The 116,033-nt window shown below is 48.1% G+C and overlaps 3 protein-coding genes and 1 pseudogene across 4 annotated transcripts; 1 reads left to right on the top strand and 3 right to left on the bottom strand.

Moving 5' to 3' along the window:
• Positions 1-415: 415 nt before the first annotated feature.
• Positions 416-27,481, bottom strand: LOC149361988 (serine/threonine-protein phosphatase alpha-2 isoform). Its single transcript, XM_089572893.1, has 5 exons — positions 27,300-27,481; positions 19,979-20,446; positions 18,798-19,156; positions 8,766-8,846; positions 416-7,436 (listed from the first exon to the last, which is right to left on the bottom strand). Exons 1-5 carry the CDS (start codon positions 27,355-27,357, stop codon positions 7,434-7,436), a joined length of 969 nt encoding a protein of 322 aa, XP_089429019.1. The 5' UTR covers positions 27,358-27,481; the 3' UTR covers positions 416-7,433.
• Positions 27,482-27,861: 380 nt separating this feature from the next.
• On the top strand, positions 27,862-49,292 carry LOC149361987 (uncharacterized). 2 transcript variants are annotated; one of them, XM_089572895.1, is made up of 9 exons: positions 27,862-28,103; positions 34,402-34,541; positions 36,576-36,668; positions 37,685-37,823; positions 41,375-41,415; positions 42,964-43,033; positions 43,517-43,694; positions 46,123-46,159; positions 46,262-46,325. In XM_089572895.1, exons 1-7 carry the CDS (start codon positions 28,067-28,069, stop codon positions 43,684-43,686), a joined length of 690 nt encoding a protein of 229 aa, XP_089429021.1. In that variant the 5' UTR covers positions 27,862-28,066; the 3' UTR covers positions 43,687-43,694; positions 46,123-46,159; positions 46,262-46,325. The 2 variants fall into 2 exon arrangements, with proteins under 2 accessions (XP_089429021.1, XP_089429020.1); XM_089572894.1 differs by lacking the exon at positions 43,517-43,694 and adding an exon at positions 48,986-49,292 and having other exon boundaries at positions 27,870-28,103.
• Positions 49,293-51,712: 2,420 nt separating this feature from the next.
• Nab2 (Nuclear polyadenosine RNA-binding 2) lies at positions 51,713-115,499 on the bottom strand. The gene is made up of 21 exons (XM_089572892.1): positions 115,328-115,499; positions 112,909-112,951; positions 110,063-110,177; positions 109,103-109,143; positions 104,535-104,765; positions 99,542-99,696; positions 97,853-98,010; positions 94,336-94,439; positions 89,811-89,945; positions 86,599-86,646; positions 86,043-86,096; positions 76,683-76,784; positions 74,477-74,521; positions 73,275-73,383; positions 69,395-69,660; positions 64,591-64,741; positions 62,313-62,446; positions 59,506-59,585; positions 58,052-58,167; positions 55,647-55,707; positions 51,713-51,895 (listed from the first exon to the last, which is right to left on the bottom strand). The coding sequence occupies exons 1-20, from the start codon at positions 115,358-115,360 to the stop codon at positions 55,692-55,694; spliced, it is 2,136 nt and encodes a 711-aa protein (XP_089429018.1). The 5' UTR covers positions 115,361-115,499; the 3' UTR covers positions 51,713-51,895; positions 55,647-55,691.
• Positions 64,774-67,037, bottom strand: LOC149361986 (uncharacterized; annotated as a pseudogene).
• Positions 115,500-116,033: the final 534 nt, after the last annotated feature.

Genomic DNA, 116,033 nt, shown 5'->3' with positions numbered 1-116,033 from the left:
GCATTTATCGGCTTAGGGAGGCTCAGAAAACTTTGTAAAGGTGATAACTCTCAAACTGAGCCCTGTAAGAAAGTTACGTTGTTTTGCCTATGCATTGGCCAGGCAATGTAATATAAGACTGACCGCTACAGACATTGCACAGCACAAAAAGTGTCTGCGTCTGGCCTCCACTGAAGCTCAGCAAAGATGCAATTCTACATCCTCAGCGGCCAAACCTTCCCGAGTGCACATACGGCAAGGGCGGTAGTCTTTGTCAAGACATACTGTTCTCCCCCCCCCCCCCCCCCTTCCTGTTGTAGACACCCCAATGGCCAAGGCATGCTCAAGCAGGTTCTTCACGTTGTCTTAATACCCAGCATGGCAAAACGTGCAGGGCAAAACGTGCAGAGTAAAAAGCCACTCAAACCACTTTCAAGCCGCTTGCAAATCATTTATTGCAACGGATGAGCTTGACCACTGATACGCGAACACAAATGGTCGTCTCGGCTTTCTCCTTTTTCTTCATAGGTTCACCATGAAAAGTTTACAAGGCGCTGACGCACATTCTACTCTGTACATATATATATAGATCTGTATACACAGCGGAGATGTATAAATATATGGCTATGTATTTATAGACACGCACATAAACCCTTCTTCACCGTTCCATTGCCACCCAACAAGCCAGCCTTTTATTTAAACAAACACCACCATGAAAAAACTGAATAAAAAAAAGCCACCTAAGCATTACTAAGGGTTGTACTAACAAGCAAACCTGACGAACGCAAAACAGTTGCTGGGAGTACCACTTTTACACCGCCCAAAATGAATTTGACCAAAAGATCCTCGGACAAACAAGTTGCAAACAGTCGGACATGTCCCGCATTTGCAAAATCTGGCAGGTGCGCAGTGTTACAAGTAAGCATTAAGGAGACAATGCAGCTAACATCCTTCCACATCGCTGCACGGATGATTTGCCACATAAAGCAATACAAAACCCTACAATGTCTGAAACTGCCTTTGAGTGGCCCTCTACGCAACATTAAAACCACATAAGCTGCCACTATTCAGCTAGCCAAAGTGACGTATTTAGAATTATGGCCTGCTGCGCCCAAATGTTTGTCCTTGGTGATGTCAGGAAAAAAAGCTTTTGGAATACGACAAGCAAGGCCAATCCTTGAACGACATGATAAAAAATGCACTGAACTGTTGAAATTGCAGCTGCCTTGTCATATATACAATTTCCCAAGGTTTCACAAAACCAGTCTTATGGCAACTATGCAATGCAAAGGCAGTCAAATCAACATGTTGGATGAACGCACACTGATTCCGCCTAAATCATGCACACTGTGACCTGAGAAAATAAAAAAAGGCACCCAATTCAAAACATCCCTGCAATAGTTATTTTGCCTGCGTAAAAGGTGCACTAAAGAGGAATCTGGACTAGTCTTTTTACTGTGAGAACTCTATCCACATGTTCCGAGCATTCACAGAAACTCCGAATTACTGTCCTGTGCAGCCGACTTGCATAATTTAAATCGGATTAAACGTCCCAGCTCCCGCCTTTTTTTTAACTCATCTCAGATGGTGGGAGTAGTCAACGCGTGGAGTGCCTTTCAGGCAGTCAAGTGCCGGCTTCGCTTTAGCTTTTATTTTGTTTTTTAGGTTTCTGTGAATAAATACATCCAGACAGAGGCTACATAGCCGCGAATTGGCCGACGGAAATGAAAATACGCATGGACTCTTTGCTTTCGCCGATCGCTACATATCACTCCGCCGATAGTAGAGCGGCAAGCCGCCACGGGACTGACTGAAAGGTTGGTCGACTCCTCCTACCGTCTGCGGTGAGCCAGAATGTTTAATCCAATATAAATTATGGAAATCAGCAGCACAGGACAATAATTCAAGGTTTCTAAGAATGCTCGGAACGTGCAGATAGAGTTCCCGCGGTAAAAAGACAAGTTCAGATTCCTCGTAAGTGCACCGCCAAAATCTCCATCCACACAAATGAACACCGCCGTCGAAAAATACGAGCAAAGGATGGCGATGACAGACTCATACTGCATTTTATTTTGCGTATACCTTGCACTCGGGTCAATTCCAATAGCAAACAACCAAAACAGGTGAATGACATAATAGGGCTTCCCACTATGTAGAAACTGCGACAAAAAATTTCCCCCACATTGTGCTGATCACATGCTGCCAAAAAAGAAAAACTTCCGGCAGCATGCACACCGTGTGTGTGCATGCAAGCCTTCGTGTCAGCGCACCTGCCTGGATGCACACTATGTACAGAGCAATGGAACATGAAGATGAGTGGTTGGGAAACTGGGACGGAATGAATGAAGTATGATACACTGAACCTAAGTAGGGTAAGCAAAGTTGGAGGAAAGCTTCAGACGCTCATGGCACAAGGAGCTGCCTAATAAAGATAACCAAACCTAACCCGCATTTCACTCTTTCCTCTATCTCGGCTTCAGGAGAGGAAAGAGACTTGTCACGTTGCAAAGATGCCCACTTTGCATAGATACTACTTTTTGCCGTCGCCCCCTGCATTTCCACCACGGAGAGCAATGCAGCGGAACATTTGAAAAGCAACGTGCAGTTAGAAATTGCCACAACGGCCTTTGTTACACTTCAGGTGTTACAAGACATCGTTCAAGGAGCGAAACCGTGCTCAAATCTTCTGCAGGGGCTCACAGCAGCACAGTTAGAGTGCTAAGATAAAGCAGTTAGAAGAGCTTCACATGATCGGAGCAACAAGTAGCATCTACAAGTGAACCTCACGACACAAAGTAGCCAGCAGCAATAACTGCTACAAGTTCACCTCAAGCCAATCAATTCCACTGCACTGCTCTCAGGGAGGCAGAGATTGTGCTATAGTGCACAGCGAGGATGATCTGCTAAATAGAGCAGGGAAGACAGAGATTGAGCCTCAAAACAATAACAAATGGAAGAAATAAGCATTCATGACTTTGTTACGTTCCCACCCTCCCTGCAGTGGCAAGAACATAGTGGCCAACTTTTCTTGTCAACCCAAATATGACTCAAAATGTTCGCAGAGTGCTCATCTGCCCTCGCACAATGGAAGAGACGGAAGACGACCAGTGGTAAAAATTAAGAAAAAAGCCCTTTGTCAATGAGATTTCGTAGTCTTTGGCCGACCTTGCACAAAAATCCACAAGCAGCAGCGAGAATTCTGCAAGGAGTAAGACGGTGACTTTTGCCCTGCAGTGCCAGCACCATCACCTCACTGGCAGTGTCCCAAGCGTGTGAAAAAGCCTGCTCGTGGAATTTCCCGCGAGGCGCCACATGACATGTCCGCAATGACGCATTTCCCCCTTTCACTTTAGCCATCGTAAAGTCTCGTTAACAGAAAAAAACGTAACGCCAGAAAGGAGGCATGAAACCGGAAGGAAATAGGCGAAATTGCAGCGAGTGAGTGCATTGAAAGACACAGGCCTGCCCCCAGTGGGCAGCCCGGCATTGCCTCTACTTTGCGTAGCGAGAGCGCGCCGCTGCCAGCTCCTAATCTACGCAGTCTATTTACATCAGCCCGCAGGGCTCTTTGCTATGAACAAGAGGGCGACGGCTATGACAAAAAGTGTCGCGTAAGTGAGCTGCCCAAACGTCCCCGTGACGACGCCAACCGGAAACTGTGCAACACACGAGTGAAGATGAAGACTGCCAATCGATCTTCAGCTCTGAACCGACCGCAAGCTTCCCAAATACATCAAAATCATCAGTGCCATTGTGCAACAGTCTTCGTTCTCGTGTGCTGTGCAGCTTCCAGTAGGCACGTTCAACCGACTAGCCCAACGGTCCACGCTAGCCCCGTGACGGTTAAGTCTGCCGCTTCTGTTGTAAGTAGACTCAAGCTGCGGAGCACCCGGATGGCCACACACCATTCAGAAACCGCGGCACTGGCTCCTCCCTAGGTGCACTGCCTCATCTGACCTGGTGGGTTCAAAGGGCAAGACCCATTAACGAAGTGTTGCTGCAAGCTCCCTCCCAGAGTCCATTGACGGCTGAAAAACTGTGGCACAAGGACAGTTTTGGCTGATAATTCTTCATCCACTAAACACTAGGCGGGACAGAAAAGCCACAAAAAAATCACCAGGAGTTTTCACAAGTAAGTGCCCACTCTGCTGTAACAATTAAGACGAGTGGACGAGCGCAAATAAGCCCTCTCAGCCGGGAAATAACGGAACAAATTGCATTAAGAAACAAGCTTCATATAAAAAAAGATTACCACAATGACAAAAAATACTGACAAAATAAAGTATTCATCATAACTTTCCCATTCACGCAACACAAATTGGGCATTTTCATTGGATGTAACGCTACCGAACAGCGACCAAGCTTCTTTGGACACTTCGCCTGCCCTCGAAGTTTCCCAGACAATGACGGCTAGAGAAAGGAACGCCGTCCTCCGTGCAAACGATGCACCACACCTTCACCAGACCTTCACCGACCAACACTGGAGCGTACGGTGACACGTACCCCCAACCAGCAGCTTTTCCCAGTCCAGAGAACACCTTCAAGGCACGCAGCCACAACAACAAAGGAAGACTGGCGCAAGAATACACACACACAATTCAATCGACACGGTCACAGCGAACTACAAGAGACAGGACAGACCAGCAACGCACCTTCACACAGCCCCAGTGGAAGTTTTACACATGAAACACTGAAGCACATCGCATTCACTTGCACAAGGCGAAAAGAAAAAAATGGCACAAAATGCAAACACAGCACCTAAGAAAGCTGCTCAGTGAGTGTAGTACGAAGCTAGGATCGCTTTGTTCCTGAACATCGAAATTAAATTTCCAGTAAAGAACAATAATTTGAGTGAACAAATGAGTGCTGGTAAAAAAAAAACTGCAAACAGCATGACCCAGCCCTTCAAATTAAGTGCTGCTCTGCAATTCTTGTACAAATGACACGAAAGAGAGGTGGTGCTTTTATCACAGCGACATAAACACAACTTGCAATTAAGTGCAATGGCACAAAATAGTTTGCTTACAGCTTGAAATCATCACTTTGTCCATACACAAGAGAGATATGGTTCCTCTTAAAGTGTGCCTAGATAACAGTGATGGCAAATTTAACAATTTCCGGCAGTGCTTCCTTCAGGAAGTGGAAGCAGTAACCCTTCGGCAGCTAGCAGTTGGCATGGCATCATTTGGACAAAGCGCCTGGAAAGACAGCAGAGAGGAATGCTCCGTGCATGTGCAAGCCTAATGCTTTGATCCCATTTTTCTCGGGTCCACTTTTCGTCCACGAGGGAAGTTGAAAGAGCCTTACAGGGAAGCAAGGTGAACCCATTGCTCCAGAACCAGCCGAGAAGCTGCTTTCTGCGGCCAATATGGCAGCTACTTTCTCCGCGTATGGTCACTGCGCATACCAGCTTCGAGTGGTGTGGAGACAACACAAAATAGGAAACATAAGGTAGCTTTAGCAGAGTTCATGCACACCCGCTCAGTTCAAGCTACACACTTAGCCTTCATGAAGATAGCGGATGGATGGATGACAAGAACAGCCCTTTGAAACAAGATAGTCGTGTGCACCACCTGGTGAGTTGCTGGGTCTGCCCCTGGCTATAAAAAATGAAACTGAAATAGTGAAGGAAACAAATATTGAAAACAAAGTGAAGTAAACAAAAAAACAGCAGTAATAATGGATGAAAACAGGAAGGGCTAACCGACAGTTTTCAAGCTGTTCTGGACTATGCTTGGTCTGCATGCGGGTGTATTAACAGAGGCGCCAGTCTGCTCACATGAAGGTGCAAGAACTCTGCTAAAACTACCACTGCCTACGCGTGACAAAAAGAGCAGTCATGCTCAAACGCTTTTCTTGCACACGGCATCCACTCAAACCCATAAAGAAAACTTCAACACTTTCATCGGACTGAATGGTAAGAGACATAAACACCAAAAATGTGCAGCCCCTGAAAAGAAGCATGAAACCAAATTTACCAACAGAATAGAATTTCAGTGGAATTCCTATCACTGCGTCGCAAGGGAAAAAAAACATCGCAAAATCTATTAATCCCAGAATGTCTAATTTCAATACACTGAAGACTCGCAAAATAATTCCGAACACAACAACCAAAAGACCTCTTCAAGCAAAATAAATCCCTTATGTTACAATGTACATGTCGTTTGGTCACAATCTACGGAATTGCTGCAAACCTTCAGGCTGGAAGGGAATCTTATGGTCTACTGTCTGTGCTCCTGTTTCTTTGTGTGGAATTCTCAATGTTTGAAGTTATTATTTCAGAATTTTTGGGAAGACAGCCCTAGGGGACCCTGAACACAACAGCATCATCCACTAACTTGAATCTGTCTGTTAAAGCCAATTACTGTGTAGGAGATTGGCACAGATATGGATCAGTGATAGCATATATGTGCCAATCCCCGTACAAGGTGACATCTAAAAAAAATCTGCCTGCACATGCGATCACACTTTATTGTCATGAGCAACAGTGCGCAAAGTCACCAAACAGAAAATAGGAAGGCCGAAAAGAAGGCACGGGAACAAGCAAAAAAAAAAAGAGGCGAGGTCTGAGTCAATGAGGGAGCACAGCTGAAAAGGTCGAGTGGGGAGGAGGGGACATCGCACACAAAGCACCGTCACCAAAATAACACAGCAATCTGTTGCATCACATGCTAGCAACTTTCCTGCAGCGCAGGCAGAAAGTGAGGGGAAGTACAGCTGAGGTTGGGGAATTGGGGAAGAACATGAGAAGGCTAGGGAATGGGGAGGACCGGGAGTGTGGAGATAAAGGAAGCCGTTGACTGAAGGCATTGCCATGGCAGGAAAAAGACATTAAGGAAAGAGGAAAAGGCTATTAAGGATATCTAAAGAAAGCTGCAAAGGATGCAAAAGAAAAAGTGCATATAGGAAGGAGCGAGCAAAGCTGCTGCCTCTTCCCTAAAACCCCCAAAAAATCAACACAGACTCAAAAAGGCATGATAGGGACCGGACAAGCAGAGAAAAATCACTAGAAGCAGCACGCTCTGCCAGCTCCACCTCTATGCACAGTGGATGTCAACTGGAGAGCAGGGGTTGCTGCCCACTGCTCAGGCCAAAAAACGGAAAGTAAAAAAACGGAAAGACATCAGAGAACGATTCGCCTCCTCCCCTTACGACAACGAAAAGCAGGGCGGTCTGTAGCCAAGAAGTCTATCCAGTGGTCATGAAAGGTCAGGGAGCAACCTTTGACCCTTCTGAGGTCCTTCGTCACACGTGCTGGTCAGGTGCAGTGCTGCCCACGGCTCTTGTTCCTTTCCCTTTCCCGTCTGCAGACTGAGGCCAGTCTCTGTTCGTGGTGCTGGTCCCCTCCTCACTCTCTTCCAAAGGAGTCGTCATCCTGCAGCAGCCCAGTGAGACCCTCCCTCTGCCCGCAAAGGTGAGGTCGCCAGGCTTCCTCCATGGCTCAAAGCACCCGTTCACTGGTGGGGAAGGGAACACAGCGTGGGTTGGCAGTCAGCGAACGATCATCATCAGGCATCAAAAAATCTCGAAACGACCCTAAGGAATGTTACAGACCATGCATATGCCTCAAGCTTCACGCCCACCTGCCCCCTCTTGGGCGCCACCTGCCAGATCCGCGCTCGCAATTTTTTGCTCACAACGCCAACATCGAATTTTTCTGCAGAACGGGGCCTTTAACGCGAGAGCGTTAAAATATGCCAGACCCTCTCAACACAACTAAAGACTTGTCACTGCTTAAGTGCAAACTAAACCAGATTACTGTAAGGGATGATTATGTGGATGCTCTGCCTCTTGTGCGGCTTTCTTGTCGACCAAGCAGACCAGGGGCCGTATTCTGTAACGATTCACTCTTTTGCTCTCCCCCCTCTATAAATGTCAGCTGTAGCCTAAGGCTCCAGGGTGAGCTGGAGCCATAGGCTACAGCTCACCCTGGCTACAGCTCATCACTCAGCAACTGTGACATCTGTGACAGCAACGAACAAAACAATACAGTGAAACCTCATTATAGCGAGCACGTAAAAAAAAAATAAAATCGTTCGCTATACCCAAAATTCGTAATATAAAGTAGTCAGAAAATTGCACAACAGCAGTACAATTTAGTCAATGACGGGACAGAAATTCTGGTGACCCTTACTAAAGAAACGGAGAGCAGTTTTCCCAGGTTTTGGCGGTGTTTCTAAGGCGCTCGCGGCTATTATCGACGGCCGCAAAAAAACGAGCGCCAGTTAAGTTGGCTTCCCCGCACAGCACCGCAAGCGCAGATTAAGCGCCGGCTTCCCCGCACCACAGCCGTGGCGCGTGGAAAGCGGTACATCACAGCAAAAGCTATCGCCTTTTTCACCACCTCCGCAACAGGCGACATGAGCGCAGGATTGCTACTGCAAGCTTAAAACCACCCGCGCTGCTGCTTTCATGGCGCTGTAGACGGATGCCAGAGGCGTGAACGCATGCAGGCTGCTGGACTGCAACCCTACATGCCACTGCTGACGAGTGCGAGATAAAAGTGCGAACGCTTGCCGCATCACCACCAAACACTCGTGCAATGCGGAAAAGCCCGACACTCGTGCTATGCGGAAAAGCCCGACACTCGTGCAATGCGAAAAAGCCCGACACTCGTGCAAGGCGGAGAAGCCCGATACTTGTGCGATGCGGAGAAGCCCGCATTGTGGTTAGTATAGCCAATCATTCGTAATATCCGCGTTCGTTATATCAAGGTTGGACTGTACAATGCAGCTTGAGAGTCCATTCCACGCAAGAGCCCACGGAGGTGTCAATGGCCCCCTCACCTGTCCCCTGCCGGCAGGTGGCTTGCCCCCCGCTGCAATGCCACCGTAGGGGAACTTCTTTTTGTCGGCTGGCTTGAGAATCTGCAGGGTAAGACATAGACAACCAGTGTCAACCGCCAGCATAGTGAACGTGCCAAGGAAGGCATGCAAATCACAACAGTCCCGGGAGCATGCTGCCTACACGAGGTACCTCTGCTAGCAGCCCCCATTGGCCCTCACAGGCTGCCCGTCTTTCCCCCCTTCTCATTCAGAAATATTCGGGACAGCCCAGCCAGAATGAAGTGCTTTCAGAAGCAAAAGGCGAAATTAAGGGATACCCTTTGCCAAATGCCAGCAGCCATCCCATGTGGCACCTGCAATGTGGCAAGGCTGCCGCCGCTCGTTTAATACCACCTGAAAAAGTGCAACTCGTAAACGTTCGCAAATCTTGCCACAAATTCATGCAAGTTCTGCGCAATTTTCACCTTCACCACATGGCACAGCAGCGCAGAATTTTTTTATTGCGCACGATCGTCTTTGGAGACTGCCACTTTTAAAGTCTTCGTGATTTCCACGGCCAACACTGCATTTGCAATGTCAGAAGCCATACCCGCTCATTATAAGATGATACATGTTAGTTGAGCAAAATAAATATTCAGGCTAGTCGGTCACTTCAGACGTTTCATGAACGTCACCATAGGTAGCAGTCACTAGTTTTGACAATCAAGGTGGATGCAACAGTTATGCCAATCGCAATGGCACTGCCATGTCACACAATGCACCGCCTTCACCCATGCAGACAGATTTTGGCGTCGTTTAGCTGTTTCTTGCAGCTTTGTAATAAGATGTGAACTTAGTGTACACATACAAACAAATAAGGGAACACAAAAAAACCTTTGTATGAAGAAATAGTCAAGAAATGTTCATGCTACATCCACTCACTGTCGGCACTCAAACAATAGACATGGGCATGCCTGCTGCAGGCTACTTTCAGTTCTGAAAACGTAGGAAGGAGACCGCACAAAGAGGCACCCTACAAACTCTGCCATGTGGGATCATACTGTCACTTTTCTTGCTTTCATCAAGCACCACCAGATTATAAAAACAAAACAAAACACCGACGAAATATATCACTAAAAAGTTGTCATATGTTAGACAAACTTTTGACGAACCAGTATGAACAGGACCGAAAAAACAATGAGATATTTAGAGACTTGAGTATGAAATAAACTTTCGACACACACTAATCATTTATTAGCTGGAGAGCGCGCCAAAACCATTCGTAAAACACGTGCAGCACACGCAAGCAGAACAGTTCATTCCATATAGTAGCCAATGCTGCCACCAGGTGCATACTATTAAATCAAAAGCATGGAAGCTTCTATAGACATCCACAAGGTGGCGTGAGAAGTACAGTGCAGTCCACTTATAACGATACCACATATAACGATATATCGGTTATAACGATAAGTTGACTTAAGAGTATCAACTTATGCATTGAGGCTATGGAAAAAAAAACCATATATAACGATATGTCCGTGACCGAATATCGGATACAACGATCAGAATTTTTTCTTCTGGACATCGTTTTCCATGCTGAGCGTGACATTCGCGGTGCAAAGTTCCCTTGAACGATGCAGAGATCGGGCGAAAACTTCGGATACGCGAGTTCGCCGTGCCTGCCGCCATTTTTTCCGTGCGCGCCGATTGCGAAGGCCACGGGGAGCGAGCCGTGGCTTCCGTGATCGTGGCGCGCGCCGCCGCCGGAGGAGATCGCGGCCACAAGATAGCGCGAGTTGCTCCGCGCGTCGGCCGCATCGCCTAGGCTACGGAAGACGATGGGGAAGAGAGAGGGAAAAAAAAACGAAGCAGGGGCGCCCTTCGCCCCTTCGCGCGCCTGTAAGAGAGGAGAACAAGCGCAGTGCCTGCAGCCGATGAGAGAGAGAGAGAGGGAAAAAAAAAGAGAAGCGGGGCGGCCCTCGCGCGCCTGTACGAGAGAATAACAAGCGCAGTGCCTGCAGCCGGTGGATGCTGGCGTAATCGCCTATTTCAAAGCATTGTATCGGCGACGCGTGCTGGAATGGCTAATTTTAGCAACCGATCGTGTTTCTGGCACGTCAGAGCAGGCCGCGGACTTGAAGATCAAACTGCTTCAAGAAGGCGGGCTTTGTGCGCCAGGACGAAACCCCCCCTGACGTGGAAACTGATACGGTGGAAGCTGCGGACATTACTGAGCTCTGGGAGCACGCCGTAAATGTCAACGAAATGAATGGTACGTCCATGGAGGAGTTCCTAAGTGCAGATAGTGCTGCTACGTTCTGCGAGGAGGTCACCGAGAATGTGTTGTCACGGCAGAGTGCGGCAGCAGCAGCGACAGCGACGACGAAACTGACACTGGCCCACCTTCGACACCGATGACTACGCAAAGTGCGCTGTGCAAGACAGAATCACTGATCGACTTTATGCACGCGAAAGGATTGCCGCCAGTGTACGCGCAGCAGCTGGATGCTACGCACACTGCAGTAGTGAAACTGCAACTGCCACGCAAGCAAGTGCCCGTATCAAATTACTTTAGCGCACCTAACGCTTGAGGCACTTGTTAAACGTGACGAATAAACGCGTTGTTTCACAAATCGTACGTTCTGCAATTACTGTTCTTCAGCGCAAGTGTAAAACTTGAGTCAGGAGCTACAGAGGTAAGTTTGGCAGCCATTTTTATGGCAGTCCAGATATAGCGATGATCGGTTATAACTATCGTTTTTTCCGGATTTTTCGATATCATTATAAGTGGACTGCACTGTATAAAAGCAATCAATACCATGGTTTTAGGCTCACAACTCAAAACATGGCAACTGAAGAAGTGGGACGCCTGTGTCCCACTGTCCCGCAAAGGGTTAACCCTTTCTGCTCTAAACATAATATGATCATCAATTCAGAGCATCCAAAAATTTCCTAAGTTGCCCTCCAGTGAAGACCATGGCCGATAGCCCCTGTTAGACGTTATCCGCAGTGAGCGTTGACACTGGGCAAGCATGGTTTTCATCAACGCAAATGATTGGTTTATTGGGGTTTAACGTCCCAAAGCAACTAAGGCCATGAGGGACGCCGTAGTGAAGGCCTCCGGAAATTTCGACCACCTGGGGTTCTTTAACGCGCACTGACATCGCACAGCACATGGGCCTCTAGAATTTCACCTTCATCGAAATTCCGCCACCGCAGCCGGGTCCAAAACACACGTCTTCCAAGTCAGCAGCCGAGCGCCGTAACCACTGAGCCACCGCTGCGGGTTATCAACGCAGATGATCATGCCTAGTTTTTCTTAATAGTAAATTTAGTAAGATTTGAAAGGTGTTTGGCAGTTTTTTGGGGCCATTGATTCTTTCAACCTTCAGATAAATTTATGAATTGAGGGTTTTTTCCAGTGCATTGAAGCCTAAATTAAGGGGGGACACGGTGCAAAAAACCGCAATTTTGGGCCAAAAAGTCCATTTTTGGATTATCCTCGTTTTCGATTCCCGGACTAATAAAGAACATCTCGGCAAAATTTTATTCACGGGCGTGCTCTAGAAACGCAAAAATATTCATTTATTGGAAGGTCGGCGGCGCCCGCGCGTCGTTCCGGGTCGAGGAAAATGACCCGCAATCGCCATTTTCAAAGCGCGCGCGCGGAGCGTCTATTAGGCCTAGCGAGCAGCGAGTACCCGTGTCAGAAGCGTCGTTTCCTCCTCTTTCCAGCGAGCGCGCGCGCTTCCGTCGAGAGTAGAGTGGAACGTCAGCAAAGGTTAAAAAAGCAAACGCAAAATTCTGAAGACGGCGAGCCCTGATTGGCTAGCAAACCGAAACTTGAGCTGTGATTGGCGCAAACACAGCACGTGACGTTTTAAATGACGTTTCGCGCTATGCGAGGCCTCGCTTTGTCAGACCACGCTTGATCGCATCCTGCGTTCAATCTTATCTCTCTGCTCCTCTGGTTTCTGCAAACATATATTTTTGTTGGAAGAATGCCAGCTGGGAAGTTCGCGTCGCGGAACAGCTTCGGCAAACGAAGCCGCTTCACGAAAGCGAGAGGCCGAGCCAGCAAAGGCCGACCGAGAGCGATGGGACGACCGATATCGCCTATCTCCGTTCCATCGCCTATCTCCGTTCCATTGCCGGCGACCGAAGCATCTTACTCAAGCCCCGACGACGAGGATGTCCTGACTGCATTTGAAAGGAAGGCCGCGCACCTTCAAGAATGCGACGACCGCAACGGCTCAACTGTGCGTGCGACGCCCGACATCAGCGGTGGGCCTCAAGTGCCGACTGGCTACCGTTTTGTCGATGTAGCAGCGGTAAGAACAATGATCAGCGCGCTGTTGTGTCCCGTGTGCAGTGAGCAGTCGCTTGATTTAACAGAAAGCGGTGCAGGCGCGAACCTGCAGTTTGTTGTTCTGTGCAGTGGGTGCAGAAACATCGTCCGAGTCCCGCATTCTCCCGTCGTGGGATCGAGCCGTCAGCCGGAGCTGCCCGTGCGTCTCGCATTGGCTGCCCGGAACTGCGGGATTAACTTCGTGAAGTTGAAGAATTTGTTCACGAGCATGAATAGTCCGCCACCAATGCATCTCAAGACCTACCAACTGCTAGGTGAAAAGATACACGGCGCCGCGATGGACGCTGCGCGCGACGCTATGCACGATGCCGCGCAGGCCGTTAGGAAAAAAAAGGAAGCCCAAGACGATGAGTTGCTCGACGTTTGCGTCAGCTACGACGGAACGTGGCACAAACGAGGCCACACTTCTCACTTTGGGCTTGGTGCTGCAATTGAGGTGGACTCTGGCCTCGTGCTCGACTTTTCTGTCCAGAGCAACTACTGCCATGCGTGCAGCTTGGGACCCAAGCCTGGGGATGAAAATCATGAAGGATGGGCCGAGGCACACAAGGAGCTCTGCCAAAAAAACTTTTCTGGCTCTTCAAATGCCATGGAGGTGGAGGCTGCTGGCATTGTTTTCAGCAGGTCCAAAGTGCTGCACAACATGCAATATGCAACAGTGCTGAGCGACGGCGACAGTAAGGCATTTTTGCATGTGTCCAAACTTGGTCTCTATGATAAAGAAATAACTAAAGAAGACTGTGTAAATCATGTTGCCAAACGAGTGTTTACTGGAATTGAAAAGCTGAAGAAGGAGAAGAGAGGCCTGGGAGGCAGAGGAAAATTGACAAAGGTAATGTCGAAGAAATTGACGGCATACTATGCCTCTGCACTGAAGGAAAATGCTCCTGACGTAAAGAAGATGCAGACAGGGGTTATGGCCACCCTTTTTCATTCTTACTCAACAGATGAAAAGCCACTGCATTTTGCCTGCCCGCATGGCGAGGACTCCTGGTGCCATTACAACAGGCACCAGGCCTTGCTTGCCGCGGGCAAGCCGTCAGTGGCTCGGGCGCACCGCCCAGCATTCAGCAGGGACATAGCTAAGGAGCTCGTGCCCCTGTATAACAGGCTGGCCAAAGCAGACCTACTTGCGCGCTGCTCGCGGATGCACTCAGAATGCCAACGAGTCGTTCAACTCGTTGGTGTGGAAACGGTGTCCGAAGACGGAGTTTGCGTCTCTCAGAACTGTCGAGACAGCTGCAGCACTAGTGTTCTAAACTTCAATGAAGGACCAAAGGGACTAAAAAGAGTCTTAGAGAAGTTGGACATTTGCTGTGGCATGCACACTACAAAGGTCATCGAGGAGAACACCAAATTGTGCGCGGTGCGGGCGCGAGCAAAATCACTTCAGAGCTCTAAGGTGGCCAGAAAAAAGCGCAAACTTCAAGCCACAGCTGCTGAGCAGCATAGAATTGAAGAAGAGGGACTTACATATGCTGCTGGGGGGTTTTCCTGAACATTAGAGGCTTGGAAATACAGTGGGGTGATTTTCAATCTTTGAATCCATTTTTCTCATTTCCTGTTTTTTTAGTAAACTGCCAGCTTAGGAAAACTATCGTTTCAGTATTACTTGATAACATTAATATTGTAGCAGACTTTCTGGAGCGAAATTTTGTGAGGAACACAACTGTGCGCTCAGTTTGCCTATTTTTTCCTTCTTTTTATGCCAAAAAACCTAATTTGAAAGAAGTGGCGGAGATGAAAAATGAATGCCATTTTTTATATGGCAGCATTCTTTTGAAATATAGCAAAATTAAGCAAAATAATTCCACAGTTGTGTGCTCTGGTCATTCCTAAAGCCATATAATGGAAAAAAGTTGGAAGATTGCACTTATTTTCCAAACGATAGTTTTCCTAAGCAAGCATAGTCAATCTTGTCATAGAGGTTGCATAACTTGCTTCATACTTATTCTAGAGTGATGAAATTTGGCACAGATGGTCCCATCAGTGATATAAACCAGCCCTGCAAGTTTCAGTTAAATTGAGCAAGCGGTTCAAAATTTCACTCGTTAGGGTAGTGTCCCCCCTTAAATGGGGTTTTACTACTACTGCCTTTGCTATTGCCAGACCGGATATGTTTGGAAATCGCCTTCTCTATAAGGAAAACGGAGGTACTTAAAGAAGTCTAACAGTGCCTAACAGTTCATGCTCTGAGAAAATGTGAATCTCACGGAGCAGAGCTGAGACGCCCCATGACACCTGGTCTGCGTGCTGATGGTCCGTCGTGTGAATCACCCTTAACTCTTTCGTTACCACGCCACTGTGCTTCGATCACCGGTGATCAAAAAATTCGAAGCGCTACGGCAGCGCGACCGCGGCCGCTACGGACTTGCTGAGTCATTCGGTTTGTTGTTCACACATTGAACTTCAACTTCCTGTTTAGTTTATATTTTTGCCAAAAAGCGGCAATTTTTGAGACGCGCTTGAAGTTGGGTGTGCGGCGTCGGGCGCTCCGAACAAGCCGTCATCATCGGGAATGGCGCTCACTCGAAAAGACCCCGTTCCACTCAATTCCGCTGCGTTTGCACCACATATTTTTGATGTATCGATTAGCACGGACCCTGACGACGATGCTGTATCGTCAGGTATTGTTTCGAAGCTCAAACTGGGCAACGAGAGCCCAGAACGCTCGCCTGTGCGTTCAGATTCCTCGTTCCGGTCTGTTTGTGCGAACCGAAGCTCCTCATTATAGCCGTTACGGTGATGTGGCGCCATCTAAGTTGTTCTCCAGAGACTACAGTTTCAGTTTCTGCGTAGAGAGCAATTTTCCCACGACACGCGAATTTTTGAAACGCCCTTGAAGCGGAGGGTACGGCGCGGACGCTCCGTGCATGGCGTCGGGCGCGCAGACGGCGCGTGCTCGGAAAGACCTTGCTGCGCGCAATTCTACTGCGTTGACTGCAATTATTATCTATGCTACGAGTAGTAGACTCTCTGGTGACGATGTTGCATTGTCGGATTTTGGTTCAGACGCTGTAACTGCGCAAACCGATCCCGGAACGTTGGCCTGATAGTTTCGCTTTTTTCCTGTCCGCTTGTGCGGGCGCATCTGGTTTGTTGTTCAGACGGTTAGTTCCATTTTCGGCCTAGTTCGTAATTTCCCCGCCGGTCGTGCATTTTTGAAGTGCCCTTGGAGCATAGGCTTATTGCGACATAATATACGGTGAGGATGGCATTGCGTCGAGGTCGGGCGCTTCGCGCGCTCGGAAGAGTCCCGCTGCAAGTGATTCTTCAGCCTCTGCAGCTGATTTTCAAGATCCTCCGAGCAGCAGTGACTCGGACGAAGTTGTTGTAACGTATTCTGCAGCTACATCGCAGCTATACTTATCGCATACTATATATCGCAATATCGCACCTATACTTTGTTGTGTTTTATTTCATTTTTTTTTTCAATTTTTGACGTAAATTAAAATTAAATAAGTTTTGATTTGTATTTTTTAAACCATGCTTACCAAGCTTTCGTTTGGTGCACAACATTACACTTCCAATTTTTTTTTGTTGGACTGTAAAAATCATATAAAGGGCACTCTCAAACGAGCCTTTTCAAGAGGCATAAAGAAAAAAAAATCCTAGCTCGAAAACTATTCAAGTTATAATTTTCAAACTTTAATGCCATGTTTTAGAAAGAATTTGAATTGTTTTGTAATTTCTAGAATTTTTTTAGTACAAGTGTTTGGAAAGTTAGTCATATAAACACAACTTTTGTTCTTTTTTACTTTTTGTTGTGTTTACTGATTTTTTTTTTCACAGCATTTCAAGCAGAATATGTGTTCAAATAAAGTTCATTATAAAGCACATTCTATCTGAATTATAGTTATGCATTTTATATAATTTTATCTATCACACTTCTTCCAAAAAAAATATTTTGTCTGAGACATGTGAAAAAGATAAACAGTGAGGTTTGTGCCTAGCTCACAACAAGGGGTGGTCGGAGGTGCTTGCTTCTCTCGAGAGTTCCCTTTTTTTGGTACTACCGTATTTACTTGCATAATGATTGCACTTTTTTTGTCATAAAATTGATGCAAATTTAGGGGTGTGATCATTACGCGGGGTCAATTTTTAAAATAAAATTTTTGAGCACAGCAAACGCAAACAAATCGCAGGTAGACAACCCTTATCACAAGAACGCGCTACCCACAGTTACGCCGCTAAACACGGTTATTGCGAACCGAGCTCAGCGATCTCGGCTTACGCCATTAACCGAGAAGGTAGAGTGGGAAAAGCGCAAGAGCTGGCCCGCTTCAAGAACGTACTTTCTTCGTGCTAAATCACGTTCCAAGAGCAATGCATCAAAATAGGCAGTGTGTATAGTACTGCGCGACGGCGCTTTTATGCGGCCTTCGATCTCGTCCGATAGCGCAGCAACAGCGTACAACCGCAACGTCCCACGGCGGCGGTCAAGCTACGCATTTTACCGCCGTTACGGCGAAAAATGTCCGGTCCCTGCCGCATCGTTCATGTACACTTAGGTGACACGTTCGCAACGCTCGGAGCACTGGATTCCACGCGCTTACCGCAATGGTGCCGCCCGCGAGCGCGGCGGACGACGGCACTCTACTCCCTAGTCGTCGCTAGGCCTAACTTGTTTCGTATCGAAGCCACAGTGGACGCCGCTTTTGAATTGAAGAATGCTATAATGAATGTTCTACTTATGGCGCTGCCTTACTGATAACCTCATTGTTTCATATTAAAAGAAATATATACGATCGATTTCAGCGACGCTTTCGCAGCGGAGCTGGCCAAGCAGATCGGGTCACTCGCGCTGCAACGCGGCTGTGAACGTAAAACTAGCTTGTATCGCAGTTATTACTCCTACCAGCAACTCGGTACAGGCCCGCGATCCTCAAGGAGGATTCATTTTTGACGTTCCCGTATCTCAGGGCTTATTATTTACGATAACAATAAAGTTTAGCCGGATCACCGCGTCACTTTGTTCGTTGCACAGCAACCCAGAACGGTGGCGAGACTTATGACAACGGCGAACCGTGATTCGAGATAACCGCATTTAGACTGCCCGTGTGACCGCAGGTCAGCCAACAGGCGGCTGCCGCTTCAATGCTGACAGAGCAAGATGGTAATCTGCACGTGTCATCTTTCAGACAGATAGCAAGATCATTGTCGGCTAGACTCCACATCGCCAACAAATTGCCGCGGCAAGTTCAGGATGCGATCATTACGCGGGCAATAAAACAAACTGAATTTTGCCAACAAATTTTGGGGGAGCGATCATTATGCGAGTAAATACGGTATATGCGACCATCATTGCCCAGGGAAATGAACTCTGTTCTTGCTCATGCAGTGTGCATCAGGAGGCGAGGGGCGTGCACTGCAGTGCGTTAGCACAGAAATGGTTCATGACATGCTTTGTGGCATGACCTGCCACCACATCATATATTCTGGTATTGGTAAAGTGAGGTGTGGTTCAGACTTGACGCAAGTGCTATGCTGGCTCAAACAGAACCTAATACCGCTTGCAAGTGGAACATCGGAAATGACAAAATTGATGATGTTCGAAGCCCATTTTCTCAGCAAAATGAAGCGTACCGTAAGGTTCCGCTATGTACACTGTTTTAACTCTGCCAGTGAGAATGACATGCTTCCCAAGATACGACAGCAGTGAGGCTGACCCCTCTCTCACTAACCTGGAAGGAGCACATGAGAGTCTCGTCGACGCTCATCATGGCCCCGGCGTTGTCGAACTCCCCACAGTAGTTGGGTGCCGAGAAGAGCGTGACCAGCTGTCGTTTGGCAAAGAACTCGTATCCGTCCTCAACCACCTGGTGCGCCCGGCAAATGAGGTCCAGGTCGTGTTTGTGCAGGAACTTGGCTACCACGTCAGCGCCGAATGTGAAGGAGACGCCGCGGTCGTTCTCGCCCCAGCCCATGATGTCCTTGTCCGGGTCGGACCACAGCAGGTCGCATAGTAGGCCCTGGTCTGGCACGTCTGTTGGGCGCATTATCCGCCGCACCTGCTCCATCGACTGCAGGTCCGGACTCAGACCTGTAACCGTCCACACGAAGCACCCGTGAGTGGGTCGTGACTGAAGACGTTTCCTTCGAAGAAGTGGCCATGAAGACGACGTACACCTCCTTCACTATCGGCTGACAGCAACGAGTTTGTCAATAGCTGAGACGTGAAAGGAAGCCAATGGCTGAGCCTGCTTCGTCGTGTATGATATTTCTTTTAGAGAAGCCATTACCAACATGATCGCTCAGGCGAGTCCGCTGGAGGACAAGGACCTCTCCTGTTGACCTCCGACAAGCCCTATCCCCTGCCAGCAGCAGCCACCCTACCCCGGAGAACCTCCTAATCTCATCAATCACTAACCTCTTGCTATGGTACCTAACCAGCACATGCTACCAGGTATTCACATTAGGAGTCTTATCTAGGTCCATTACCCATTCCAGGTAATGGACCATTAACACTACAGCAGACTACATTCAAGTGAAACTGACAAAAATTCCCAAATTAACAGACCATGAAAAGTTTCTTTTCTTTAGTGACCGACTATTTAAAAAAAAAATAGTCCACCTAGTAAGAAATGTTTAGCACATTCTCTCATTCACTAACTTTTGCAGTAACAACTGGCCATGATCATGGCTCCACGCAGTAGTACTTGTGAAGTGTCCATGCCGCTCTCTGAAGTAAGTATCTCAGAAAGCTTCCCTGTGTCTTCCCGGGGTGAAATTTCCGAGCCAACTTCATCTGTTGACTATGCCAAAACATGGCCAAATGATGAACAGCAAGCTCAACCACTGTGCTAACAAAACTGGCCATCAAGAGCTAACCTTACAGCAGCATCAAAGTAGCACGGATGCTTACCTCCATGCATGCAGAAAATTTTCTCATCCACTATGGCAGCCACGGGTAAGCAGTTGAAGCAATCTGTGAACGTCTTCCACAACTTGATGTTGTACCTCCTCTTGCACTCGTCATAGAAGCCGTAAATTCGGTTGATGGAGGCACACTCGTGGTTCCCGCGCAGGATGAAGAAGTTCTCGGGGTACTTGATTTTGTACGCCAGCAACAGACTGATGGTCTCAAGGGAGTGCCGGCCCCGGTCCACGTAGTCGCCAAGGAAGAGGTAGTTGCTCTCGGGCGGGAAACCACCGTACTCAAACAGCCGCAGCAGGTCGTAGTACTGGCCATGCGTGTCACCACAGATCTTCAAGGGTGCCTCAAGTTCGAGTAGGATCGGCTGCGACAGGAACACCTCGCGGCCCTTCAGGCACAGGCCCCGGATCTCGTTCTCCGATAGCTGCACGTTCTTGCCCGGCCGCGAACCTCTCACTGCGTGCAAGCACATGCACAACATTCGTGTCAAGGGAGTCCACACTGACACATTCACATGAGGTTGTTTGGATGAGTGTGTAACCCAGGAATAAAAATTAAATATGTAAACAAACACTTAGTTAAAAATTTGATTTGATTTATTGGGGTTTAACGTCCCAAAGCGACTCAGGCTATGAGGGACGCCGCAGTGAAGGGCTCCGGAAATTTCGACCACCTGGGTTTCTTTAACGTGCACTGACATCGCACAGTACAAGGGTCTCTAGAATTTCGCCTTCATCGAAATTCAGCCGCCGCAGCCGGGATGGAACCCGCGTCTTTCGGGCCAGCAGCCGAGCACCAAACCACTGAGCCACCGCGGCGGGGCGCTTAGTTTAAAAGTCCATAGCACAGCCCCAGTAGTCAGGAGAGCAGTGCTATCAGACGGCATCGCTCGAGCCTTCAAAAACATTTTCCCTCAAAAACAAGCCAATTAAACCAGAATTTTGCTACTTGCAAAAATGACTTCATGACTACGGAATTCAGCTTCTTGGTCATGGGATTGAATCCCTGTCACGGCAAACATACCTCAATGGAGACAAAGAACAAAAGGCAGCCATATACTGTGCTAGATCAGTGCCTACCAAAGAACCCAGGTGGTTTAAATTCGTCTAAAGCTGTAATTTACGGCAGTTCTCAAGGCTCGCACGCAGCTTCTGGATGTTAAAACTTCACATACCATACCATACTGCGACATAAAATATTGCTTGGTTTACAACAAAATGTGCCACGTTCACAAGAAAATCTGCTGGTTCTTCAGAACCAGCAGATTTCCTGATGCAAAGAAATACTGCAGGTCGTCACAGAGTTTTTCTCACGGATAAACAATAGCTGTGCCGCTCCACGCACCAGTGACGGAGCAATGCTACTACTGCCTACAACAAACCATCGTACAGCTTATGTGAAAAACTAAATGAAAACTACTAGCTCCAATTGCTTACTAAGTGTGACAAACAATGCAACCAAACAACAAAAATGGAAAAGTTAAGGCTTAAAAGCAACCTCAACAAAAGCAACTCAAATGAAGATGCATCATATCTCAAAGGCACACACAAAAGGGTGACCCTGCTGACTTTCTAACCAAAAGCGGCACTGGGGTTTGTTTCTTTTTAAAAAACTGCCCAGTTTTTCAAAAACAACTCCTCCCGCAAATCAGTTTGCTGTAACGGCACATTCTGGCCCAGGGGATTCAAGCACTGTGCCAGCCCACGAAGAAGAGAAAAAGACCCCAAATTCGCTGCACCCTGCCAAAGCCCAGCTGTCCTGCATTCCTTCGGAGGCTGTGACGCAGGCCAAAGAACGCGAAAGCCAGCAACGGCCGGTGAACGTGCAGAGCACGCACCCACAGTGCTGTGCCTCTGCTTTGGCGATAGTCCAAAGAAGCCCAAAATATCTTCAAGATGGCCCCCGCTGCTTTTGGCTTTCCCTTTGTTCCTCGCCTGGTCACCGCATAGCAAGGTTTTTACAGTGCAACAGTGCAGAACGTCGGTGCACTCTGCAGACACGAAAACAGCACTGCCCCCATCCGCAGATGCATGCATGACCGTTTCACTTCTATGCACAAGCGTTTCACATTACGATAAAACAATTTCCCCAGTTATGTGCTCAAAAGGCCTTCTTTTAAGCACTTTCCAAAACTACCTGCAAAACAGACCTAGTGAATGGCATCCTTCACTGGGAGCCCAATGAAAGTTCTAGCGCATTCCACAGGCTTTTTGCCTCTCAATGTTATACATCGCCATTGCAAATTATTTAGAGAGAGACTTCTGCAGAGTGCGACAGATGTTTCACTAACGTTTGGTTGAAATCGACCTCAAAAGCCCCCACTTTTACATCACCACCACCAGACTGACTACACCCACTGCAGGGTAAAAGGCTCCCCCATATCTCTCCAATTAACCCTGTCCTTCACCCGTTACGGCCACCGTATACACGCAAACTTCTCATCCATCCACCTAACTTTCTGCCGTCCCCTGCTACGTTTGCTGTCTCTTGGAATCCACTGCGTTACCCTTAAGGACCATCGGTTATCTTGCCTTCGCATTGCATGCCCGGCCCACGCCCATTTCTTCCTCTTGATTTCGACTAGGACATCATTAACCCGAGTTTGTTCCCTCTCCCATTCTGCCCGCTTCCGGTCTCTTAACGTTACACCTATCATCCTCCTTTCCATAGCTCACTGCGTTGTCCTTAACTTTCCTGAACCCTCTTCGTTAGAGTCCACATTTCTGCCCCATAGGTGAGAAACGTGGGGGCTAACGAAAAGGGTAAGCAAAATTATGCATAAGGACTGAGATTACCTAAGTATAATTTCGTCAGCCATGTAGAACACACAAAAGCCATCCACTTCTCTGCCGAGTTCAGCTGAATCTCCTTTGCATGAGGGGCACATTGGACTGAGAAAAGGGATAGACAGAACTGAACCTGCCATGAAATTTTCAATGAGTGTTGAGGCTGCCTTAACCCAACTGACCATGGTTCATTGAGGTGGCAATCCAGAGCTTCTACACTACTTCCATCCGCGATGCAAAAACCCCATTTCTGGCTCAGTTAACCTATACACTGCCTCACAGTTTGTGGACACCAGAGTGCAATCTATAAACAGCCCTCACCAGACAGTCTGGGGCGCAACTATCAGAGCACCCGACCCACAAGACAGGTCTGCAGCTGGCTAGGAAAAGTGCCAGCCAATTATGCACTCTTCTAATGTGAGAGCAACTTTGAGCAAGTTCGCCCACGACTTGCTAGTGCAATCTGCAGCTTCGGATTCAGTGGCAACAAATCATGCGACGCTGTACAGTGCTCTTGCTATGACCATTACTAGCGAAAGGCGCGGGTTCGATCCTGGGCGCGGCGGTTGAATTTTGATGGAGGCGAAATTCTAGACGCTCGTGTGCACGTTAAAAAAACCCAGAGGGTAGAAATTTCCAGAGCCCTTCCCTACGGCATCCCTCATAGCCTGAGTCGCTTTGGGACATTAAACCCCCATAAACCAAACAAGCATAAAACATGGATAAAGGCACTTCCCACAAATAGGTGAAGGAAAGAGTATGGTACGCGGGATTCAATGTCCGAAAGCAGATCAGACCTGAAAGTGAAGAGCTCCGAGTTAATTTCGATCACCTGGGGTTCTTTTCACATGCACTGACACCACACAGCATGCACTGCATTTCGACCCCCGTCAAAATGCAACCACTGCTAGAGGGATTCGATCTCGCAATGTCACGCTTGACAGCAGAATACTTCATTCAATCAGTAATCGCTGTGGGTAGGATGATTCGATCATAGTCAAACAAGAAGAAAAGGAAAGAAATTCACTGAACTAGTGCATTCCAGGAATAGATCCGAATTGCAGTGAAAGCACGGATTTGTGCTACGTAGAAGACTACAATGAGCAGGCAGTGCAGCGGGATGGAGCAGATGGAAGTTGATGAAGACGACGCTCTCCAATGCACAGCGCGAGTGTGTGGTACAGTTTAACGCGAGGCGCGTTGGCTGCGGCGATAGCCTGGTGATCTCGCTGAGCGGCCTTTAAAGAAGATCTGTTTGCGCAATCGCGGGTTCGACTCCCAGTCATGGATATCGATTCAATCTCTTTTTCATGGTTTGACCTCTAACTCAGCTGAAGGTCAAATTTGCACGGTCCACGATTGAAAAAAAGTTTGCTTCAAAAAAAGTTGCATGAAGTGTTGACCAACGTTTTTAAAGGTCTTTTCACTGCCAATGACGCGTAATGAAACAACTGCGTAGAGGCTTCCCTGACATTTAATTCCCTTTCATTAGTGCGCCTGAACCACATGCAGAATCGTGTAGGTAAGTGGACTGGCAACCTTGGAGAGGGGGGGGGGGGGGGGAGTGATGAAGAAAAAGGTGGGAATTGAACTCTCTAGACTGTGGGCACTTTGATAATAAACGGTTACTTTAAAAGATCAACAAACAACATCTTGCCAATCATTCACCCTTATGGAGTCTATTTCAAGCTAAAATAGTGCATGCAGTTACCAAGTGTGGATGCTACTAGCCACAAGGGTGGGTAGGATACACAGGGGATGAGGTTAGTAGGCTAAAATGAACGCTGGAGTTCTCAAGTCACACAATATTATTTAGACAGGCAAAAATTGTTTACATTGTGATGTTCAGCTTGCTTAACAATTCGTGAAGTCATCAGCATCTACTTCAGCCAGAAGCAAACAACTCATCAATACACCCACAAAAATACGCGGCAGCAGGAAATCTAAATTTACCCCACCGCGTGACGGAGTACCTTTTCGGATAGTTCATTTGCAATGAGCACAGCAATAAATTTGTAGAGAATGAAAGCCAGTGTCAATAGCAGCCATGCACAATGAAACCACACTGAGGGTGCAGCCGGTTAAACCTGTGATCGCAGGCAGGAGGAGGAAATTAGTCTGTCCTTTACTGTTTTGCAGTGTTCCAGAAAAATTCATAATGAGTGCACAGCCATATTTTATGAAGGCAAAAGTGGAGACAATCTGTTCACGAAAAACAAAAATAAAATAGAGGACGCCAATGAAGTGGATAGGATTGCACCTCACCACATTGAGTGACAGTAATAATACAGAGGGGAGAAATAAATGTTAATGTGCCATGTAATCGATGTGGCATCACCATGGAAAGGATGGCTGTGTTCAGATCAGCAGCACAGGATGCTTCCAGGGGCTCCAGAACTCTTTTGGGGGGTGTGCAGCAAGATTTCGAGTTTGTTTTATAAAATTTTATATTTTCTTATATTTTTCGAATTTTGCATTATATCAAAGATGTATTTGCTTATACATATAAGCCTTGAACTGAAATCAGTAGCTTTATAAAGGTGTACAAACGAGGAGTGATTGGCTCCAATGAAAATGTCTCCGTGCAGTCTGTTTCAGTTCTGCTAATAGCGCCCATGAACAGGAGTCAGACAGTCAACGACTTCTGTTCGGACATGACTGGTTTATGTTGCTCGAACAAGACACTTTACGACTGGCTACGAAAGCAAACTTGCTCAGCCCCACTGTGCTTTACATTAATAATGCCCCAAAATCGAAGCATCTGTCACAAATCTGATCTGCCCCCCTTGTTCCTCATGTTCCAGGGTCCTTGTGTGCTTCAAATTCCAATACACAAACATCCTGAATCACGCTTGCATAGGCAATTCGAGCATTGTGTACTAGGCCTCATAAACTAGAACTGGGCAGCAGTCCATGGTTTTCAGGTTATAAAACCCTGCCCGTCTCGTTTTGGAGAGCTTTCCGGCTTCACTGACACAGATCGTAGCACTACCTTTTGGTGGGCTAGTTGGTGTGACATTGTGTTCAGGAAAGTAAAAAGAGCGCTAAATTTTACACAAACCACACAGAAAGACAGAGAGGACGGGCAGCGCCCATCCTGTCAGTCTTTCTGTGTGGTTTGCGTAAAATTTAGCGCTGTTTTTACTTTCCCGAACAAACTGTAGCCCATTTTAATTAAGGTTAGCCTGTTTCTTGTGCCACACAAACATTAATTCTCGTCATCAAAGCAGATGTCAGTGGGTGGCGGTGTGTGTGGGGGGGGGGGGGGATTTCGAGACCCAGTTTAAACACACATAAACACAGTAGCCCAGAATGACAGGACATATGACGTCAGTTCAAGGCCGTCCGCTAGACTGACACTAATCCCCTACTTCACTCCCCTAGCTATCTGGAGAGTGCGGCGCCAGTGAAAGCGGCATCAGCCACGCGGTAGTGCAGCTAGTGGTTTCGCTGGGTGCTCGAGTCGCACACGCGAGTCAAGGGCACGCGACAAGCAGGCCAACGTTGTCGGTCGCACACAAAAACGTCGCGATAAGCGCAAGAACAAACGGAGGGGAGGGGCCCTATCGCGCGGCCCGTTATCTTTCGGGCGACGCGCAGCGACGACCGAGCAATCAACACTTGCCGGGCGTCCATTGACGCAACGCGGCGCCTGGCCCGGTTTACAGATACGCGAAAAAAATAAATAAATAAAAACACGGCAGGGAAGGAGAAACAGCGCTCGCCGCCACGTGCTTTTATGCACACGTAGTACTGTACCACTGTACCTGGTCGCATGGTACGTGTGGAAATCGGTTGCAAGTGCCACTGCGCAACGCGGCAGCGAGGAATGCGGAGTCGCTCCAACACCGTTGCCGAGCGAAGACGAGGCGCCTGCGTGCGTCGTCAAGTTATTCGTTTTCTTCGCCCGATCCCAGCGTATTTGTGCCGAGAGGGAGCGTCTACTACTACTACGAAGAGCGGCCCATTTGCAAACCCGCTCACCTCCCGCGGCAGCATGCAAATTCGGCGACCCCTTCTCGACACGCGTAGCCCTCCCGCCGTCGTACTCGTCACGCCGAAGAAGCGGCGTTTCTTTCGTGGTGCCGCTCACGTTCCATCATCGCTTCGATCGCGGTGGAGGGCAAAAAAAACAGGCCCGTTCGTCGACGCCCTCGGGGTCATCGTCGCACGCACAAGTAACAGGCATTGGGCGGCGAGAAATAACGGAGAGGGGGAGAGAAACTAGCAGAGGCTCGCTAAATGCGGACCCGTTTCATGGGCACGACGGGGTCCCCCGGCGACGATCGATTCTTTTTCTTCTTCCGGAGGGGGGGTGGGCCGGCCCGCGGCTATCTGCACTCGGCGCGCGTCGGCCTACACGGCGGCCGTGCCGGCCGGCGACGGAGAGCGCGTGGGCAGCTGTCAACCCATTCATCGGCGGCCGCAGCCGGCGACGTCGCTCACCCAAACACACCGGCGGCGCTGGCTAGGACTACCGCGGCCCCCGAACGACCACCGGCTCCGCGCGCAGAGGCACTCACCTTCGAGCAGCCTCTGGAGCACATTGTCTATGTTGAGTCGCTCAGGCTGGTCGGCCATCGAAGATGGGTAGCCTTGAGGGACAAATAATTGGGAGTCGCGCGCGCTGGCCGCCGAACACCTTCCTCGCCGATAACGCCGCCGCCGCCGCTCGCAAATTATCAAAGTCGACCGACATGGAACGGTGACGTCAGCGCCGCACGGGCTTCGCAGCCCCCTGGCGTCGTTTGGGCGAAGCGCTTGATCGGCAGAAACAAAGTCGACGTTTTTGAAAAACTCTGTGGTTGTTGCGACCAATTTACCAATTTATCTACGCGCAACCAGCGCGAAACAACCCACAGCCTTGCAAAAGGCGTTTTAATTAATTATAATCAATTTAAAAATGCACAACAAATGGAATATGTTGTGGATAGTGAGCGCTATTGTATTTCAAAGAGCATTTTGTTTTGTTTTTCTCACGATCCCTGTGGTATTGCCGATTTTACTGTAGTTTATTTACACTTTTATTAAACTATGAGCTTATTTCTTTCTTGTTCAAATTTAAGGCTCAGTTTTTTAGACCCAGAAACCAGAAACTTTCACTCCACATGCTTTCGCTTTCAACAACTGGGAGCAGTAGCAGTAGGAGAGGTTGTCGGCGTGTAACGTAACTACGGGGACAGTTGCTAACCGAGCTTCCTGAGGCCAGTGCCCGACCACCGGTGCCGTTATCGAACTCCCAGTTCATACAATCGCCAGTCGTCAAGCGTCCGGGCTCTTCGACGGCAGCATGGCAAGGTTGGACGGCAAAGTCGCACTCATTACAGGTACTCGGATTCGGCATCCCACACCTAGCTAGTTTGTAGACGCATATTTTTATCTGTTTCTTGTTACGTCCTGTGTCCGCGTAGTGTATATCCGCGACGTGAACGAACTGCTGCTGAGTAGCTCAGCATGTGGGCTTGATATCGCGCTTTGCTGCATATGTGTATTCGTGTGGTGGCGCGATGGCCAACATTAAAAGACAACGAAAACTAGCGTGAGCGGTCAGCTGTTGCCGTCAACAAGAGCAGCAGTTGCGACACAAAACGTGGTATGAATGACTGCAATGGCATGCGCTGCAGGAGTTTCGACTGCGTTCCCCGCCCCCGGCTTGTTTTTGATAACAGCTAGGAGAGAAATACTTTAGCGATTTCTGGCACCAAAGCATCGATCACCCACCTCGTGTTTGCCATCGCACATGTTTCCTCGTAGGCGTTCCGAAAAAAAAAAAAAGTTTGCCGGAAAGGCCAGAACAGCTTTTTTCTTGGTAAATTTGTTTTTTAGCAAAGGAAATGGCTCAGTATCTTTCTCATAATCTCGGTGGACACCTGAACCGCGCCGTAATGTAAAAGGAGGGAGTGAAAGAACACCTTTTTCTTCCTTTTTGTGAAAATATTTTAATGTAACTGTGTCCTGTGTCCGTTCTTTCACCGTTATTGTTTAACATACTAATGCGTGATATCCCTATTCACCCAGCCGTCAAAGTTTGTGTATGCGGATGATATTGCTTTTTTCGCTTCTGCCAAAGACATTCATATCCTGTACCAATTACTGCAAGAGTATTTAAATGCTCTGGAAGTTTGGCTAGACAGTATAAAGTTAACTTTAAATGTCAACAAGTGTGCCGTCCTTGTTTTCCCACAAGCAACCCCTCTTTACATCTCTGTTGTATCACTCTATCCTCATCCCGCAAATTGATTCAACAAAATACTTGGGTATAATATATGACCCGCATTTAGACTGGCGGCCACACATTAGAAGCATTGCGCTTAAGGGTGAGCGTGCCCTCGGCCGGTTGGTGAGGATCAGCAACAAAAAATTCGGTATGCGACGAGACACTCTACTACTTCTTTATAAGACATCCTTGAATTCAGCTCCGTTCTATTTTCTGTGTGCCCAAAGTACAAGCGTGAACCCCTGTTTGTTATGGAGCGACGCGCTCTGCGCCTTTGCTTAGGTCTGCCTAAAGCAGTAGCTAATGCTGTGTTGTACTTGGAGGCGCGAATACCTGATCTCAATTCCCGGTTTGAGCTTATCACTGTTCTGACATTTTTAAGGTCTTTGGAGCCTGTTCCTGGATTGGCTAACCCTATATTTACAACGAACCCAACTCTCTTCTTTGGTACTCCCTGGCCTCGGTATAAGCTCCCTCAGGTGGTGTTCACTAACTCCCTGCTGTCAAATATTTCTGTATCAATGAGATCTTTAGTACTAGTCAACCACAGGCAGGCTGACACGGCAGTCTTCTCTGACAACACCCTCCCAAGGAATGCTAAGAACCTGCTTGCCAATATGTTAAATGGGCTCATAGAGGAGTACCTAGACAATTTTCCTAACCATATTGCCGTCTATACAGATGCCTCCCAGCAAAATGAAAAGGCTGCTATTGGTATTTACTCAAGGGCTCTTGATTGGAGCTACTCATTTCGGGCCCCTGACTATACCCCTATTTTTGTAGCTGAGTTTCTGGCCATTGAGTTGGCCTTAATAAGGATTCCCTGCAGTATCACTCGGGTTATTATACTCTCAGACAACCTTTCTATTTTGGTAGCGCTCGAAACCTCAAGTGATACTCTTATGAGCCATTCCCTTCAATTTTTTATTCCTCCACATGTTTCAGAAGTTCGCTTTCACTGGGTCCCTGGGCACTGTGGCATTGTTTCTAATGAGAGGGCTGATTTTTTAGCAAAGTCTGCCCTTGATGGTCCTATTGTCCCTTTCGTCCCAAATACTGTTTACTTGACTCTAGCACGCTTTCAGCGATTCCAGCGTTTCCACACCTTGAGCCATGAGCCTCTCCTCGCTGCAGCGGATTTTCAACACCTGGCATTTCCTTGGAGTGTGCGGATGTGCAGTTTGAGGCAATGTGAGGTGTCCATGACCCTTTTGCGCTGCAGGATACCGCGGCTAAATCTTTATTTATGCCGATCGGGGCTTTCGATATCCAACCTTTGTGAGTCTTGTGGCGAAATTGAGTCTATAGAACATTTTTTCCTCTCCTGCCGGCGGCTCGCTGCTCTCCGTAGAATTTACTTGGAGATGCCCCTCGCTCGGCTTGGGCTTCCTCTATCTATCCCAATTCTTGCCAAGGGATATGCCCAAGGGATATGCCCTGAAACCAGTGTTCGATTCTATTCATGATTATATAATTTCATCTGGTAGATTCCTCTGCTAGAATGTGAATTCACAATTTTTCTTTCTCCGTATTTTTTGTTTTGTACAAATTCTAGCTCTGCGTCCCAAAATTTTAGATTTAAATGTACTCCATTCCCTGTACATGAGTGCGTTTGTATCCCCTATGCACCCTGGCCAATCCCCCGCCGTGGGTATGTGCCATTCAGCCCGAGGACATCATCATCATCAATCAGACGACCGCGGTGCATTGCTGTTCGGCGCGCATAAGCCAGGCGACTTATCACGGTCGCTGATTTCAGTGTATTGTCGCGCCGTTAGTTCTGCTTGTTCCTACTTCTTAATTTTTTTTTAACTGCACAATGAACGAGCCAGCCGGGTCAACCACATATATCTTCGCTCCTGCATGGCGACAGGGATGCGCATTAGAAAAACAGCTATATATACTTTTGGCAGAGCCTGCACTGACATATACATTTTTCATTCGTCATGTCCATTATTGGGCCAGTATTGTTCAAGTGATCTGAGTATTATGCCAGCATGTTCATGTCCCAGTCAAAAAAAAAAAAAAACATTGGAACCAATTGGACATTCCAACTGGTTCCAGTTGGACATTCCAATTGGTTCCAATTGGACCCACTAATGGCCAGGCAGATATTTCACCGAGAAAATGTTCACAAAATGTAACTCAAAATTGAGTTTCGTAAAACACACAGTGTGAGAAATGTTTCTACAACGTAACACATGCAAAGGCAAAACTGATTTGTGAGGACTGCAGGGAGACACTGTGCCTGGTGCCAGTGAACATTTTTCTACGGAACTGAAATTAACATGCTTTTATGGAAATCAAGGCCAACAGACACACATACATCGCACACAAGAAACACTACACATTCAGACACTATAGTAGCATATATTAGATCAATATGTACATCCAGAGAACGCACTTCTGCTTCAACTTATACACCCCGTTTATGAGGCTCTCATGCTGGGACCAGTGGCGCTTGCCCACTTAGGGCAGTTATTTAATTTAATTTCGACTGCAGTGGTGGTGCAGATGATGAATACAGTTTAGTAGCTAGGTTAAGCTGCTGACCGCTCTTATTATAAAAACCATATTATTTCTGCCTTGTTTATCAAGTACGCAAGCATTCATTGGATACATCGGGTGCAGTTGAGCAGATGAATTGGGTGGAAGGGCAAGAAGACCAATTGGGCTCACCAATTGGAAACCAAACTGGTCCAATTGGACAGTCCAACTGGAGCACCATTCCAATTGGAACCAATTGGAAACTGAACTGTTCCAGTTGGAAATCCAATTCATTCCAGTGTTTTTTTTTTTTGTGCCAGTAGCCAGCCTCCTTTTTGCTCACAACTCTGGGTTTGGGGAACAAAGCATACTGACTTGCGCATGTCCTGACAGTATTTAATGCTGTGTCCTCTAATGGAATGTTCGCACTTCTCAGGCAAACTTGGAAAGTAAAAAGGGCATAGGCAGTACGAATGGGAATGCCTAGCAAAAACAAATTATTAATTACCGCCCAATGTATGCCTGTGTTTTTCTTCTTTTCGAAGTTTCTCAGTAGCGACAAACGAGCCTGATAAGTACGTTTTCAACTTGGCACAAAAATAACTTTGCTATACTTAACCGAGTCTCTACTGAGTGTTCCTCTTCCTATATATGCTTGTACCTGTACACTGCCATTCATCTTGAAGCACACCTCAGTGCAAAGTAGCTCTGACTCAATGCAAGTAGCAGTCAGCCCGCACAGGTGCATGCACCGTGTGTTGTTCAGTTCCTGCAGCAGTATGAAACTTCCAGGTGCAGCTATTATCCCGACTGCTGGCATGGCCACCATCACATTGTCTATGAACCAAGCAGGTGGCAAGTTGCCAATTTTTTAATTGCTCCCGTCAGCAAAATGGCTGCTCATAAATACATAACATGCTCATCTGTAGTGGCTGCAGTCTTTTAAGGGTCTGTGCTAATATGTGTTGTTTAGAGGCAGCGTAAGTGACGCACGTGACAGGAAGTGCAGTAGTATGCCAGGGGCTGCGTGCTGTATCGAGTGCCAGCAGTCGGAAGCTGTTGTGGTTGATTGTTCCTGCTCGTAGATTGGCTACCATGTGAAGTGAATTCGAAAATCATCAAAGATTTGTGGCTAAGCTGAATTGCTTGTCATTGTAGAGTTTGAGTGCAAAGCATAAGTTTTAGCACTCTGACGTTGTGTACTATAATTGCTCTGCAACTTTCAGGAAGTCCTGTCTTAAGTGCAGTCCTTGAATTTGGCTTGGCTGCGTAACAGCTCTGTGTTGTGTTGCGCTTATGATTGCTGGGTGAAAGATCTTGTTAAAAGGAAATTGCTAGAACTCTGAGAGGTTCACAAATTGAAGCAATGTTTTGAAAGTTAGAAAAAAAAAGAAAGGTACCAACTAAAAGATTAAGCACATTGCTTGATCAGCAGCTGCTTCTGCATCATGGATAAATCTTCACTGCTATTGTCTTCATCATCACGCCCTGGAAGGGCTGAGCATTCAGTGCTCGCAGATGATAGGACGCGTGCATTTTGCTTCATGGAACTGTTGAACATTTTCTTGCTGTTGCTTCCCAAACGCATTTTGCACTGTGTCCTTAAAGGCTCTGAAACACCTTCTTTTGAGAGTGCATAAACTCGCTCGATGCCTACATTCTCCCTTCGTGAACACCTGAGCCAAATAATACACTTCTACACGCAGCAGAGAACCCGCAATCGCGCACGAAAGCTGGGGAGTCCTTTCCGGCGATTTCTTCATGTTCGCACTCTCCTCCGTCGCATGCTGCTGTGCAGTTCAGAGATGACTACTGGTTAGATTCTCTAAGGAGTTATGCAACTACCATGGCTGTGGCCAGTCAGCAGTGTCGCTACGGCAGGTCAGGAAGCTCCGTCTCCCGATGAATTCCCGCAGTGGAGGAGTGCTTACCTTCCAGTGTGCAAAAAGTGGAGGGAAAGGGGAGGGAAAGACGTGAAAGCACTGGAATGCAAATTTTGACTACAGATAACGCGGCTTCTTTAAAAAATTCTTGCTGGAGCAGCATCCTTCATCATCCCAGGAATACCTCACCTTTATCAGAATCAGAACGTTTATTCACGCAAAAATTGATACAGAAATTGCTGTGTAGTCATCTAGATCCTTAGCCGCTATGGCTAGTGATGGATCCATTGCAAACATTGTCAGAGTTAAACAATCACTATATGGAGCATTGCTATGAACAACAACACGTGTTTAGCTTGGTGCATCAGATTGCTTGTTAAAGTAGTGGCGTTTTAGTTTAGAAACAAAGTTGGACGTGTATTTCATGTAACACGGCACGGTATTCCATATTTTAGCCCCGATAAAAGATATTGAGCGCCGCCCGTATATGTTGTGAGCTATGGGTAAATTAAAATTATTGTGCTGTGCCTGCCTAGTGTCACGTTTGGGAGAGATGAATATGGAAGAAGGATGTGGAGAGTTCATGCTAATTATCTGGTGGACTAAAATGGCCGTTTTGTACTCACGTACATTGGTGAAGGGCATTATGTTTAATTCATCAAAAAGAGGTTTGGATGGTATTGCTCTCGGTGCGGATGATATTATTCTGACAGCCCTTTTCTGGAGCGTGCTAACTTTTGCTAAGTAAGATGTGAAGGTGAAACCCCAGGACTCAATACAGTATATTAAATGGTTATGGAAAACGCTTAAATATATCATTCGTAGTGTGTTCTTGTCGAAATGTTTTTGTGCTTTAATTAGTGCATAGCACCCAGAGGTTAACTTTTTGCATAAGTTGTCTATATGAGGTGCCCAGTGTAGATTCTCATCAAGAGTTACTCTTAAATATTTGTAGCTTTGAACCCTTTCAATGGGTAATCCCTTTAGGTGAGAGCCCCTTTAGGTGTGACACCGTGAGGGTTCGTGCTGGTTGCACAGGTGCTTCGTCGGGCATCGGGGAGGCGACTGCTCTGCACCTGGCCTCCCTGGGCAGCTGGCTGGCACTGTCTGGCCGTCGGAAGGATGCCCTGGACAAGGTGGCCGCCCAATGCTGTGCCAAGGGCGTCCCCCAAGACAAGGTGGGTGGCGTTTGAAGGGCAAGTGCGCCACTTTTGAGAATTTCGCGATACTCAAGGATTCAAATCTATATAGGCTGTAGGTGAAGCATGCCAAGTTTTTTTGAACTACCACTTAAAATAGCCACGTAATCGACGATTGAATTTTCTCCTCAAAGCACATCGCAGAAGTGCGCGGAAGTTCAGTGTGGCGTCACGGAAGGTATGATTTTCAAATTACTGCTGCCGTCAGCCACGCCCTGCCCTGACTCGTAGGACGCTGCCAAACAACATTCGGCGGGCTTTGCCTTTGGCGGCGTTAGTTCTTTTCCTTCAAAGCAGGTGTTTCTGTTGGAAATGTACCGATACCTTTGATGACGTCATCGTGCGTCCCTCACTGAGCATTGTGCACTGCGGAGAAGTTTGAAGGCCATTACAATTTTAATTGGTGATTACGTCATCATTTTAAATGGTAGACCAAAAGGACTTTGTATACTTTCCCTGGAAGTTTCACACATTCGACCCTTTTAAGCTCTTCGATTTCTAAAACTTATGCAGTTGCCCTTTAAAGGTTATATACGCCATGATACGCCATGATCAGATCATCTGTGGCTGCTGGGCAGAGCTGATGTCTCCACCAGCTGGCCACTGTCCCTCGCAGTGCCTCTAACAAATTATAGGACACCACTTAGTAGCGCCCCCTGTGGGGTCAGTGCAGGGTTCCTAGGCTAGCGAGACTGTGCCACTCAGCTACTGGTGCAGCATTTGGATAGAAAATTCGGTGGCCCAAAATGAGTTAGCATCACTGTAGGAAAGCAGCTGTAAAACAGAGGAGTGTGTTATAGGGGTGTGTTATGGTTGGTTTATGGGGTTTAACGTCCCAAAGCGACTAAGGCTATGAGAGACGCCGTAGTGGAGGGCTCCGGAAATTTCGACCACCTGGGGTTCTTTAACGTGCACTGACATCGCACAGTACACGGGCCTCTAGAATTTCTCCTCCAAAGAAATTCAACCGCCGCAGCCGGGATCGAACCCGCGTCTTTCGGGCCAGCAGCCGAGCACCATAGCCACTGAGAGGGGTGTGTTATAGGGGTGTGTTATAGGGGTGTGTTATAGGGGTGTGTTATAGGGGTGTGTGGTAGGGGTGTGTGGTAGGGGTGTGTGACAGGGGTGTGTGACAGGGGTGTGTGACAGGGGTGTGTGATAGGGGGATGTGATAGGGGGATGTGATAGGGGGATGTGCCAGCTGTTGAGCCTGACCACTGGGCTCAGCTTGATGTTGCAAGATAAGTCTGACAGGGGTGTGTGACAGGGGTGTGTGACAGGGGTGTGTGACAGGGGTGTGTTATAGGGGTGTGTTATAGGGGTGTGTTATAGGGGTGTGTTATAGGGGTGTGTTATAGGGGTGTGTGGTAGGGGTGTGTGGTAGGGGTGTGTTATAGGGGTGTGTTATAGGGGTGTGTTATAGGGGTGTGTTATAGGGGTGTGTGGTAGGGGTGTGTGACAGGGGTGTGTGACAGGGGTGTGTGACAGGGGTGTGTGATAGGGGGATGTGATAGGGGGATGTGATAGGGGGATGTGCCAGCTGTTGAGCCTGACCACTGGGCTCAGCTTGATGTTGCAAGGTAAGTCTGACAGGGGTGTGTGACAGGGGTGTGTGACAGGGGTGTGTTATAGGGGTGTGTTGGGGTGTGTTATAGGGGTGTGTGGTAGGGGTGTGTGGTAGGGGTGTGTTATAGGGGTGTGTTATAGGGGTGTGTTATAGGGGTGTGTGGTAGGGGTGTGTGACAGGGGTGTGTGACAGGGGTGTGTGACAGGGGTGTGTGATAGGGGGATGTGCCAGCTGTTGAGCCTGACCACTGGGCTCAGCTTGATGTTGCAAGATAAGTCTGACAGGGGTGTGTGACAGGGGTGTGTGACAGGGGTGTGTGACAGGGGTGTGTGACAGGGGTGTGTGACAGGAGTGTGTGACAGGGGTGTGTGATAGGGGGATGTGCCAGCTGTTGAGCCTGACCACTGGGCTCAGCTTGATGTTGCAAGATAAGTCTTTCACCTTAGGTCCTGGTCACAGTGGGGGACGTCTGCAAGGAAGCCGATGTCGCTGCCATAGTGGAGCAGACTCTGAAGCACTTCGGCAAGATCGACATCCTCGTGAGTCTTCCTGGCCATTACTCTTGAGCTGCTTTTGCTAATGGCATGCCAAGAGCTTGCATACTTACTTGTAATTTTTTTTTTTTCGAAATTGGCCAAAGTGAAGTTAAAGGTGCACTGAAGAGGAATCTGAACTCGTATTTTTACCGCTGGAACTCGATCTATACATTCCGAGCGTTCTTAGAAACTTCGAATTATTGCCCTGTGCAGCCGATTTCCCTAATTTAAATTGCATTAACGTCAGGCTCCCAACCTTTTTTTTCATTCCCCGCAAACGGTGGGAGGAGTTGACCAACCTTTCAGCCAGTCCTGTGGCGGCTTGCCGCTCTGCCATCTGCAGAGTGATACGTAGTGAGTGGCAAAAGTGAAGAGTGCCCACGTATTTTTATTTCCGTGGGCCTAATTTGTAGCTATGTAGTCTCTGACTAGACCTATTTATTCATGGAAAGCTAAAAGAAACAAAATAAAAGCGAAAGCAAAGTCGCCACGTGACTGCCTGAAGGGCATTCCATGTGTTGGTCGACTCCTCCCACCATATGCAGGGAATTAAAAAAAAAAGCCGGGAGTTGGATGTTAATCTGCTTTAAATTAGGGAAATCGGCCTCATAGGGCAATAAATCACAGTTTCTAAGAATGTTGGGAACGTGTAGATCGAGTTCCCGCGGCAAAAAGATGAGTTCAGTTTCCTCTTCAGTGCACCTTTAAGCTTCACTTGTAAGTTTGCCCCTGGATCTTTCTTTTAAAAAACTATACATTTTAAAGCATATCATTGAACTGTTTCCAGTGCAGTGCTGCAGATAAAAACTTAGGTGGTGTTTTATTTTCGTTTTGACTTGGTGGACTTGGCTCATTTAAAAAAAAAAAACTTATTTGTCTGGCATGTTTCCTCACCTCTGCAGAAGTCTCTGAACAGTGTTCCTTTATCTTGCTTTTATTAGTATGGTAACATTTGCAAGAGTAGTTCTCTTTTGTGTGTGCGCATTGAGCCCAAATGTGCTCGGATGTCTGAACTGCAGGTAAACAGTGCGGGCATCCTGAAGAACGGCACTACGGAGAACACGCCACTCGCGGTCTATGATGAGATTATGAATGTGAACCTGCGCAGCGTCTTCCATGTCATGCAGCTGGTCATCCCTCACCTGAAGAAGACTAAAGGTATGTGCATGTTCCGAAACCTGTCCATCTGCACCCATTTCACGGTGTGAGGGGAGGGGGGGGGGGGGGGGGGGGGGGGGTTAGTTTAGTACGGCATGCGTGTTGCTAGATGCATTCTGGGATTAGTTGGCCTGCTACAGTTAGGATGCAAGAAGCAGGCAAAAATTTACTCAGCAGCAGTTATAGCTGTGACAGTACGGAGGTACTGGTCTTGGAGTAGACAGTAATGGGGCTTTTGATGGTAGGTATAATAAATTACAGTGTGGCAGCAATCTAATGATTATAAGCAATGGCAAAATAAGGAAGGGGCATCGGTCTGCAAAAAAAAAATTTTTCAAACGCACAGGCAATCTTACAATTTGAGGTATATGTGTTAGCAGTTTTGGTTGTGCAGTCATCAACACACCTGCCTAGAGCGCTGAACCGGCGCACTGCAGAGTACATTCTTTGTCTTTAACGAGTGGCCTGGGGCTCGCTCGAAACCTGACGTCTTTGGGTGTGCACATTCCCATGAAACGTACTTAACTCTTGCTGTCTTTAAAAGTTGTATCGCGCCCACCAGGCAGTGACGTTTGTCATAAATGCAGAGCAGAGCTTGCGGTTCAAGCGCCCTAGACAAGTGTGTGTACGACTGTACATTTCACTTCCACGTTGGTCGCCTTCCCATTACATTTATGCTTTTGATTTTGCTGTCGCTTCTTCATTCTGCTCCTGCATGGGCTTGTTGCGGGTGAAGGTGAGCGGGTGGGTGACAGTGTCTAGGTCTGGGACATACATTTTTACCAGTCGGTACCCAGGGGTGGTGCACCCACTTCGGAGGAGGCACCCTCCAAGTCCAGAGGGTGCCTGGAAGGTGTCTCCATCTGCTGGGGGCACTGGGAAGTGGGGACTTCACACAGACACACACGCATACACACACACACACCACCGAAAGAAGACTTTCATACTAACACTGTAGAAGAAATGCAGTAGCAAGGAAGATTATGAAATTAGGTGAAAAAATCAAAACACTGAACTCTAAAAGAACCTTAAGAACTGTAAATTGTAACTGTAGAAGCCAGCAGTTATGGACACACAACGGAAGTGACTGTTGGGCTTCAAATGGTATCAGTGCTTGCGTTAAAGGGAGACTGAAGCACTTTTTCTGAAAATCGGGCTGGCAGCGGCATCCTATAGTTTTTCATGCTGTATACTGGAATATCGCATCCAAATAAGGAAAAACAAGAGCGAATTGCCTTTTTTAGCCGAAATATGCGGACTGTGCCGCGGGGCACACCGCGCGGCGCGCCGCCGCCTGTGATTGGTCAAGAGAGGCCGTGACGTCACTTTGAGGACTGGAGAAGCTGCCGATGCGGATCCGGCGCTGCGTTGAGGGCAGATCGCGGCTTTCCGTGTCATTGTAAAAGCGAATATGGCGACTATTTTTTTTTACTGACCTCCGAAGAAAAGGTTACTACAGTTTGCTCATTCCACGTATCGCCTGAAACCAAAAAAGACACAAGCAAAAAATTCTGTGCCTAGCACAAGCATACGCCAGTGTCAAAGACGCGATGCAGACCTTACGTAAAAGGTGCCAGCACAACCTCGGCTCGTATTCTCGGAAAGGAAGGGGTGCGAACAATACTCAAGTCAATTACCACCGCCGGACGCCTCCTGGCTCGCCCGGAAGAGCGTCATCCTAAAGAAAAGGCCCAAAGCACTGTGTACAAAAAATCCTGTTCTCAGTACCAGGCGTTGCAGGCTGGGGCAAGAAAGTATTTCAAGGAAACGATGAAGGAGCACAAAGTTGGTGTCAAAATTAGCGAAGCGCAGTGGCCAAGCACTGCGAGGCATGTGACCACAAGATAGTGACGCAATCATGGTGCGCTGGAAACCAAGCCAAATACGCGTTCAAATACGCTTCACTCCTGGCGCGTTCAGCAGATGCCAGAAAATATTAATCGCTGCCTCGGAAACGTTCGCCCTTCCTAGATTTGCAGTTAAGTTCAGTGAAGTAGTTGCCAACTATATGTGTGTTTAAAAGACAAGCTAGCTGGAACTCGCCCGCTGCCACAACTTGATGAAGAAACCGAGTAAGGTTGCGGTGTTTTTTTGCAAAAACTCGGTTGGCATTCATTTCTCTCATAAATCTGCATCCGAAATCAACGTCGAACGCTTTCATTTTAATTGCTTAGCTAGGATTAAACGAGATGCCGCATATGAAGAGCTTCGATGCTTGCTTGCTTTGCTTTATTGTGCTTTGCTCTGCTTGCTTGCTTGCTTGCTTGGAGACGTCGAACCGAGTATAAAATCCCTAACCGAGCCTTGCTGAGCACGTCTCAGGTGGTCTGACCGCACCTAAGCTGAGGAGGGCAACACATGCTTAAGCCTCTATAAGGTTTCTTCAGGGGCTAAGTGAGCATGTTTCTACTTTTAAAAGAGGCGCTTCTTCGGAATAGTGACACGCCTTATGCGCGAGGAAATCGATGGAACTGTGTCATGGTTCAGCCGCGCCTTTTCGATAGAAATCTCCAGAGATCACACTAGGACAAGCTCTGCCTGTAGCCGCTCTTACGAAAGTGTTTCGAGCAGAGTAAGCTTGCTTTAGTCGGCTTGAATTCTTTGTCACAGCAGCGAGCGGTTGCGCTGCGAGATTGTGATCTTGCGGAAAACAGTGGAAGACGACACAGTCGCGGCCGTAGTTGTTCGTGGACACGAACGCAGAGTAGTACCTGTTGAATCTGATTCTCAAGGTCGGCTGACACGTTTGTATGTCACAACGCACGCAGTACGAGGAACAATGCATGCAGCACAAGAAACAACGCCCGCTGAAAGCGCGCTCGGGTGCGCCGAAGCATCCCCGGCTCCTCAACATGACGTCACGTTGGCCGACATGGACGAGGTTTCCCTCTCCGCTGTTCCCCTCTCCTGCGTTCGCGCGGGGCGCGGGAAATTTAAACATCGCGTTTTTAATTGGTGATTGCGCCACTGTTGTAGCCAAAATCGAAAAAATAATTTCACATACGCGATCAGCAATGACACTACTTCAAAACCCTAGAAGGTTAGCTGATTCAAAAACCGCCTCAGTATCCCTTTAAGCAGCAAGAGCTTCACTGGAAATGGTGGTGACGTATTTTTATGGCACATAGGCAGCTGTGGCAGATGCGGGCAGATGCACAGTAGACCTTCTTCACGTGTGTTTGTTTCAGCAGATAGAAAGGCTTTTCTGTGGAATTTGTTCCATCAATAGGCTAAAACTACTACTTTCTGTTTTTTAAACTGTTCCACCTGTTACTGTGGTAGAGAGCTGCATTCACTTCTGTTGCTCGTTCTGTGTCGTGATAAGACTTTTTTAGGCTGATGCAAAGGCACATAGCTTTCCAAGCATAGCGAATTGTTTACAGTTTGAAATGCGGAGGTATTTTTTGGGTAGTACCGCAAGGCAGCTGGGTGCCCTCCATGCTAGTGGCACTAGCCAGTGCAGCTGTCATTCAGTTATGCATTAATCAGTGCTGCAGGAAATGCTTTACAGCTGATGAGGCCAGAATTATCTTTTGCATTGTTCTTTCCAGGAACCATTGTCAACGTTTCGAGTGTCACTGGACTGCGAGCTGTAAGTTAATTCCGTTCAGTTTCTGTCAGAGGTATTGAAAGTGTGCCAACATGAATTCACTGCATGCAGTTGAGATGCTGTTTCTTTATGTGGTGTGGATGGGTTGAAAATGCTTGGCATGGTTATGTAATTACGGTTCTGGGGTTGTACATATTTTCTCACGTTGTGTTTGGATTTTGACTGCATGTGAGTCATGATGACCGCCTATATAGTAGTGTGTAGGCACCTCCAATATGAAAGGGAAGAGTCGATTTGCACACAGGGACAAATCCTTTTGTTACTGAGCTCTGAAGTTGATGTCTCATGGGCACATAATGCGGAGACAAGGTAACCAATGGTCCTTAAGGGTAACAGACTGGATTCCAAGGGACAGGGAGCGTAGAAAGTTAGGTGGGTGAATGAAATTAAGAAATTTGCGGGGATAGGGTGGCCGCAACTGGCATAGGACAGTGCTAATTAGAGAGATTATGGGAAAGGCCTCTGCCCTGCAGTGGGAGTGGTCAGGCTGATGATGGTTTAGAATGCTGGAAATGTGTTCCTGTTGCTCATACTTGCAGAGTTACATAGAACACAAATTATTTCCCTATCTGCCCCCCCCCCCCCCCCCCCCCCCCACCATTTAATATTGGAGCTACCTGAAGAGGCAAAGTGATCAAGCTGCGGCTTTTTTCACCAGTTCCCTTTTTCTTCTTGAGGCAAGCAAATAAAAACTTTGGGTTTGCAATCCACACTGCGCTGTAGTTGTAAAGGGGCTCCTGGCAAAAATTTATGAACACTAGTTGTGTTGCTGTTCGCTGTTTGGTACAAGAGAACACCAGCACCATGTTGTTGTGCCCGGCAGCATCCCGTGTTGCATTTTGAAGGCCTGTCTTAGTGCATTTCTATGAGCCTGGTGCTACAAGCTGATAAAGTAGACCAAAACGATGATGTTGCCAGAGCCAGCACCTGGTACACCGTGTCCTCACCATATTGAGACAAAGCGCGTGTGCTGACTGCACCAGTGTCAGTCACCCATTAATGAAGGAGCAATGTGAAGAAGCGCCAACGCTGCAGGGTACAGGTGCAAGCATGTGCTGTGTGGGTCATCTTGGCCTCTGTTGTTCTTGCATGCCTGATGCAGTCTTATCCGCAGGAATGATGAGCAAGACAGCATGCCACTCTGGCTGTGAGCAGTGGGTGGATGTTGCTACATTGCCAACTGTTTCTGGTTGACAGCATGTTTTGCCGGGCTTTGGCATTCTTTCAAGCGTGACTCTGTGGAGCGAAAAGTCGAAAAAAACAGGAAGGCACAGAAAGGTGCACCACGGGAGTGTGCGCCTTCCCATCACTCTTCAACTTTGTGCTCCGCGGTGTTGTGCTTGGTTGTATGTTTTGCAGCCTGGGGGAACAGTGTTTTTGCTACTAAGTACATAGATCCCTTTGAACGGGGTGCTCCTGTGCAACAATGGTGGTCCTGACAATGTGCTGTAGAAGATGTGCGCAGAGTCTGGGAGGGAGGCAGACGGAGCGTTGGCTGTGAAAAAAACCGCTCCTTGTTTCGCTGTGCAGTTTCCCAACGTGGTGGCCTACAATGTGAGCAAGGCGGGCCTGGATCAGCTGACCCGCACTGCTGCCCTCGGTGAGTGGCGACAAAGGGGGGAGGAAGCACTGATCAGCATTGCACTGCACGTGCTGCGCATCTCAAGCAGGTGCAAATGGCTGAGGGCAGATGGAACAAGTGCACACATTTTGTGCTAGATTTTGTACAGTGAAACCTCATCACTGTGAATATATATATATGTATATATATATATATATATATATATATATTTGTCAGAAACTTGCATAAGATAAGCGAAAATAGTTACAAAAGATACAAAACAATGGTAACTGGGAAAGACCGTTCTGTAGATTTAGCGCCGTTTCGAAGCCATTCACGGCAATTACGGAGGTTGCAAAAAACCGAGCAGCAAATGCCATTTAGGTTGGCTTCCCCACACAGTGCATGGCGATGGCAAGACGCCAACTAGGGTAGCTTCGTCGCGTTACAGCTCTGCTGGGTAAAATGTTGTATGCCAGGGTGCAAGCTATCGCCATTCTTACCATCTCCACTCTGTGACAGTCGGTGTGAACGGAGGGTGGAAAGCTACAACAACCGACCATGTCGCTGGTTCCGGGGCTCTGTCGACGGGTGCAAGAGGTGCAAACGGGTGCCGACTGCCTTGCTGCTGCCAGCTGTTCTCGCCACTATATCTTCTGTGTCGCTGTTGGCAAATGCAACATAGAGTGTGAACCGTCGTGTAAGTGCTTGCCGCACCACCACTCTGTTTATGCACAGCACAAAGTGACGAGGACAAAGCGCTGACTGACAACTGATTTATTTGCAGAAATGTACAGGGTCCGTCAAAAGTTCCCAGGCCACATGATCCACTGTTCATCGGTATATCCTGGGACTTAAGATTCGGATAGAGCTATCGAGGTTCTCAGATGGTAGAGCGATCCTTCTTCTATTCTCTACAGATATTTTGAGCTTCGAGGGTATCTCAACAGCCCGACTATGCTGCTCAAAAGCAAACCCTGTGGCCTTGGAACTTTTGACGGACCCTGTACATGAATATATGCATGGCTTGATGCGTGGCAGATGGTGGTAGTCAGCACTGTCTGTCCTCTTCTTTCTCATCGTGGTCCCTTGCGCTGTGCATAAACATGATTCACCAACTAGCCTGCACATCAACTCTTGTAAACTAGTAACCTGCGTAGGGAGAAAAAGCTTGCCGCCTGACATCCACGCGGTAACAGTTAGGGTCTCTGCAGTTTGATATATACGTTTTGCGGCAAACCGTTTTCAGTATGTAAGTTACGAAATGTAAGTGTTTGTTAAAAATATTTAGGAATAGTTCAATATAGCCAATAATTTGTAACATCCATGTTCGTTATAGCGAGGTTTGACTGTATCGTCATTTTCAAAAAGATAAGTTGCAAGCCGCCATGGTGGCTCAATGGTTATGGCGCTGGGCTGTTGACTCGAAAGACGTGGGTTCGATCCCAGCCGCGGCACCCGAATTTCGATGGAGGCGAAATTCTAGAGGCCCATGTACTTTGTGATGTCAGTGTGTGGTTGAAATTTCAGAACCCCTGTACTGTGGCGCCCCTCATAGCCTGAGTCGCTTTGGAACGTTAATCAGGACATTAGACCCCCATAAACCAAACCAAAAAGAAAAGTTGCAGTCCTTAGTGATCTATCTGTTGGTAAACTCTGTGCAGGCATGCATTAAACAGTTGATGGTTGTCACATGTAATGATGGCATAGTGTACCTTTGTTGCTGTGTTGTATTACTCGGAACAGAGAGGGCGCCGCAAACCACATTAAGTGTATGGAACACAAAATGGGCTCTAACTCCTGAAACTTTTTGATGGACCCATGGAACTTGTACTATTCGAAAGCATTTAACAAAACATTTTGAACACTATGCACCTACTTATCGTGACACAGTGGATGTGGCTGTTGCTTTGTAGGACTGCAGCTAGTTTTCTGTGAACATTACCTGCAAGAAACTAGTAGCCGTAAAATGCAAGAGGGCATGTGCTTGAATTGCTCGGACCATTGCGTGGGAGCTTTGCGGACTGTGGACTTCTTCATTTCCCACTGGATGGTGGCTGCTGCCTGTTGTTGTCTTTGTGAAACACAAGGGATGAGGCGATGGTAGTGCTCAGAATACCTAAACAGCAGAGGTTTTCAAAAAAAAATAAGGGGAAAGATGACACACTTTTGTGAAAGATAAATGAAAATAAATGCCATTAAGTTTGTGCCAAATTTTGGTAAATGAGGTCGGGAAAATTGCCTGTCTTTTGTTAGTTTGTTTAGGCAGCTACAAAAGATCCACTCAGTGCTGGCTAGTAAGCACATTCGGTTGTTTGGACACATTCGTGTTGTGTCTCATGAGGCAGAGTTATTAAACAAACAATGTGCCCGTTTTTACTTTTGCATCTACTGCTACGTGCTAATAGTTTTCTCTGCAAGCCATTGCCGAATTACACTGTGTAACTGTCAAGTCGCCTGGTTCAGACTTATGGTGCTCAGCTTTCGATCATTGTTTGCGACTGTATGACTGCCAAAATGGTTTCCCAGAAAGCGCATGAAACTCGCTCCTTGCTCGTCTCCAACTTCCGCTCGCATCATCTTGATGTGGCCATTTGGCCGCTGCATAAGGAACTTTGGTATGGTGCACAGTTGGTGCCAACTCACATGACCGGGCGCTCTGACCTCTGGCTGTTGGCGAGCAAGTTGCTTTAGTGCGGGCCAACTGTGCTAGATAGGTACGTGCTCCGCATAAAAAAAAGAAAAGTTGTTTTTTGAAATAGCGCAGTAACTGTCTCATTTCTTGGTAGACACCTCAAGCGCACTGTGATAGGGGAAGGGAAGTAGGTAGGAGTGAAAGAAAAAAAGAGGTGCTGCAATGTAGCACCACCTGGGGATCATTAACTGACATCGGGACCACATCGGGACATCGCGGGTTGGCTAATCTTGTAGGGGATGTTTGTTTGTTTTTTTCATGAAGGCAAAATCCTTACCTGTAAGAACAAACTTGCCTCTTTTTTCTTCATCTCACAGGTCTGTGAAATAACCAGTACTGCTTATTTTCACTTCACGTGGAGACAGAGCTTGCCCCACTTGTCCTTATAGCCAGCTGGACTTATTCTTCGTGTTTTTCTTGCCTCCTGTTGCAGAGCTGGCCACTGATGGCGTGCGGGTGAATGCGGTCAAGTGCGTATGATTGCCTCTGTTCTGCCACCACATCCGAGTTCTGTTCCAAATGGCAGGCTGGAGCTGGATCATGTTCTCCCCTCCGTTTTTTTTACTTTGCAGCCCTGGTGTCATTGTCACGGAAGTGCACAAGCGAGGTGGCATGTCGGACGCCCAGTATGCAGAGGTGAGTGGACGCAGAAAGTTGACTGCACTCCAACTGAGCATGCATGCACAAGTTCTTCATTCATTATCATCATAACCAGTCTGACTGTGCCCACTGCAGTGCAAAGGCCTCCCCCATGTCTCCCCAATTAACCCTGTCCTTTGTCAGTTGAGGCCACTGTATCCCCGCAAACTTCTTAATCTCATCCGCCCACCTAACTTTCTGCCGTCCCCTGCTACGCTTGCCTTCTCTTAGAATCCACTCCGTTACCCTTAATTAAGGACCAGCGCTTATCTTGCCTTCGCCTTACATGCCCTGCCCAAGCCCACTTCTTCCTCTTGATTTTGACTAGGATATTAACCCGCGTTTGTTCCCTCACGCACTCCGCCCGCTTCCGGTCTCTTAGCGTTACACCTATCATTTTTCTTTCCATAGCTCGCTGCGTTGTCCTTAACTTCAGCTGAACCCTCATTGTTAGCCTCCACGTTTCTGCCCCATAGGTGAGTACCGGTAGGATGCAGCTGTTGTATACTTTGCTCTTGAGGGATACTGGTATACTGCCATTCATGATCTGAGAGAACCTGCCGTATGCGCTCCACCCCATTCTTATTCTTCTAGTTATTTCCCTCTCATGATCCGCATCAGCTGTGACAACCTGCCCTAAGTAGGCATATTCTCTTACTACTTCCAGCACCTCGCTACTAATTGCGAACTGCTGTTCCCTTGCGAGACTGTTGAATATTACTTTTTTTTTTTCTGCATGTTAATTTTAAGACCAACCTTTCTGCTCTGCCAGTCTAACTCATTGATCATGCTTTGCAGTTAATCTCCTGAGTGACTTAGGAAGGCAGTGTCATCAGCAAATTGCAGATTACTCAGGTATTCTCCATTAACTCTTATCCCCAACTGTTCCCAATCCAGGCCCCAGAATAACTCCTGTAAACAAATGGTGAATAGCATTGGCGAGATCGTGCCTGCCTGCCTGACACCCTTCCTTGTTGTAATTTTATTGCTGACTTTATGGAGGACTATGGTAGCTCTACAGTCGTTTTTAGATATCTTGCCATATTTTTACACAAGACTGTTCTACCCGATTCCGCAGTGCCTGCATGTCTGCTGAGATTTCCAGTGAGTCAAATGCTTTCTCGTAATCAATCAAGGCTATATGTATATAGGGGCTGGTTATATTCTGCGCATTTCTCTATCACCCGATTAATAGCGTGATTATGGTCTATTGTTGGGTATCCTTTACGAAAGCCTGCCTGATCATTAGGTTGATTGAAGTCTAAGGTTGTCCCGACTCTATTAGCGATTACCTTAGTAAGTACCTTGTAGGCATTGGACGGCTGGCTGATCAGTGTGCAATTTTTCAGGTCCTTGACGTCTCCTTTCTTATGAAATAATATGTTAGCATTCTTCCAAGCTTGTAATACGCTCGAGGTGATAAGGCATTGCGTATACAGGGTGGCTAGTTTAGTTCTTCGTTACGGGGTCACTTTGTAAGCACACCTTCTAGCATGGCAGACATAGCGGAGCAAGTTTGTATGCAAAAATTTCTTGGCCCTCTCAGTGAACTGGTGCCAATGGGGAGTCAAGGATAGCCTATCTGGACAGGCACTGCCTTTGGCTTACCCTTTCCCTCGCATTTGCAGGGATCAGCTCCAAGCCTTGGCTTCTCCCCCTTGTCCAACTTTAAATAGGCTTTGAGAGTTGCTTCTTCTTTTCTTCTGCTCATGTCCCATCCGGTGTATCCCAAGGAAGCATACTTGGTCCCTTGCTTTTCTAATCTGTATGAACGATCTATCTGCCTGCAGTCAGCTCATGATGCTCATCCTGGTTAATGACCCTAAATGTTTCTAAAACAAAACATGCCTTTCACTCGTTGCTCAGCACGTATTCCAACCACTTAATTGCATCCTTAATGACATACTGTAGAAATAACGACAACCTATAAGTACCTTGTGGTGCACCTTCACTTTGACTTAATGTGCCGTCACCATATTTAAGTACCTTGTGGTGCACCTTCACTTTGACTTAATGTGCCGTCACCATATTGATTTCGCCCGAGCGTCTGCGTTCTCATAGTCTCCTCAAACGTAACCTCAAAGATGCCCCTATGCCCGTCAAAAAAAAAAAAAACTGGCCTGTACCACTCTATAATGCGGCCTAAAATCGAATACACCACTGCCATTTGGGACCCTTATTAAGCTTATGTTATCACTAATATTGAATCCTTGCAGGGCCGTGCTGTTCATTTCATATTTTCAGACTACTCACCTTTCACAAGCGTCTCAGCATTGAAAAAACGTGCTGAACTGGAATACTTATCACATGGCGATAAACTTTATCACCATCCATCCCTTGTTTGATTTGTTTCAATCACCTCACGTCATCTTGCCACCACATGATCATTCTTTCAAAGTTAAACACTTAGTGTCATTCATCGTCTTATGTCAACTCATTCACTCCTCGTACTATCATTGAATGGAATAGTTTGCCATCAGACATCGCTACAGAAACAGACATAAAAAAGATTCCAAGAACTCATCCGCTGTGATGGAAATGTGTTGATTATTTTTGTTTTTCCTCTTTTTCTTCTCTTTGTGTTACGACTTGTGTTATAACTACTGTTTTTATCACTTCACGTGTTCTTAAAATGTAACGCTTTGTGGTGTGTGCAGTTCCTGGAGCACTGCAAGACCACCCATGCCATGGGCCGTGTGGGGACTGCGGACGAGGTGGCCCGTGCCATCGGCTTCCTGGCCTCGAGCGATGCCTCCTTCATCACGGGACAGACCCTGGCCATCGACGGGGGACGCAGCATCATGTGCCCCCGATAGAGCACCAGGCCAACCTTCCAGTGCCGCTCTTTAAACAGTGAACGTGTGGGCTCAGGATTTGTCCCATCTCTTTATACAGATATGGAGCTACTCATGAACTGAAATGGATACAACTCGGCAAGAAAATATAGTCCTATTTTTGCAACAATCTTGTCGGCTCTTGTCACTTGGATTGAGAAATTTTTGCAACTAGAACACAATCCCATTTATCTTGGTAGCGTTTTTTATAGCAGGTACCAGATGTGTGACCTGTTAAGCACCGGCCCCGCCGCGGTGGCTGAGTGGTTACAGCGCTCGGTTGCTGACCCAAACAATGCAGGTTCGATGCCGGCCGCCGTGGCTGAATTTCAATGGAGGCAACGTTCTAGAGGCCCGTGTACTGTGCGATGTCAGTGCACGTCAAAGAACCCCAGGTTGCACCATACCATTGCAGTAGTTGTTGCAGCTCATTGCAGTTGTTGTTCAAGAAAGGATGATGGCTAATTTCCGAGATTCTAAAGGCCACACTTCCACATAAAGTTGTGCTGGCCTGAGGAAATAGCTTACACAGCTGAAAATCCAGTGGGATTTATATTTCTGGAGTGCCGCTCGCCCCTCTTGCAGTTACTTTTTGCTTCCAGAAAAACTGCTGCCCCAAATATACCACATTAACAAGCGTTTTGAAAAGGTTCCACTCGTTAAAGATGCCCCTAAACATGTATACCTGTTATTACATTTTGCAAAAACTGCCGCATGTGACAGGGACAGTGCTTTCAATGACAGCTGTAATCAGCAGGGGTGTGGAAGATTGAAGGTTTACCCCTATACCTCCTATGCTTCCTTCTCGTATCACATTACGGCATTGGAGACTGCTGTCCAGGCCATGTTCTGCACAGTGGCACTACAGTACTATCTCATCAAGACGAACTCGACTACTTTTTGCAGTGACTGCGAACTCTGGCAACCCTGTGCAACGGCACTCACGGGCATCTGCACGGTGCTGTTGAGCTAGTTGGTTCATAATAAATGTGAATGGCGCAAGGGAACGAACACAGGAAGACAGAAAGAGTGCCTGTCTTCCCGTGTTCGTTCCCTCGCACCATTCACATTTATTAGGAAAAAATATATGAAGAGTTTCCATGCAAGCAATTGCGCACCCCCAACAAGACAGCTTCTGTGCGACACCGCGCCGTTGAGTGGTGAAGTTAGTCAGCAGGAAGCTTTCTTGCCGATGCGGGAATGGCCGGGCACCTTTGCTCCTGCACTCTAAGCATGAATACGCCTATATGGGTTTACAAATTTCTGTAACATTCTTTAAAATTTCTTTAAAATTCTTTAGGTCTGCACTTGCATGGCTCAGAGGTGGCAGATTTCGGCATTGCGCACCCCCCTTGAGCCACGCTTGCCACCAGCAGACTAAAAGGTGCGTAGACACGCTGTAGACCTGCTTGGAGACTTTGGGCTTAAAAATCCGGGGCTGCATTTTCAACAGATGGGCGTCGAGATAAGTGTTATCGTGATGTAGAGATAAGAGGGCTAATGTTGGAACTGCATGGGCGCTGTCTGCAGCTGACAGAAAGGCACAGATGCAGTTCATAACGGCTACACTGCAAAAGTAGCAATACAAAGACAGATGCACAGCTGGGCACCTTACAGACCACCAGGAGAGCAACAAATAAGTCTGCAGAAGAGAGCGAAAAAGAGAGTGTGAAAATAGACCAGTGCAGTTTTCAAGTACGATAATGAGACTTATTTCATGCCCTCAGTGTTTAGCTCGCTTCATGCATAGTGCTATACAAGTTCCATTTGCAATTACCCACTCACTGCAAGGTCATTCTGTGTGTTTTCATTACACACATTGCATGTGGGAGGGGGGCGGGGGGGCACTTTTTTTATGAGACAAACGAACTTTCTGGTCCCTTCATCTTGAAGGGAGTCCACGGTATAGGCAAATGCACTGCTTTTTTTTTTTTTTTTGCAGTGGAACAAGTTTTGCAGCTTCATACTAAACATTAGTGACAGCAGATACGAAGGCTGGTTCAATTCTTCCTCATAATATATACTAATTGATGCCTGTAGGGGGTGCTTCTTGATTGCACAATGTGGAGAGAGCAGACAAGATGGGCATTTGAGAAAGGAGTGTGTGTCAACATTACTTGAGCAGACTCAAGCCTAGCCTGTCACTCCCAACGAACATGGCAGCTCAGAGCTAATCTGCTTTGTGCCGCTAGTCATGCCAGGAAGTTTCGAGAGTGGACAGAAAGCCACACGTTTTCTTCCCTGAAATTTCCAGTGCACAGTGGACCCTCCTGTTGACCGCAAATTGTTCTAGCCCAACACAATTTTATTTCCGGCATTCACCGAATTTTTGCCCATTTCCAACCCACATAAATCTCTTATATCCCAGCCTTTCTAAACTGTACCTAATTACAAATGAAAGTGTGTATACGTGGAAACCACAATGCACAATTTTCAAAATACAACTGGGGATATTCCATTTGTGCCTAACCGCTTTTTGGGGACCAGCCACCAAACGGCAACTGCCACACAGGAAACGTGCGAGTCAAGGAAAGACATCCAACACCGGAGTAAACGTTAAAAACGCAACTTTTCTTTCTTTCAACCTTTCTTTCTTTTTTTTTTTTCATGAGTGTTTTTCTGTGAAACTTATATTTATTTACATGCTGCGCAAAGGATTTAACGTCGATGGGATGGTGCGGTGCTTTGCTGTGGATGCCAACCTTGATGACACTCTCGAACCATGTGGAGGGGCTGCAACAGAAACATGGCAATCCTTTGTGAGAGTCTTGAGGTTGAGAAATGATTTATGATTAGCAAGCATCCTGTGCTCATGTCAAGGCGGACAACACTTAGAAGGCCCTCAAAGGCATCTGACAGCTCCTACACGCTGCAATGGTCACTGAGTGAGCATACGGAACTCGACTGAGATTAAAGGTGCACTGAAGAGGAATCTGAACTCGTATTTTTGCCGTGGGAACTCGATCTACACGTTCCGAGCATTCTTAGAAACTTCGATTTATTGCCCTGTGTGGCCAGTTTCCCTAATTAAATCGAATTAACGCCCGGCTCCCGCCTTTTTTTTTTTAATTCTTCCTCGTACGATGGGCGGAGTCGACCAACGCGGGGAGTGCCTTTCACCCAGTTCCGTGGCGGCTTGCCGCTCTGCCATCGGCGGAGTAATATGTAGTAGTCCGTAGAAGCAAATAGTCCGCGTGTATTTTTATTTCTGCTTTTGCAGTTATATTATCTGCAAATGAAATTATTTATTCGCAAAAACCTAAAAAACAAAATGAAGCGAGAGCAAAGCCTTCACGGAGCTGGCTGAAAGGCACTCCCCGCGTTGGTCGACTCAGCCCACCGTAGGAGGAAGAATTCAAAAATGAAGGTGGGAGCCGGGCGTTAATTCGATTTAATTAGGGAAATCGGCCACACAGGGCAATAAGTCGCAGTTTCTAAGAATGCTAGGAACGTGTAGATCGAGTTCCTGCGGCAAAAAGACGAGTTCAGATTCCTCTTCAGTGCACCTTTAAGTGGCGGAAGAATGTATTCCCAGACGCAAGACACTTACAGCCATGTACCGGGGAAACAATGGCTCTAATTTATAACAGCTTGCAAATAACATTTACTATTCAATTCGCATTGCGCTTCTACCATTCAAAGTATTCGAACCTCCTAAACATTCAGAAATAACGAAACTTCCTGTTCTCAACTCAAAGGCCAAACAGAGCTGACTAATCATGGTATCAAATGGTTGTCACATCGTTCAACTTGAAAGATGAACAGACCCCCAGAATGCTGCAAAAGTTCGCTTGCAGTGATGCAAAGCCCTGCCGAGAACCAATGCAGTGACGGTCATTGAGAGCTGTGGCAACGTGGCCACAATGCTCTCATGGATCACAGAACAATGTGCAGGCTCGTGCAACAGACCGATGAACAAAACAAACTGGTGGCCATACTCCACAGTTTTCAATCACTATGACAACAGCCGAAGTGAAAACTTGTTGCTGGGCAAGTTGGTGCATACCGTATTTACTCGCGTAATAGGCGCACTCGCATAATAGGCGTACACGCATAATAGGCGCACCCCTAGTTAGGGCACGAAAAATCAGATTTTTTTATTTCCGCGCATAATAGGCGCACCCCGAACTTGGCACTGTGGTCAATACTGTATTTACACGATTGCAAGCCAACGCCTCGCCACACCCCGCTTCCCAATCTTTATTTTAACAAAGTTTTTGCTGAACGGACTACTAGTCCCTACTAGTGCTGCTGCCGTCGCAGCTGCTGCGGACCCACAGCACGTACAACGACATCGCGTAGAACAGCCACACACAGTTTTCAGGGATGCTCACTTTAAACGTCTGTTTGGAAAGCTTCATCTCCAGCCGGAAACGTTCCCGACTTAGGCCCGCGAAAAGCTCTGCGCTTGGAGTCACGTACGAAAATTTAGGGACGCCGCAGTCGCAACTGCCGCACTTCTCGGCCACGTCGTATTTTCCGACCTGCCGCACGCTTGCCGTGTTCGAGAGCAAACTCCCAGCCGTGTAGCTGTTAAGGTGCTTGGCCGTCGAGCTAAAACAGCAACGCTCCGCGGCAAAGCCATAAACCACGATGAACTATCGCGCTACCGCAGATCCCGGCACTTGACAGCAACAACAACAACAACAAAAAAACGAGCTGGAGATGCTGATGGCGATATAGATAGCGAAAGCTCGCGGCGGAGGAAAACGATGATGATGAGCTTGGCCTTGGGCGGCGTCTGGAAGCTCCTGCGTGCGTGTGTGGCCTCCGCGATCAAGTGCCCGTTGCGCGCAGCCGATCGCGGAGGCCTCGGCGCGTGCATTCCGAAAGTTTCGGTCTTTTTTTTTTAACATTTTCTTCGCGAAAACGGGGTGCGGCCCGTACACGAGTGCATTTACGCGGTGCGTTCAATTTTGCGAGTCGAAAAATTTCCGGAAATTTTACCCCGCGTAATAGGCGCACCCCGAACTTTGAGCTAGATTTTCTGGAAAAAAAGTGCGCCTATTGTGCGAGTAAATACGGTATTCTTTGGTTAGTGTAACATAAAACAATCACATAACATAAAACAATCACATGGTTGTTTTATGTTGTGTTAATGTTTACTGAATGATAACAGCCACGGTGTATGGAAACGGGGCTTGCAAAGTATGGCGAAACGGGAGAAGCTTCTCCCACATGCATTTTTTTCGGGGCAACCATTTTCTCACTACGTGAAAGCTCGTTAATTGGAACCTCGATAATTCGAATTTCCGGATAATTCGAACTACACTACTTGGTCCAGCCAAGCTCCATACAGATCTGTGTATAAAAAAGCCTGTTAATTCGAAAGCGAGTCGCTTCCGCTACGAATAATTCGAACTACGCACCGCCGCGTCTGAGCGGCTTGGCACACAGCACGTGGCCAAAAAAAAAAAAGGACCTCAGCGTAGAGTCTACGCACGTCCTAAACGGGGACCGAAGATGGAACCAGATAAAACTGTGGAAGAGTGGGTATAAAGCCTAAATGGCGCCATCACCGGCACGGCGGCCGGCGGCGCCGGAGGGTAGGGGTTGGCGGCCGCACAACCTCCGAAAACTAAATACTCGTTAATTCGAGCCCTGTTAATTTGGAAATATGGATAAGTTCTGTCGGCGCGGTCTCAGCCAACACCCATGAAAGGCTATGACTTTGGACCGGCGCTACAAATTACGAGCGAAAAACTTTTTTTTTTCTTTGCGAGTGTCGTCCATCCTTCTACCCACCGGAAGGATGGGCCGCCAACAGAAGCACGCGGTCAGCCGTGATCATGACGCCGGCTTTTAGCATCGTTCGCTGCAAAAGGCGTTTGCTGCTGCTATCGTGCATTCCAATAATTGAGTGGCAGTAAACGCCCCAATCGCCTATGGCCCGATAAGGCGAACGTCTTGAAAATGAGGCTTGCACGCCGGACAAGCGCTGGCACTCTGCCAAGTTCGCTTCCCCCCTTGCACTAGAGCTAACACTGAAAGGCACCATGGTGTTATCGCTGCACAGCATCTTGGCGCGCTGCCAAGAAATGCGCTGTGCACCGTGGCGGTGCGAAACGGAGGGAAGCGTTAAAGACTGACGCTTTTTTTTTTTTTTTCAAATTCTTAGGCAAAAATCGGGGGTGGGTGGGTTCATTATGCGAGTGGGTTCGTTACGCGAGTAAATAGGCTACACATACCGTAATGCAAATGGTTCTTGTTAGTTTTTTCGCGGCCATTCGATAATTCGAACATTTTTCCCGGTCCCTTGAAGTTCGAATTAACGAGCTTTTACTGTATACACAATTTTTGGTCTGTTAGAACCCAGAAACTGCGCACTTTAAGACAGAGAACAAAAAGGGGGAAAAAAAAAAGGCCTTGAAGCCAGCCTGCACAGCTGCATCTCACGCAGCACAGACAGCAGAGCTTTCACAGTGGACACACGTAGCACTGCAAGCGCCAAAATTTCATTGTCAGAGGGGGTGCAGATTCTCACCCCACAGCCCGGTGGAGAAACAGGCAGGCCTCGATGACTTGTGCTTCACGCTGCCGTCTCCCTGCGAGACAAGGACGCACAAAGATGGCGCTCAATTCACGGCAGATAGCTCCAGGAATCAGCGCAGTGTGTGCACATGGAACAAAGAAGCAGTGTGAACAATCCCTATGAGGTAATCTTTACTACGGTGTTTCTGTATGATGTGCTGGTTCTCAATTCTCGTCACGAGTCGCGTTGAGGAATGCATGAGAGTGATGTTCCAACTTGAAAGCTTCAATCCAACTTGTACCCCACAGAAACCGAACTCAAATTTTCAGAAGCACTTGCATGCGAAAGAAAGGGAAAAATAAGTTTTGCCTGTGAGTCACTGCCTTACCCAATCTTTCCTTGATCTCTCCAAGACTTTGCTCTTTTCATAAGCATCACATTCTGGTCATACCAAACCAAGTTGGCCTTATTCCAGTAAAACCTGGTTTGGTTTCTGGGAATTTAACGTCCCAAAGCGACTCAGGCTATGAGGGACGCCATAGTGAAGGGCTCCAGAAATTCCGACCACCTGGGGTTCTTTAACGTGCACTGAAATCGCACAGCACACGGGCCTATAGAATTCCGCCTCCACCGAAATTCGGCCGCCGCGGCCGGAACCGAACCCGTGTCCTACGGTTCAGCGGCTGAGTGCCGTAACCACCGAGCCACCACGGCAGGGTGAATTTACATGGCCATAACTGCTCCTTGCATGTACCGCATGAGGACTCTGAAGACTGGCTGGACTAGTACAACCGCGTGTGGACGTTCTACTGACTGGACGATCACAAGAAAACTGTGGTATGCATTCTTTGGTCCAAATGGTTTTGTTGTGCACGAACTTGGTATGAAAACCACAACGCTTCCGTTGATTGATCAACACCACAAAATAAATAAATTAATTAAGAAAAAAAAATCACCTGTGCCCCTTGGTTTCTGTGGCTGTTGGCTTCTGTCATATTTACAACGAGCCCCTCATTCCCTTTCCCTTGTTTGCTTAATTGCTTAGCGAGGGCCTCGATTCTGGCAGCCTTCACGCCATAGGAAGCATAAGAGGGTTCCCACACAGCTTCCACCCTCTCCGTTCGATGGCGTTCTACGTCACACCTGCGGTAACTCAGGACGTTCTACGTCCGGCGCTTACGAACGTGGGTGGCGCTGATGAACACTCTCAAGGTTAGGTTACTTGTAAATATAAATACCCCCGAAAGCAGAAGGTTTGACAGCCGTCGCCGTAGCTCAGAGGTAGAGCACCAGACGCGTAATTCGGAGGTCGTGGGTTCGGATCCCACCGGCGGCATGTGGTTGTTTTTTCTTCTGCTTTTCTAATCAATTAGCTTTAAGCGATTGACATATTCAGTAATATTCCAAATTGATCAACACCACAAAATAAATAAATTAATTAAGAAAAAAAAATCCCCTGTGCCCCTTGGTTTCTGTGGCTGTTGGCTTCTGTCAATGAGTTATTGAAGACGTTTGCGAGCATGGTCAGGGAAGAAAATCCTTCACTCCTACGGTTCTGGACCCTACTCCTGAACGAACCCATCCCCGCTTACCTCCAGGAAATTAAATGCACCACGCCAACCCTAACATGATCGAAGAAAAAAAAACTACTCAACTCCTTGCGGCTTCAGGGAACACCTCTTTGCCAGCCTCATATGCTAGCTACTAGAAATCGCCCCCGAATTCGCCCAAGAAGCGTCCACCAACAAGACGACCCTCGATGCCTTAACTCATCAATACAAGCACCCAGCCCAAGCCTGTACAGTTCACTCCGGCATGACGACCACAATCAGTGAAAACTTGTGGGCAGTTATCCTCAAAATCGTCCACGGGAAGAAACTGCGTCTACTGCTGCCACCTTCTCCACAGCCTTGAGCAGCAACTCTCATGAAGAAGGCCCTCAATTTCCTCCAATTCCATGAAAAATGGTGGATTCACAGATACCTGGGAGTCCTCACACACCGCTCCTAGAGCAGTGGTGCAGCAGTTAAGCAATGAGCCACTGCCACCGGTGGGGACTCATGAGTCCCAGGTTGCTCTTTCTGACCTACCCCTCGTTACCAATTGTCAATTTAATTAACACCTGCCATGGTGGCCAGTTTGCTCACAATCCGGTAGGCATGCTGTGAAGAAGTCCGAAGGTCACATGACCTAGGCGGCCTACCTTCCACCTACACTGCTTCCTTGGGAATTTTTCGTGAATTTTTCGCTCACAGCCAATGATGCTGACACTGGCGTTCCCGCGACACGGGATCCTTAATGCTGTGGCGTTAAGAAAATAATAAAGTAGGTGCTGATGCCAGAGAAAAGGGAAGAGAAAGAAATACAACAGATGAAGGGGCAAAAGAAAGAGAGACAGAGGCATCTTGGTCACGCACCCCGCCTTGGCAGTGGCCGAGGTCCACTTGAGCTTGCTAGGTGGTGGCACTCCGCCCCCCTCTGGGTGAGTGTACGGACATGAGGACGACTGGCAGGCCACTCCAAACTTGCACGGCTGCAGAAGACAGGCCATTCGAGAGAGAGCAGCTGAGACACCAGAGACTGTCCATCGGCACCCTCCCATCCCCTGAACCATCATGCGTGGCGAGAGTGTGCTTCTCTACAATGATGGATGCATCAGGAGCATCCACCACGGCTTACGGTGTCGCCACTGTTGACTGCTGTTGCAGCTGAGCATCACAAAAAGAGGTCATGCACTGCCCTCTCATCATTCCATGCGACTCAAACAGGTAAACTCTGGTGGGGAGAGTAGGAACGCCCGGATGTTGTTCTTTTTTTTAACAGTGATATAGCCAGCTCTGTGATGAACACCTTGCAAGGTTTGCAGTGTTCCCAGACAAGTGGTCAGGGCGCGATGCAGAAGGAATGATGTCCACATGAAATAACTTTTCCCAAAACCCACATTGAAATCCTACCGATACTGCTTTACTGCTAGTTCAACACGGGGAGGGAAGTGCAGTGTGTAATAAGTAAACACAAGGCCACATGGGCAGACAACTGTGGATGCTTATGGGAGGCTGCACAGAGGCTTGGGCATGGTTTTCCAACCTCTGCCATTTTTACAAGCACTACATTTCTCAGGTCAGTAATGCATGATGAGGCGCAGTTCCGCTTGCTCAGTGTTTCACCATTTCAGTCCATCATAAGAGCATGGTTTATCAGGTATACAATATTCCACTCAGTTGTGGTGAGGTCTACACTCGTCAGACTGGTCACTGTCTTGACCAAAATTTAAGACAGTATGCCACAACCCGGACTAACAACTATGGATCGTATCTTCCACCCGCTCGCAAAGGTTGCAAATGCTACCCAACACAGATTATCGGAGAGCATGAAGGAAATCTTGAACGTAAACTGACTACTGTACCAGTGCGCTTCAGTGCAAGACACAAAAAGAACTTGTGTATCTTGAATCTTTACTCCATCCTTTACTACCTTCTTCTTTTACACACCAATTCCTTTGGGAATACAAAAAGCATGCTGCAACTGTGAAGGCAACAGCTGAGCACATGAGCGGAACTGCTGTCAGCCTCTGTGCTTCAATAAATGAGCTGCTGAGAGTCAGCGCCCGTCCCACCCATTTCCTTGCTTGCATTCCCGTCCCTTTGCATTATTATTTCCTTTACAAATTACTTAACAATAAATTCTGGAACCAACGTTTGACCCTGTGAGCAGGAATTTTTCTCCTTTTGAGTCTCCTGGCAGCGACCGGAAAGGCATAAGGTCTGCGACAAACAGTACTGCACTTGTGCAAACAGCAAAGAAGTAATTTTTTTTGTGTATCTAAAAAAAATACGAGACTTGGCAATTCTATGTTTTCCAGGACGCTCACCTTTGGGTGAAAGAAGGCGCACTTGATGTTGGTGCAGTGTGGGAAGAACTTGCATTGTTGCACCGACGGCGAGGACACCACTGGTGGGGAGAAAGAGAGAACGGAGGGGAACACAACGTCAGTACGATGGCAACGATGCTCGAGGGCGGTACACTACACTGCACCAGAGATGACTGGTGCTCCCTGAAACAGCGACTGTCGAAACACTGCCGGAAAGCACAGCCTCACCGCAAAATACTTTCCTTGTTTACGATTTCTCAAACGTGCAGCACTAAGCTTAGCCAAGTAAATCCTACTTCACAAGCAACTATATACCTACAACGCTCAGATCGGTCACATTCTTCATTTGCCTGGAATGAAAAGCTCTAACCTGAAGGCGATATGACTCAACTGCTTTCCACTACAAGCACTGCTTAACAACTATAACTAAGCCAAGGTACACCTGCTTTTTGTTTGTGGCTTACATGAGCAATGCAATTAGTGTGAGACCGTAACAGCCTCAAATGATAACGTCAGCATGAATGTGTTGAGTCACTGCATCGATTACGTCCTGTACCAAAATACCAAATGGGTCATCAAAGTTAACCCTTGGCACATTATGGCAAACAGTTCTGGTTTAATTGTGGCCTCCTTGAATCCCTGCACGTGCTTTGAAACCTTTGGAGTGTCTTTGCATTCACCTCTTGTGAAATGCTGCAGCAACATATCAAAACCATGACTTTGCACTGTACAGATGAATTGCGCAATGACTAAGGTACCACAGTGAACGAGTTTTTCACATGCAAACAGGCCTCTTCATTAAACACGCTACCAAAAAACCATACAGTTCAATCCTTCTGAAACAACCATCACCTGAAAACTGGGGGGAAGAGTTTAGTGTCTCAAAGATCCCCTTGTTGTAAGCCTTTCGAGAATACAGTCTAGCCCGGTTATAACGAAGTCGGTGGGAATCGGAAATCACTTCGCTATATCCGCTATTTCGTTATATGTGGACTACGAAAAAAAAATGCAAACATCGGCATACCGATTTATTGCCGCTGAAAGAAGTCGTCCAGCGTCCCCTGAACACGTTTCGCGAGTGCGGACTTCAGGATTGCGGCTTCCATACCATCCAACTGCGAACCAAAGATCTGGTCGAACTCCGCGATAACACGATAACGATAAAAATGAGCCACGCTTCCAACATGCACAATGCTGCCGCGCTTTCTCCCTGCCTTGCGCACCGCGGCACCGACATAAAACAAAGCGCGCGCTGCCGCACCTCCTGCAGACTGCAGTCCAGCCGTGGTGCCGACTGCCTGGGAGAAATAGAGAACCGAGATTGGCCAAGACGGCCGCTCTCTGCGATGTCATCGAAAAAAAAAATCGTCTCTGTCCTTTTTACATTTTTCCCCTGCGCGGCGTGCTCTACCGCTCTACGCCGTGACGCCGTTCAAGGACGGCGCAACACGAGACCGGCGTGCCATGCAATGCAGTGAAGGAACATTTCGCTCCGCAGGAGAGCAGACGACGCCACGAAAGGACGCCGTCAGCCGAATTTTGTTCTTATTTTCGCGGAAAAAATCGCCTCAAGGACGCAAAAATGTGTTGATTGGCAGATTATTTTTCGGTTGGTATTAAATCTCTTCGTTATATCCGCTGACGCGCTCTTATTTACTTCGTTAAAACCGGACCCAAAATGTATTGAAAATGCAAAAATGGGAATGGGAAATTGAAATCCCTTCGTTATAACCGCTATTTCGCTATAAGTGGCTTCGTTATAAACGGGCTAGACTGTATATAGGTTACTGAGATGCCAAACTAGACTGCAGCGATGTGGGCAGCAGTGGACAATTCCTAAACTGAAACTAAAGAGAAGAAATCTTGCCTACGGTGGATTTTTGCGCAGTGACTGAGGCAACTTGGCTGTGGTACTTTACTGGTACAGTAACTGTTCTGTCCGAGGCTGCGCATTACAGACACATGACATCAGCAGAGGCAACTCTGCTGGGGTACTTTACCGGCATGGTAACTCTTCTGTGTGAAGCTGTGCGTCACGAACACATCACGTTAGCAAGCTCAGTACCAATGTGCTCTAATGATATCAGTAACTCCGTATCTCGTAAAACCTGTGTGTTGCTTAAAATGATTAGCAGTCGAGCTTTCAACTAACAGAACTAAACGTTCAAAAGCTGCTCAAAGTGTAATGAAGAGACATGCAGGCAAGGCCAGTTCCTTTTTTTTTTTTTTTTTGAACTACTTCCAACCCATCTGCCGCTGTAGCCACTGCGTGCTCCCAAACAACATAGTGATGGCAACTGTGGACAAAGCGCTGAGCAGCCAGAGTGTTGTTATTGTGGCATCTTCCTCAATCTGTGGCTTAATCTATGACATGCAGGCATGCGGTCCAGTACGCCACTACAGACCTGACCACAAAGTGGGTTAGGCCCGTCTACGTCTGCCACACGCCACACACCGCGTGCGGTTTATTCTGTTCACCTTACCCACTCAACCCTAATAGACCCTAACAGTCCCCCTCAACCCTAATAGGTGTCCAGCGAGAGTGGGAAAAGTAATGTGCCTTTTTTATTTTATTTTTTTCACCAGACGCGGTGGTCAGCGCAGTGGCCTGCCTGCAGGCACCAGCAAGCACAGAGGCAGCGCTCGGTGATCCGAGGCTGACAAAAGATCCGAGCAGTGCAACTAGGAGACTGCTGCTGCCCCGTTCAAATTGTGACCCAACGCCATTCAAGATGGCCGCTAACGAAACAGGGAGGTCCCTTTCTTTTTGTTGTTTACAAAGCCCGTCCCATAGTGTGTGCCATTACCGGGCGGAGGGCAGGCGAAGTTGCGGCGACTGGCGTGGGTGAAGACGCAGTCCTTGCGCTTGCAGAAGGCATCGTACTTGCAGTTGGGGTGGATGAAGAGGCACTTGTCCCGGAACTTGCAGTTGGGGAACGCCCTGCACACGGTGGGAGGGAAGAAGAGGCATGCAGCATACAGCAAGCAAGAAGTGCCAACAAAAAAAAAGCCTTTGTGAGCAAATGCAAGGTATGTCCAGATACGAGAACAATCCCAATCCCAAAGAGAGAATTCACTGTGCCACGCATGACTTGAGCTGAGGAGTGAGGGCATGAAACAAGATGACATCACCCAACTCGAGAACAAGTTTCTTTTCTTTTCCCTGAAGCAACGTCCATTTGCATTATTTCTGCCTTTTCCCTTTCCTCTGGCTCCAAGCACTTCAGAATCGCCCAGTCGACCGGCTGGCCAGTCCAGGATCTGTAACCGTGACTTGCTGCTTTTGAAGCGAAAGCTTCACTACGGGACCTTGGGCTTCAATCGCGGACCGTACAAGTTTGACCTTCAGTGCAGTTAGAGGTCAAACCATGGTAGAGCCATGGTGCATAGCCGGGTGCTACACCAAGGTGGTCCATAGGCTCAGATGTCAGACCAAGGCTGAGCTTGGCCCCCCCGCAATCTCAAAGTCAAGTCAAGGTCAAAGTAAAAGTTGGACACATGGGTGGTCACTTGAGTGATGTCATGATGTGACGTCACGGACCAGCCACGTGTGCCATATGGCGGCTGTATCAGCGCACCACTGCTGTGTCTCGGCGTCTCGCTAGGCTTAAGTGGCAACGCAAAGCGTAGAAGAGGAAGCATGCAGCAGAGACCGACGAGGAGCATGCGCACCGTTTTCAAGCTTTCGCTTACACACCAGGTTTAAGCCAAGTTAAACCATCAGCAATTTTTATTTTTCCTTTTTCTGTCTCTTATCTCACCCCTAGAGCATAACTCCATGAGTAGGTGCACCCACATGTGTTTCTGCCTGGCACAGGCGGCATGTACATTAAGCCGCCTATGCATCGAGAAAATCCACTGCAAAGGCTGTAAAGGTGCTGTAAAGGTGCTGTAAAAGTGATTATCCCCCAAGTAGACAAGCAGGTACACTCCCCACCTACACACCTTTTCGTCCACTGGGAGTAACGTGCGGCGTATGATGCGCAAAGGTCTAACCATATGAGATCATCACGCACAGGCTGGCATGATGGCACCCTGCCTCCCCTGTGTCCTCAAGAAACAACCTTTGCAGGAACACTTTCCTGCACCTTCGCATGGGTGCACCAAGAAGGTTGAATGGCACAACAGATATTTTCAAAATCATGCATTTTTGTGACACATCAGGCCATTATACATGAGAAAAAAAGAAAGGGTGCATTGAAGCTTTGCCACACGCATCGAAGCTGTGCTGACGTTTTGTAAAAATGGTCTTTGGAAATTGGGGGAAAGGACCACAGGCACCTGCAGCAGCTGCAGCCAGCTCAAATTTGTGCCACGAAAGTCAGGGGAGCTGTGGCTGCCCATGCGCCGTGGTGCCATCCTGGAGGAGGTTACGCTGAACCAAAAACACGCTCAGGAAGTGTTCCAGAAATGTTATTAGCTTCAGAAGAATACTTCAGGATTTTGAATACCAAACATTTGGATCGAATCAAATATCGAATACTTTGATATTTGACTGCATGTTTGAAATTATCGGGTATTCCCAACGGCCTACAACAAAACGTCCTTACATAGTTAGTCTTACCCAAAAATTCATCGCAACAGAGTTCATGTTCAGAGAGTCTACTATAGTATGGAATACGGGGTTAACACCCCGAAGCTACACATGGGCTCCGCAGAATAATCTGAACTATGTGGTCTGCTCTAACAGGAACTAAAGCCAATTATACTGTTCATCATTTTAGTACAATAGCATTTCACCAGTACAGTGAGCACGTACAGTCATAGCCAGATTAACACGAAGCATGCTTTGGAGTTCCACCTCTTCGAACACCCTATGTGGAGCAGATAGGAAGACTTCCTGCATTTCTGTTTGAACGCACCAGTGGCATTTGCCACTTAGTTTTCACTAAGCAAGGCATCTGATCGGTGAAGTGTGCTCTGCATTACAGTGGCCGAGACTGTACACCAAACTTAGACGGCTGTCAGATGCTTAGACGACCGTGTGCGCAGCTCCCCAGTGGGCACACTTCCCCACACTGCTCAGTGAAAAGGCTGTGGAAACCGAAAGAGTGCTCCCAAAGGTGGTCCCCCTCCCCCACTCACTTGCAGGGCACACTGGGGTGGTGGAAAGGGCAGCGGTCGCCATTCTTGCAGGCCGGCCAGTAGCGGCACTTCTCCAGGAGGCGGGGGGCAGCAGCACCATCATCCACCACCATGGCCTCCTCTTCGTCGACCACGCCTTCCTCCATCAACTCTGCACCCAAACAACCACAGGGAGGGGGGGGGAACAGAGAACATCATCATCACCACGGCCGAGATTTGATCCTGCAGCCTTAAGGGGAGATGCTAGTCGAAGACACTTCGTTTTAATAAGTGGTTTAGAGCAATGAAACTTTCTATGCCTATAGAGTTTCTTCTGCTCTTTTCAAAACTCTAATTAGTTTTTCTGTAGCTTTCATAGTTCTTCTTCAGTATCCCTGAAAAGTGGAAAACAATGGTTTTTTTGTGCACTCTTTCTTTATATACTTATTTTTGCTAAGGAACATTGAAAGTTAGCTTATTCTACTCTAATAACTATAGAGCACCGAAAACTAGCCACAATTTTGTTATGGGAGCAGGTTGTATTGAAAATAAAATGGCGAAGTTGCAGAGCTTCTAATTTCTATGCTTATAATTAGTTAGATCCAATTACCATAATGATGTCTCAAGTATATTGTGATTACAAATAGATAACGGTGTACAGTATGTTCCAAAGAACAAGTGTGCCAAGTTTCGTTGCAATAACTCTTATAGAACTGTGGAAAAATGTGTGCACAAACTATGAAAATTTCCAAAAAATGCAAAAAGAGAAAACTGCAAGTGAATGTTTGAAACATGTGCATTTACTGAAGAAGAGCTGAATGCGCATGAAACTTTCCCATGATGGGAAATGGCCTGTCCTGCAAATGTCCAACATCACTAGAACTGGCCGGCACTGTAGGTAAGGCCCTCGCGCTCCTTGCGAGTTGAGTCTTCAACACGAGCCCTTTTTGCCATACTGCGACGGTTGGCTCGTGCCTCAGCAGTCTGGCGGGCAGACATCTTTTTGATGCGCCTCTCATTTCGAGAGTTGGTGAGCAACAGAAGCTGGACACTTGGGAGCAAACCAAGCTCCTCTAACACACGCTCAAAACTTGCGTGCCCTTCATTGAACCACAGCACTGCAAGGGCTGTGGCCATCTCGACAACCGTCCGCGATGCAAACTTGGTTTTGGGGCACAGCAGCCAGATTCTGCTATTCAGGGATTCTGCCGCATTCTGTGTTTTGCTTTGGATGCAGCGGGCCAAGAGCTTTTCATCCGTCAGCCGCTTGTATATCGGCAGCATTGCCTTTCCCCCTGGGCTTTTGTGAGGAGAGGTGTGTGCTTGGGTGCTGGTTGGCTGAGGGCTTCAGCTCGCCTGTGTTTGCACCATGACTCGAGTCCCTCAGGGCAAAACTTATGGCTGCTAGCCCCATCACTGGAGCAAGAGTGGCAATAACTTGCCCATATGGCAGAATACATCTTTAGAACGCTGCCTCGGTTATTAGTTAGAGCTATCTGGTAGTAAGTCTGTAACTTGACCACAGCAGACTCCTTCAGCTTCTCCCCTCGTGGTAGGGGTGCTTTCAGCTGGCGGAGGGCATTTCTGAGACGTTTGGCAACATGGTTCGTGCAGTCCTCCTTTTCAATGCTTACATAAACTTGTGCATCGCAAACGGCAGTGTAAGCTTTGCTGTCTCCATCGCTTAGAAACTTAGTGAAGCGGAGGGGCGTCTCATAGGCAAGAGTTCGCTGCCATATCCTACGTGCCGCCTCTGCTTCCATGGCATGTGAGGAACAGTCAACGTTTTTTTCACACACGGGGCCATGGAAAGCCTGCCAGATTTCCTCCTCGCTAGGCAGCTCCTTGTGTAGGCTACACCCAAGGCAATAATTAGATAACACTTCAAAATCAAGGCAAAGTCCTGTGTCCAGAGAGACCACGGTGCCCACTCCATTGTGGCTTTTATGCCCTCTCTATTGCCATGTGCCGTCATACATGACTGCTACCTCCGTGACACCAACTTCGTTTCTCGTTATTTCTCTGGCCTTCCCCAGGTTTCTTACGACAGCACTCATGGCAGCTGCATGAACCTTCTTTGTTATGGCATTAAGGTTTTGTGGTGCATCAGTTTCGGGAGGCTCAAGATCGCGCAAAAACACACGAGCTGCTCATATCCAACCCCTATCGCGCGAGCAGCCACTACTGCTTTCACATTTGAGGCGAAACTGTCGCGCGAGCTCCCGCCGTCGAAGCCTTGCTTCGCACTGGTATCATCGCTTGCCGCAACTCGCCTTGACGTATACGATGACGAGAGAACAGTCGCAGGGCACGCGGCGTTATCGCAGTGAAGTTCGAGGAAGGACGACAGTCCCTTGCGTTTGCGCACTGGTTCCCGCACAACGAGTCGGCATTCGTGACATGTTGGGCATGCTGCACCACTAACTAGTGGTGTCAGCAAAGCAGTGACGCACATCACAACGCTTGCAAAGCCGTGGTCGCTTTATCTTTCATCCTTCTTGAAGAATGCAATTTTTTTTTCGGAAGCGCTGATGAAACTGAACGCTGCGTCGATCTCCTCGGTGTTGTTGTCGTCGTTAGGCCTAGCGGGCGGGGGGTCGGGGACGCTTCCCGCAGAAGTCGTTCTCCGCTTCGCCTTGCGCCTACCTTTGAACTTGTGCTTAGTGCTGTACTTCCGGTCGCGAAAACTGCGCTTCTTGGGACTGGCCATTTCGTTAAAAAACTAGAGATGACAGATGCAACGGCGAGCGATGGGTTCGCGGTCTCGCACGGTGCTGAGCAGTCTGCAGGCTTCACCACACAAACCCCGCTCCGCTGCCCGCGGCGACCAATGGCAGCCAAGAGATCGCCCCACGTGACAGTAGAGACGCTTTGAAGGACCTGCGAAACTCGCTTTTTTTTTTTTCCCCCTGGCAGATACGAAACTGATGGCCGTTGCAGAAGCAAGAGTAAAGGCTAGGCTTACCTCCACAAGCGATTGCAGTGGCGTGCGGTGAAGCATCCCTGAGATCTCAAGGCTCAAAAATGGGCAACTTTTGCAAATTTCTGCGGATTTTCAAGTACTGTGACTGATTTGGAAGCATTTTTTACTAACTTCTAGTGCAGACTTCTCCTTGATTTTTCTAGACAAGGAAGCAGAATGTTCAAATTTTACGAAACAATCGAAATAAAAAAATTGAAAATTTTTGGGAAAAACGCGATTTTTCGACCCGCATCTCCCCTTAAAGGGACTCTGAAAGGGGAGCTAATAAAGTTTGAGGTACGCCTGTGATGTTAAAGGACGCCACTTCAAGGAGCAAGAACTTCTTTTTGATGCGCTTTGTAGAAGCTGAGTTATCTGTAGTTAAAACTTGAATTTCAGTGTCTTTGCGCCTTTCCCTCTCCTCTCGTCACTTTTTGTGCTCTGAAAGGCTGGCGCTTCTCCGCTGGCCCCATTGCTGGAGCTATGCCGCTCATTGGCCGCGGCCATGATAGCTGCCCGACATCTGAAAGGATCCAACCAACAGCCACCTCTTAACTGGCAGACGCAGGAGCAGTGTGACGGAGGAGGATGCAAGCATGAAAAAGTAGCCGGAAAGTGCTAGCCAACTTTCGCGCATGACTGTGGATTCTCTGCTGTGCGTACAAGTGTATTACTTAGTTCAGATGTTCATGACAGCGCAACGCAGTGGTTGAGCAAGTTGATGGGCTCTCCTCGGAAGGTGTTTCAGAGCCCCATTAATTGATATCAACAGCTGAATTCCAAAGCCACCGAGCCACTGCATACGTAAGTGTTTTTCGCATTTGTCCAGTTGTTCTACTCGAGTTGCGCACACCAGTTGGGCCCTCTTTTGTCAATGCAATCATGAATACATTCTAATCCCCCTTCATTTGGAACACTGACCAATGGAAGCCCTTGCCTTCTTTTCTTTTCTGTTCATGCGGCATGTGGCACGGAGCTAAGGAAGCCATTGTCTGTGGCCAGATAGGATAGGATAGGATAAACTTTATTGGCTCTATTTTACAAGTCATTACGGTCGACAGAGGTCGGCGCCCCTATTCCAGGGCACCGCTGAGCTTGGCTGCTCGCTGGGCATGGATGACCAGTTCTCTCTGGAGAACCGGGTTGCCGCTGGAGAGCAAACTCCCCCACTGTTCCGCACTCGGATTTTGTATTCTATGGAAAGCCTCGTTTCTTTTGCATTCCCACGTGATACGATATAGGGTGGGTTTGGCCCCACACCATGGGCATATGTCCCTGTACTGGTCCGGGTACATTTTGCTTAGTATACTGCTTCTTGTTGATTTAAAAGGTTTTGTGGGGGAGGATACTTTGCCCTCATTCCTCTGTAATAATTCAATATCTCTGAATACTCTGGGACTACCCGGGAGAACTCCTCATGGGCCGCGTGTTGAAGCGCTCAGTTCGCGTGCTCGCGAGCTACTGCGTCGGCCCTCTGGTTGCCCTCGATTCCAGTGTGTCCCGGTATCCAGAAAATAGTGCGTCGGACTGGTTCTTTGGGAAAGTCTGCGCAAAGGAGAATGCGAAGTGCTTTCCGACAGATTCTGCCGTTCATATAGTTACGGCATCCCTCTTTGGAGTCTGTGAGTATTACTAGGGGTCTGTTTGCGCGATGTCCCTCCACGGCCGCTAGAGCAACAGCCGTTTCTTCTCCTTCGGTTATCGTGCAATCCCATGGCAATGTGCAAGTGATTTCCTTATAGTCCGAATTTATCACTACAGCTATGGCTTTCTGCTCCAGAAATACACTACAACTCTCTAGCCTTCTGGCCCCACAGCTAGCACCGCATTTTGCCTCACTAAAGTACACCACCGTACACTCACCGGCATCGGTGACCTGTGGTGGTGGCATGCGGAGCCGGGTCTTGACCGACGGCCTCTGTGGCACCATCTGCTGGTCCATCCCGTCCACCTCCTCCTCCTCGGGCAGCTCGTCCAGGTCGGTGGTGGTGGAGAGCACCTCGCGGCGGCCACCACCCTGGAAGCTCGCCGGGTCCACCCCGTCCAGGGTGACCACAAACCGGGGCCACTGCTGCTGGGGGGAGGCCGCGGCAGCAGCAGCATCACCCGACGCACCGAACCGGTGCGCGCTGCAAGGGAAACAACATCGACTATGTCCTCGAAGCAGCACTGATGAGCACAATACACGCAACCCGGAAGAACAACACACATACGCAACACACCTCTACGCACACTCGACCGAAGACAGCGCCATCTAATAAACAGAGGTTTTAAGCGCAGCAGAAAGTTGAACTTGTTGGTTCATTACACATCAAACTGGCGCTATTTTATCACCACCAAGACAGCAGCAATTCCACTGGCACACTTCCTCTCACTCTGCTAGCACAGGAGACGGGTTGCCTCAATGACCGTTCACCACGACTTTTCAGTCGTTTTCTTTTTTGGTTGTTTGTGCCCCCCCCCATGTCCACGCATTTTTGTGTTTTGTATACTCCACATTTTTGCACCTCTCACATTAAACCTCCAGCTTTTAGTACTACAGCAGTCGTTTTTTCACTATTGCTTCACCCAGTTTTTTTTTTTACGCTACAGTAAAAAGCTTGCTAAGTTGAACTTGAAGGGATCAGAAAAAAAAATCGTCGAAGGGTCGAATTATCCAAATGGTCAAATTATCAAATGGCCACGAAAAAACTACCAAGAACCAGTTGCATCATGGTAAATTTGTTCACTGAGAGACTGGGCAACGGTTGCCTGACAGTGAGATCAGCACGGCAGTGACTATTCTTTATCTTCGGTTTGGTTTGGTTTGGTTTATGGGGTTTAACGTCCCAAAGCGACTAAAGCTATGAGAGACGCCGTAGTGGAGGGCTCCGGAAATTTCGACCACCTGGGGTTCTTTAACGTGCACTGACATCGCACAGTACACGGGCCTCTAGAATTTCTCCTCCAAAGAAATTCCAGCCGCCGCGGCCGGGATCGAACCCGCGTCTTTCGGGTCAGCAGCCGAGCACCATAACCACTGAGCCACCGGGGCGGCATTCTTTATCTTCCCATCAATGCTTTATTGTGTGCATACTGTTGGGAGCAATGAAGCAGAACTACTTCAAATTCATAAGGGCATCCACAGCAGCCTTCGTGGTGTGATGCAGTGAAGCTCCACCGCTACCATCTCATGTGAGGAGACCTCACTGCACGAACCACGAACGGCACGGGGCAAGCGCGCAATTTCAGTGCATTGGAAAAATGGAACCATGCCAAGCTCCGAAACTGGTACAAGGAAAGAAAGGGGGGAAAACACCGACAGTGCGCCAAACAGTGTCCAACAGGTCAGTTGGCTGGCTGGTCTCGAGCCACTGTCGTTGCGGGCTGACGCGAAGCTCAGAAAAGTAAAACCAAACCTAACCGCCGAGACTGTTCTCGCAGACAGGGCCGTCCGTTCGTTGTCACATCTGCCATTGCACACCACTGTTAAGAGGGGCATGGTCCGCAAACGACTCTGCAGTATGCAATGCAGCTTTTGAGTACGGCTTTTTCAGACGATATCTTGGCGTGCCAGTCATTCCTACGGCATGCCGTTGTTTCTACGACTATGATTCTCTCTTGGCAGACCTCAATATGTGTACCCATGGCGACAGGCAACTCATGCGTGACATGCAGTTTTAAGGCGGAAGCCTCTAATGCCTCATCGTTGTAAGCAGGAGCTGTCAACAGAAATGTCACGCTTTTCAGTTGGTCGAAACGGTCGTGACGTCACAGTGCGCGAATTTCAAAGGGGGCCAATTGTGCTTTGGCTAGTAACCATGCAACCAATTAAAGGGATCGTATAGTGATGCTCCAAGTAAGTGGGAATGAGTTTAGTTAATTGCTTAATTACCCAGTTAGCCTAATTAACCATTCTAGTCCGGCAAGATCAATAAATAAAACCGAGTAGGAAGTTGGTCGCGTTCCGGAATCGAACCCTGGTCTCCGGAGTGCGAGACGAGCATGCGAACCACTCCACCATGCCAGCTCGATGGTTTGGAATGAACAAAGGCTGGTCGGGCAAGGTTCAGGTGAGATACATTTCCTTTCCTCAAAAACCAATTTACCGTCGAGCAGGGCATACAAGTACAACCGAACAGGCGTTGGCGTTCTATGGACTCCCTGGCAGGGTTGCAAGACGCTGCCGCGTTTCACTCTTAGAGGCGAAACCTAACATCTTAACAACGCATCAGTGACACAAGCAGCAACACCGCGCTTAAGGCTTTCGCCTCACCGCACTTTAGGTCAACAAAGTGCCCTCCTGAATTTTTGCAAAAAGTCGTGTGTGCTTTCATTAACTGTGGGACCTTACTGACGTCGCTGAATTTTCGTGTGCCGCATGCAAAAGCCGCAAAATGTTTTGACACATTTTACCCTGATTTGCATGTCATCTGTCCAATGACTCCTTTTGCAAATCCTCTATAACAAAACGTTTACTGACACGGACATATTCGCCTAATTGTTGTTTTCATGCCTGGTTTTAAATGTTTTTAAGTGGTCATTCTGATGTATCTGACCTAGTGTGTGCTTGTTCAGGCCACTTGGTTGTTGAGGCACACTCAAATAAACATATCTATCTATCTGTCTATGCCTGGATGCAGCCTCCCTCCAGAAGCCCATTCGAATTAATCGGTAAAGGTCCTGTAGGGTCCGAATTAACGAGCGTACGACGCCATGGACTTCCATGAGCATTGGCGAGGACTGAGCCAGCAATTCAAATTATCCGGACTTCCACGGAAAGAGGGTCGAATTAACGAGCTTTGTAATTTTATACCCAAGTCTTCAGCATTTATGTGCCTCTACTGATGTCCTCAATGAATCCTCACTCTCCTTTACAGAACCACGGAATTAGCTGCCAGAGCCGACAGCGACTGAGCGTGATGCAATAAACTTAAAGAATATACTCGCAAATCAACTTCATAATTAGTCGCAATTTATGCGCACTGCCCGTTCCTTCTCGTGGGCTTTGCGTGCATTTCTTGTGTACCTTTAGTGCTTCCTATCTACCCGAATGTAATGCGAGCGCAACTGTAACACAAGCATCGACCCTGAGGGGAAGTAAACAAAAAAAAAAGAACATGAATTCAATGCGACAATCGAGGCCACAGTGTGCTGCTCTACAAAAAAAAACTTGAGAATCTGAATTTCCCAACAATTATGCATGCCCAATAGAAATCTATTCGGTACCCTGTATGTTCCTGCTTCTTTGTGAGTTTGGTACCATAGAACGTGGAGGCTAACAAAGAGGGTTCAGCTTAAGTTAAGGACAACGCAGTGAGCTATGGAAAGGAAAATGATAGGTGTAACGTTAAGAGATCGGAAGAGGGCGGAGTGGGTGAGGGAACAAACGCGGGTTTATGACACCCTAGTTGAAATCAAGAGGAAGAAGTGGGCTTGGGCAGAGCATGTAATGCGAAGGCAAGATAACCGCTGGTCCTTAAGCGTAACGGAGTGGATTCCAAGAGAAAGCAAACGTAGTAGGGGACGGCAGCAAGTTAGGTGGGCGGATGAGATTAAGAAGTTTGCAGTGATACAGTGGCGGCAACTGGCAAAGGACAGGGTTAATTGGGGAGACATGGGGGAGAGGCCTTTGCCCTGCAATGGGTGTAGTCAGGCTGATGATGATGATGATGACCATAGACAGCTGAGGGCTAATTTTCACGAGGATCAAAGCAGGAGTACCGGGTGTGGTACGTGGTACCATGTAATAAGCCCCACTCACATTGCTGCCCCGTCGTCGGGCCCGCTCTGGCGATTGGGTGTCGAGGTGGGCGTGGCGTCCCTGACCACCGAGTGCACCTCTTCCCTTGCCACTTCCAGCTCCAGCAGGTCTGCAGGAAGGGGAGGAGATGCAGAGAGAGCGACCATTGCAAGGTGGCCACCTCACATTAGCGGCGAGCCTGCACTCGCCAACCATGCTTTTTGTCCACACTTTGGAGCCCAGTCATGCTTGGCAACCCTCTCTCGAGAGTGCGCCCATGGGTGTAAACCTTGTACAGTAGCCAACCGATATTTCGGACTCCAATAATTCAGACTAGCGCGATATTTCGGACTTCACCGAGGAACCGTCGCGCACCTCATGGGAACGTGTACATTCTCACGGCCGACATTTCGGACTTTGCAGAGTCTGAAAGTTCGAATTTTGAGACTAAAATAGACGCCAACAATATTGTGGTGATCGTTTTTTTTCAACCGGAAGTTCGTTATTTCGGCCTAATATAGACACGAGCGGGCATCGCTGTCACTACCAACCCATTCCCCGCCACCGTGAAAGGCGCCATCTTGGATTTAAACCAAGATTTAAACGGAATCAGCTCGGCGGGTGCAATTTGACTGGCTTGAATAGGCTTGGCTGTTCTCCACCGTTGCCATTCGAGACAATGCTCTCTGTTGCCATCGAGATGGCCTACAAAGGGCGTGTGATCGCACTGAAAGTGGTGCAGCAGCAGGACAGCTGCAGCGTCCGCCGTGGCTTGGACGACGCACCCCGCGGTGCGGGGCAGCAAACGCAGTAGACAGGAGCGGGGGACTGCATTGAGAGGCGCATGCTCCCACTCGCGTCTTTCTGTGGGTCACCTCTCGATCTTCGCGAACGTCATTGGCCCGTGCAAACTGACTGTTCTTGCTTTGTGCAGCGAGTGCATTCATTTGCGGCATGACTGCGGCACTATCTGGTATCATGATGTGATAGGGTGGGGGCATGAGGAAAGCACAGCTATGATTCAGATAGAGGCTAATATTATCGCTTGCAGGCGGAACATGGGGAGCGGCGCTTTCTGCGATTTTGAAAGCCGGTTTTTCGCAGAAAAGTGTATTTTATTAAGTTAATGGATTTTTCGGACTGTTTGATTATTCAAACCATTTTTTGGGTCCCGCCGAGTCCGAAAAATCGGTCGGCGACTGTACTACCACCACCACACTCACCTGAGTCCTCCTCCTGCTCTATGCTGTGGCCCTCACCGTCGGTCACTGTAGAACAAAAAAAACGCAGGGAACAGTTTTGACCGGCACCAGACCGGGGCCAAGGTGCAGCACAAAAGAAGAACAGCGAACTGACTGTTCACAGCCGAGACATTACAGCACTGAAGAATCGCGAGTGCACACAGAGGATGTGAAAGCCAGTGCTCTGTCTCCCATCAGTGATCAGTAATTCTCCCACTGATATCTGCCACCTTAAAATGGCAGGGCAGAGGAGAACCAAACCGCCTGCTACAGAAACGGCACACAACCGGAAGACACCCGAAAGCTTTCATCGGACGTGCACCGCAGGAGTAAAGAAGTGGATCCCAAGGGCAGGCGAATGCAGCAAGGATCAAATTAAGACGGTTCTGTGGGGATAAAGTGGCAGCAGCTGGCAGGGGACAGGGTTAAATGGAGAGATGTGGGAGAAGCCTTTATCCTGCAGTGCACTAAGGCATCGATGAAACTGCCTTGCTAAGTCACTCACGAGGTGAACAGCAAACCTCGATAAATGAGTCAGACAGGCAGAGTAGAACGGTGGGCCTAAAAATTAACATGCATGACGGCATGCCAGCAGTGGTCACCTGAATCACGAGCCAAGTAGAAGGAAAACTGGAGAAGTGGAGTGCTGCTGTTGTTGAACAGCAAGCACACAGCCCTGGTGGACAAAAAACTTTATTTTACTACTTCATTTCTACTTCTGCCACCTCTGCGGTGCTTGTCCCGTTTACTCAGTCTACTTGGGAAAAACGACGACACTCCTTGCACAGTTTGGTATCAGGGCATGGGCTCGTTAGCAGTCTACAGCATGGACCGCTTGTTATTTCAGACATCCATTGCAGAAACAGCATGAAAAACGCAAAGACGGCACAAACAAGAGTATGCACTGGCCCCTTCACATCCTGGCACTTGACAACTGGCTAGTCAATTACAGTAGACTCCCGTTAAGACAAACTCGCTTAAGATGAACCCTTGGTTAAGATGAACAGTGGTGGTCATTTGTTTGGTTTCCCATAGAGTCAATGCAAAAAAAAAATGTACACTGCACACGTGCTAATTGGTTAAGATGAACTTTCACGACCAGCCGTGCCCAAGCCATGCAGCTTTACTCGACCATTCGAGCAGTATTTCAGCGGAAGGAAAGAAAAAAAAGCTAAGAGATTGAAAGCTTTTTTGCACCGCCGACGATCCATGCGACGCGGGGAGGCACAGAGACCTAACCACGTCTCCGTTGAAAGGGCGATTCTGTGAAAGCAGAACTGTCGCTGCTCCTCCCCTGTGAGGGCACTGAAGGATTTCTTGGAAGGTTAAGTGATATGCCTACGCTTGTAGCAAGCAGACGATTTTCTCGACAGACACAAAAAAAAATAACAGACTGGGCAACACTCAACAGTGCCTGATGCACTGCACTAGTAGTGCAATAAATGGTTATGTTGCAATTATTTTTCTCCTAAAAGACTATTTCATGGCTTTGTTCACATATACAAAGTATTCGGACACACACTGCATGCCCGAACATCATTTTAAGAAGCACTCCTAATTAGATGAACTTCTGATAAGATGGACAGTCTTGATGGTCCCTTGGAGTTCGTCTTAAAGGGAGTCTACTTAGTTAACTGAAGCGTGCAGGCGCAGAGAGAAATAAACACCGTATGGGAGGCTGTGGCCAGATGGCATCCTCCCAGTGCTTCCTAGCTCTCTGGACGGAAATGTGACTGCAGTGCTGACACAATGAAAGGACTGTTTTTTGACCCAAATTTCTATGCAAGTGTATATACTACGGAAAAAGAAACTGATGCCAGCACAAGTTTACAAAGGTAAAGTGTTTCTATTCAGTCAGTTTGTTTCTAATCCTGCTCAACTGCAGTCCAAACATTTACCCAGCAAATCCTACTGGATTCTGAGCAGGCCATCCATTCTTCAGTCGATAAGCAGTCACTGGAAAGGCCTTTGAAACACCCATGCGACATGGACTCCACGGTGTGCTGAGAGACTAGTGGCGTAGGAGCACGGCTAGCGGAAAACTGCATGCTTGAAGTTAAGTGTTTTACGTTCTCTCCCGCTCAGAGCTGCAGGGGAGTTGCACGGAAGGGAAGAGCACAGCCGAACGCACAGGCCGTGCACTACGACTCAACGCCGACTCCGTCGGAGAGGAACAAGCTGGACTCACCCGTCTCAGCCGTGGCTGCTGCGTTCTCCTTGCTGGCCCTGGCCCCATCCACCCTGACCTCAGGCACAATGGCGCCCACGATGCGCGACGCCCTCGCCGGTCCTGAAGGGAAAAATGAACGAGAGCAGAGAAGTCACAAACTTCTCGAGCATTCGTGTCGACGTCAACTGCACCGCTATCTGCAGAGCCTACAACAGTGGACAGTCAATGCAGTTACATTCTTAAATTTGACGCAAAAGCACGTACCACCTGAAAAAAAAGGAGATGCAAGAAACACACAACAGATGCACCTGCGCTGAGAACAACAATGTTCTTCCATCGATGCAATAGCGATGAAGTTCCAACGGGCCAAAATGCATCATCGGTCATAAATTTCACCCATTGGCTGGAAGGAAGTGACATTACTTCCAGTACAGACACCAACCGCTACTAATGCTATAGCAATGCCGATACATTATGGAATTAGGTGTCCCCCATGAATTTTTTTGACAAACTGGCCCCGTTTGTTCTCTGGAACTTAACACACAGCTCTACAATGTTGTTGTTGTGTTGGGTTTAATGGCACATAGGCGTCTTAAGGCCATCATGCGCCAAGCACAAGGTATAGGAAATAATTTCTGCGCGATTTAATAAAAATGTTAAAAGTGATCAGTGGTGTAAAGGGCCTAAAAGTTTACCTAGCTACTAATAACAGAGAAAAAGAGATTTAGGAATGGCTAATGGTATAAAACTTTAAAAAGGTCATGCAGCCTCAGCGTCCATCCTTGGCTGGGCAACGATGTCGAGGATCCCAACCAATCTAATAAGAGCCTCAGCCTTTTTTCTCAAGAATGAGAAAGTGGCTGAGGGACATCACGTGAACCACTGGGTCATGATTTATATTTTGCTGAGACAACCTGCTTCTGTTAAAAATCTAAAAACACAGGACATGGAAGCTCTCCAATGATGGAGCCACTCAGCAAATGCGGGGTAAATGCGAGGCTACAGATTCAGCCTTTGCAAGGAGAGTGGAGCTGAATCAGAGGGCAGCTGGTGGGATTCCCGCCATGCACACTTCTGACACAGTCTCACACCCCTTGGCGAGGCAGGTCAGCCAGCAGAGAGGCCGTGATGTGTATCCAAGACACACGAGAAACAATTTTTGCCAGGCATTGCCACACATGAAATCGCACTCTTTTTTTTTTACCCATGAAAGAATCCCCTCTCAGAACCATGCATTCTCTTTCACGCCAAATTTGCATTTGCCCCTCATCACAAAAGAGTGTCAGCAAATGGTTCCGTCCACTACGCTACAAACCATACCGGAAACACGGCAGCATTTCTACTGAACCCAATACATTTACTGCAACAGCTAACAACATCTGTAATTTTTTTTAAACTCCCAAGTACTAACATCAAACGGAAGACAAGGCTTCATTACCTGGCATGCTTATAAGTATGATCATGGAAGACAGAGTTGGGCTAGTTGGTGTGAATTCGTTAGTGACTGCGACATTGCAACTAGCACGGAAAGCACAAGGACAGCGACAAAAGGAACCGACGTTCTAACTTGTATTGGTAACTTGTATTGGTCTGGAGAAGCTGCCTAATAAGGTCGAAGAAGTGTTAAAACTTGGTCCAAAATTTTGCATTGAGCCCGAAGAGAACCCTGCTTCTCTTCTAGGTATTGTAAGGAACATAGCGAACCGTGCTAGCAGTGAAGAAAAGTGTAGGTCTAGCGTGCTGTCCCGTCAGGTCCTTTAGTCGCTGTCCTTGTGCTTTCCACGCTAGTTGCAATGTCGCAGTCACTAGCTTATAAGTAGAGGCTGGACACTCTGGTCTAAACAGAGAGGAAAAAAATAAGATAAAAGTATGCCAAATTCTGTTTTTTAAATTTGGTCTTAATTTCAACAGTTATCCTTGACATGCAGACCACAGCTAGCTGTCTAGTGAGTCAGAGTTATGCTTGCTCAAAGGTGAAAATTAATGTATGGAAGAAACTGGCAGGGGGGGATGGCTGTACACGGTGAAATTAGCGCAGTTGTGTATTCTCAGCACAGTTGTGTATTCTGAGGCACTTTACATACCGTAACGCACTGGTCGAATTTACATTAGAAATTACGGAACCACAGATATTCTTCAAATTATCCAGGATTTTGAATTAAGCGAGCTCAAACTATCGAGGTTCTACTGTAAGCCCTTTCTGACCTCTGTAGGAATACCGCATTAAATCCCTGAAAAGGACGGGGAGTTCATCCGCAGAAACCAATATTCACCAGAAAGACCCCCAAAACTGAGCTTGAACATTATAGTACATAAAAAAAAAAAAATGCTTGGCTGAATGTTGAAAAAATGAAATATAGAGAAGTCGAGGCCCTACTCACAAGCTCCACTGTTCACAGAACATGACAATGCTCCAGTATGCCAGGAGCAATAACAGCCATATCATCCTCATCTGCACCATGTATTACAGTGCTTGACAACAGAAGCAGCCAGTGTGGCACAGTCAGGGTGTCGAACCGAACCTGAACCCGAAACCGGAACCGAACCCGAATTTTTGCCCGGAACTGGAACCGAACCGAACCCAAATCTTTTTCGCCATCTTGGAGCTGAACCCGAACCGGAACGATTCAAAGGAACCGTTCCGAACCGGTTCGGGACGCGGTTCAGATGCAAATTTTGTGCAACACGGCATACTTTTTTCTTCTTTTTTTTTTCAGACCAAATGGCATATGCCAGTGCGTAGATTTACCCAGCGAAAGCTATCGGCGCTATGGAGTGCGAAAATGGCATCCAGTCGAAATGGCATCCAGTTCAACAACAAAACTGAAAGAAGTCTCGTGTCTATGAAGAAAGATAATTGGCGTTTCTGCAATGTGCTTTTGGTAATTCTAAAGTATTTTACGCCAGATTGAGGTGAAATGTTGGATTTCATAGTATCCCCCTTTGACATGCTTACGTACAGCTTTACTCGAATTGTTAGCACTGTTTTAACTCGTAAAGCACTGAATGAGAATGGTTTCCTTTTCTTTGTGTCGAGTACCATAAATATGTGAAGCATAGGCGCAATGATCCAATCACGTTGTGCAACGTTTACTTTCTGAGACATTCCTTGACTCAGATAGCAGATAATGAATAAGACCCCTCACGATGTCTAAGTGGCTGTGGTGCTCGGCTGCTAATGCCAAGGTCGCGGGTTCGATACCGGTGGCGAGGTCGCATTTCGATAGCCACGAAATGCAAAAATGCGTGTGTGCTGTGCAATGTAAGTGCACTCTGAGGAACCCCAGCTGTTCAACGCTGATCTCGAGTCCTCCACTACAGCGTTCCTGATAGACTCCACGCCGCTTTGACGCGTTAAAAAACACATAATACTATTATTACAAAACAAAGAAATATGCATGTTTTCTTTTTTCAGAATCCGAACATTCTTTGTTGCACGCGACGGAAATAACCAATGAAATGCGGGCATGTAGCAGCGGTGCGATACTTAGAAAAAAAAATAGTGATTACACAAAGAGGCAATGCGGAAATACATTCTCGCGCTGAGATCTGATAAACGCCTAGAAAGGTGCTACTGAAATGAAATGTTACTGTGATGAAGTGATTTTGTGTTATGTCGATGCATTGAAATTGTTCTGCTTATATATATAAAAAAGAAACAAGTGCCAATCGCTAGCGGGCAGCTTCGTCATGCTGTTCTCGGACTGCTGTATCTTGAATTCTCTAACAGGCGGCTTATATCTGCCTCTCGCTGCCGCACATGACAGAAGCCAGCAGTCACCGAAACAAAGGAGCATAGGTGTTGTACTTTTTAAAAAATAATTTGTGGTGTTCATCAACTGGTGCTTAAAGAATAATTACTTTTAGCGATAATTGATTAAACAGAAAAAAAAAACACATGCCGCCAATAGGATCTGAACCCTTGACCTCCGAATTTTGCGTCCGATGCTCTACCAACTGAGCTACGGCGACGATTTTTTTCTTTATTACATGGAAATAGTGCCGAAAAGGAAAATCAGAGTAAGCCCATGCCACAAAACACCAGGCTGTGTAATACGAGCCCACCATACCCCTGCACGTCCCCACCTTCCTAAACATCAGAAGTCTGAGAGGCACACCCATGCATCTAGATAGGGGAGCCAGCAAGGCGGCCCTTCCAGGGCAACGTATACTCCCCTCACCAAAGCGCACTGCTCACGGAACAAAGATTTAGATGACCGCGGTGATTCGGCGGTGGTCGATCATACGGCTTTTGAGACTATAAACAGTCACAGCAACATAAATAGATCACACGGCACAACACAGTTTTTCTCCACTAGCAAAAAACGGGTACTAATCCGTGTGATTTCAATGTCCTTCTCAAGTGTACGTTCGCCGTAATTATATCCCAGAAGAACGTAGCATCATTGCACAGAATAAAACAATGGTCTTTGGCGCATTGCGCAGGCGGCAGTTTCCCATGACACAAACATCTCCTCAGCACGAAGCAATGCCTTGACAGGCAGCGTCAGTGTGTGAAGTTTAGAGAAGAACGTTTTTGCAGCAGAAGAAATACATGTACGTACATTCGCTTAACATGTTCTAAAGCACTGGTGTTAAGCAACTACAGAAAAGGTTGCCGATACAACAGTAAAGAAAACAAATACCCTGTAAGTACATGAGTCGTCTGCCTTCTCGAGAGGCTATACAGGTAGTCTAAAGAAAAGCGCACAGTGAGAAAATTTAAGGTGTCCGCTACTTCCGCGCTGCGGCGACGACTGTTTAATCTTTTTGGCTTTCGGGGGCACTTATGTGTAGTGCAACCGAACGATCAGAGTGTTCACCAGCGCCACCCTCGTCAGTAGCAGCGAACGTAATGAGTCTTCTTTCACCGAGAGTGCCACATCAAAATCGTGGTCGAACGGTGAGGGCGGAAGCTGTGCGAGAACCCTCGCTTCGGGTTTTTGTGTCTGAGGCGAGAGGCTTAAGGTTGGTTCACATGCAAGCGAATGGGCGACTGAGCGGCGCGTCCCAGCGAAAATTTCCAACTTGTTGGAACCTCGCCGCTCACCAGCGCGACGACTCAAAAAAAAGTTTTTGCACTGCGGTGGCATACGCGGCCGGGCGCCCCACCCCGGCCGCTAGTGCAGTGTGCCGCGCGCGCGATTAATCCGAGACAGGACGCTACGTGCGCGCGGCTATGTACATACAGTTTACTTCTTGTGTAAGTGATTGTGCGCAGTGGCCGCTCGCGCGCACTTATTTTCGGACAATGCTTGGACATTAGCGGGCGAGCGGCGCGAACTTGATTACTTTTGTATTTTGTAAATAGTGTACAAAGCTCTACCCTGTCCTTTCTCGCTGTCGCTCCCCTCTATACTTCTCCTCACTATCCTCTCCCTTTCCCTTTCGTTTCCGCCGGCTGCAGCTCGGGTGCTTAAGATATTAGATAGCAATTGCCGCGGCCGGCAACACTCTTTTGCTTCACTTTTTATTTTTTTTAAATAAACCACTACCACCACCACCGCGGTGGCAAGATTCGCTGGCGTTTTCGCGTTCTTTTGTGGAACGCTTTGCAACGGCACACGTGCAGCATTCACAGTATTCCACCTCAGGTAGATCGGCTGCAAGTAGATGGGGCATTTTAGACCGCAGCTATTATGCGCCCGTTCCCGCGTTCCGCGTCGTAGTCGGCGTAGCCGGCTGTCCAAGTAGCAGAGCGAAGTAAGCGCCACCTGGAAGGTGGCTGCCACGGGAAGACCCCAAGAGTGGCTAGCAGCATAATACGTCACATGCCAGGTGGCGTATGATGAGTTGCGCTTAAACTTCGCGCTACCGACAATTGCAACCGTCTGCCAATTTTTTGCCAGTGAGTGCCCGAATGTACGCCCACCGAATTGTGCACGTGTGTGCATACACATGCTTAAGCACACGCATGCATGGACACACGCACGCACGCCTGTGCGCGCGCGCGCGCACACACACACACACACACACGCACACACACACACACACGCAGGCGCACACACAGAAATTTTGGAATTTTTGAGAAAGGAGACTAAACTGCCAACACAGTAAAGAAACCAACTACGATACTCTAACCCTGAGTGGGAATCGAGCCAGTGGCGGCGGGCGCAACAGAGAAGCTTCGTTTACTGATGCCTCAGGCTCCTCGGCCATCTTCGAAGATTCTTTTTATTGTTGCCGCATGGAATATCGGAACCTCCCTGACCTCGTCTTGCCTTACTTGACTGGGTCGAATTCAGCGACCTCGGCATGCGGCCTCATGCCACTATCACTCCCTTACTCTGCCCGCACATAAACATTCTTAAGGCGCCCACGTCAAAAAAGGGCGATCAGTCAGGAGGTTGAACTTTCGCAGCATGTACGTTCTGAGCTAAAATGAACTCTTCTCTGAACAGTGACCTCGCCGAAAGTGGCGATTCTGCGTGTTTATCAAGCATACAGCTCCTTCACGCGCTAAGCAGTCTTATTAACAGGAAAAGTTCCCACGGAATTCCGGTGTCTTTCATTACTGGCACAAATCTTATGTGTAAGGCATGACCTCAATGCCCTTTTTAAGAGACTGCTGAAGTGAGCTATGTCTCAAACGAACATAGCGTCACAAATAAGTTTGTTGTTCAATAGTTCCTCCTTGCTTGCAGATGTAGCAATTCACTCACTGATCATGACACAAACGTCCCCTTGGCTCGATGGCATGTCCTAACACGTAAGGTCGACGTTTGAAGTCTAAGAAAGGTTTTGGGCCTATTGAATATTCAGTCTTTGTCAAAAGTAACCAGGCTGCACGCTTTTCTTCTCAGTCTTGTATTAAAGCTATTATGCCAGCCCTCAAGCTCTAAACCTCTGTATGAGCAAGGAGAACCCCTGTTCTCACCTTCAAAGAACTTTTTGATCTTTAGGGAAGCCGTGAGGGCTCTGTTACGCGAATGAGAAGCAAACCATGGAGCCTCGTTACTTTTGACAAAGACTGTACATCCTCTGAACTCGCCTCAATATAAGGCCGTCAAGAAAGGCTAGGTAAGGCTGCACGTAAAGGAAGTAATCATCGATCAGAACCTTTGTCAGCTGCCTTCTGGAGAAGCCGTACGGAAATTCAAAGGAAAAGCGAATATTTAGGAAACCGAGTGTGTCAGCACAAAATTCCCTCACGACTATGTACATAAAAGACAGGTGAGCATTTAATCGCCCAATAAGCACAGCTGCCAAGAAGCGGTGGTTTTCGATTTCGAAAAATAAAAATCATGAAACAGGTTAGTGGACAAAAACTGCACGAAAGACTCACCATACTGTATCAAGGTAGCATGAAATTCTGTCCACGCATGGGCTCCCTTTAAAAGCGCCCCAGAAAAGTCACAAAAATTCTATTTAACGAATTTACGGTCCTCCTCTTGCAATGCACCAATTGCAGCATTGTCACAACGCAACGTCGCCTCGAAGACGTCGCAAGTTTGTGTCCGTACAGACACGAAGTGCCCGAACCACTGCAACCGTGCTTTTTTATCATACTCTTTTCATCAGAGCAAGAGACGGCGACGACACCAGCATAGGTGAAAATCTTAATTTTACACTGTACTAGCGACAAGCCACGATTAGCTGTGTTTTTGAAGAAAGTGAGCAATAGGTATCGTGATATATAATGCGAGTTACAAAGGCGATGTAGAGCAGGTGAGGAAAATAAAATATTTTTGGTAAACTCTCTAGGTGTATGCTGCAGGTGTGCCAGAGTGTGAGGGTGACAGGCAAGCCGCTTTTGGAGTGACAGAAAGATATCTTGGCTGTATATACCTGCAAATACAAGGCAACTTCCGCTCATAGCGGGCGCATGCAGCGGTCCTGACGGCGCTTGCGTAAGCATTTTGCGCCGGAGAAATTCCCCATTGACACGAGCTTCAAGAGAGTCCTATTACTCGCCTGACAGGGACTCCGAAACTGCTGAAGCTGAAGGGTTTTGTCGATGAAAAATCCATCAGCTTTTCTTTTTATATATCTCATCAGATAGAGTCTAGTATACATAGCCGGTGTACACTAATTCTGGGTTCATTTCATTTCGGGGCGCTTGCGTAAATTTAAATCTTTTTGCCGCGGACAGTAAACCATCTCGCACTGAGCAAATTTTGCAGTGCTGTTTTATATGCTGATATCACAAAGAAAAGTAAACAGCAAAACAAGGTTGAATAAAAACCTACGCTCAGAAGTTTTTATAGTCTGAACCCGTTCGAACCGGTTCGACGCTATCCGGAGCGGTTCGAACCGGAACGGAATGTCGCTCCGGAGCCGAACCCGGAACTGAACCCGAAAGGTGTGAACCCGAACCTGAACCGAACCCGAAAAAATTCCGGTTCGACACTCTGGGCACAGTCCCTGGCAAGCAGCAACAATTACGAAGCACAAAATGCCTGGCCACCCTGAGGAAAGAAACGCCGCAGTACTTCAGCCTTTAACGGACACATTTTTTTGTGTTCTCGAAAACGATACCAAAATGGTTATTTAATCGATGTGCTGCCACCTGTCGGGAAACAAAAAAAAATGCTTGGATAAGCTCTACTCGCGTTACACCACCCACAGAGTGCCAGAAAATGTGCGACAAGCTGGACTCCACATAAGCCCGAAGTGGTGGTCCGCTTATGCCGAGCCTGGCTCGTCCAATTCCATCATCATCATCAGCCTGACTACGCCCACTGCAGGGCAGAGGCCTCTCCCCCATGTCTCTCCAATTAACCCTGGCCTTCGCCAGTTGCGGCCACCGTATTCCCACAAATTTCTTAATCTCATCCGCCCACCTAACTTTCTGCCGTCCCCTGCCATGCTTGCCTTCTCTTGGAATCTAGTCCGTCACCTTTAGGGACCAGCAGTTATCTTGCCTTCGCATTACATGCCCTGCCCGAGCCCACTTCTTCCTCTTCATTTCATGTAGCATTTCATTAACCCGTGTTTGTTCCCTCAACCACTCTGCCCGCTTCCAGTCTCTTAACATTGAACTTATCATTTTCCTTTCCATAGATCGCGGCGTTGATCCGCCAAGGGCTAAAGCACTTGGACTGCAAAGTTCCTGCCATCTCCCGAGACCCAGTGGTTGGTAGTACCCAAAAGACATTTTAAATGAGAAATGTTTCTTGCCAAAATCTTGCAAGACATCTCTCTTGTTCTGAACGCGAAACCAGCAGATGCAGTGCCCTAACAACACTGCTTTGCTTTGAGGCACGACCCCTCTCCAGTGGAAACGTACAAGGAAGCCTCAATCGAAAACAAACTTAGGCATGCAATTATGAAATCAGAAGTCCGACAATGCATCAAGCAGCGCTTAGATTCCGGAATGTAACCGGGATGACAGAAAGGATAAAGCAAGACGGAAGCGATCCGAGAGGCTTGGCTCACCCCGTTGTTCCCTGTCGGTGGATGGTAGGGACTCTTCTGCAGGTGCTGCTGCAGCTGCAAAAAAGAAAAAAAAAATAGAAATATAAATAAAAGATGAGAGCGAGCAGTGCGTGTTCCGCACCACTTAAGGTGCAAGCTGCAGCACTTCAAGTCCACCTTCAGGGAAATTCCTAAACTCTCAAGACACTCGTAGAGATACACAGCATGACAAGGAACCCTCCATTGCAGCCGGACAGATGCACAGTACTTGGGAGACACTAGACATACGGACAGGACAGAACAGTTTTTCATCACATCTGGATGACTTAAATTCAAATCAGCAAGTTTTTTGGAAGCAAACATACAAAAAATCAGCACAACTGTTCTTCCAAAAGCACAGTTTGAAGAAGAGGAACCATTGTATTTCGTCAACTACACTGTCTATGGCCTCTCCAGCAATGCACTTCTTTCAGCAAGGGGGCAAGTTTACCATCGCATTACCATCGCATTGCACCACATTGAATTTGCGTTACCCCAATGGCTGCCATGCTGAGTGTGAACTGACACACCAACTCACCTTGCCGCCGTCCCAGCCTCTCCTTGATAGAGACACCCACAGGCCGTTCTGGGTGGAAGTCAGAAGAAACGCACTCAATGCGATGCACCACAATGCAACACTGTTGTGCTAGAGTTAAACCTGGATGTAACGAATCTCCACATAGCGAATTCATCGATATCACGAAGTTCCTTAATTCCCCAACGCCGCCCCCACTGAAGTGCCTGTATTTGAGACCTTCATGTAATGAAAGTAGCAAACTGTGACGGCGGCGACTGTTGCCTTGAAAACGTTCACATAAAACCGCGTAACTGTTTTCTGTAAACATTTTCAAGGTCATTCCACCTACACTTATTTCTTATTTTGGTTTCCATTCTACTGTGTTCTTTTGACTTTTCTTGTGAAAACTGCATGTAAGGAAAACCTGCATGTTACAAAAAACCTCGGCCTTCTTTCAACTACGTTATAACCAGGTTTAACTGCACATTCACAAACATCCAAAGCAAGCTGCAACTGCCATGGCTTGCAGTGAAGCTCAGTCTTCCTGATGCCGCCTCTAGCCTCACTAAGATGACCGCATGGCCCCCCTGAGTCTTCTGATGGAGGGAAATAAATAACTGCCCAGGCCCATATTTTGTGACACTTAAGTTATGCTTTCAATCGCTCCTCTGCAATTAGTCGCTGCTCCATGTGATACAGGCTGTGGGGGATGAGGACTCACGGACTGTCAACAAGGCAACAGCGGGGGCTAGTTGGTGTTCCATACTGAGGAAATCACACAAAGTGGTATGGAAAGACATGAACACAGAGAGACGAAATGCGTACTTTCAGAAGTGCACACTTTCTGAAAGTACGTGCTTGTCACAAACCCCCGCCTTTACAGTCAACAGAGGTGCGGGATCCCCTTTACGGTTACCCGTCGTCCCTCTATGAAGTTTGAGCACACAGATAAAAGTTGGGCCGGTCAACCCGTGACGCACGTGTGTCGGTGTGGGATTGAGGAGCAAGTTCACAGTAAGTCACCGTTCTTTCAAACAATTGGATATTTACAGCTGGTAGTCCAAATCACTGCATAACAATCGAACAAACGAACAAAAAAACAACAATGAACAAACACCGCGATAAAAGCAGAAGATAACGATAGCGAAGTAAATATTACAGATATAGTAAGTAGGGGCAAGAGTTGCACAGAACAAAACGTAAAATACTAAGCCAGATCAAGGTTTAAACAAAAGGCGAAAACAATGTTCAATTAATCAACAGACTTTTGCAAAAAAAAAGGAGTTCTCACAACCTTCTTGTTCAATGGAGCGTTGTAGTTGCAGAGTTCAGTAGAGGCGGTCGTGCCACATGAGGAAGAACGAGGAGTTGATCGCGGGCTCGGCGAAGAAAAAAAATAACTTTCCCCAAGCGAACGGCCGCGTGAGTGAGCCGTGAGGCTGCACCTTCCCAGAGCGCACTACAGTAAAAGCTCGTTAATTCGAACTTCACGGGACCGGGAAAAAAGTTCGAATTATCCGATGTTCGAATTATCGAATGGCCGCGAAAAAACCGGCAAGAACCATTTGCATTACTGTATATGTCCCGTATTTACTCGCGAAACGAACCCACTCGCATAATGAACCCACCCACCCCCGATTTTTGCCACAGGATGTGAAAAAAAATTTAAAAAAATGCGTCCCTCTGTTTTGCGCCATCACGGTCCACAACGCATTTCTTGGCGGCGCGCCAAGATACTGCGCAGCGATAACATCACGGTGTGTTTACTTTTGGCGTTAGCTAGAGCAAGGGGGGAAGCAAACTTGGCAAGAGTGTCAGCGCTTGTCGGGTTGTGCAAGCCTCATTTTCAGTACGTTCACCTTATCGTGTCATGGGCGACTGGGGCGGACGCCATCTACTGCCACTCAATCATTGGAACGCACGATAGCAGCAGCAAACGCCTTTTGCAGCGAACGATGCTAAAAGCCTGCGTCATGATCGCGGCGGACCACGTGCTTCCGTTGGCGACTGAGGGGTGGAAGGATGGACGACACTCGCAAAGAAAAAAAAAAGTTTTTCGCACGTAATTTGTAGCGCCCGTCCGAAGTCATAGCCTTTCACGGGCGTTGGCTGGGGCCGCGCCGACAGTACTTATCTGTGTTTCCGTATTAACAGGGCTCGAATTAACGAGTATTTAGTTGCGAGTTCCGGAGGTTGCGCGGAAAAGAGGATAGGCAGCCGCCACCGCCGCCGCCAACCCCTACCCTACGGTGCCGCCGCGCCGGTGATGGCGCCATATAGGCTTTAACCACTCATCCACGGTTTTATCTGGTTCCATCTTCTGTCCCCGTTTAGGACTTGCGCAGCCTCTAAGTATGCGGAGATGCTTTTTTTTTTTTTGGCGACGTGCTGTGCGCCAAGCCGCACAGGCGCGGCGGCGCGTAGTTCGAATTATCCGTAGCGGAACCGACTCACTTTCGAATTAACGGGCTTTTTAAACACAGATCTCTATGGAGCTTGGCCGGACCAAGCAGTGTAGTTCGAATTATCCGAAATTCGAATTATTGAGGTTCGAATTAACGAGCTTTCACTGTATTCCCTCACCGGGTTGAGCGGCGCCCCATCGTCAAGGGTGCGCGCTGTCCGGTCGCTGCCCCGGAGAAACATGTCGAGGCATGCATGGCGGGGAGGTGAGATCCCGTAATTTCCGCGGCTCAGAGGGGCAGGGAGATCCCGTAACTTCCGCTCTACAAGAGAGGCAGCTTGTGACAGCGCTTCTTCTGCCTGTGTTCACGTCTTTCTGCGCCACTTACTGCAATGTCGTCAGTATGGAACACTTGACTGTGCCAGAGACATGGCCATAATGGCACTTCCTTGCATAAACATGCCTCATGCTGATGTAGCACTGGTGGACCAGAGCCCAACACTGACACATGATGGAGCACAACAACACGTTCCACCTGCCTGGCGAGGTTTACCAGTGCTACTTCTTGGCTAGGGAAAGAGATGGTTCACTGTTTGTGCGACAAACCGATGAAGTATGGCCCCTGTGGCAAGGCTGGTCTGGACACGGCGTGGTATGGTGCCTAGCATTAGCGCAGTGACCAGACCAGCCATGCCTGTGATTGGTCATTCCCTTCCCCACCTCCAGCAACCTTAATCACTACTGACGTCACAAGCCAAACAAAAGGAAAACACAACAAAAGGTTACAAAACACGGCACCAGCTGAGGAAACTCGACCTTGCCGACTCACTGGCAGGGGGTGCGGGGTCCTCCTCATCAACGTCGCCTGGCCTCGCGGAGGAGCCCAGCCGGCTGCTGAGGGGTCTGCGCCGCTTGGAGCCCAGCTCACGGATGGGCGTCGGCTGGTACGGTTCCACCCGGGCCGCTGCAGTTGCACAATGCGGATGGTTGGGAAGGGTGCTTCACCACACGGGAGCTGCGATCTGAGGAGCTCCATGTGTGCGGGCAACACTTTCATGGGCGTAGCTACGTTCGCGTGGTGCACAGGTCACATTTCAAAAGAAGCGTAAAAAAGTACTACGCACACCATCACCGTCTCAAAATGAGGCAAGCTGGGAGTTTCCTGCCACCTTCAGCACAGCGCTGGGCCAGGCTGCACTGGCTTTCAGGACCCCAGAGCTCCCCGTATTGATCAGTACTCCTCTTTCTGGCTTGCATACTGTACCAGCTGTGCTGTACAGGAATGCAGCTGTTTCCTAGCGCATACACATGTCCACCACTGTTCTGACAGGCGTTTACAACAATGCTTATAGAAAAATCATCGTCTACAGCACTGTTCAAGAGCGCTCCCAATGAGCGTTAGGTGCCATCCAAGAGTGCTCTCCAGTGCCATCTATGCACCATTCCATGTATAGCAGTAGGGGTGTGCGAATATTCGATAATTTCGAATATTCGATCGAATAGCACGGTATTCGATATTCGCTTCGAACCGAATTCTCGGTATTCGAAATTTCGAAGTATTCGCCTCGCGCGAATAGTGTTTCTGGGGCGCTTGCCCGCTTGCTTTATGTGGTTTCGGTTCCGAGTATTGCCGCATAGATGGCTTTTTTTTTATCGCGCTTTCAACGCTCGGGGGTCAGTCAATACACGAATCACAACCAGGTCGGGGTGCGAACCCAGCTACAAACGAAATAAAGGTGAGGGCGACGCACTCTTGCGGAAGATCCTGCGTTCTGGCCGTCTCCGAGCCTCCGCACTAAGGCTGCCATAAGCCGCGTTGCTGCCACCGTGTCGAGGCAGACGCAAAGAAGGAAGAGCACAGCCATCAGTCGTCTAAGCTTCAAAACAAGAAACCTCAGTTTACTGTTGTTGTTGTTGCGACTGAGCGAAGGATGAAAAGGAAAGTGCATGGGCCTGCCGACTGCTAGCCGAGCCACCACCGCTGCCACGTGCAGATAGAGGAGAGTTCAAAGATAAGAGGAAAGAAAGAAAAAAGACGTGCGTCACACAACGCAACAACCGCGTCCGCCGCGGACGCTGGCTGGAAGATCAGATAAGCACCGAAGCCTCGCCCGCTCCACCGCCTCTCGATTTTTTTTCCGTTAGAGTTGCGGAAAAGATTACCAGATAGGACAGATGCAAAGATAAACACGCAGCCCTACCGCGCTATCGCTTCACCCAGTCAGGTGACGAATCATGCGTACCGAACATGAGCGACCGTTCTCGGCAGCTTTCAAGCAAGCCATCATATTACCGGCGGAGGCGCGAAAAATTCAGCGGCAGCGCAGGGACTCGATGTCGCCGAAGTGTATACTTACGTCAATGGGAAGGGCGCCTTTAGCGTGTGATAACGCTAAGCTTATTGTGCACCCGTGGAGGATTACTGCCATTAACGCTCGGCATCTACGACTGGCGTCTTTTCTTGCTATTCTGACTGCTTGCGCGTTGATGGGAACGGAACGCCGCCGTAATCAGGGCATTGAGCCATCTTCGGTGGTGTGCCGAACTCCGTCGCCACAACTCGGGCACTCCGATACGTTGGAGGCTGAGAGCATTCTTGATGGAAGTGCGATGCTGAGTGCTGCTCGGAAGTACTACCGGGGACAATTTTGCCAGGCCGCGCGAGCGGTGCGAATGACGTTTCGCTTGCGTTGCGAGTTTTGTACAGCCGTTTCCATTCTTGCTCGAGGGAATGCAAGTCTGGGAATGTAAAAGTTGTTCTTCCAGTATAAATTGCCAGTAAAAATTGTTCTTCACTCTAGGTGTTAAAATTTCGAAGTGTGGTTTTCAATAAAGCCTCAGTGCAGTGTGTAATGGCATCGTGTGTTGGGAAAATAAATGGTTTTGGAAATGCCTACTGTCATTCAGCCGTTTTTTAGTGCCAGAAGTACTATTCGAACTATTCGCTTCGAAATTATTCGAAGAAAATTGCTATTCGCTTCGAATTCGCTTCGAACCAAAAAACCACTATTCGCACACCCCTATATAGCAGGTAACGCTGCCAAAGCTAGCACGCCTGCTTGCGCAGGTGAAGACCATGTCCGAAAAGTACCGTATTTACTCGAATCTAACGTGCACCTTTTTTCCGATTTCCGATATATCAGGTCCAAAAATTGGGTGCGCGTTAGAATCGAGTGCGACCCTAAATCTCCGATATATCGCCATCGGCATTTCAAAATGGCCACCTCATACGCACTTCGAGCGCAGCTGCCACTATAGCCTAGCTGCCTGTGCTTAGGTTAGTCTATCCGTTTTCTGCGTTTGATCTACCAGACAGCGAAGATACGCTGAGTTCATCATGATGCCGCATTTAAAAGGAAAGTCATCATGTGTGCAGACACGGACGGAAATCGGGCCGCATCACGCACATTCGGAGTTCCAGAAACGTGCGTGCGGGACTGGTGCAAGCAGAAGGAAAGGATTTTCTTCGCCAGCAAGGCTACACGAAAGGGTTTCAGTGGACTGAAGCAGGGCCGGTTCGCCGAAATAGAAGAGCGGCTCGCAGAATATGTTCAAGAGCAGCGAGCGGCGCAGCAACCAGTGACGACCAATCTGCTCAAAGTCCGGGCGATGCAGTTAGCCCTACAAACAGGGCTAACGCGGAGCGACTTCAAAGCGAGCAGGAGCTGGCTGTCAAATTTTATGAAGAGAAAAGGCTTTTCTCTTCGAAGGCGAATGGGGATATGCCAAAAGTTGCCTCAAGAATATGAGGAAAAGCTGCACAGTTTTCAGCGGTTCGTTTTGAGTTTGCGCCGCAGACACGGCTATGGCCTCGGCCAGATTGGAAATGCCGATCAGACACCGCTCTACTTCGACATGACTGCCAACACAACTGTTGAAAAGCAGGGGGCAAAGCAAGTGCGCGTGTTGTCTTCTGGCCACGAAAAAACACGCGTCACTGCAATGATTTGTTGCACCGCGGATGGACACAAGCTGCCCCCGTATCTTATATTCAGATGCAAGACGCTCCCGAAAGGAATCGTGTTTCCGAGTGGCGTGATCGTGCGCGCAAATGAAAAAGGTTGGATGACCACGGACGTGGTCGCCGACTGGATCGATAACGTCTGGCACAAGAGACCTGGCGGCAGTTTGGGCCTGCGTGCGATGCTTGTGCTCGACGCGTTCAGGTGCCATCTCGACTAACGCATCAAGGACAAGCTCGCAGAGTGCAACACCGACCTTGTCGTGATACCCGGCGGCATGACATTGCAGCTCCAGCTGCTCGATGTTTGTTTGAACAAGCTGGTTAAAGATAGGATTAGGGCGCTCTACACCAAATGGCTTGTGAGTGGCTGCCATGAATTCACTCCCAGCAATAGAATTAAGCATGCCTCGCTGCAAGACTTCGCTGGATGGGCGAAAGACGCGTGGTGCACGATACCGTCTGCCATGGTCAGCAAGGCCTTTAAAAAATGTGGGATATCGAATGCTATGGATGGCACCGAGGATGAAATGCTTTGGTCTGTCAACAGCGATAAGGAGTTGTCTGACAGCGATGACGAGTGAACCTTGTGCCGGCGTAGTGAAAACAATCTTGGCAAGATAAGCCGTTTCCTTTTTTTGTGTGTGTGTTTATTATCTTAACTTTAGTGCATCAAGATTAAATCTTTGTTTTTCCAAACGAGACAAAGTTGTATTGCTGCATGAAAGCACGAGGTGGGTGGTGCCTTTATTTTTTTGGCATGGAAAACGGGTGCGCATTACAATCAAGGAGCTTTTTTTTTTCGGTGGGGGGGTCACGAAAAACGGGTGCGCGTTACAATCGAGGGCGCGTTAGATTCGAGTAAATACGGTACTTCACCATGCAACAAAAGTGAATACAAGCATACTGCGCTGTGACAAACCTTAAGTGTCGTGACTGGCATCTCCCGGACTTCGTTTTACCTCTTGCCACATTTTCATCCAGAACCTCACTGAGACTTTGAGAAGCAAGAATTGCACCTGCCAGGATGACATGTGGTTGGCAGGGCGAATCGCTCCCTACTCGATCTGTGCCCGCAATGTAGTTCACATTCAGTGAAAATTCTAGCCAGAGGGGTCGAACACTGACTCTGCCTCAGAGCTTCGACCATGATTCTTATTACTACCACATCGTTTGACACCACTCCGTTTTTTGTCCCAACACTCACCAAGTCTTCGAGAAGAACGAATGATACGTGGCGGAGTAATATGGTTTCGCGAACACACTACTCTGCAGCCTCCACAGCGGTGTGTGGAACTGAGTACAATGCCCTTGCATCGAAAGGGAGGGCCTGCACAGCACTGTGCATGCATACACACTGTATGAGGCAAGGGGAGGGGTCATCACCACTCACAGGGGTTCCTGCGAGACGTGTTGGTGGAGACGGACTGGTGGGCCGCCTTCATGGCCTTGAGAAGGAGCAGCTTGTTGGCCTGCATGCTCTCCGGTACACTCGACCTGCAAGAAAGACCGAGAGTGAGTGAGATCACTGGAAATCAGCAGCAGCTCTGCTCACGGTGGTGCAGTTGGAATGTTTGCAAAGCGAAAGGTGCTGTCAGTTTCATGATCACAAAGGTCAGGATGCAATAAAACATTCTGTAAATGTAAATGGTTGGTTTGTTTATGGGGTTTGACGTCCCAAAGCGACTGAGGCTATGAGGGACGCCGTAGTGGAGGGCTCCGGAAATTTCGACCACCTGGAGTTCTTTAGCGTGCACTGACATCGCACAGCACACGTAAATGGATGGGGGGGGAGTGAAAGAAGAGATACTAGGCAGGAAAATGGCCCTGCCAAAGATTGCAAGCCTTCTGTATTGTGGAAGTCAGGCAAAGGGGGTGAGCGGATGCACAGAAACTCAAACGGCACAGAAACTCAAAAAAGAACAAGGCAAAAGCAGCTCTGCAGCAGCTCCACTGACCTGTGAATTCGGCAGCCATTAAGGTCAGAATGGCTGACAATGTTCACTTGGCAAAACATTCTGAATAACACATGCATAGCTTAATGGAAAAAAGAAAATTCAGGGGGCACTTTGACGACCTAAAGCGCACGAGGCGAAAGCCTTGCCACCAACGAGACGACAGCCGTAGGCACACACGAGGCAGCTATGGGGCGACTTGGATTTGCTAGTCATTAATAATTAGTCATGACCCATGACTAACTAGTCATGATTGTTTATAGAATAACTAGTCATAATTGGCTAATGACTAACTAGCCATGACTAATTAGCTCACGACTAACTAGTCATGATTGGTTAGTGACTAACTAGTCATGATTGTTTAATAACCGACTAATGATGGCTGGTTAATCACTAACCAGTCATGACTAGTCCAGACTGTTTAATGACTGAATAGCCATGAGTAACCAGCCATGACTTGTGACTACTAATGACTAGTTACGACATTCACATCAGACGTAACGGACGGACGGACAGAGTCATGGCCGCGAGTAAGAGCGCTTCAAGGCTTTCCGTCCAATACAGTCGACGAACAATTTTTCGGATTCTCTAGGGACCGCTGTTACGTCTCGCCTTCGTCGTAGGGAAGACGACATGGCAGCAGCGAAACGCCGACAAACCCCGAGACGCACGTTGGGTGGGCGCCTGCATTGCCACGGAAGCCGCGTCCGTCTGCCCGGTTGAGCGAGCGTTTCCCCTACACCGAGTGTGAACGCGCGTTCGAAATGCGCGGGGAACGCCGCTCATGGACATTCCGGTGTCTGCGCTACGGTGATGGCATCGTTCCCCCCCCCCCTCTCCCAGCACGTGACGGCGGTGTGATCTCTCGGGAGTGAGTGAGTGCGTGTGTGTCTGTGATTGGCGCCAGTGAGCACTTCCTTCCCCTGCAGGCCCGGCCCCCATCTAGGGACCCTAGGGAAGGGAACTCTTTAAAACCTCGGCAGCGGCACGGCCCAGGAAGCTCTTTCTCATCGAATGGTCTCCTGATGAGCTGTCGTGATGCAGCGTTCCTGCAGCTCACTTGTAAATATGAAAATTGCTGTATAAAGTCCTCTCTCATTGTCTTTTTCCCGCAGCCGCGTCTTCGACGTCCCTCAATCCCTCTCTGGCACACGACCATGCTACCTCGTATTTAACAAACTGGTGGCAGCGGTGGGATGCTGCTACCTCGTCCTTAACACCGCAAAAACAACTGAAAAATCAGGCAGTCCGGAAAATCAAATTTCACCGAAAAAATCACGAACTTATTACCAGTATGCCGGAGAAAGCAGCCAATTGTATTGCACACATTCTAAAGTTCCTCATGACTATATTTCGCCACGCGACATACCGTATAAACGCGTATAAGGGCCGCACTTTTTTCTTCCGGATTCGAGGGCCAATTTTTGGGGTGCGGCCCATACACGTGATGTGCGAAAAAATTTGTTTTTTAAGTAAAAACACACCAACCAGGGAATGAGCGACATTTATTATACGTTACATTACATTACGTTACATTTATTATGCTTTGGAGTATTTCGAATCTTGAGCTGGTGCTGTGCTCTGGTGCACGCTCATCCCAAAAGAAGCCGTGCAGCATGTCCACTGTCAACGCGTAGCCGTTCCGAAATTCCATCACATAGAGGAGCAGCTCTTCTAGTTCGGGAAACTCACATGGCTTGCCTCGGAAAGCCCGCTTTTTGCAGCTTGTGTTTCTCTTTTGGTTGCACCATCATCGGACGCACTTCTCGGCCACGTTGAATTCCCTGTCCACTGCATGCTTACCGTGTTCGAGAGCTAACTCCCAGTCGTGTAGCTTAAGGTGCTTGCCCATCGCGCTAAAACTGCGAAGCTCAGCGGCAGCACGCGAAAGCCACAATCACAACTATTACGGCGAACGCGCTAACACACCACAAAAGGCTGGAGCTGGCGATACTGATGCCAATGTGACAGCAGAAAATCGCGGCGGAAAAAAAAGTTGATGATGATCACGGCCTTGGGCGCCATCCATAGATGGCACTTGGAAGCTCCTGTGCGCGCGCGTGGCCTCCGCGAACGACACGGCGCCGGAACAGATCGCAGAGGCCATGGCACGCGCCGTGGCCGCTGCGACATGCTCCGGCGGCACGCCCAAAGCCCGCTTCGATGGCCACGGCGTGCGCGTAGCCTCCGCGATCGCATTCGCGTTCCGTATTCGGGACGAAAGGCTCGGCACAGATGAGTTTCGTGACTCAGACTACGGTTCAAGTTCGTGCGGCGGAAGCCATTCAACAGTATGAATTCGAAAACACGCAAGCGCAATGTGCTGACTCGCGCAAAATTTCAGCATCGCAAGTTAAGACGCTCCCTTTAAGCTTGAATTTTGTTTTGTTTGATCAAGTTTTCGATCTCTCCTGCAGTTTGAGTTAATGAGGTTCCACTGTACACATTATATGGTGGCTTGGGTACTGGCGGCGAGTGCGAACGAGGTCCGAAAAATCGAGTGGTCAGTTGCGGTGCGTCCGAAATTTCAAGCGCTCTTACACATTGGCTCTATGGGCCATGTCGAGGTGCCGCGAAAAAGTCCGAATAATCAAGCATGTCCGAAAAATCAGGCGTCTGAATTTTCAGTCGTCGACTGTAGTCACACATAAGATAACTCACCCTACATGGCAAGCAAAATGACAATGCCACGCATTGGTGGCAACAATTGAAACACGGTGGCAACAATGAAAGAAACACAACCACACACGTGGCGGCATGCCCTCAGCAATCAAGAAAAAAAATATTCAAGAAGATATAGTGAAATGTAGACCCAGGTCACCCCATAAAATTACAAGATACTGCTTTCCTAGCCGCCTGAAAAATGTAGTAAGAAAAGAGCTAACGGCTTCAGGCATTTCCTTGCTCAAGCAGACATGACTTGCGAGCAAGAAGTCGTGTGGCTGTAGAGCTCACCTCCGCTCGGACACCTTGACCACGCTGGCGATGGATCCGACCGAGGGGTTGCTGGGGTCGTACTCCTCGTCATCATCCTCGGCCTCGCTCAGGAACTGAGGCTTGCGGCGCACCACCGCAGCCGCCACTGCCACCACCGACTTCTTGGTGGGGCGGTCCTGCACAACCCGTTTTCAACATCCCTCACTGCTTTCCCCAACCAGTGAAAGCATGGGCAAAGAAGAAACAGATGCTCACGCCCATTTATTCTCTTTCTCTATCTCTGCACTGACGAGTAATCAACCAGCCAAGGCAGCTATAAAAACACATCTGGAATCAATTGGAATCTAAGTGACTTTCAATTGGTTCCAATTATGTCTGTGGAGGTATATGCGACAGGACTTCGTCCTGCTGTGGACACAAGTCAGAGTGGCGGTGGTCAAGATGATTATGTTCATGGGAGTTGCAAATGGTCATTCCTGATGGGGGACCTCATACTAACTTGCTAACAACAACCAGGGGCTCTCAACTTGGGTCCTTTGGAATGCTTCTTGGGTACCCTCGGCATCTTAAACCCATGCATGCCTGTGCCTTCACCTTTCCTTCAACCAATTAATATTGGAACTACATCGTACTTACATGACTGTAAGTCAACCTATATTTTTAAATCCAAAAATCCGAAGTTGGGGGGGTGACTTCCATTCAAGTCAGCTTACAATCGTGTTAATACGGTAACCGTACTGCAACTGCTACAGCAACCTGCTTCACTAAGCAGCCAGTAATTACTAACTGAATCTTGGGCTCATTTCCTTTTTCCACGCTTTTTCAGGCAGGAGGGGACGAAAGCCTAGACAAGCGGAGTTCTTCAGCATCTTTTCAAAGCCACTCGTGTTTTCCAGAGCTCAGCACATTGGGAACCCCTGCTCTGCATCCACCCGGAAACAGCACTGCGTCCTTGTCGGAACATTTACCACACCAGTTTGTCAGAGGAAGCAAACTATGCACTGCCAATGCAAATGTGAAAGCACTCATGCGAGAAGAAGAGGCAACACAAGGGGTCCTCAATCTTTTTTTTGCATTAGGAACTCCAGCAGCTTTTGAAAGGCTGGGCTGTGGGTCTTTAACGTCCCAAGGCCACACATGGACTATGAGGGACGCTGTAGTAGAGGGCTCCAGTACTAAATTAAACCATCTGGGGTTCTCTACTATGCAATGACATTGCACAGCACACGGGCACCCTTTGTATCTAGTTTCCATCAAAATAAGCCCGCCACAGCTGGCACTAAACCCCCGACCTAGGGACCAGCAGCGAACCGCCCCAGTCACTGAGCTACTGCACCGAGTAACTTTCAAAAGGCAGCGAGGAACCCCCCTTGCCTTGGTTTCTGTACTTTTCTGCCCAATATGCATTCAGAAAAGAGCTGCAGATGTGTGGCCCCGAGTGAGACAGTGAGCGATAAGAGCTATTACGGCACGATTAGTGCCAAATAAAACGGGCAAAGAAAAAAAAGGGGATGGCAGCCCAAGGGTTCTGGAGAGCCCAGTTGGACAACTGCTGGTGTGACACAACTGAGTGCAGGGCCAGTTCCATTCAGCTAAAGAGAACAGTGCTTCTGGAAGTGCAACCCGAGTTACCAAGTGAAGAAAGCCATGATAATGTAGGTGTCAAGCAGCACTAAAGCACCGACAGAACAGGCCTCGTCAACAGACCCTGGATGGTGACGTCCGTGCACGCTCGGGTGCGATCACTCGGGGGATGGGCCGCACCAGGGAGACACTGCTGCTGGTACTACCGGTGACCGCCGTGTGCCGCGTGGGGGGTGCTTGCTCCGCTATGGCTCGCAGGTCATCCGCCAGGTCATCATCTACCAACATGGATGACAAGAAGCAAAGTTTGAGGCCAGCGTTGAGAGACAGAGGATCCTGCCACCCGTGGCTGCTGAGGTGGATGGCAGGGGGAGCACGGTCTGTTCATAAAGTCACTTCTACATGCTCACACAGAACATGGCAGAGCAGAGCACCAGCAGGGAACCAAAAAATTAGGGGGGGGGGGGGGGGGGACACTTATGTTCCACCCGAAGGGTATGACCATCATCATCATCAGCAGCAGCCTGACTACACCCACTGCAGGGAAAAGGCCTCTCCCATGTCTCTCCAATTAACCCTGTCCTTTGTCAGTTGCCGCCAGTGTATCCCCGCAAACTTCTTAATCTCATCCTCCCACCTAACTTTCTGCCATCCCCTGCTACGTTTGCCTTCTCTTGGAATCCACTCCGTTACCCTTAAGGAACAGCGGTTATCTTGCCTTCGCATTACATGCCCTGCCCAAGCCCATTCCTTCCTCTTGATTTCAACTAAGATGTCATTAACCTGCGTTTGTTCCCTCACCCACTCCACCCTCTTGGAAACTGAACCTGGCAACGTTTTTAAGCGCACATGGCAGGTTCTCTCAGATCATGAATGGTAGCTTGCCAATATCCCTGAAGAGAAAAGTATACAGTGGAATCTCGTTCATACGATTCTCACGGGCACCGAGAATAAAAACGTATTATCCGAAAATCGTATTACCCAAAACGGACTCCAAAAGATCGCGAATAATACATACTTGGCACAGAACTTGCTTTTATTAAAGCACTTTAAAATAATCGGTCACTTTGCGCTGCACTTTTTGTTTTTCGAGGTCCTGCAGCAAGCTTTTCTGAAACTCTTAGAAGCGAGTAGCAGTTTCCCCACTGAGCTCTGCAGACGCAACAAAGCCACGAAGCTTGTCCAAAGTTTCGAGTGCACCGTCAGTGTTTAATGGCCGACGATCGCCACTGCAATCTCCGGCGTCTTGGTTGTCATCGTCGTCGCTCTCCTCTTCAGCGGTAACATCTGCAATGATTTCTCGGACGGTGCGTAATTCGCATGTCGCCAGTTGGTCGTCCGCCGAAACAAACTCTTCCGGAGACAGTCGACATTGAGGTCACCCCAGTCCGGGATGTCAATCTCTGCGCGGTCATCTTCATTTTCCTCAGTATCGCCAGATGCACAAAAAAAGCCACACTTTTTGAAGCAGTTGGCGATGGTATCTGGTTTGACGCTATCCCATGACATCGCCAGAAAATGGATGGCATCAAGAAGGTCCACCTTCAAGTTGGCATCTTTCCGGTCAATTTTGGCCAAAAAGCGTCTGACCAGCAAGCTCCTGAAGTGAAATTTCATGTTTCTAATGATTCCTGCATCTAGGGGCTGCAAGTGGCTGGTGCAGTTGGGCGGCAGGAAAATTACTTTGACGTTTTGCAGCCACGAAGTATCGACAGGGTGCGCGGCACAATTGTCGAGAAATAAGAGAATTCTACGGTTCTCGGCACGCATCCGGGCATCCAGAAGGGTGAGGAGCTCTGTGAAAAGGCCTCCGGTCATCCACGCCTTCCTATTCGCTTTGTAAACGACAGGAAGGTGCGGGTTACGCGAGAAGCAGCGTGGCTTCCAGAACTTGCCAATGACGGTAGGCTTGAGCTTTTCGGTTCCATCAGCGTTGCAGCACAACAATACGGTGATTCTTTCTTTGCTTTCTTTTTCCGCCTTGACACGTCTCGCCTTTCATGCTGAGACTTTTCTCGGGCTGAAGGTTGATGAACAACCCAGCTTCATCTGCGTGGAATACGCCCCGTGGCTGGTACTGAGCAATCACCGCCGGCAGAGTCGAAAGCCAGTCGGAGACCTGATCTTGGTCGGCAGACTTCCCTTCGCCGGAAACGGTTTTATACGACAGGCCATGCCGTGTTTTAGAACGATGGAGCCACCCGCCCGAGGCTTTAAAATCTTCTATGCCCAACGAGAGCGCTATCTCATCAGCTTTCTCGCGAACAACTGTCCCGTCCACATTCACGCCCGCCGCCCTTAATTCCCTGAACCATGCCAGTAGAACCTCTTCCATCTTGCCGTGCTGGGCGCCCCTCGTTTGTTTCACGCCGGCGCCGAAGACTTGAATGTTCTTCATAATTTCTTCTCGCTTGCCGACGATCGTGTTCAGCGTGGAGACAGGCAAACAAAGTTCACGTGCCAGGTCGACACGTTTCTTCTTCGGATTTTCGTCGACTTTTGCGAGGATGTCGAGTTTTTCTTTCAGCAATAACGCTTTACGCTTCCTAGACATGGTGAAGTGCACGGGTGAAACGCGGCACCAAAACAGAAGAAACGATAAGTGCGAAGTGCAAGCTGAACACTCGGAATACCAAAATGGCAACGAGAAACGGCAAGCACAAAGCCAACACAGCCTACAGCTACAGCGCATCGTCAATGCATGCGCCAATCACTGCTTCTCGGTCACGTGATTTTACCGTGAGTACTATGTCTTAGGATAGATGGCGCTAAAAACCTCCGCTGCGCTTGCAAGCCCGGTGTGCGAGCTTGCGAAAATTGCTCCCAGAGGCCACCACACTGCTGCAGACGCTGTGCTGAGGCACGGCCGGACTCAAGCCGAGCCGAGCCTCGAGCATACAAAGCGCGTGTCGCCGCGTCTTCAGTCCGCCGTGCCTGTCGTTTCACTCGATGCGATAATTTCAATAGCTCTGTCCACCCGCTGCAAAGGACTGGCTCTGATGTCATCATCATAATTGAAGAGATGTGATTCTTACACGTATCTAGCAAAGCTCATGTCCAACATCGAAAATCGGCCACGAGCGCTAGGAGAGCTACGACTACTGCAGCTACTGTCGGATCCCGCTAGGACACTTTTGCTGCCTCCTGGCGCGAAAATCGAAACTGCGCGAGATTTACAGAAGACGTTTCCGCGATCGTATTATCCAAACCGACGTGGAAATACGACCGTATTAGCCGTACAAAAATGCATTACCGCTATAGGGCATCGGCCGGGAACGGAAAAAAAAAAACGTATTATGCCGAAAAATGTATTTAGCCGAATCGTATCAACGAGATTTCACTGTACAACAGCTGTATCCTACCGGTACTCACCTATGGGGCAGAAACGGTGAGGCTAACAAAAAGGGTTCAGCTTAAGTTAAGAACAACGCAGCGAGCTATGGAAAGGAAAATGATAGGTGTAACGTTAAGAGAAGGGTATGATGCAACAGCTTTAATGGCTGTTTCCTACTTTAGTTCTTCCCTAATTGGGGCCTCTCTCTAATTACATACACTTATTAGCACACATCAGTGGGCACACTAGACAATGCGATACACCACAAGAGACACAAAAGGACTCCCTTTAACCAAGCCAGATGAATGCACCTCAATGACCTAGGGCTAGCGTATCTGACTCTCAACTCAAGGGTCATGGGGTCGATTTCCAACTAAATACCCCCAATTTTCTTCTCAGTATAGTTATTTTACTTTACATCTTTACATGTCATAATGACATTTTAGTATGCTACAACCTCATGGTCGCAATTTAACTTAAGATTTAACCATTTTCATTCCACAACTCCATCTCGGCCAATTCTGATTAGTGTCGCAACAAGCACGGCTTTTCCTCTGAACGTCTGCTCTAACGATGTCGCGTTAATATGGTTCTGCTACCAGCAGCATAGTGTGCTTGGGGGTTTAAAGAACTACTCAAAAAGGTTCCAGAATTCCCACGAGCAATAAGCGATCGAAGGTCTGAAACTTGCAGGTAAAGTATGCGAAGTCCCTTTGTGCTACCATTTGGAATGGTGACATTAGGTAAAGCCGATCAAAACTGCGATGGCATTCATGCTTCCCTGCAGTGCCAGGTAGGGTGCCACGTGATGACATCAAAAATGGTATGTGTAGACTTCCAGCACAGAAACGCTCACTCCAAGAAGACAACCAACACCACCAAAGGGAAAACTCATGAAGCGCTGCTTGGCGGCATTCAGTAAAACACAGCCAGCTGTGGGCGAAAGAACTGCAATCTGAGCAGTGATGACATTGTCATGAGCCCCACACCGCTCCAACGCTTCGAGAAGAAGCCCTAACAACGTTGCAGTTTTAATCAGCAATCAATTAAGTCATCATTTTAAACACTATCACGAAAACACTTTGCATGCTTTGCATGCAGGCTTCACATATTCAGTCACACGATCCATCACTCCATTCACACAAGCTTCATACATTCGAATCCTTGAATGTTACCACGACTACCATAGCTGACATTTTATCCCAAGACACTGCGCTCAGCAGCCAGGAACCAAAGCCACTGAGGCACTGTGATGAGTTAGCCAGAGCGTGCGACTGCAATCTCTATGGAGGGAGCAATGCACCCACGAGGAGGGTATGCACCACCGGTGGTTAACACAATGATACGGTAGCTCACCCCACTGACGCCACATCTACAAAGAAAAAAAGCTCAATAATATGTACACACAGCACTGGGAACAAGCACAGGCTTTCAGATGCAGCCCCTCCGCAAGCGTTGCTCCAATGAGACTCGCACCTCTCTATACAAGAACACCCAGGCCTGAGGAATACACCGTGCCTAAACACGAAGGCTATTCCTTCTACTCCTTCACATGAAAAGCAGCATTCAGCAGTTATTGCGCCGAACAATTATGACGCAATTCTAAGCAGGTCAAAAACACTGCCAACATTCTGGTTGCAAATTAGGCAAAGGTGGCACACAACGATAAGGAGCCAAAAAGCTCTGAACACTTTTGAAGCAATCCGTTAGTGTCGTGTGGCCTTGACTAAGACACCTACAAGAGACCCTCCGGACTCGTCCCCTTCTCGGGGGCCCACCCACCTGGCTCAGGGTCAGCCTTGAGGGCGAGCACCTCGTCGCTGTACTCGGGTAGAGACGGCTCTTCCTCCTCTCGGAAGGGAGGGGCCACAGCCACCACGGTGGGCGCAGGTGGAACAACTAGCGCGGCTGCCTCTTGCGGTTTGGCCACATCCAGGTGCGGGGGTGGGACGGGGCGCACGGGCTCCCCCGGAGCCAAGGGGGCATGCTGGTCCTTGCTGCGCTGCTTGGCCTCTGGCAAGGCAGGAATTAGTACCACGTTTACTCAAGCGCAAGCACAGAGGTAGGCTTGCCCTTCATGCTTTCCTTAGGCGAGCAACTTGACAAAGTCAACACCGCCCTGCCCCTTTTGAACTGACAGCCTAATTTTGGCTCTAAAGAACTAAAGTCAGCAGCACCCTACACTCCTCCCTTTTCTCTCCAGCTCCAGCTAGTCGAAAAAGAAAGATGCACCTTTGCAGCATGATCGGCAACCTGTGGTTCTTCGCCGATCCACCCTCGCTCCCTTCCCTTAGGTCTCCTCGATTTGGCTGCACACTCTGCACCAGTTCAGGCAGTGCTGCACTCTCACAGTAGATCTGTCACTGCAGCTAGCGCCACCTACACTTCGGCACTCCACATGATGTTGTACTGCACGGGTTCTCCTGCATTTCCGCACTAACCTCCTGGCGAGTTCTGTTGTCGTGCAAGTAGTGCGTAGTGCTTGGCGCACTCTGTAGCAGACTGCTCTGTGGCCATACCTGCTTTGGTAAACTGCACTGAGATGTCCGCATACCCATGCTAGACGCTGCATCTACTGACATTTTGGGTGCGTGCCTGTCCATGAATGTGTGTGTGTGTGTGTGTGTGTCTATGCCCGTGTAACCAACTGGCGGGCAGAACGCGCTGCATATGGGTTCTCCCTCTCTGGCCAGCCTCGCTCGTTAGTTTATGTACCGTTTCTTTTTCGTGTGCAGTAAAAAAAAAACATCAGATGCAGCACAACAGAATGCTTGTAGCAAGAGACACAAGGTGAGTGCTGTTGGTTTTTATGCATGAGATCACAACTCTCATGAAGACTCACTACGACTCACCTCCACTTACAGTAGCGACTGGCTTTGAGGTCATCAGTCAGTCTCGCCTTTGCCTGTAGTCTGCCCATGTGTTCGCCTACCAGTCAGTTTCTGACAGTCACTCCATCACCACTGTCCGCTTACAGTGAACACAACTTGTTGAGCTCAAATATTAGTCAAACGCCTAGAGACATTTTGTAGCTAGCATGGTGACAGCCTGAACCATACGCACAAACCATTTAAGGTCTCGTGCTACAGTCTGAACAACCTCCTTAATTCAAAGTCCATGTATTTCACTGTCACCTCAACTGACAAGTTTCCGAAGCTACAACCAGGGCCAGTTGCTAGATCATTATACAAATGTATGCGTCATAAGCGACACAAAAAGACACATACACACATGTGCTTGTGTTGTGTGTACAGTGAAATCTCGATACAACGAACTTCGCGGGGTCGCGAATAATCGTTCATTATTTTGAAATATCGTAATAACGAAAGACTCGCGAAAAAAGGTAGTAGTATTACTGGACAATGAAAATACTGTACCTTCAGGAAGGGCACACGACAAGCTATGTAATTTTCAAACAGGAACGCAAACGAGAGGTTCAGCGCTCGTTTATTTGAAGAAATCCGTGATTCTGGTGGGTGCAACACAGGCGCCCCAGGACAAACTCTTCAACATCAACTTTTTGGAGCACAGAATCAGGCACATCGCTACAACGTCCGATGAATGTGCAAAGTTTGCCTATGGATGCAAGAACCTCCGCACTAGACACAGGTTTGGCCGCTTGGTCTGCAGGCGGCGAGTCGGCATCGTCGTCCAGTTCATTTTCTTCGCCGCGCTCTCCATACTCGCGAACGCTGCTCACGATGTCTTCTACAGTCAGGGGCAGCATTTTCCGACTCGGCGTAGTCAGCAAAAGTTACAGAAGAGTCTACAGAGAGTTTCGCAGTGACTTCAGTCCGCACCTCTTTTGCGCTGTCGTCATCCGTGCTATCAGCGTCATCGCAGTCTTCTGTGTGAAGCGGCGATTTCACCAGGCCAGCTTTCCTCCAGCAGTTGTTGATGGTCGAGGCCTTTACGTTCCACCACACCCCAGTTACCATTTCGGCAGCCTGGCGGACATTTATGGCTGTCGGGAGTCCGAGCCGAAGGTTTAGCGCTGCACTAGGCGCTTCCGAAACGATGTGTTTCCTTAAGCGTGAACTGCCGTCGCTTCATCTTGACGCTGGCGCCCGCAGAATTCATCGTCAGCACAGTCAACACGCAGCGGCGAGAAACGACTAGGCCTCGCGTTCGCGGCGGCCGCACACAAAAAAAGCAAAGCGCGGAGGTAGTCTAGTCACATGCACACCCACGGCCGGCCTCGACGCGCGCGCTCTCTCGCTCTCTCTTAAGGAGAGAGGAGAGAGCGCGCGCGTCGAGACCGGCCGTGGCACACCGTGGGAGAAAAAAAAAAACGGAGGAGGAGAGACGAGCCAACTTCCGGTTGCGAGGCGGCTTCGGATTGGACTGGATTGTATCGGATGCCTGCCCTTGGCGATTAGCAGAGTTAGCGCGTGCCTCTCGGGGAGTCGGCTCACTTCTCCGGGGTAAGTTCGTAATAATGAGGTGCATTTATAATAGGTGGGCAAATAAATTATGCTCGTTATTCTGAAATGTTCGGTATTTTGAAATTCGTAGTAGTGAAATATTTTTACATTGAAAATATAGATATTTTGGCGGGGATTTTGAAAAAGTTCGTAAATATGAAAAATTCGTTAATGTGAGGTTCGTAGTAACGAGATTATACTGTATCTTTTTGTGTCGCTTATAGCGCATACATTTGCATAATCACAAGTTTCACGGCTGCTGCCACGAGATGCGCGACTACGAACAAATGTGCAGCGTTCAAGGGAGCTAGCAGACTGCTGCGCACATGTCAAACCATGTGACAAACACGAATGCATGGCCACAGCAGATGAACATTCCTGCACTTTTGCGCTCGAACTGAACGCTGCATTGAGAGCGCTATACTCCGTTTCATACATAGCAGTCAACGCAGCGAAGGCTGCGGCGCCTGTTCGCGGTCTTCGTCCGCATCATAATGTAGTGTGTCGAAAGTGAAAAGAGTAATGAACTTAAAATTAAAGTAAATGTTGGTCGATATTGTAGTATAATAATAAAAGTGTTTTATTTTGCAAAAAAGATTGGTTTTTCTTTTATGTTCTTCAAAACAGAGTGCCTTAGTTTTCTGGGTTTTTTCCGGCTCCTCCTGTACCAGGTTTTCGCAGCTAGGCCGGCCGGGGATGTCGTCTGCTTTCGTCTTTCAGTTTCTGAGTCTGCGAAAATGGCACCGCTATCTCCAACTCGCTTGTTTTCTTCGCCCACTGCGGCTTCAGAAACATCTGCTCGCCTATTCTCCAAGCTGAAGTCCCCGAAAATTTCGAAAGACTACAAGCAGGTGATTGTAAACGTTTACTCTAGCGTAAGGAAGCACTTCCCGGAGAAGACTGCGTGAAGTTCTCGAAACTGTGGGCGAGATGACCGGGGTGAGCCCTCAGACAGTTGCGAGGTTCAAGAAAGAAGGTCTCTCTACTGGAATAAGATCACCGCTAAAACGACCTAGCAAGGTGACAATATCTAGCTCTCGCTGTGTAAAATATGACAGCTTTGCACTCAACGCCATCCGACTCAAGTTACATCGTATGTATGCCGTACACTACACTGCCTTTTCCCTTCGACACAAGTAAACAGCGCTGTGTTTTTCAAAGTATATAGGTATTAGAGTTTGACAGTTTCGAGTTTCTACCTAATGAATCTTTTAAGAAAAATATGAAAAAATAAATAAAAAACCCAGCCAAGCAGGGAGTCGAACCTTGGCCCCTTATAAAATGAACAGACAGGCGTGCGCTTCGTACCACTCAGCCACGACGCGAGGCGGACAGATACATTTCGCTTAATTTTTGCAGCGGACTACTTTCGTACCTTTGGCAGCGTTGACTGCGATGTATGAAATGGAGTATAGTGTCAAGTTACACTCGCAGTGCAAAAACTGGCCCCGCACTGACATGGCACTTTCGTTAACTAGTGCATAAAGTGCAGCCATATCGAGAAGACCTCTTAGCTAGGCTTCCCACACAGTCGCAAACTTCGCCTTGGACTCTTCAACACTGTTCTGTGCACAGAATGGTGTCACGACACAGCTGACACAATAATGACACAATCACAAGGCCAAAAGTCAGAGGATAATGGAGATCAAAGGCAACAGAACAGCACCCCTGGCCATGTGCATGCTGAATGACAGACGCGTTAAGTGGCACGTCACTTACCAGGGCTGTCAACAGTTCTGTTATGGGTCCTAAACAGTTCTTTAATCCGATGATATCGGCACAAAGCACAGCCCAGAGCTTACTGCACTACCTACTGCTTCTCCGAAAAAGCAGCTACCTGCACAAGCCAGTGGGGAAAGCGGCTACAATGATGCGAAGTTCCGAGGAACCAATTAGCGAACAGATTAACGAACTGTGCCACCTCACCTGCAGCAATGGCCTGGAGATGGTCCAGCACACTCTGCAACCTGGAACGGAAACAGCCGTGATCAAACAAGATCATACAAATGGCCTCAAAAGTTCCCACAACAGATGTGTGGGAACTGTAGATTGATGCCAGTGTACACCTACATAACAATGCCCATAGGACTCCTTGTTGCATGGCTTACATCAGCATGTTCCTACTCTGTTGATACTTAACGGCACTTCTCGGCCTCTCCTGAAATCCAACAACCTGCACATACCTTCCGAACATAAGAAGCAAGTGCCAATAATAAAAGAGGCTAGGTTAGGTTTACGGGGTTCAACATCCCAAAGTGACTCATGCTATGAGAGACAACGTAGTCAAGGGCTCCGGATAATTTCGACCACCTGCGGTTCTTTAACGTGCACTGACATCGCACAGTACACGGGCCTCTAGAATTTCTCCTCCAAAGAAATTCAACCGCCATGGCCGGGATCGAACCCGCGTCTTTCGGGTCAGTGATAATAAAAGAGGCACTCAAGTAAGCTTCATTTGAATACTTTTATATAATCATTATTACTTTATTATGACTTTCCAATGCTACCTGAAGAACATACTACACAAAACCAAGTGGCATAACAAATGACTGTGACAACAGCTCTTGTGCAAAATGATTACGTACGTAAACGGACAAAGGCAGCAAAGAGATGTGACATCAAAGTAGTTTGTGCAACTACCAAAAAGAGGTAACATTCGTAAAATAAAAGAAGAGGTGGAACACACAAAAACAACACCACAAGTAAGCTGAATTTCAGAAATAAACCAAGAAAGTACAGCACTGCATTACAGTTAAAGGCAACTGACTTGAGTGAACTCACACATTCGGTTTTCAAGCAGATAATCTAAAGTGCTTTTTACTGTCTAACTAGTACCTAGGTGAGCAGTTAGACGGCAGTAAAGGGCAAAAAAAAAAAAAAAAGTACCAGGTAGTGAAGCTGACAGTGCTGTCGCCGAGGAAGAGTGACAGGTCCTGTGTCATCTGCTCCTTGGTCTTCTTGTTGGCGATCATCACCATGATGTAGTCGGGCAGCTCATCGTCTGCAGTGACACGAGTGCACATCACAACTTGCACAGGTGCATGCGACTGCTCAAAACAAGATCCTGAACATCATCATCATCAGCCTGATTACACCCACTGCAGGGCAAAGGCCTCTCCCATGTCTCTCCAATTGACCCTGTCCTTCGCCAGTTGAGGCCTCTGTATCCCCGCAAATTTCTTAATCTCATCTGCCCACCTAACTTTCTGCCGCCCCCTGCTATGCTTGCCTTCTCTTGGAATCCACTCCGTTACCCTTAAGGACCAGCGGTTATCTTGCATTCGGAATATACATGCCCTGCCCAAGCCCACTTCTTCCTCTTGATTTCAACTAGGATGTCATTAACCTGCGTTTGTTCTCTCACCCACTCCGCCCTGTTCCGATCTCTTAACGTTACATCTATCATTTTTCTTTCCATAACATCGCAGTTCCTGAACTGTTCCATAACAGTTCCTGAACATCCCACAGCAACCTGCGATTGAGCTCAGAAAACTATGACATACCAGCGGTGAAGCAAATGAAGTTCAGGTTTGCTTGTTGAAGAAACGCGAATAAGAAAACTGCACCACATTACATCGCTAGGCAAATTATATTACGAAAGTTACGTAAAACCCTGGGCATTTCCTCTGTGTTGTGCCCTAGCTGAAACAACTTATCACTGCAACGCAAGCCAGTCCACGGGAGGGAAGAACAGTGCTTAAAAGTAGTCTCTGCCATGGACCAGAGTCCAGTTCCTCTCATTCAAGACATGCTGAGGGCAAATGCAGCTAGGTTGAGCAATGTCCTGACTTCGATAAAATTTTCACTCCAATGATGAAAGTTAAATGCTATGGCTCGCAGAAGTACAATTTTGGCGAGCGCTCTTGAACTCCGAACTTGAAAAACGATCAAATGGTAAAGTATAATTTGTTGCAACCCCACACGCACAACATTACTGGGCTTATCACGGCACTGAGTGCTTCAAGGGTGCGCTCCTGGGATTTTTTTGTGTCGATGGTTGTGTAGCTGCTTCTGACTGTCCAACTATATGTGCACAGTGACATACACTGCTTCCTGAATTACAACAAAATTACTGCGACTGCCACAAACAGTGCCCACAGCAGACATGCCATGGGAGGAGGCAGCGGTCCGCCGGGAAAAAACTTTAAAACTGCATGTAAACCGCAAGAGAGCCGTTTCGAAGCATCAAACACAGCTTTTGAGGTTATCTGCTGGAACTATTCACACATGAGCAGGGCAAAACCGTTAGCCATGGTGTAGCCGGAAAATTCAAAACATAAATGTGCTATGCATTGCAGAGAACATTCAATTTCCCTTCAAAACAACTGCTTTGCACACAATGAGAACGCTTCTAAACACAAGCGGCGAGAGCCAGTGGTAGTTGGCAATACCACTTTTGTGGGTACACATGGTTTTAAAAGCTTTTCTACGTACTGATTCCCCGTTGTGGCAACCTTTGTGAACAGCAAAGATGCTAAAGACGAAAGACAACAGGACGACGAGCATTCAAGCATCGTCCGGTCGTCTTTAGTTTTCACCAACTTTGTCATTCATAAAACTTTCAGTGAAGAAATCGAAAGGCAGAGCGAAGTGGCTTCACTCGTCACACCACTAATAAGACAATTTAATGGCAGACTGAGGTCAGCCTGCATCAATGATTACTGCTTTCTAATTAACTGCTTTCATCCACAAGAGAGATTTTATAAGTGAGAAAAGACCGCTTACACACTGGTGTCACCGCCACCAGCTGTTTTCACAAGCCAACTGTGATGACGTTAACATCGATCTTTTTCAACGCAGATCACTCAGGCTAGACAACATTACCATTCACTTCAAAACAGTGGCCATAGAGTCCCCTTCATTAATAAAGCCCAGAGTTTTGAACTGTGCAATGGCAAATAAAAAGACGCTCCATTTCTTAATCTTGCTTCTCAACAATAAATATGTCAGGGCAACTACATGGAGAGCAACTACGCGAAGTTGCCCTCAGTCTAATTTTATTGGGTAAAATTCAATTCTATCTCTCTTTCTAGGTATGTCGATGCTTGTTCAACAGCAAAAGCCGCATTTATTGTCCAGAAAATTGCATTTGAACGTTTCCCCCCGTGCCGTCGATTCACACTTGTGGCATCCACACAAATAACTTCGTGATCGCCATTTTTAAGCAAACGGCAGTGTGGCCTACACTCTGGGAGCAGTGGTAAACTGTCTCGACGCATGCGGTTTACTCGCTAAAGTGGTGTATTCATAGTTAGAATGTAGTAATTTAAATTCGTTCCCAGTGCCCTTTAATGTTGACTTTGTACAGCTTACAAGGCCATTTCTGTTCTACTACGTGGGTGTCTGGCACATGGCAAAGGCATGATTCTGAAGAAGCATCCTTCTAATGCCTCTAAACAATGCACAGGCAGAAGCAATATGAGGGGGAACACGGCAGTAGCCTCCATGCTTCATTAAGCACTACCACTGGTAGCCAGTAACAATTTGCAACTAAGACGCATTCATGTCCGGTAAGCAATGGTTGGCTGCTTTTTCACCCATTCTCAATGGCTCTCAGCAGCAGTGCTTCACAAAGTGCAGAGGCCACACACGCTCATGTTTCGTCTTGTACTGCTTCTACCTGTATGTTTGTGATGGCAGGTTAGCAGATTAATTGGGGAGGGAATCCAACTTCAGTAACTGACACACTGTCCATGGCTTCTGATCCTGACACAGCCCTGAAGTTCACTCACCAACGTAGGCACCGAGCTCCACCAACTTTGTCTTGATGGCAGCCTGGCAGGAAGATACGACACATGAAAGAGCAGAAAGGCAGTGAAAATTACACACTGTCATGCTGAGAGCACAAGTACATGGTCCAAAATTTTCTGGTTTTGACCTTAAAGAAAACAGCTTTCAACATTTGAGAGACTTCATTGACATGAAACGAAAACTAATGCCCAGTAGAAGATCCTAAGTGCTTCGCACCTTCTAACAGGCTACCGTTATACTCAGTATGAGCACCAACAAACAGGGTGCGTTAAGAGATAAGTTCACGAAGCACTACAAGCCCAGTGATGGTGTAGAGTTATGCATTTAGCAGGCGATGAAGAGAGCCCAGTAAGGCTGAATGTCCGTGCATGCTTATTGCTCTGTGTGAAGGTGAAGTGATTTGGTATACAGCGGAAGCCTCAGTTGGTTCACTGCTAACGTGCTGCGGGATACACTGAAGACGTATATATATTGAAGCACCTTTCTTGGAAGGCAATTACCAAATCAAGAATGCTTAAGATTGGTTTGGTTTGGTTTAACGTCCCAAAGCGACTAAGGCTATGAGAGACGCCGTAGTGGAGGGCTCCGGACATTTCGACCACCTGGGGTTCTTTAACGTGCACTGACATCGCACAGTACACGGGCCTCTAGAATTTCTCCTCCAAAGAAATTCTAGCCGCCGCGGCCGGGATCGAACCCACGTCTTTTGGGTCAGCAGCCGAGCACCATAGCCACTGAGCCACCGCGGTGGCAAGAATGCTTAAGAGTCAAACACAATTCATGAAAGACAAATCATGACTGGCATCTAGAAGGGAGGGCCAAATTTCTGTGGTACACAAAAAAAAAAAGCTAACTTGCCAGCATAACACATTAGCGTAGCGAGTAAAAAAGTTAACAGCTGGTGTTTTCTGTTCAAAAAATAATGGTTTGGATTTATGGGGCTTAACGTCCCAAAGTTACTGAGGCTATGAGGGACATTGTAGTGAGCCTGAGGGGCATTGTAGTGAAAAGCTCTGGATAATTTCAACCACATGGGGCTCTTTAACGTGCACTGCCGTCACACAGTAAACAGGCTTCTAGCATTTCGCCTCCATTGAAATGTGATCACCGCAGCTGGAGTCGAACCGGCGTCTTTCAGGTCAGCAGCTGAGCACCATAAGCAACGAGCCACCACGGTGGCTCAAAAAATAATGAATTGGCTTTCTGAAGGCTTGCATATGCTATTTAGCTCGAAAAATATATGCTTTCAACCAAAATGTTAATTGGCACCTGAAAAGGTTAGAAGAATCCCACAGGCAAGAAAGGTTATGGTGGTTCCTGCAATAGACCACTTGCAACTGATGTCACAGGCACCATGACGGTGACCCGCAAATAGCTTCAGTAGTGCAGGCCAGAACCGGTTTCGATAAGCGGATTATAAAAACACGCATTTTTTCACAGTGGTGAAAAACTGCACTCTTTCAGCACGGCTAGTCTTATTATCCTAAGTCAGCTCTCATTCGTCACTCCAAGCTTTTTCCGAACACCATATTCAGACAACAGCTGAAAGAACAAAATTCACAAACAGTCTCCCAACAGCCCAGCAGATGAAATGCCTGCAAAGTCACATACCTCTCCTAGGGAAGCTTGTATAAGAACCGCAACTGCACCCTACCTAAGTACCCTTCCCATTCATACCAACCAGGAACGTGGATAATTATGTGAAGGCCTCAACCGTTAACACTTGTAAATCGACACACACGCTTCATCAAATGTTCGTCGTCTTTACCTCCCATCTTTCAAACGCACCCTGCATACTTTGACTTCACTCGAAACGAACGCAGCGGAGGTTTCCGAGCTACTAGAGGTGTAAAAGCGAGCAAATCACGGCTCAGGGGCGCAAATCCGCTGATTTCGCGCTTTACGATTCGTAACAGCTGTGCAACAGGAACACCGCGGACTCGGAAGGAAGAACGAAGTAAAATTCGAGGCGTCCACAGGTGGTCGCCTGGACTTTCACTACGCTCTATTTGCCACGAATTAACACGACGGATAACAAAACTGAAGACGCCACGGCGAGTTTACGGTGTCTAGAGTGTTGAGGCTTCGTTTGAACTCCGGTTTAAGCAGCCCCAGTAATGGCCTAGTAAAATCCGTAGACGTTCGACGAGGCACCGCTAAACGTGCACTCGCCACAAAACATTCGTCAAGAGCACTGCACCCTATTCAACGCTGCTCGTATGCGCTGCTCTATCGCAGTATATATTTTTTTCTGCCGCCAGTCAAGAACAAAAGGGCAACGGACATCGGTTCCTGTGCCAGTTGGTTTACGAAGCAAGCAACTGGGGCAGCCACACACAAAGCTGCCGACGTTAGCACGCCAAAGTTGACCGATCGGCGCGGTGAAGACCTCAGGCTTACCCGTATCTTCTGGGTGACCTCGTTCCCGTCCATGGTAGCGTGGATATTAGCAGCTCCACCGTCTTTCCGACGACAAATAAAGTAGCATAACGGACGAGCGAAGATAGTCGCGAAGGCTGACCGACCACACAGCAAGGCTCGCACAGCAGCACAAACAATCACGGTTGCCAGATGAGCGAGGCGGAACTCGCGGAACCCGTGTAACCAGCTAACGCTGTTGGCAACGTTGGTGTGCCCCGATGGGCAAAATCGTCGACTTTCGGTTCTGAACCGGTTTTTCAGGTGCCGAGCACTGCCCCACCAGCTTTGTTCCCTGATTCGAAACGCCTGTCAGCCTTTCTTCTCACACCTGGTACGGCGCATGTTTTGCCCATCGGACCAGAAACACGTGCGTTGATGACGTAGGCCGGGAACGCCAAATAGAGTGTTCTCACAAGGAATGTAGTTTCCAATAATAATTAGCAGTGTATAGTATTGTGCTTGAAAATATTTGATTGACCGATTCGACCCTTGGAAACTCACTCGTTTCTTTTTGGACCACAGTTCAGAAGAGTTGCGCAAGGCCTTGACAAGATAGGACACACATATCCTTCTGGTCATCGACAGTTTTCCTTCGGTGATACTTATTTCTCTGCACGAGCACGAGGTACACAATTAGTCTTAATTGGCGCGTCCATTGCAGAAAGCTTTTCAACACTGCTAGAGA

The sequence above is a fragment of the Amblyomma mixtum genome, chromosome 2, assembly GCF_055824585.1.
Source record: "Amblyomma mixtum isolate Tamu chromosome 2, ASM5582458v1, whole genome shotgun sequence".
NCBI classification, from domain to species: domain Eukaryota; kingdom Metazoa; phylum Arthropoda; class Arachnida; order Ixodida; family Ixodidae; genus Amblyomma; species Amblyomma mixtum.
Note: the sequence above shows the minus strand (reverse complement) of the source record. Positions and strands in the feature narration are given on the sequence as shown.

Coding starts and splice junctions, on each gene's coding strand:
- LOC149361988 (XM_089572893.1), bottom strand. CDS start 27,357: ATGGCCGACCAGCCTGAGCGACTCAACATAGACAATGTGCTCCAGAGG. Junction 19,157..19,978: donor AATTTTCTGCATGCATGGAG/GTAAGCATCCGT, acceptor GGACGGTTACAG/GTCTGAGTCCGGACCTGCAG. Junction 8,847..18,797: donor CTCTCATGTGCTCCTTCCAG/GTTAGTGAGAGA, acceptor CTTACCCTGCAG/ATTCTCAAGCCAGCCGACAA.
- LOC149361987 (XM_089572894.1), top strand. CDS start 28,067: ATGGCAAGGTTGGACGGCAAAGTCGCACTCATTACAG. Junction 34,542..36,575: donor AGGGCGTCCCCCAAGACAAG/GTGGGTGGCGTT, acceptor CTTTCACCTTAG/GTCCTGGTCACAGTGGGGGA. Junction 46,160..46,261: donor GTGCGGGTGAATGCGGTCAA/GTGCGTATGATT, acceptor TTTACTTTGCAG/CCCTGGTGTCATTGTCACGG.
- Nab2 (XM_089572892.1), bottom strand. CDS start 115,360: ATGGACGGGAACGAGGTCACCCAGAAGATACGG. Junction 98,011..99,541: donor CACGGACGTCACCATCCAGG/GTCTGTTGACGA, acceptor CGGGTTGTGCAG/GACCGCCCCACCAAGAAGTC. Junction 59,586..62,312: donor CTTCGCCTGCCCTCCGCCCG/GTAATGGCACAC, acceptor TCTCCCCACCAG/TGGTGTCCTCGCCGTCGGTG.